The sequence below is a fragment of the Phascolarctos cinereus genome, unplaced genomic scaffold (assembly GCF_003287225.1).
Source record: "Phascolarctos cinereus isolate Bilbo 61053 unplaced genomic scaffold, phaCin_HiC Scaffold_4;HRSCAF=312, whole genome shotgun sequence".
Classification (NCBI taxonomy): Eukaryota; Metazoa; Chordata; class Mammalia; order Diprotodontia; family Phascolarctidae; genus Phascolarctos; species Phascolarctos cinereus.
The window spans coordinates 94,797,789-94,917,957 of record NW_027555847.1 but is presented as its reverse complement, the minus strand read 5'-3'; the positions used below and the strand labels follow the sequence as shown (position 1 = coordinate 94,917,957).

Below are 120,169 nucleotides of genomic sequence, written 5' to 3'. Positions count from 1 at the left end.
GGAATAAAGCAAAAATGGCCCTTTGCCCTACATATTATTCTATTTCTAAAAATGTTAACAACAACAATTAGATAAGAGAAAGCAATTAAAGGCGTGGGCAAAGAGGAAACAAAATTAACCCTATTTGCTCATGACATGATAATCCACCTAGAAAATCCTCAGGAATCAGCAAAGGATTTATGGGAAGACATTGACAAGGATTATCACAAGTTGGATAGGCAGAGACAAGTTGTTACCAGTACAATTGGACAGAACGAGCTCGTTATATAAATGAGATCACAGATCTATCAACAAATTATTACCATGGTAATACTGGAAAGAACACTTATGAGTCGTGATACCTAGATTCTAGTCCTAGCACTGCCATTAACTTGCTGTGTGGCCTTGGGCAAATCATTCCTCCTCTCTATGTCTCAGACTCCTCATCGATAAAATTAGGCAATTGGATTAGACGATCTTTAAGGTCCCTTCCTACCCTAAACTGCGATAACCATTAAGATTTATAAGAAGATGTAGATACTCAACAAATAGGAAAACAATATCCCTAGGCTTCAGGCTAATAATTTCCCAAACTTTCAGATGTTTGGATACTCTGTCTTTATTAGTTTCATTGCAGGATAACCTTTACCATTCTCCCTAAAAGTGCTCTATGGCAGTCTTAAGTGAATTTAAAATAATTTTATTCTAAAAAAATTTTAAAGCACTATAGAACATAATTGGATGCAATCTGGAATACCATAGAAAGGAATTATTGTTCTAGGTGACAGTATTTTACACTTAGTTCTCAAAGAAGTCTTGGGGAAATGGTTCTCATAGAGAAGATGTTTGAGTTTTTGTTTAATGATGAAAAAGTTTTAGGTTAATGCTGATATTTCCATATAAGGCTCTATTCTAAGCCAAAGGTTTTGTGATACATTGTAAAACATGTTATAGAATACTTAAGGCAAGATTGCTTGCCTTAAATGTGTCTTGTTCTGTTTATACTGATAGAGTTTGCAAAGGGATTTAGGTTCATGGCAGGAAACAAGAAGTTCCCTTTCATGGAGGCAGCCCCAAAAGAGGAAAGAGAAAAATCACCAGGGAGGCAGTAACAATGAAACAGCATGTCAGTAAAAGCACCCACCTGGGACTCCCCAATATTGATCCTAATTCTGTCCTTCATTCAAAGTAATACAGAACATACTGATTACTTTTTCTGAGCAACAGACCTAGGATATATGAAAGGCTTCATGACTTGCCCTGAGTCACACAGACAGAAAGAACTAAGACTGAACCCAGGTCTTCCAGACTCTCCCACTCAAGCCACCTCTCTATCCACTTAATATCCATCATCATGTCTTTAACTAAAACTGTTTATATTTAAGTAAAACTGAAAATACAATATTTAGAATAATCCCTTCCTAGAATACTACTGACACTTTCATTTCCTTTTTTTTTGGGGGGGGGAGGCAACTGGGTCTGAGAAATAGTGTATTATTGAGTACCAAACAAAACAGTGCCCTGAGAATCAGGAGACCAAGGGTCTAGTCCTACATCTACCACTAACCGCCTTCTTTCTGTGTGATTCTGGACAAGTCGCTTCCCCTTTGGGCAAATTCAAGTTTTTGCCTCATAAAATGAAGCAGTTGGATCAGATGACCTCAAAGGTCCCTTTACCATTAAAATTCTAGGATGTTCAATATAACACTTTTACTATAAAAAGAACTCCAATCTCTATCATCAAGTGTTTTCTTAGCACAGAAAGTATTCAGATATGCCTACACACTAACAAAGGTTTGTTCTGATACAGGCATGGAGCAACTGGATCTCTATTTAAATTGAAATTCTCTGACCCCTTCAGACAAGGACTCCAGAATATTTACAATACTGCCTGATGGTTTGCTCTCTTCAGAAATAAGAAGTTTAAATATTTGCTTTCCAATAATGATCTAATCCAAACCATACACCTCTGCAACAAAGCCCCAGCATTCTTTGGGAATACGACCCTCAAAGAATAAGTTATTCAGACCTGAGTAGGTTCTACCTCCCCATAGTGGTCCAGCAGAAACTTAAGGTGGGAGGTCAGTCTTTATCTTCAGAGTGATCAATTTCAAATACAACCAGCAAACATGAACACTGAAGAATGAAAACAGTTTCTTCTTTAAGAAATACTTTGCCAGAGATAAGACCATTGCCTAGCATTGATGCCCATGCCACATATTCCTGTCAGATAACACAGAAACATTAGCATATAACATTTATTTGGGAGCATTCTTTTGTGTGATTATATGCCCATGTGTGCACATGCGCATGCGCGCACACACACACACACACACACACACACACACACACACAGAGTCTCAAAATTCTTATTGCAGTTTTAAGCTTTAATAGCTTAATTAATAGTTTGATTTGATAGTTCTGTAAGCTTATTAAAGTTTAAAGTTGCACTAAGACTTTTAGGATTCTATATAGATATAGGTATATATAATATATATTTCATTTGAGAGAGAGAGAGAGAGAGAGAGAAGGGTGGGCAGAGGCTCACAGGCATAAAGCTGGCAGGGATCTCATGGGTCATCTAATAAAATCTCATTTTATATATGAGGAGACTAAGGTAAAGAAGGTTAGAACTTGTTCAAGGTCACAAAAGTAGCATCAAAGATGGGATTTGAATCCAGATCCTCTGACTTCAGAGCCAGTGCTCTTCCCCTATATCACAAGGTATCTCTCAATTCATTCAAAAGGCATCATGGACTAGTAGATGGAATGGCAGCCCTAGAGTTGGAAAAAGGTGAATTCAAGTCCTCTAACACATACTGGGTACACGACCTTGGACAAATCACCAAACCTCTCAAGCAATTCTCTAAGACTGTAAATGGCAGATGGGGGCCTATCTACCTTAGTTCCTCATCAAACAGCTCCTATAAGCAGGGACCTCTACTGCCTCCTGCTGGGAGAGAGAGATAAACAGAATCAAGAAACAGCCCCTAGCCTGGAGTAGCTTATAGGTGGGTAGTGGTAGTGGTGGTGGTCTTCTTCATCATCATCATCACCATCATCATCGTTGCTGTTGTTATTTTGGAGAGGGAAGAAACAATTACACAAAGAAATTAAATGCAGAATCCACTAAGTGATACTTAAGCAGAAAAAAAAAATTCAGAAGATGGAGAAGAAACAACCAATTGAGAAAAAGTATAGTATAACAGAAAGAGATTTGAAGTCAGAGGACAGAGATTCAAATCCCAACTCAGACTGTTACTTCTTTAGGCAAATCACTCTGGGCCTCAATTCTCTCATCTATGAAATGAAGGGTTTCAACTAAATGACCACTAAAGTCCTTTCTAGCTCAAAATCCTATGATCCTATCAGGATCAGGGAAGGCTTCATGGAGGGACGGGGCTAAGCTATAGAAAGGTGGGGATGAAAGCACGAACAAAAGCCATGGGGCAAGCCTCCCCTATCCTTAAAAAACCCTCACTTGGCCTGCCATCCCATCCAATTATCATCATATATATTTCCCCTCACTGCCATAACCCCTCCAAAGTCTGTACTTTCTATGATATTTCTCTCACCTATCTGACTAGTTTTTTTTCCTATCTCTGTTCAACTAAATTCATCCAAGTTCAATTATCACCTATACACAAGATAAGTCCCAAAACTCTATATCCATCTCTAATATCCCTCTTCCTCTCCTTCTCCCTCTTTACAGGAATTTAGCAGTCACCTTAATTTTCATTAAATAAACTAGATTGTGTGGTCAGATAGAACATCCTGCTCCTTAGCCTCTCATGCTTTATTCATCCTGGAGATGGCTGGGCAATGATCACATTCACAATACATGAGACCACCCAGATCAGTAGTGATAGAACTACTCCCCAAATGGGGCTCAGACTGAGACAACAACTCACCACTCAACAATGCTGTGGAGCACTTAGAACTTGGTCAGGTATCAAAGACGTCAAGGATATCCACCAAATCCTGGGCCATCGCCAATTGTCTTGACTTTTGTCCTGCCATTGGACTTTGATGACTCAGGAAAGAGAGGGTGAGGCTGATGACTTTGTCCAGCTCTCCCGCACTTAAATCCAATCCACAAGTCAAGATATCACCAGTGATATCACTGGTCCTCTTTGAAAACAAAAGAACAACTCCTTTCTGCTGGGAGCTCGCGGCCTCCATACAAAGAGGAAGAAGAAAGAGATGACAAGGCTGCTACCCCCTCTACCCATCTAGAAAAACAGAAATGTTTTTTTCATTTGTCAAAAAGAAAGATTTCTAGAATAAGCAAAATTATTTTAGGAGGCCATTCAGCAGTACCAATAGGAACACAGAGCTGGGCCATCTCCAGTCGTCCTGATCTATGTCTGGCCACTGGATCCAGATGGCTCCAGAGAGGAAGTGAGGCTGGTGACTTTGCACAGACCTCCCTCACTTAAATCCAATTCATTTGCAAATCATGGCATCTTCCTGACTTCAAGATCCTCTTTGAGGATGAAGTACCAATCACACAACAATCAACACAGGATCACTTCCCCCAGTGGCTCAGAGCTAGACTAGTATCCCAAGAGCCTATGTCCCATGCACCCTCTGACCCTGTTACCCCTCTATTCAATAACTCCAGTGAGTCTCTATTACCTCAGGGATCAACTATAAAATCATGGTTTGCTTTTAAAACCCTTCACAACCTGGCCCCTTCCTACCTTTCCTGTCTTAATCCCCTTCATGTAGGCCAGAGATACTGTGTCCTTACACACCTCATCTTCCAACTCCATGACTTTTCAGAGAGCACCCCAGGAAGTCCTTCCTGGATGTCCTCAATTGCCAATACTCTCCCTCCTCACCTCTGGCACCTGGCTGCCCTTAAATCCCACCTTCTGCAAAAGGCCTCCTTTCCCCACCACTTCCTACCTCTGCTTTCCCTCTGAGACTACCTCCAGTTTACTACCTGGTTGGATGTTACCTTCTCCATTAGAATACGAGCTCTTGGATGAAAGAGACTTTGGTTTTTATGTTTCTTTGCATGTATAGTGCTTAGTAAATGTCTGTTGACTAAGAGCCAGCCCCAAAAACTTCTTCCACAAATATCCATTATCAGTAGTAACTCATTTCTATAGTGATTTGAGATTCACAAAGGGGGGCAGGATTCAGGAAGACCTGAGTTCAAATTCAGCCTCAGACACTTGACGCTCACGAGCTGTGTGACTCTGGGCAAGTCACTTAACCTCACTGCCTGGTCAAAAAAAAAAATTCACAAAGGACTTTCCTCATAACAACTCCTCATTTTACAGAGAAGGTTAAATCAGATGCTCACAATCATTCACTTGACAAGGGGTGGAGCAAATATCTGAACTCAGGTCCCATAGCTCCAAGATACTAATTTTTTCCACCACATCCCAAAGCCTTGTCATCTCATTTGACCCTCACAGCAACCCTATGAGGCAGGCAGATAAGTAATGTGGCTAATTTGGCTTTTACATCCCAACACTACTACAGAGTCACATCCTGACACTATTTTTAGGTGGTCCTTAGGGACTTGGCCTGACCTAGGGAGAGTGTGATAAAGTCAAACAGGGAGGGATTACCATGTACCAGCTAGGACCCAGTGAGATTAGATAATATAAATTTGTAGCACAACCACCTGATACAACTGTGTGGCTTTCTCTAGCAACGGAATAGGAATAAAGAAGGTAGGTGATGGGGTAACCCCAAAATATAGTTTACCAAGGCATTACTAGATATAGGAAAAGAGGATAAGGGACTAAAGCTAGAAGCATATAGTTATAGTTAGAGCATATAGTTAAATTGGTCAACCACAGATAGGACCAAGAAGGGAGAAAAGTGAGGTAAACCGGAGGAATAAGGAAGGGTGAAGGGCTTAGATGCCACAGTGATGATAAAAAAGAGGTTTAAGAACAGAGATAAAGTGAAAGATGAAAAGACAGCAAATTGTTATTACAAAAAGGAATTTCAGAATTGTGGATAATGAAAGTGGTACAGTTAACAGCAGATGGTGATAGTAAGAATATGACTATCTCTGTTGTTGCTGAAGGTGATCTGAAGGTCCATGTCATGGAAACTAAAGAAGCTAGTAGATCCGGCTGCCTGAGGCACAACAACGTGAGTATTAACCTCCTTGAGTCTCAGGGCAGAGGTTAGAGTGCATGGGATGACTGTGAGCCAGGTACTAAACTCCTTGAGAAAAGAGAGAGAACATATAGGTCAGCAAATCACTGCCATGAGGATCTGCACTAGGGAACATGGACAGACAGAGAAAACCTCAGAGAAAGACAGTGTTTCAGGATGGCAGGAAAGGGGCTATCTGAAAGGGACAGTGCGGGTCAAAGGCTCAAAATGTCAGGGGAAATGAGAGAAGATGGGTATCCAGCGTTGGGAAGAATGATCACAAATGCACTGCTTTCTGGAGAGAATGAAGTTTCTATTAATATAAGAAAATGGAGAGTAAAAAGTAAAGTCATCCAAAATGAAGGAAAGTTTGTTAAAATTTGTTTTTGGTGGCTTTTTTTTTCTAGTAGTATAGGCTTTCTAGAGGGCAAAATGGAGAGGAAGAGTGGAGGCAGATTTCTACTGTGGAGCCATAGAGCTGAGATGGGTCCAGATGAGAGTCTGGGGAGGGATAGGAAATGGAAAGGATTTTCACCTTAGCAGATGCTGCCACTAATTCATGGGGACAGGTAAAGCAGGAGATGAAACTCTATTCATCAGCAAACAGCACTGGGAAAGACACAAGTGATTAAGGACTTCAATCCTCTTGGGTCCTATGATTGTCAAGCATGAATTCATTTCAAGGTGGCAGTGTCAGCTTCCCTGGTTTGTCACTCAAAACACAGGAGATGGGGAGGGATGGGGGAAGAGTAGAGGTGGCAGGTAGTTTTGTCCAGGCATCTGGGTTAATAAATAACTAATGTTCTGGTACCCCAGTGAAGCTGAACTCATACTTAATACCAGTCCTATAGCTCAGTGATATGGAACTCAAATAGAAAAGGATGTCTTGATGGCTCCATACTGACTTAGAAAACTACAAATTGACATTATCTATGTTGTACTGTATTTTTCTTTATTTTTGTTAAACATTTTCTAATTACAATCTAGTTCCTTGCTTCACTAAGGAGTTTTGCAGCCTGAGTTTAATAGCTCTGCTGTAGTTTCAGCTCAAATGGTGGGGCTATATGAAAATAATTGAATATTTGCAAACCTCAAAACACCGTATCAATCAGTTAACCAACAAGTATTTGGTAAATCTTATTATGTATCAGGCACTCTACTAAGTTCTAGAGATACAATCCTTAAGTTGTAAGCTCCTTGAGGGCAGAGACTACTTAGCACACTCAGCAATTAATTCTACTTAGTACAGTGCCTGGCACATAGTAGCAGCTTCACAAATGTTTATTGATCAACTCATACCGGGCCCCACAAATCCTTCTTCCAACAGACAACTAGTCACACTGCTGCTTTAAGAAAATTTATTACTTGCATAACCTTTGTATTTACTTATTTGTATATATGTTTTATTCCCCCCTCTCTACTTCCCAATATGTAAGGAACTTGAGAGAAGAGAATTTCATTTTTTTTCTTTATATCCTCACTGTCTAGCTCAAAGCCTAGTAAGTAGCAGATGCTTAACAACTGCTTACTGGTTTGGTTTGAACCTAGCTAATAAAGAGGTAGAAGAAAGTTTCACTGTCCTCCCATGCCTCAGGGTTGACTTGTAATATTCAGCACAGTATGCAATTGAATTGGAAGCTGCCCTTGGGGGGAAAAAAACTCTCTAGATCCAGTTCCACATACTGTGTGGCATAGGCAGAGCAGCCAAATTCCCCAAGCATTTAGAGCTGGAAGGCAAATTAGAGATCATCCAGTCCCTTCTCTTTATTGTGCACATGGGGGAAAGTGAGGCCTAAAGATGGGAACAACCAAGGGGAGAAAGAAATAAGAGTTACAGGATTTAAGGTCAGGTCTCCAAAGTTCAAATTCAACATTTCCCAATATACCTTGCTGCCTCTGGACACCCGACTATTTTCTTTAATGGCATCTTCCATTAGATTAGGAAAGAGGTTGAATGGAGCTCTCTGGCTCCCCTTGGGGGGACAGTATAATTGAAGGAGGCTCTGAGGAATAAGAATTTGCCAGACAGACACCCACACCTACAGCTCTTCTGCAAGGGCTCCTGATGGGAGAAGCACCCCTGAATAAGAACTTCGGACTCGAATCACAGAACTCACTCCTGCCGGGTGGGGGAGGGGTGAAGATGGGGATTGGAGGTGGAACAGGGGAGAATGTCAGTGTTTCCTCGGAGGGGAAAGTTTTCTCCTCTTCCAGTCTATGTGAAAAGTTGCTTTTTTACAAGGTATTCCCATTCAAGTCTCCCGCAAAAACCAGCCCCCAAGATTGTTTCAAAACGGTTTTAGTCGGGACTCAACTCAGGGGCCTGTGTGGGTTCCCAATTACTCCAGTTACAAAGAGTAACACCGTAAAAAGCTTAAGGCTGCTTTGGCATTAACGCTTCCACTCCCAAGGAGCCTCATTTCCAAGGTGGGGGGGGATCGGGGGTGGGGGACTCCGACGGGGTGAGGAGGAATAGCTCATACCCACAGCCCACGTTCCCTGCATAGAAACCGAGACAGAGACCGAGACCCGGGCACAGTCGGGATGACCTCCGGTGGGCCCTTCTTTAACAAACCGGATGAATAGGATTGCTTGCTGTCTAGCAAAAGGCACTCGATCCAACCGGGCAAAGTGGAAGGAGGAGCCTGTGGACCTCAGTTTCCATTTTTGTAAAAGGAAGAAGTTGTCCTAGATGATCCCGGAGGGCCCTTGCAACTCTAAATCTATTATCCGGCAGCAGCACACACCGCCCCCCTTCCCTAGCCCCCTCTGCTCCAGGGGCGGGTCCACAACTCAGCTTCCTTCCCTCCCTGCCCCCCCCTCCCCGCCCCCTCCTCTCTCCTCCCCTCTCCCAACTCACCCTCCGCCTCCATGGCGCCCCCCGCTCTTCTATTCATGCCAGGAGCAGGGAACGAGAAGGGGAAGGGGGAATCCGAGTCCAGGTTGGGGTCCCCGAGCCCTGGCGCCCTAGGGGCCACCTCAAGAGAAGCAGCCAGAGCAGCGCGGGACCGGACCGCATCTCGCCAGCAGCGCGGGCAGGCGGGCGGGCGGGCAGCCTCGCTGACTCCCGGGCTCCCTCCCGCCGCCGCCACCGCCAGCCCCCAAACTCGGCCCCGCCAGGCTGGGGGCGGGAGGGAGGGCTAGGCGCGCGCCACCCAGGGCTCCCAAGGGGGCTCAATCCCCGCCCGCCAGCCCGGAGTCCGGCCCCCGCCGTCAGACCACCCCCTCCTCCTCGGCCGCCCGAGCGGCCGGCTCCGCCCCTGCTGCCGCCCCTGCCCCCGCCCCCACACTGGCCTCGGGGCCTCGGCGGGTCCCGGCCCCGACTGCAGCCCAGAAGGTCATCGAGGCGAAAGAGGCTGCGGGAACTGCTCGGGCTGCTGAACTCCAGACCCTGAGCAGCTAACTTCTCCAAGGACACTCCCCTCCATCTGCCCTTTCCTCTGCAGCGCTCCTCTTTAGCCCTGGTGCCCCGCACCCCGGAGTTAAAGTCTCTGCTTTGTTTCTTCACTGTTCCCATCTTCATCCTAACAATTCTTAGGGCTTTACGGTTTACTTAAAAATCGGGTTTTGGTTTTGTTTTTTTTTTTCACAACAACCCCTAGAGACAAAGTAGTGGAAGTATCATTATCCCCATTTTACTGTGGAAACAGCCTCAGGCAGGTTAAGCAGCTTATCCAAGGTATATATTAGTAAGTGATGGAGCTAAGATTCTAATATAGGACTCCCGGCTCTAGTGCCCTCTCCATTGAATCAAAGTGTCTCTCACATGATCATGTACAGTTCTCCCAACTAGGGCCGTGAGCTCCAGATCCTGAGGAAGAAAGGAACGAAAGAAAGAAAGGAGAGGGGAGGGAGGAAGGGAGAGAAAGAAGAAAGAAGGAAGGAGGGAAGGAGAGAGGAAGCAAGGGAGGGAGAGAGGAAGGGAGGGGAGGAAGGAGGGAGGGATCATTTTAAGCCTCTTTTCTACTTGCTCCTGGACAAAAGTTCAAGGTTTGAACTTCAGTCCCTGCTATTTTCCCAGCTCATGTCTCTAGTGAACCAAGAGAAGAAGTAGATGTGGGTAAACTAACAAACTGGACAATTACTTCATGAATAATCTTTTGAGATGCAAATGAACACAAACCAATTAAAACCAGAGGCTGGGCCTACAGAACATTGAGTAAATTATACTTGTCCTTGGCATAAGAGCTCCTCTAATAGTAAATTGGTTCATTCACTGTAAAATCTGGCAGGTGTATATAGACTCATAGACTATCCAGTCCAAAAAGGACCTTGGAAAACGGAGCAAATGGAGCAAAGAAGGCCAGAGATATAAAGGCCTTAGAACATAGAACTTCAGAACAAGTGGAAGTGACATGGTATTTTTGAAAAAGTACTGAACCTGGAGCCACATGACTGATTCAAATCCTGATTCTTCTACTTAATACTTATGGACCATCACTCACCTAAACCTTCGTGGACATCAGTTTTCTCATCTGCAAAATAAGGGGGTTGGACTAGATGAATTCTAAAGTCCCTTCTAACTCTAGCTTTATGATATTATCATCCTGTAACAGGGAAGAAAATAGATGGACTAGAGCGGGAAAAAAACTTGGACATCATCTAGTCCAACTCTCATTTTACACATAAGGAAATTGAGGCCTAAATGTGCTTCCACTCTCTCTTCATCCTCCCTAGCTGACAGATACTTTGCAGTACTGGGCTACAGCATCATTGACCAGAGTCCACCACAGATATTTAGCCTCCAAGCCACAGATGATGCTACAGGAGATAATAATAATAATATTGGAAACTCTGAGGCTTGCAATAGCCTTTTTTAAAGCTAGCACCCCAGTGTTTTAAAATATTAGCCCTCTTGCTCTAATATGACTCCGAGGAGTAGATGGCTTAAGTTGTGGCTCAACATGAATGTTTATGGGTGAAATTGAGGGGGCAGACAAAGCTAGAGAAAGCTTTTGACCCCACTAAGTTCTGCACCCTGATCTGGAAAGTCTATCTAAGCAGAACAGGAATAGGTCACCAGCAGAGCTCCAAGTAGGAGGGGAGTGGGTATCTGAGAGCTCCAACCATAAGTATAGAGTACACAGTCAGAGACTGGATTTCAAAAGTAAAAATTCCCTAGAAAATAACCTGGTATCTACGGATGGAATCTGGATATCTAATCTGCTGCACCACAGTTTAAAATATAGACATACATTTACAAACTATATAAGGAAGTAATTCTATATATAAGAATAAAAGGCATTCCCCAATCAATAAATGTTTAAAGAATATGAATAGGTAGTTTTTAGAGGAAGAAATAGCCTTATAAAAATGTGCTCCAAATCACTAATAATTAGAGAAATGCAAATGAAGGCAACTCTGAAGTTCCGCCTCCTACCCATGAAATTGGTAAAGTTGACAAAAAAAGGAAGATGACAAATGACAGAGCAGATATAGAAAAAGAGGCACATTGGTAGAGCTGTGAATTAATCCAGCCATTCTGGAAAACAATTTGAATCTATGTCTGTAAAGTTGCTAAACTGTGTCTACCCTTTGACCCAGCAATATGAGTGCTACTAGGTCTATTTACCAAAGAGTTCAAAGAAAGAGAACCCATATGTACAAAAATATTTATAGCAGTTCTTTTTTACATGGCAAAGAACTAGAAACTGAGAGTATACTGATAAATTGGGGAATGACTGAACAAATTATGGTGTATGAATTTAGAATACTATTGTGCCATTAGAAAATAACATGGGAGAAGGCATCAAAGAAATCTGGGATGACTTGTGTAAACTGATGCAGAATGAAATGAGCAAAACCTGGAGTACAATTTATACCATAACAACATTGTAAAGACAAACAACTTTGAAAGACTTAAAAACTCTAATCAATGCAATGACCAATCACTGTTCTAGAGGACTCATGAAACCTGCTACTAGCCTCCAGACAGAAGCAATAGATTCAAGATGGAAAAAGAGAGATATATTTTTGTACATGACCATAGTAAGAGTTTATTTTGCTTGTCTATTCATATTTGTTACAAGGGCTTCCTTTTTTTTTTGTTTGTTTTCATCGGGGGAATAGGAAAGGGAAGAGGAAGAGAAATTTTTGTTGATTGAAAAAAAAATTTTTAAGCACATAAAATAGGACTTCCTGTACCAAGATGGTGGAGTGAGGAAGGAACCCTCTGAAGCCCTCCCAAATTCCCCTCCAAACAACTAGAAAACCACACAGAACTGATCTAGGAGCAGGGAAGCAGCTTATCAGCATGGCAAGAAAAGTCTGTCTCACTGCAGTGGGAGGGGAACTAGTTCCAAGAGGAGCAGCAGCGGCAGCCAGCTTCATAACACGGGGTCTGCAGCAAGGCTCCAAGCTTGGGGCAATCCACCAGTGAGGCCCTGCCCTCCTGCAAATCAACAGCCTCCTAGACAAGTGAGCAATCTGTGCAGTGAAGCAAGGCCCCACCGACCTCAGTGACTCCACCCCCAGCACAAGCCACCAGTGAGTCCTTGACCCCATTGCTGACCAGTAGCGAAGACCCACTCCCGGGCTGGCCAACATCAAGACAGCAGCCCAGCAGCAGGGCCCCACCCCTGGGGCAGAGCAGCAACAAGATCCCTCCTCCAGGTACAGCCACCAGAAAGACTCTGTTACAACAGCAACACCCAGACAGGCCCACCTCTGGGGCGGGTACCACTTGCCCAGTGCAAACCAGAAGGGTAACCTACTCTCCAGTAAAAGCCAGCAGTAAGACCCTGAGCTCCAGCACGAAAAGCTTGAGACAGTGCAGGACCAGAGCCCAACTCTCACATAAAAACACCAAGTCACCAAAAAAAAAAAAGGTAGAAAAAAATAAACAAAAAAAAAACCAAGAAACAAACTTGACTATAGAAAGTTACTGTGGTAACGGGGAGGATCAAGGCATAAACTTAGAAGAGGACAACAGTGTCAAAATGGCTACATGTGAAGCCTCAAAGAAAAATGTAATTTAACCTCAGGCCCAAAGAGAATTCCTGGAAGAGCGTTAAAAGTATTTTTAAAAGCAAATTAGAGAAGTAGAAGAAAATTCAGAAAAGAAATGAGAGTAATTCAAGAGAATCATGAAAAAAAGAGTCAATAGCATGGGAAAAGATATAAAAAAAATTTACCAAGGAAAATAACTCCCTAAAAAATAGAACTCACTAAATAGAAAAGGAACTATAAAAGCTGATTGAAAAAAATAATTCCTTAAAAATTAGAACTGAGCAAGTGGAAACTAATGACTCTATGAGACATCAAGATACAATAAAACAAAATCAAAAAAGTAAAAAAAAAAAAAGAAGAAAATGTGAAATTTCTCATTGAAAAAAAAAAGCAACTGACCTAGAAAATCGATCTAGGAGAGATCATAGAAGAATTATTAGGGGCAGCTAGGTGGCACAGTGGATAGAGCACTGGCCCTGAAGTCAGGAGGACCTGAGTTCAACTCCGGCCTCGGACCAAACACTTGACACTTACTAGCTGTGTGACCCTGGGCAAGTCACTCAATCCCAATTGCCTAAAAAAAAGAAAAAGAAAAAAAAGCATTATTGTACTACCTGAAAGCCATGATAAAAAAAAAAAAAGCCTGGACAACATCATTCAAGAAATTATCAAAGAAAACTGCACTGATATATTAGAACCAGAAGGCAAAACAGAAATTGGAAGAATCCATACTGCCTGAAAGAGATCTCAAAATGAAACCTCACAGGAACATCATAGCCAAATTCTGTCATAGCCAGAGTTTATAGATCAAGAGGAAAGTGTTGCAAGAAGCCAAAAATAAATAATTCAAATATCATGAAGCTACAGTCAGGATTACACAGGATTTGGCAGCTTCCAAATTAAAGAACCTCAGGACTTGGAATATGATACACTGGAAGGCAAAGGAGTTAGGATTACAACCAAGAATCACTTACCCAACAAAATTGAATATAATCTTTTAGGAGAAAAAATGGATATTTAACAAAATAGAGGACTTTTAAGCATCCATAATTAAAAGACCAGAGCTGAATAAATAACTTGACCTCCAAATACAAGATTCAAGGGAAACATAAGTTAAAAAATAAATAAGAAAGAGAAAATATAAGAAATTCAATAAGATTTAACTGCTTATATTTCTATATGGCAAGAAAATATTTGTAACTCTTAAGAACTTTATTACTATAAGAGCAATTAGAAGGAAAATATATAGACAGAGGGTATGGCTATAAGGTGACTTTGATGAGATGATTCAAAAAAATAAAGAGATGAGAAAGAAAACTACACTGGAAGAAGGAGAGGGGAGATTGAATGGGGGTAAATTGTCCCACATAAAAGAGGCATGAAAGAAATATTATAATGAAGGGGAAGATGGTGGGGGGTAGGGGTAGTGGGCAAAGCTTTAACTTTACTGTCATCAAAATTGGCTCAAAGAGGGAATAACATACAAACTCAGTTGGATACAGAAATCCATCTTACCCTATAAGGAAGTAAAAAGGGATCAGGATAATAGAAGGGAAAGGGGGTACTGATAAAAGGGAGATTAGATTGGGGAAGGCTGTGACCAGAAGTAAAACACTTGTGAGGAGGGAAAGGGTAGAAGGTAAGAGAGAGAGGGGATAAACAAGGGGAAAATAGCTTGGAGGGAAAGACACAGTTAATTATCATAACTATAAATGTGAATGGGATGAACTCACCCATCAAATGAAAACAGATAGCAGAATAGATTAAAAAATCAGAATCCTACAATATGTTGTTTACAAGAAGCACATTTGAAGCAGAGAGATACATGCAGGGTAAAGGTAAGGGGATGGAGCAGAATTTATTATGCTTCAGCTGAAGCAAAGAAAGCAGGGGTAGCAAACATGATCTCAGACAAAACAAAAGCAAAAACAGATTTAATTAAGAGAGATAAAGAAGGAAACTATACCTTGCTGAAAGACAATATAAACAATGAAGTCACATCAATACTAAACATATATGCACCAAATGGTATAGCATCTAAATTTTTGAAGAAGTTGAATGAGTTACAGAGGGAAATAGATAATAAAACTATATTAGAGGGGGACCTCAACTTTCCCTTCTCAGAATTGGATAAGTCTAACCCAACAATAAACAAGAAAGAAGTAAAGAAGGTGAATAAAATTCTGGAAAAGTTAGATATGATAGACCTCTGGAGAAAACTGAATGGGAATAGAAAGGAATATACATTTTTTTCAGCAGTATATGGCACCTACACAAAAATTGACCATGTATTGGGACATAAAAACCTCCCAACCAAATGGAGAAAAGCAGAAATATTAAATGCATCCCTTTCAGATCATGATGCAATAAAAATTACATTCAATAATGAACAATGGAAAGATTAAAATTTAATTGGAAATTAAATAATCTAATCCTAAAAAATAAGTGGGTGAGAGAACAAATCATAGAAACAATAATTTCATTAAAGAAAATGACAACAATGAGATAACATACAAAAATTTATGAGATGCAGCCAAGGTAGTAAGTAGGGAAAATTTTATATCTGTAATTGCTTACATTAATAAAATAGAGAAAAAGCAGATCAATGAATTGGGCTTGCAACTAAAAAAAGAAAACTAGAAAAAGAACAAATTAAAAATCCCCAATTAAATACCAAATTGGAAATTCTGAAAATCAAAGGAGAGATTAATAAAATTGAAAGTAGGAAAATCATTGAACTAATAAATGAAACTAGAAGCTGGTTTTATGAAAAAAACAATAAAATAGATAAAATATTGGTTAATTTGATTTTTTAAAAAAGAGAACAGAAAACCAAATTATTAATATAAAAAATGAAAGGAGTGAATTCACCACCAATGAAGAGGAAATTGAGACAATTGTTAGGAGCTATTTTGCCCAATTATATGCCAATAAATTTTACAATCTAAATGAAGTGGATGAATATCTACAAAAATATAAATTATCCAGATTAACAGAAGAAATAAAATACTTAAATAACCCAAACCTAGAAAAAGAAGTGAACAAACCATTAATGAATTTCCTAAGAAAAAATCTCCTGGACTAGATAGATTCACAAGCAAATTCTACCAAACGTTTAAAGACGATTAATCCTAATACTATATAAACTATTTGGAAAAATAGGCAAAGAAGGAGTCCTACCAAATTCCTTTTATGAAACATATATGGCGTTGATACCTAAACCAGCAAAAGCCAAAACAGAGAAAGAAAACTATAGATCAATTTCCCTAATGAATATTGATACCAAAAAAAAAAGTGTTAAATAAAATACTAGCAAAGTGATTTCAGCAATATATCACAAGGATTATACAGTATGACTAGGTGGGATTTATGCCAAGACTGCAAGGCTGGTTCAATCTTAGGAAAACTATCAGTACAATTGACCATATAAATGATAAAACCAATAGAAATCATATGATTATCTCAATAGATGTGGGAAAAGCCTTTGACAAAATACAGCACCCACTCCTATTTAAAAACATTATAGAGCATAGGAATAAATGGAGCTTACCTTAAAACGATAAAGAATATTTATCTAAAACCATAAGCAAGCATTATTTGTAATGGAGATAAGCTAGAAGCCTTCCCAATACAATCAGGGTGAAGCAAAAATACCCATTATGACTTCTAGCCTATATGACTATGACTTATAATTGTTCTAGAAACGTTAGCTATAGCAATAACAGAAGAAAAAGAAATTAAATAAGAATAGGTAATGAGGAAACAAAATTATCACTCTGCAGATGATATGATGTTATACTTAGAAAATCTCAGAGAATCAACTAAAATACTATTTGAAATTATCAACAATTTTAGCATAAATCCACATAACTCATCATTACAAAGTCCAGCATCAAGAGACAGAAAGAGAAATTCCATTTAAAATAACCATAGACAATATAAAATACTTTGGAGTCTACCTCCCAAGACAAACCCAGGAACTATATGAATACAACTGTAAAATACATTTCATACAAATAAAGTCAGATCTAAATAAATGGGAAAATATTAACTGTTCATGAGTAGGCTGAGCCAATATAATAAAAATGACAATTTTACCTAAATTAATCTATTTATTCAGTGTCATACCAATCAAACTATCAAAAAAGTATTTTATAGAACTAGAACAAAATAATAATAAAATTCATCTGGAAGAACAAAAGCTCAAGGATATCAAGGAAATTGATAAAAAAAAATGTGAAAGAATGTGGTCTAGCCATACAAGATCTCAAACTGTATTATAAAGTGGTAATTATAAAAACAATCTGGTACCAGCTAAGAAATAGAGTGATGGATCAATGGAATAGATTAGGTACAAATTACATTATAATCAATGACCACAGCAATTTAGTATATGATAAATCCAAAGGTCCAACCTTTTGGAACAAAAACTGCTGGGAAAGTTGAAAAACAGTTATGGCAGAAACTAGGTATAGACCAACATCTCACACCATATACCAAGATAAGGTCAAAATGGGTACATGATTAACACATAAGGGTGTGTGCACATAAGGGTGATACCATTAATAAACTAAGAGAGCATGGAATAGTTTATCTGTCAGGTTTATGGAAAAGGGAAGAATTTAGGACCAAAGAAGATATAGAGAGCATTACAAAATGTAAAATAGATAATTTTTATTACATAAAATTTAAAAGTTTGCACACAAACAAAACCAATGCAACCAAAATTACAAAAAAAGGGGCAGCTAGGTGGCACAGTAGAAAGAGTACTGGCCCTGAAGTCAGGAGGACCTGAGTTCAAATCTGGCCTCAGACCAAACACTTGACACTTACTAGCTGTGTGACCCTTGGCAAGTCACTTAACCCCAATTGCCTAAAAACAAAATGAAAAAAAAATTATAAGAAAAGCAGAAAACTGGGGGATTTGTGATAAAGGCCACATTTCTCAAATATATAGAGAACTGAGTCAAATTTATAAAAATGCAAGTCATTTCCCAATTGATAAATGGTCAAAGGATATGAACAGATAGTTTTCAGACAAAGAAGTCAGAGTTATTTACAGTCAAATGAAAAAATGATCTAAATCACTATTGATTAGAGAAATGCAAATTAAAACAACTCTAAGGTGCCACCTCACACCTATTAGAGTGACCAATATGACAAAAAAGGGAAATGTTGGATATTCGAGGAGATGTGAGAAAACTGGGACACTAATGTATTGTTGGTAGAGTTGTGAACGGATCCAAACATTCTGGAGAGCAATTTGGAACTATAAAACTGCACATACCCTTTGATTCAGCAATACTACTGCTAGGTCTATATCCCAAAGAGATCCCCCAAAAAAGTGGGGGAGGACCTATTTGTGCAAAAATATTTATAGCAGCTGTTTTTGTGGTGGCTAAGAATTGGAAATTAAAAAGATGCCCATCAATTTGAGGAATGGCTGAACAAGCCATGGCATATGATCATAATCGAATAGTATTGTGCTATAAGAAATAACAAGCAGGATAGTTTCAGAAAAACCTGGAAAGACTTACATGAATTGATGCATAGTGAAGTGAACAGAGCCATGAGAATGTTGTACACAGTAACAGCAATGTTGTTCGATGAAGAACTGTGAATGGCTTAGCTATTCTCAACAATACAATGATACAAGACGATCCCAAAGCACACTATCTGCCTCCAGAGAAAGAACTGATGTTGTTTGAATACAGACTGAAACATGCTATTTTTCACTTTCTTTTTTTTCTTTTATTCAAGTTTTCTTGTACAAAATGACTAATGTGGAAATGTTTTACATAGCTGCACATGTATAACCTACATCTGATTATACACCATCTCAGGGAGGAGGAAGGGCAGGAGTGAGGTAGGGAGGGATGGAATTTGGAATTCAAAACTTTAAATAAAAAAATGTTTTTTTAAAAGTACATAAAATATAAGAATGATGGATTATTTCCAAGAAATGAAGTATACCTAACAGAAGCAGATAAAAATATATTTGCCTGGAATCTTGCAAATCTGATCAAGAGGACTTTAAACTGAAAACAAAGGAGGAGAAAAAAAATCCCACATCTGTCTGCCAAGCCAGATACCAAAGAAAAGAACAGGAAGAAACAAAGGCAGAAGAAAAGGATCAGTAGTTGTCAGGAGATAATATCCAAGAAGTGGTAAAGCAGTAAGATCCATAACCTCAGATGTTTTCTGTACAAATATACAGAGTATAGGTTGTAAACAAGTTGAATTGAGGACCTTAATGCAAAAATGTAAGTTTGGCTTCAAATGTATCACTGAGCCCTGGTTCAGGGGGATACGACTATGGAAGGGTGATACCCTATTTTGCTTCTCTTCTCTCCAACAAGAAAAATCATTCTTAAACTGGGAAGGATAGAATAAAATAGTTAATAGGTAATAGAAAGTCAAGATAAGTGCAGAGAAAGCAGCAATACTATCAATGAATTCAAAATACCAGGTCTAGACAAGCTATATCCCAGGATACCAGAACAATCAGCACATGTGATCAATGAGCAGCAGTCGGTCAACTTTTTTAAAAAATTGCACAGGACAGAAGTGCTATAGGACTAGGGAAGGATAAATATTGCCATGGTTTTGAAGGGGGAAAAAAAAAGCAATGAGGCTATAGTCATCAAATAATACAGTGGTGATCTTGACTTTACTGTGGTTATCAGTTTCAATAGACTGATAATGAAACATACTTTCTTCCCATTAGAAGAGATGGACAAAAAAAAAAGAAAAGAAGAAAGAAAACTGTGTGACCTTGGGCAAGTCACTTAACTCCATTGCCTAGGAAGAAGAAGAAGAGGGGGAGGAGGAGGAGGATATGGACTACAGGTGTAGAATGTCTTATACCCTTTCAGACAGTTGCTACGTTAATTTTCCTCAGTGGCTTTTCTCTGTTACAAAAGAAGGTTCTATTATAAGGGTCATGTCAGGAAATTACTGTGGCATAAAAAGAAGAGATCATAAAAAAAAAGGTCATGCCAGACTAACTTTATGTAAAACAACAACAAAAAGTCATGACAGACTAACTTCATTTCTTTTTTTTTTTTTTTCCTAACAGGGTTACTAGACCGGCAGAAAAGGGAAACACAGTATAGTGGATTTCAACAAAGTATGTGACAAAGCTGAAGAGATGTAGGCTATAGATTAAATGGATTTAGAAATGGTTAAATGACCCAATAATATATAATATATAATGATATATATATTGAAGGACCCAGGTGCACTTACTTCAGAGGCCTCTCATTTCTCTGACTAGTTATCCCCACCCAAATGAACTGAGAATTCTAGTACCTAACATTCACCCAAAGGTAGCCATCAGTTTCCCTAATGAACATACAGTTTCAAAATGTGAACAGTTTTATTTGCAAGTTTTTTTCTTTTTTCTCTAGGCAATGAGGTTAAGTGACTTGCCCAGGGTCACACAGCTAGTGTCAAGTATCTAAGACCAGATTTGAACTCAGGTCCTCCTGACTCCAGGGCCAGTGCTCTATCCACTGCACTACCTAGCTGCCCCTGTTTTATTTGCAAGTTAATGGAAACAGGACTCATATCTGAGTCCAATCAATCAAAAACATTTATTAACTAGTTATCATGTGCCAGGCAATGTGCTCAGCATTGAGGATGTAAAGAAAAAGTAAAAACAATCTCTGCCCTCACAGCTTACATAGCTTACATTCTAATGAGGGAGACAACATGTACATAAATAGGTATATATACAAAATACATTTAGTTTCATTCATTAGCACCTGGAGGGAACATGGAAAGGCCTCCTGAAGAATGTGGTAATTGGGCCAAGTCTTAAAAGAAGGCAGGTATTCCAAGAGGCAAAGGCAAGGAAAGAGAGCCTTCCAGGCAGGGAGTACAGTTAGTTCAAAGACAGAGAAGAGAAGAGAGCATCATATGATTCAGTAAATAGGCCAATACAAGTTGACCAGAGAGTGTATGAAAGGGAATGATGTGTAAGAAGACTGGAAATACAAGCAGGGGCCAGGTTGTAAAGAGCTTTAAGAGCCAAGCTGAATTTATATTTGATCCTAAAGTTAGCCCGGAGCCACTAAAGCTTCCTGTGAATAATGATAACTCAGATGAGCTTTCCCCTTTGAGCCCTGTACAGTTTTCATGTGTGTAGTGCCTGGGGTAAGGAAGGGTTCCAGTCTTAGTTGGGGTTTGCTCCTCTTCATCAATGCTCCCCTACATGGCTCTTCCCTCTGAGCCATATTGCTAGTTTCCAGCTGCATTCACTGTCCTTTTCACAATAGTCATTAGTCCCTGCTGCCCATCAGTGGTTTTGTATACTATTCTCCTTAACCCTTCTGCTACAGCTCTCCTCCTGTCTTGGAAGGTGGTGCTTTCATCACTGTTGATCTTCTCCACAGTGTCTTCTTCATATTACTTCAGTTTCCTATTACTCATTCTGTGTTGCTGCTATCAGCATCTGAGCTCTCCTCTATCAGATGATGCTTGCCATCCTGTTGCTTTCTGCTGCTTATCTTCTCAATCAGATGACTATTCTTCACATCTCTGCCTTCCTCCTAAGTGTTTTAGCTTTGGTAGAAAGTGGCTTCCTTTCTTTGCAAAGCTTAAAAAAATAGAATTCATAAGATGCATGGACCCTCCAGGCAATCTCTTGATCGCCAAGCCAGGATGGTTATTTCCCAGCTAGTTGAATTTAACACAAATATCCACAAAATTTGCTAGATGGTACTAGTCCCCTTTTCCAGGAAACCATCTTTCTTTTTTTTGTTTTGTTTTGTTTTTCATCTTTCTGATTTTAAATCTGTGGGTGTGTCTATACAGCTAAAGAAAAAAACTACCAAAAATACCCCTCCATATATTTCTACTATTCTTGAGGCTTCCTTTGTACATGGTATCCACAGCCTCAAGACTTACTGAGGTAGGGTAGAATATGGGAATTTCGCTAAAAACCAAACAAGTCACTTTTCCCAAACCCAAATAAGGTTATAATAATTTTCTGCCAGCTCTCTCCTCTCTTTCCCAGTGTTCAGGCTGAGCATCTTCTGTTCATGCCAAAGTGATTCTAGCTGAGTCTTAGAACTTCATGGAACACCAGCATCATCTCTCCAACTGTCTTTCTATCCTCTGAATTCCCTCAGAGCAGCTAGACCAAATCAAATTACACAAGAGCTTTTTCATGTAACATGTCCAAAATGGAGAGAGAGGGGGGTGAAAAAGAGTGGAATTGTCTACTCCCACCTATATTTCCCTGGCTCAAAAAATTTGCAGTCCCTGCTAATTGTATGAGATATATACATATATATATACACACACATATATAATTTACATAGATTAAATATAGTCAAATATTATGCAACATATGAGTTGCACATAGTCAAATTATGTAACATCAATCCCATTTACCTCAGTAATCATGCATTACTTGGACTCAGTTTGGAGTGTTTATGGATAATCATAATTATCCCCTTATGACTTGAGCACCAATCTCACAATAGACTAGAGAAGTCTAAAGTCAAACTCAAGTCTAGATATGTAGTGATAGATCAATGGGAATCATAACTTAAAGAACAAAGAATTTATTTTACGGATTAAAAATCAGTGGAAAGGGAATAAGAAAACACAACTCAATATTCTTTCTTGAACATGTACAAATTCATCCCCAAATCCTACCAGAGTGGCCTGGGGGGGAAAAAAGCATCTCAAAGATGCTTACCTCCAAAATGAGATAAGCAGTCTCTCTTTTTCTCTCTTTCTTGTGGAACAACTCCTCTTAACTAATTTCCTCTGAAGAGACAGAAGTTGCTAAAGATTCTGGGAGTTGCATTTTTTTTTTCCAAGAAAAGAAGACTCATGTCTGGACCAGAACTGGAAGGCAGAGCTTCAGCTACAGCAGGAATTTGTAAAAGGAGGAAAAAAAAAAAAGGTCTCTTAGATGCGGAATCACGGAGGGCAGTCGAGACAGCTGCAGCAGCAGATGGACAATTCTTCCCAGGAGAATTAGAAGCTTCTTACCACCTTTTCTCTTTTTCTGATTTTATTAAAATTTATTAAAATAATCCAACATAGAGTGAAGAAATTATTGCTTCTCAGAGAAACCTTTGAAAAAATGGGAACCTACCCAACTCTCCATTTCTCTGATAAAGATACAATAATTTTAGTGGAGTGCTGAGTTTGTGACTTTCTATAGAAAGCAGAAAGTGTGAGGAAGAAAATCTATGGATATTTGTTTGTGCTAAATTCAGCTAGTTGGGAGATAACCATCTTGACTTGGTAATCAAGGGATTGCCTAGGGGCTCCAAGTAACTTGTTAATTCTATTTGCAATGTGCATTTTAAAGGTTTCTTCTTTCTTCCTTCCTTCCTTCCTTCCTTCCTTCCTTCCTTCCTTCCTTCCTTCCTTCCTTTCCCTTTCTTTCTTTCTTTCTTTCTTTCTTTCTTTCTTTCTTTCTTTCTTTCTTTCTTTCTTTCTTTCTTTCTTTCTTTCTTTCTTTCTTTCTTTCTTTCTTTCTCTTTGCAAAGAATAGAAGCCACTTTCTTCCAAAACTAAAACCCTCAGGAGCTAATCTCATTATCTCCAAGCAGTTGGTTGTTTTGTGCTAAGGACCTTTTTTATTTTTCCTCCCTTCGTTACTGAGAAAGTGATAGGGAGAGAGTAGAGACCTCAAGAGAAGATCGTTCCCACAGCCAGGGACAAGGACCTTTGCTGGGCAACACTTGCTCTTTCTCAAGACAAAGCATGTCTCTCAGTGATGACATCTTTGAACGTCTAAATTGCTCCAATTGCCCTCACAGCTTTGCAGGGAAAAGTTGGCTGATAATTAGCAGAAAGACCCATGTTCCAGGGTAGGAAAATTGTCTTTGGGGGCAGCTACGTGGCGCAGTGGATAGAGCACTGGCCCTGGATTCAGGAGGACCTGAGTTCAAATGCGGCCTCAGACACATAACACTTACTAGTTGTGTGACCCTGGGCAAGTCACTTAATCCCACTGCCTAGCCAAACAAAAAAAAAAAAGGAGAAGAAGAAAAAAAAAAAAGGAAAAAAAAGGAAAATTGTCTTTGGTATGGTTAGACTGAAGAGGCAGGGAGCATTCATTCCTGTATTCAATCTCAATTTGTTCTCAGTAGTCAGAAAGCAGGCTCTCTGACTGCTGGCCCCAGGACTGTCTTGGGTGGTATCTGGAATGTTTCCTTCCTTTATTTCCATAATTCCACTCATATCAATCAAGGACCACATTTCCTTGACACCATTGCCTTACATAGTAGGCCCAAAAATCTCGTGGGAAATGAAGTCTCAGGAGCATCTCCAAATGAGCAATTGTTCTTTTAGCTCAAGCATCATAGAAAATATAATCAGAAGGGAACTGCAGTATATGCTTTTAGATGTGCCCCTATTATACATCTGAGTTACATTTATTAGACTTTGAATGCAATCCTTCCTTGAATAAAGTTAGCTGCTTTGAGCTTGTAGACATCTCCACACTACATAAATGATATCCTAGTTGATTACCCCTGGAGTATCATATGTCAGCTTGGACAAGCACAGTTTCTTGATAGGTGAGGCAATCTTTCACCATTTCTAATAGTATTCCGACACTCAGTTTTCCCCTCATCTGGATTTTGGCCTGAATGCAGGTCTCAAACTTTATTTATAGATACACATACACATAGAGAGAATCTATGAATATTTATGTTAAATTCAATATATGCTGTATATACTTATACAAATATCTTGCCATACTGAACAACAGAATTTTCTCTTAGCCTAGATATCAAAAATCATCAGGGAAGACATTTATAGCCATGTTTCACTTGGTTTTGAATAAAACTAACTGCCTTCTCACATCTCTCACAGGATGTCTATTACTGAGTTTCTACTTCTTTCATTCTCACATCAAGAGTTGACCTCCAAATGAGTGACACTTTACTTCCTTGACAATCAATATCCCTTTCTCTTGGCAAGTATTACTACTTATAGATCTTCATCTTGAAGTGAATTACCAGTCACCCCTATTCCACTTAGATATGAAAGACTGAGAATAATATCCCACAGAAGTCCTAGCCTCTCTACTGTGCTTCCTGTTTTAGGACTCCTGCCATGGATTGTCTTCAGTCCCTCAGCTTTTTCAAGTGACTTTGTAGGTCTTCTCTCTTTTGGAGACCTGGTAGTCTCAGGACCACTCTTAGGATAGTCAAGAGTTATTTGGGAAAATTTTATGTGTTACCCATTGGACACAACGGACATCCCACTCATCCAGTGACAATGCTCTCATCCCTCTTTCTCATTTCCTTATAGTTACTTGAGTACGAGGGATTCTCTTAAATCAAACCTCTCCCAAGGCTGAAGGTTTGAGAAGCAGCTGGAAAATGCTGGGTTGCTATGACTCTCTGTGTTCTGTGCCAGGGGAATCCTGAAAAACTAGAAAGAAACCTACAAGTGCAATTCAGTAGCTAGAAATCTAACCACAAAGATTCAAGTATAGCTAGGAAACTTCAGAGGCAAAAGTCTGTAAATCTAGTTAGAAACCTAAAAATTGTTAGAAGGGTAGAAGTCTAGCTAGAAACTTATATACATGGCTATAATACACATACACACACCCAATCTAGTCAGGAAGAAATAAATATATATTTGAAATTCACATAGCTGGAAATCTAGAAATTTATACAGAAGTCTAAAAACAGAGGTAGAAAGGCAGAAGTATAACTAGGAAAGTTCAAATACAGCCAGCTGTAAAGGTAGTAATTGTACCAGAAAGCTTCATATGCAATTGGAAAGCTAAAATGTAAGTAGAGCCCTGAAAATTCAGTTAGAAAACTGAAAAGTTAATAACAAAACTATGGACCTAACTGAGAACAGATAAACATACCTGAAAAACAGGAAAGCTGGAAAGAAACCAACAGAAAAGGCTAGAGAACCATTTGCAAACTAGTTTTTCAGAATTCTAGCTTTATTTTTAGCTAACCAGCAATTTTTGAGTATTGAGCTATTGTTATCTACATTTAAAAGTTCTTAGCTAGATTAACAGGCTTCTCACTCTGTTTATAGCCTTCTGCCTAGATTTCACGCAATTTCAGCATTAGAAGGGACCACAATGGCCATCTAGGCTAATGCATAGCTTAGAAAGAATCCCCTCTACAATAGGCCTGGGAAAAAGTCATCTAGCTTTTGTAAGAAGACTCCTAAAACTGTCTATTCCACCTCTGAATAGCTCTTATCGAATTTTTTCCTTAGGTATAACTGAAATCTACCTCTTTGTAACTTTCATTCATTGCTCTTAGATCTGCCTTTGAGACCAAGAAGAAAATGCCTAACTCCCCTTTCATACGTGAAGAAAACTATCTTTTTCTCCTCTAAATTTTATTTAATGTCCTCAATTTCTGCTACTTATCTTCATAGGCCATAATCTTGAAGGCTTAATTATGTTTTTATCACCCTCACCAAATCTGTAGCTTTCCAGATTTGTTTATAGCTTCTGGTTGTGTCTGTGGACATCTAAGTATGGTTCTAGCTTCCTGAGTATGGTTTCTACCTTTTTAAAGAATTTCCAATTAAGTTTCTAGCTTTCTAGTTTTCTAAGTGTATCACTATGTTCCAAGATAAGTTTGATCTACCTAACAATTTTTGTAGCTTTTTAAATAGATTTCCTTCTTTCTAAGTGTGATGGTAAATTTTTAATGTGATATCCAGTCTTCTGGGTTTCTTAGTTATATTTGTAAGTTTCTAATTAGATTTCAAGGTATCTATTTGTGTTTATAGCTTCTTAGCTGTACCTAAGATTTTCTAGGTAGATTTCCAGCTACTTAAGTTTATTTTGTAATTTTTTTATCTAGATTTCTATCTTCAAGTAGTTTTGGTAAGTTTCTAGCTACTTTCCCAAATTTTTATCTATATATAAAACTTTCCAACTATGTTTCTAGTCTCAGTTATGTTTGTAGTTTTTTATTGTAGAAACCTTCTAGGTAGATTTCTAATCTTCTAGCTGTGTTTTTAAGTTTCTAACTAACGTCTCAACTTTGTAGATGGGTTTCTAAATAAACTTGCTCTTTCTAGGCACATTTGTAGGTTTCTAACTAGTTTTCCAGAATTTTTCCTATGTTTGTAGTTTCTTAGATATAGCTAGATTTCTAGCTTTCTAGTCTTTTGAGGTTTTTAACAAGATGTACATTCCTAGGTATATTTTTTAGTCTCTAGGTGTGTTCATAGGCTCCTTTCCAGTTTTCTAGGTGTCTAGCTATCTACTTTGCTTCCACCTCAATCTCCCACTTTGTGGATATTTTTCTAGACTTCTAACTAGATTTAGAGTTATGCTTATAGATTACTGGTTAGATTTCACTGAATCTCAGTGGTTAGATGAAACCAGAGAGATAATATAATCCTGAATAAGGATCCATTTTATAACATACTACCAAATGGTCACTGAACCTGTATTTAAAGACCTGTAGTGAGGAGGAACCCACCATGTCCCAGGCCAACCCATTCCAATTTTAAATCACTTCAGTTGTTAGGAAGTTTCTCCTTCTACCGTGCCTAAATCTGTGCGCTGTGGCTACTATGAATTGCTTCTATTTTGGCCATCTGGTTCTCATCAGAGCAAGATTAAACCCCCTTCCTCATGATTGTTCTTCAAATACTAAAAAACAGCTATCATGTCTTCTTTACTAAATCTTCTCTTATCCAAATTAAACCTTCTAGTGTTCCTTCAATTGAACTTTATTTGATATATGAACTCTCACTTATAGCTCCAAGAAGATGTAGCGTGGCCACTCCTGTGTAAAACCATCTTGGCAGACAGGCTAAATCAGGCTGATGGTAACCAACAGACCTCAAACACATTGGTAACTTAGGGGCATGTCTACCCCAACCATGTGAAGATTTTCCTGGTGGAATGAGCAGGTGAGAACAATTTGTTTCAATAGCCATGAAGGTGGCTGGAGCAGATGGAGTGCTTAGAGCTTGGTCAGACATCAAAGACACCAAGGCCATCCACTGCATCCCAGGTCATCCACAGTTATCTTGACTTTTGTCCTGCCACTGGACTTCAGTGATTATGGAAGAGAAAGTGAGGCTGATGACTTTGTGCAATTCTGCCTCACCTAAATCCGGTTCACACAAAAGTCAAGACATCACCCTTGATGTCATCGGTCCTCTTCGAAAACAAAGGACAAACAACAGTTTGGTATGATCTTGGGGACTTTTATCACCCTGGTGAACCTCCTCTGAACACTCTCAAGCTCATCAATGTCCTCCTCAATTGTGGTGACCAGAAATGAACAGAAAATTCCAGTTGTGATCTGACCAAAGCAGAGTACAGTGAGATTCTGACCTCTCCAGTTTGAGAAACTTTGTCTCTTATAATTGCATTGATTGGATTCTAAGATTGCATTCATTGACTTTTGGGGCTGCCATTTCATACTATTGACTTATGTGCTTGGAGTCCACTGAAACCTCCGGATCTTTTTCAGATAAACTACTATCTAGCCATACTTCTTTCCAAACTTTTTTTTTAAACCAAGTGTGAGACTTTACATGAATCTCTATTACATTTCATCTTATTAGATTTGGCTTAATGTTTGAATCTGTTAAGATCTTCCTAGATCCTAACTCTGGTATCTAGTATATTAGCTATGCTTTCCAGATCTATGTTATCTACAAATTTGATAAGCATACCATTTATGCCTTGATCCAAGCCACTGATAAAAATGACATGCAGCACAGGGCCAAAGATAAGTCCCTAGGGTATTCCAGTAGGAATCTTCTTCTACAATGACATAAAACTGTGATCTAAAACTGAAAGAAACCTCAGAAGTCATCTAATACCCTCTAATCTTACAAATGAGGAAACTGAGACGCAGGGAGGTTATTGCACTTGACTGTCTCCAACTCCTCTCTCTGATAAGTTTCAGCTTAAATCTCATCATCTGCAAGAAGCTTTTTCTCATCCTTCTTACTACTAGCACCTTCCCTCTATTGATTTTTTCCAATTTACCCTAAATATATTTTGTATTTCCATAGTTGTTTGCATGTTGTCTCTTCTACTCAAATATGATTTCCTTCAGGGAGGAGACTGTTTTTGCCTTTCTTTGTATCCCTACAGCTTAGCGCAATGCCTGGCACATAGTTAACCCTTTTTTTTTCTTACCATTAATTTCTGTTTCATTTTATTTTCCTCAAACATATATAAAATAACTTTAACATTCATTTTAAATAATTTGGAGTTCCAAATTCCCTTTCTCTCTCCCCTTCCCCTTCCTTGAGAAGGCAAGCACTTAGATATAGATTATACATGTGCAGTCATTCAAAATATTTCCATATTAACCATGTGGCAAAAGAGAACACAGGTTAAAAAAACACAAAATAATAAAGAAAGTTTAAAAAGTACGCTTCAATCTTCATTCAGACTCCATCAACTGGTTCCCTGGAGGTGAATAGCATTTTTCACCATAAGTCTTCTGACACTGTTGTGTATAATTGTATTGCTGAGAATAGCTAAGTCATTCATAGTTGATCATTGTACAATATTGCTGTCACTGTGTACATAATAGACTCTAAATAAAGGCTTCTTGACTTGTCTTGATTTGATCTCCCTAGGGTCATGAAGGTAGTAAAGGGCAGAGGCAGGATTTGATGTTAGGTCCTTCACTTCCCTGAAACAATGGTATTTCCACTGAACCATGCTGTCTACACCTAGCTATTTACCCAGTTCTGAATCCCCTTCTTAGTACCATTTACTTCTCACCATTTGATTCACCAAAACCACATTACAGGGTAAAATCCAGCTAAACTATCATATGAAATATTTTATACCATGAGTCAACAAATCACAGCTGGGAAGAATAGGTACATAGGAATTAAGCCTTACAATGTAGGTCTGCAGCAAGACTTCAATCACAGCAAGGGAAGCAGATACTATTAAAACTGTGATTGTGTAAAAAATCTTTATAGCAGTTCTTTTTGTGGTGGCAAAGAACTGGAAAGTGAGGGGATGTCCATCAATTGGGGAATGGCTGAACAAACTGTAGTATACTATTGTGCTATAAGAAATGAGGAGCAGGAAGGTTTTAGAAAAAACCTGGTATGACATATAAACTCAGGCAAAGTGAAATGAGCAGAATGAGGAAGTCACTGTACTCAGTAACAGCAACATTGTGCGATGATCAGCTGTGATTGACTTAACTCTTCTCAGCAGTACAATGATCCAAGACAATTCCAAAAGACTCATGATGGAAAATGCTATCCACATCCAGAGAAAGAACTATGGAGTCTGAATGCAGATCAAAACATACTACTTTCATTTTTTTTTGGTGGTTTTTCCTTTTTGTTCTGTTTCTTCTTTCACAACATGACTAATGTGGAAGTGTTTAATGATTGCACATGTATAACCTATATCAGATTCTTTGCTGTCTTGGGGAGGGGGAATGGGAGGGAGAAAAAATTTGAAACTCAAAATCTTATTTTTAAAAAATGGGGGCAGCTAGATGGCACAGTGGATAGAGCACCAGCCCTGGATTCAGGAGGACCTGAGTTCAAATATGACCTCAGACACACAACACTTACTAGCTGTGTGACCTTGGGCAATTCACTTAACCCCATTGCCTAGCCAAAAAGAAAAAAGAGAACAAACAAACAAACAAACAAACAAATAAATAAATGAATAGATAAATAAATGAATGAATGAATGCTGAAAACTATCTTTACATATAATTGGAAAAAACAAAATGCTATTTACAAAAAAAGAAAAGAAAAAGAAATGGGGATCAGGACAACTTTGGAAAAAACCTGGGAAGACTATTATATGAACTCATGCCAAATGAAATGAGCGGAACCAAGAGAACATTGTACACAGAACAGCAATATTGTAAGGATGATCAACTGTGAAAAATTTAACTACTCTGATCAAGACAATGACCCAAAACAGTTCCAAAGGATTCGTTATGAAAAATCCTATCCAACTTCAGAGAGAGAATTGATGAATTCTGAATGCAAATTGAAGCATGCTTTTTAAAAAACTTTCTTAATTTTTCTTGTTTTATTTTTTTGCCTGTGTTGTCTTTTGCCACATGGCTAATATGGAAGTGTGTTTTACATGACTTCACATGTATAATCGATATCAAATTGCTTGAACTCAAAAGGCTTTTTAAAAGATTGTTAATTTTACATCTAATTGGGAAATATTTAACAAAATAAATAAACATATTTTTAAAACTGTATGGTGTAAAAATATAAGGTAAGAAACAATAAGAATCTTGGAAACACCCAACAATTTGTTGAAAAGTTCTGAGCCAACAAGATGCCCTGAATTTGACAAGAGTTCTTTCTCCCTAGTCAAAGGCAACCAAATCATCTTGATGATGGAGCTGGTAGGCCCAGTTACTGAAACTCATCTATGGGGAGGGGGAAAGGGGTGCCTACAAACCAGCCAACTCATTTTAGCTAAGCTTTCACTCACTAAGACCAAATCAGGAGTTATTTTCTGTTCTTTTAACAAACTGCCAATGGAAAACGTGTTTATCAAATGTCCCAAATAAGAGCTCACTGCCACACAAACTTATCAAGTTGAACTCAAAGGAATTCTCTCAATCAACTCTCTTTTCATTAAAAATAATGAGGTTACAATTTCCTAAATGATGACACCAGAGCTACCATACTAAATCCTAAATACTTTGGATACCTATCTTTTGAGCTGAACCAGCTGTTGCCCAAATCACATACCTTCTATCTTGTCCTATTTCCTTGGTCTTCAGTCTTTGTGCTCAGAAAGATGGAGAGAATACGCAAATCACATGGGCTTTGGTCCCAAAGTGTCCAGTAATAGTTCTTGGGGAAGAAGATTGTGCCCATGCAAGAGCTCACAACCCAGCCCTCCAGAAACCATGTCCAATCAGTTGAGCTCTGTCTGCCTTCTGAACAAAGGGTGGGGGCAATGAAAAATGAATGCTGCTACTGCTACTCTACCATTCCCTAGTTTAACCCTGAAACTTTTCATGACTTGACTAATGCCTCTATTTCTGTCATTCCCAGAGCTGCATAGGATCATAAATTTAGAGATGGAAAGGACCTTGGAAGTCATCTAGTCCAACTCCTTCCCCCATTTTATACATGAGGAAACAGATCCAAAGAAGTGAAGTGACTTACCCAGGATTATATAAGTTATAAGTGGAAGAGTCAGAATTTGAAACTAGATCCTTTCACTCCAAATCCAGCATTGTTTCTACTGCCCCAAGCTGCCTTCCAGAGTTGCTTAGAAGGGCCTTGCAAATGTCCTAGGACATGGCAAAGGATTCAAACCAGAATTTCCTTCAGCGTGGGAACAAAATCTATATCAATGAGAATATCAAAACACTCATGATGGAAAATGCTGTCCACATCCAGAAAAAGAACTATGAAGTCTGAATGAAAAACGAAGCATATTATTTGTTCTCTCTCTCTCTCTCTCTCTCTCTCTCTCTCTCTCTCTCTCTCTCGGTTTCTTCTTTCTCGTGATTTCTCCTATTGGTTCTAATTCTTCTTTACAATATGACTAATGTGAAAACAGGTTTAATATGAATATATATGTTGAGCCTAGGGTAGAGGGGAGAGATGGGGAGAAAATTTGGAACTCAAAATCTTATGGAAGTGAATGTTAAAATCTAAAAATAAATAAATAAATTTATTTTTAAAAATGAGAAGAGAAGAATTTTGTCAAGAAGTTAACCTCCTTAAGAAACGATGAGTATGATTTGAGAAAAACCTGGGGACACCTATATGAAATGATGCAAAGTGGAGTGAGCACAATCAGGAGTTCATGTACATCATAACAGCAATACTATAATGATAATCATCTGTGAAAGACTTGGCTATTCTCAGCAATACAATGATCCAAGATAGTTTCAATTGTTATCCACCCCCAGAGAGAAATCTGATGAACTCAGCATGCAAAGTAAAGTTTAATTTTTCATTTTACTTTTCTCAATTTTTTGTGACATGGCTAATATGGAAATATGTTTGCATGATTTCATATGTATAATTAATATCATATTGCTTGCTGCTCAGTGGATGAGGGAAAGGCTGGAGGGAGAGAAAATTTGGAACTCAAATTTTTTTTTAAAGAATGTTAAAGTTTGGCAGAAACTAGGTATAGACAAACATCTCACACCATATGCCAAGAAAAGTCAAAATGGGTATGTGATTTACACATAAGGGTGATACCATAAGCAAAGTAAAAGAGCATGGAATAGTTTATCTGTCAGATTTAAGGGTAAAGGAAGAATTTAGGATTAAAGAAGATACAGAGAGCATTACAAAATACAAAATAGACAATTTTGATTATATAAAATTTAAAAGCTTTTGCACAAACAAAACCAATGCAACCAAAATTATAAGGAAAGCAGAAAACTGGGAAAAATCTTTGCAATGAGTATTACCGATAAAGTTCACATTTCTCACATATATAGAGAAATGAATCAAATTTATAAAAATACAAGTCATTCCCCAATTGATAAATGGTCAAAGGATATGAACAGATAGTTTTCAGACAAAGAAATCAAAACTTTCTATGGTCATATGAAAAAATTATCTAAATCACTATTGATTAGAAAAATGCAAATTAAAACAACTCTAAGGTACCACCTCACACCTATCAGAGGGCTAATATGACAAAAAAGGAAAATGTTGGATGTTGGAAGAGATGTGGGAAAACTGGGACACTAATGCACTGTTGGTAGAGTTGTGAACTGATCCAAACATTGTGGAGAGCAATTTGGAACTATGCCCAAAGAGCTATAAAACTGCATACTCTTTGATTCAGCAATACCACCACTATCCCAAAGGGATCCCCCCCAAAAAAGGAAAAGGACCTATTAGTGCAAAAATATTTATAGCAGTTCTTTTTGTGGTGGCTATGAATTTTTTTTATTTTTTAAATTTATTTTGATTTATCAATAATCACATTTTTATTTGAAGTTTTGAGTTCCAAATTCTATCCCTCCCTCCATTCCTCCCTCCCTCTCTCCCTGAGATGGTAAGCAATCAGATATAGGTTATACATGTGAAATTAAGTTTAATTTTTTGAGTTTAAATTTTTTCTCCCCCTTCCTCCCCACCACCCTCTCCAAGACGGCACACAATCTAATATAGGCTATACATTTATGTTCCTATTAAACATATTTTCACATTAGTGATGTTGTAAGTAAAAATTAAAACCAATAGGAGGAACCATCAGAAAGAGGAAACAAAACTCAACAGAAGAGAAAAAAAATAGCAATTCAACTTCCATAGTTCTTTCTTTGGATGTGGATAGCATTTTCCATCACGAGGCCTCTGGAGATGTCTTAGATCCTTGTATTGCTGGGAAGGGTTAAGTTTATCAATATTAGTCATCGCACAACATAGCTGTTATTGTGTACAATATTCTCTTGGTTCTGCTCACTTCACTCAGCATCAGACCATACGAGTCTTTCCAGGTTTTTCTGAAGTCAGCCTGTTCATCATTTCTTGTAGCACAATAGTATTCCATTACATTCATATACCACAACTTGCTCAGCCATTCCCCAATTGACGGGCATCCTCTCAATTTCCAATTCTTTGCCCCCACAAAAAGAGCTGCTATGAATATTTTTGTACATGTGGGTCCTTTTCCCATTTGTATGATCTCTTTGGGATATAGCCCTAGAAGCGCTACTGCTAGGTCAAAAGGTATGCACATTTTTATAGCCCTTGGGCATGGTTCCAAATTGTTCTCCAAAATGGTTGGATCATTGTGATGGCTAAGAATTAAAAATTAAAGAGTTGCTCATCAATTTGGGGAATGGCTAAACAAGCTGTGGTATATGATCATAATTGAATATTATTGTGCTATAAGAAATGACAAGCAGGATAATTTCAGAAAAACCTGGAAAGACTTACATGAACTGATGCATAGTGAAGTAAACAGAACCATGAGAATATTGTACATAGTAACAGCAATATTGTTCAATGAAGAATTGTGAATGCCTTAGATGTTCTCAGCAATATAATGATCCAAGACAATTCCAAAGGACTAATGATGAAGCATATTATCTGCCTGCAGAGAAAGAACTGATTTTGTTTGAATACAGAGTGAAGCGTGCTCTTTTACATTCTCTTTCATTTTTTTTTCTTTTAGAGTCTTCCTGTACAAAATGACTAATATGGAACTGTTTTACATAATTTCACATGTATAACCTATATCTGATTGCTTACCATCTCAGGGAGAGAGGGAGGGAGGAGGGGAGGGAGGGATAGAATTTGGAACTCAAAACTTTAAATAAAAATGTTTTTTTTAATTTTTTTCTAAAGAATGTTTAAAAATAAATAATAATAAAATAATAAAAATTTCAAAACAAAATAAGCCTCCTGATGGAATTTCATACCACATTAATGAGACAGGGCAGATCTTCCATGGCTCATCCTCTACTATTACTACTACTACCACCATCACCATCACCACCACCACCACCACCACCACACCACCACCACCACCCCTGATGCTGCTATTAACAATAATAATACACATTTCTAAGGTGCTTTGGCACAGAAATCCTATAACATAAGTAGTATGAATGTTATGCCCATTTTATAGATAAGGAAACTGAGGCTCAGAGAGACTGACTTACTCATGGTCACATAATTAGTTTCAAGGCTGAGATCTAAACCCAGCTCTGCTAACTCTAAGTCTAGAGCTTTTTCTACCAAGCCACACTGCCTCTCCCTCAGTAGAAGAGGATTCCTTGGTGAACCTGGAAAACAGCCTGCCTGTCACTTTCATAGGCCTGGTAGACACACCAAGTCCTGTCGCAGGGCCTCATTGATCTGAGTCATAAATGTTACAGACTTCCATCCAGTCTGAATGAGGAAGGAACAATCTTGTGCTGTATCCAAAATGGGAAACATGACTCTTGATTGCCAAAGAGAATGCTGGGTTTGATGACTGATTAGCTGACTTACTTGAGTTGGAGAGATTGTAGGACTATAGGAGACTGCAGGAGAGATTGCTCAGCCTCATCTGTCCCTCTCCCTAAACATCACATCAGCCCCTGGCTCTGTTTACTCTCTGCAGATGTTAGATCATATCTCTCCATTCCACCCTCGAGCCATGTTTATATATGAGGTGGGAAGGGGACAGCACAATGTATGAAATAGGGTTGAGGTTCTGAGTAGCACCAAGGAAGTTAGTTAGAATTAGAAACAGTTTGAGGAAGTGGCTTTCTGGATGGTAGTCCTTCTCCCCATGATTGTCTTGCCATTTTATGAGCTAGTGTGACAACAACAGCTCATGTTTGTGTGGCACTATAAGGTTTGCCTTGTTTCCTTACAACTCTTTGGGGTAGGTAGTATAAGTATTACTATTCCCATTTTACCAATGGAGAAATTGAGCTTCAAAGGGGCTAAATGATTTGCCTATGATTACAAAGCTAATAAGTAACTGACTGAAGCAGGATGTGAACTTGGGTCTCCTGGCACAGATCTCTACTCACTCCTCCATGCTGCCTGTCACTGTGATGCCAAGGTACATGACAGTGAGCTAAGAACAAGGCTCCCAATTTTAGCTAGTCGGATACGTTCCATGACACTTTCCTTTCTTGTGGCTCTGCATGGCATGATTATCCCCTTCCAGCAGATGGCGCCATTCCCCAAAGGGAGTTTTAATAACCAATCAGGATCTCAGGTTTCCAAATGTCATGGGTTTTGTTAATTTGGTGTGATTTGTTAGGAATAAAAGGTGCAGAGGAGGTTTCATTTCATCCAATAATTGCTACCTGGTTTTGGAGTAGACAAAAAAACGTAGTCTTGATGAAGGCTATGTTGGGCCATAGTACTCAACCGAAATGGGCACCTTCTTAAGCAGGACCTATGGTCCTGGAGAATGTGCTTGCATCAGTTTGTTAATTACATAAGAAGGCTGAGGTTAGGGAAATCACCTCTTCATCTGGTTTAATTAATGATTCCTGCAACCTGACGTTATGCTCAGGTGCTTCTAGCTGCTAAAGAAGTATCCAAGGCTTGTGAGCACCCTCTGTATTTTGTTGCTCTGGAAACAAGCCCTATTTACCCTTCCCAAATTAAAGCTCTGTTTTTCAATCTTTGCAGACAACTAATGTTCCTGGAGACATTTCGAAATCATGTTAAAAACATAGTCATATGCTTGTAAGTCCAGGAAATTCTCAACACACACATGCATACACACACCCTAGACAATACAGAGTGAAGGAGTTTTTCCATTGCTAGTGAGATAACTCAGCCCAACCAAAAGAGACAGTCTCAGATCTCACCCAAGATTAATTCCCCAAAGTTTCTAGTGCAGCAAGGTGGGGATAGAGACATAAGAGAGATTTGCCATCTCCTCTACATGTTGATTTCCTTCCTGTGTCTTTCTCTTCCTTTTGGGACCTGAAGAGAGGTTGGAATGGCACATCTTCTTTTGCAAAGCTGGTAGCCAGAAGAGCCCAGAGATTTCTAATCTATCCAGCTCTCAACAACTCTGCCCACTCCCACCTCATGCAGGCACAGAGCATTCATCTCCACTAATAAGGAGAAAGTCCTTTTGAGCCAAGGGTTACAGATGAATATGAAGAAATATGGAAAGACTGTATGAACTACTGCAGAGAAAAATAAACAAAAATTTACATGATAGCCACAGTCATGTAAAGAAAAATTACTTTAAAAAACTACAGAATTCTGATCAATGCAGTCACTAATTATGACTCTAGACTAATGATGAAATATGCTTCCCACCTCTCAGAAGAGATAGGTTAACAGACTGAAGGTTCTGAATGAGGCATACATTTTCAGACATGGATGAAGGGTTGATCTTTTTCATTTGACTATTACTTATGTGTTAAAAGGGAAGGCTCTATTTGGTGGAAGGAGGGAAGAAGTTAGCGAGAAATGACACTGATTTCAAAAAAGATAAAAGAACCTCAATAAAACATTATAAAGACACACACACACACACACATACACAAAAAGAAAGGAAATGCAGATGAAGTCACAGAAACAAACCTCAGGTCTGGAAAATAACAAAGATTAATAAGTAGAGAGATGAGGACTAGAGTTGTGGAACATACAGGGGTAGGGAACCTAAAGCCTCAAGGCCACATGTGGCCCTCAAGTGTGGCCTTTTGACTGAGTCTAAGTTTTACAGAACAAATCTTTTTATTAAGGGGATTTGTTCTGTGAAGTTTGGATTTAGTCAAAGGGCCACACTTGAGGACCTAGAGGGCCACATGTGGCCTCGAGGCTGCAAGTTCCCCACCCCTGGTTTATACTATCAGACAAAGTTGCTGTGTTGGTTGCCTTTGCTTAAATATCTTGGATTTTGCTGTTTAAATATCTTGTTGTTGTAATAAGGAAGAATTCAATAATAAGAGGAAGATGGGGCAGCTAGGTGGCGCAGTGGATAGAGCACCAGCCCTGGATTCAGGAGGACCTGAGTTCAAATCCGTCCTCAGACATATAACACTTACTAGCTGTGTGACCCTGGGCAAGTCACTTAACCCCATTGCCTAGCCAACAAATAAACAAAAAATAAGAGGAAGATGATTGCAGTGTAAAAATAAAAGACATCAATAAAGCAATTTTTTAAAAAGAGAATTATCCAGTGACTTCCAATTTTAACAATTATTTTTGTTTACTAGGCTACTAAATTCAGATGTTTCTACCCATTGCCAGAATATTCTAGATAGAGCTATCAGCACTCTCTGAATTTCAGTGCCCAGAGGCAAAGCTCTGATATCTCAGTCCAAGTTACAACTCCCAGCTTTGAAAACCCTGGGGGATTCTTTGGAAAACTGCTTAGAAAAGTACCTTCCACAAGCCAGGTGGTCCCACATTCAGAGACAGGAAACTGAAAATATAGACAGCCTTAGCCAGGAGAATCTATCTCAGTTAGAAACCCTAGACTAGAGTTTGATCTAGCCTAGACAGGACTAGACCAGCTGACTCAGGGAACAATATTTGAAAGAAGTAATTCAATCAGACAAGGGGGAGGAGGGAGGAAAATGTGTGGAATAATAGAACATTAGGTCCTAGGCTCCTTAAGCACTTCCATGGAAAACCAAGACTGTCATAGGTTGTCCTTTTTTCCTGTTTGTTATTTTAAACAGCTTATTTTTCTCTTTAGGGGAAAAAAATCCTAAAAAAAAAAACCTAAAGAAAACTTGCATGCTATGTGCAGAGAGCAGAACAGGAAAGAAGAATGTGGGGGATGGGGAACAGCTGGTTTATCGCATGGCCTACTTCTTTCAAGCTTTCAGACTTCATAGGATCTCTACCTCCAGCATTTCCAGACTTGGTGAACAAGTCTATACCTGCCTATCCAAAACCATCATAACTTTAAAGAGTGAAGACTGAAGAATCTGTTCAGTTCAATTCAACAAGAATTTATTGCATGTCTACAATGAGTATACCACTGTGCTAAGCACGAGGGATCCAAAGATTTTTTTAAAAAAGTTTCTTGCCTCTAAGCTTATACTCTATGGAGGGTGGAGGAGGAATGGTATGATGTGTACTTAGATATGTATTAAAGAAGGCAGGGAATGAAGACTTGAGGGAGGGAGGCTGGGAAACAGCGGCCTCCAGGGCCCTCTCTAGAGAAAGAGCAAAATAAAGTGTTAATGGGGAATTTGAGGTTGAGGGGATGCTCATGCTGACAGCTGTTCTAAATATCATTCTATCTTTGCTTAGTCTTACAGAGACAAGTATTTTATCATACCTTACTTATAGATGGGGAAAATTGGTGTGGTTTCACAAAATCACAGAATTTCAGAGTTAGAAGAAACCTAAGTGGCCCTTGAATCCAATCCATACCTGAAAAAGAACCTCCTCTTAATAACAGCTAGCACTGGGGCAGCTAGGTGGTACAGTGGATAGAGTACCAGCCCTGAAGTCAGGAGGACCTGAGTTCAAATGTGGCCTCAGACCAAACACTTGACACTTACTAGCTGTGTGACCCTGGGCAAGTCACTTAACCCCAACTGCCTCAAAAAAAATGGACATTAATAATAACTAGCACTTACACAATTAAAGTACTTTACAATTACTATTTCATTTTGTCCTCACTATAGGTTTGTGAAGTAGGTGTTATTATTATCCCCATTTTGTTGTCGTTAAGTCATTTTTCAGTCACGTCCAACTCTTTGTGACCCCATTTGGGGTTTCTTGGCAAAGATATTGGAGTGGTTCACAACTTCCTTCTCCACTTCATTTTATAGATGAGGAAACTGAGGCAAACTGGGTTAAGTGACTTTCCCAGGGTCACCCAGATAGTAAGCACCTGAGGCTGAATTTGGATGAACTCCAGGCTCTATACACTGCCCCTCCTAGCTGCCACAACAACAACAACACCACAAACCTGTGAAGTAGGTGCTATTACTATCCCCATTTTACAGATGGGGAAACTGAGGTAGACAGCAGTTAAGTGACTTGTCCAGGGTCTCACAGCTAGTCTCTGAGGCTGGATTTGGATGCAGGTCCTCCTGACTCCAGGTCCAGCATTCTAACCACTGTCCCACCTAGCTGTCTCTACAACATACCCAGCAAGTCATCATCTAGCCCCTGCTAGAACACTTCTGATGAGGGGAAAGCCCACCACCTCCCAAGGCAGTCTGGTTCATTTTCAGATAGCTCTGTTAAGAAGAGCTATCTATCCTTTCCCGATGTCGAATATGCTGCCTTACAGCTTCTACCCACTGCATTGAGCTCTGCCCTGGGACCAAAAAGAGTAAACCTAACCCTTCTTCCACATTAACAGCCCTTTAATACTCAAAGACAGCTATCATGTCCCCATCGAGTCCTCTCCTCTCCAGACCAGACATCCCAAGTTCCTTCAACTGTTCTTTATATGACATTAACTCAAAGCCCTTCACCAGCCTTCTGTTTGTCTTCCTCTGGATATCTCTTATCTTATTAATGCCCTAGGGGCCCCAGAAATGAAGATGCTGTTACAGATATGATCTGACAAGGGCAAAGTATAGCGGGAGTAACAGCACTTGATTCCTGGAAGCCATGCTTAAGATCCCATTTCAGCTCAAGATCCCATTAATTTCCAGGCTGTTCTGATACACCATCAACTCACATTGAGCTTGCAGTCCCCTAAATACCTCAAACCTTTTCTATTTTAGTGCCTTAGAGACTTCTTTTCCTAAATTTAAATGTCAAACAATTAGCTATATCAGGCTAACACAAGAGAATTGCCTTTTTATATCTTTGAATTATTCTTTTCTCCTGTTGCTGGAGAAGTGATTTATGAAAAGAGAGGACTATATCTAATGACCTTTTTCCCTCACCTATGGTTCAGCAAACTGGTTTGCAGTGGAGCTAAGGTAAAGGAGAGATAGAATTGAGGGATGATATCTGTATGTTGTGGGATTTGCTTTTCAATTCTTCTTTTCCTTTCTTTGCCCTTGGAATTCAGACTTCCTGGAGAGAAAAATAGGAATGGCTGGGAGGTGACTTGGGACCACATGGAAGAACTAGAGACTATATCTAGCACCACAAAAAAGCTGCAGCACCAAAGACAGCCTCTGAACCTACAGCAGAGATGGTGACTTAGAGCCATTGGCAAAAAGTTTCAGTTGCCGCAGTGCCAGCAATTATGAATCCTGCCTGGTTACCGAGGTGGGGAAGCTGATTCCCCTTTTTAGTTCATGAGTCAGAATAGGGGAGGGGAAGCTCTTCATCATCTTACCCACTTTTCCTCTTTTGGTCCATGCTCCTGAGAAAACGAGCAAACATCCCTCCCTCAATTCCTTTTCCATGAGCTATGGATGTGTGTGGTTGGGAGTTCCCTCAGCCACACTCAAAGATCTAGAAGGGAAAAGGGATGAATGCTGAGAAATGGTTGGAGGCAAGTATCTCCATAAAAAGGAATGTTTGGTTTAGTTTCCTTTTCATTTTATTCCGTATACAATAAACTATGTGATCATAGGGACAGCTAGAAGGCTTTGTGAATAGAGTGCTGGGCCTGGAGTCAGGAAGATCTGAGTTCAAATCCAGACTCGGGAACTTACTAGCTGTGTGACCCTGGGCAAGTCACCTAAGCTCTATTTGCTTTAATCCAGTGGAGAGGGAAAAGGCAAACTACTCCAGTATCTTTGCCATGAAAATCCCATGGACTTTCCATGGGGTCAAGAATCAGACATGAATGAACAATAACAGGTGATCACAGCATGCTAAGTTTCAGAATCTAAGGGACAATGAAGTGAGATAATGAAAGCCACGATAGACTGCAGGCTGTAAGCTAGACAGATAGCAAATTTAACATTTTGTAGCAAATTTTTAATATTTCCAGCAATTTGTCATAGAACCATAGGACCCTAGATCCAGCTCTGGAAGGGACTTCAGAGATCATTCAGTCCAACCCACCCACTTAAAGATGAGGAAATTGAGGTCTAGCAAAGTTAAGTGACTTGCCATGGTCATAGAGGTGGTAACAACAGAAACAAAATTTGAACCTATGTCTTCTGACTGTAGTTGGGCCCTTTCCTTATAACACATTGACTCCAATATTAGATTTCATCTCCTAGATTAATTTCAGAACTCACCAGAGAATGTATTAAAGCACTTAGCACCATAGCTGCTGGATGGGCTTAGCAGTAGAGGAGCAACTTAGGTACAGGCTAAGAGCCCTCTGGTGGCCAGTAGGAATAATACAGCCTCTTAGGAAACTATCTCATGCATATGCTAGACAGTGTAACCAGTGCTGGGCTGATGGTTCAAAGTGAGTGCCATCTGGTGGACAATTTGGATATAGCATTCCCTCATCAGATAATTAACACAAGTCTTTCTACAGGTTTAAGGAAGGCAATACTTACGCTACAAAACCCAAAGATCCCATGTGGGGGGCTAGGTTACCTTGACATCATGGTTCCTATCTGTAAATGTTCCTGTCAGTTTAGCATGGGTCAAAGAGACTTCTTAAGATTGCTTGAAGACTAGTTCAATTTGAAGCCCAGATACCAAAAACAGATACACTGAGGTCCAGAAAGAGGACCTGACTTACTTGCCCTGGGTCATACATATATCAGTGGCAGAGGCAGAGGCAGGATTTGAACTCAGGTCCTTTGAGTTGTTCAAGTCTTATTTTCATACAATAGAAGAACCATGATGTTCTGTGACTGCTTTGGAATCTCTGTTGAAAGATGCAAGTCTGGCATCTGATAGTTTTCCTTTGTCTAGTGAAAGGCTCTTCGTTACCATTTTGACCATCTGTTTTAAAATGTGTGGAAGTAGATGAAAGAGGATTGCTGTTCAAAGATAATGCCAATCTAGGCCTCATGGCCACAAAGCTTCACGACTCTTATTGAGGAACAGAGCCTGGATGACAATTTATTACAACAAAAAAAGGAAAATGCCAAGCTTCCACTAAACTTAGGATAGAATCCAATCCAAGTCTATAAAGATTTATTAAGCATGGCAGATTGCTTTGAGCCCATGAGTTCTAAGCTTTAGTAGGGCTAAAGCTGATCACACTAAGTCTCCCAACCAAACAGTAAGTCCCTGGGAGTAGAAGTTTGTGGGGACCACCAGGCTGCTTATGGAACAGCAAACTGATCCAGTTCAGAAAAACGGAGCAGGTCAAAGCTTCCATCAGAATTGAGATCAACCAATGAGCCATTGCACTTGAAACCTAGCCAGATAGGGAGACATAGTACTGAGGGGGGAAAACCCTCAAACAAATCTGGTCAGTGAATTTGCTGCAAGAAAACTAACCAGAACAGAATGAGATGGGTTAAAAGGTAAGGTAGAACCTTGGGGCTTCTTTAATCCCTGAGTAGCTCTCTAGGTTATTGTTTCAGTCAACTTTTCTGAGCCTCTCTGTTTTCTCATCCTCATCAGCAAATCTTGAGCATCAGCAAATTTATAACAAAAGTGATTAATGAGTCATCTAGCTGATAATGCCAAAAAGCCTTCAAATAACACACATATACCAGCTGTGCGTCTCTTTAAAAAGCAAATTAAAAACTGATACAATGTCTGCCTGTACCACCCCCCAGGTGTTGACACATATAATAACACATCTATACAGCACTTCCTCACAACCATACTGTTAGGTAGATATTTTTATTCAGTTCAGATCTGTGATTTCACAGGTGAGAGGAACTCCTGGTGTGGAAAATTCCACCACTGTTTTAGTACAATTCACCTCTATCTTATGGCCCGAAGAGTACTGGGGGAGGTAAGGGAGGGAGTGCAAATGAGAGGTTAAATGATTTGCCCAAGGTCACAGAACAACAATGACTCTGAGACAGGATTCACAGGACAGGGTGACCTTAAGTAACTCCAGGTCTAGAACTTGTTCCACTACTTGTCCCAAACTGTCTCCATATTGGGAATTATTTTTATTTTAAAGCCTTTGAGTGACTGCTGAGTTACTGGGAATGTCACATCGGAACTGGGGTGGGGGGAGGGAAAGAGGCTCAGGAGTTCTTATTATGTTCCATCACTTTGCTAAGTACCCAAAACGTTAAGCAAGGCCAGAGAAGGGCAGTTGAACGCTTTGAGGAGTAGGAGGGAACTAAGGGTGGACTGAAAAAGTAAAACCTCTTTAGGTTGGAGAGCTCCTTAATGGGTACAGACAGGATCACAGAATCACAGAAAAACAAAAGTTTAGAGTTGAAAGAAACTTTAGAAGCTAAGTGGTCCACACTGTGATTGAAAATGACTAGCCGCTTGAACGAACCCCATAAATGGCCATCCGGCCTCCACTTGGAGGTCTGTTTAGCTAACTAGATAGCCATTTCCTTTATGTAACTAATTATTCATGCTGCCTCTTCCCAGAAGAATATGAGCTCCTTGAGGCCAGGTACTATCTGGCCTTTTTTTTTTTTTGTATTCCCAGTGCTTAACACAATGCTTGTAACAGTAGGTCCTAAGAAACACTTTTTCATGTATTGACTCAGGAGATCTCCAGTCTCACGACAGCCCTTTCAGTTTTCAGGTTCCTTCTACTTTGGAACTTCTCCCTTGACATCAAGCCTAAATCCATCCGTGATCCTAGTTCTTCTCTCTGGGGCCAAGAACCAGTCAAATCCCTCTTTCACCTGACAGCCCTACAAATACTTGAAGAGGGCTAATCAAGGCCTTGCCTCTGAGTCTAAGAAAAACATCCTCAGTTCCTTTGTTGACACGTTCACAACCCCGGCACCAATTTCATCGCCCTCGTCTGGATGCTCTCCCTACCCAGCCTCATCAATGTCCTATAATCGTCATCTGTAACATTAGGAAAGGATGGAGTCCTAATAACATGGTCTGTTTCTAACTTCATTTATTCCCAATAGTTTGGGAGAGGGTTAAGGCCATCATAGCTGGCGGTTTGGGCTTTCAGGGTCTGTAAGGAGCTTTGTTAGAGCCAAGAGGAGGGTGGGAAGAAGAGGCAAAGGGAAGGAGTGGGACGGGGGAACTGGCGAAAGAAGATGGGCCAACTGAGAATAAAGATCTGAAACCCACAGGCCAGCAGCTTCTTCCTAGCGGGGCGGAGGCCAAGTCTTTGTGCAAGAACCTCTGCTCGCACGCCCACCCGATCGCCTCTCGCTGATGACGCCTCCCGCGCCCTTCCTCCCACCCGCTTTTTGGTCCTCAGCAGGCACGGAAGGGGAGGGAGAGGGCGTTAGAATTTCAGGCCCGAGAAGGAGAGGGAGGAGGCGGGTTTGATGTTGGGGGAATTGCCGCTGGATCCCCAGTGTTTCACTCCCCGACAAGGAAGTGGTTGTGAGGAAGTGGGTCGGCAGTAGACGGAGAAAGAGGCAGGTCGTGCAGCCGAGCATCTTCGAACGTGCCTAAATGGCTGGCGGGCGCTTAACTTTGGAGATCCACAGAATACTGAGTTTCAAAGAACCTGGGGAGGACACCCTTTGGGCACACTTTTTACCGGGAGCTTTTCCCGATGTCCCTGTTCCCATCCCCCACAACCTTTTTTCCTGCTGTCTCCCTCTTCAAATTAGACACACACACACACACACACACACACACACACACACACATCCCATCCTTTACATATTAATAATGGCTAGCATTTATGCAGCCCTTTAAGATTTGCAAAATGATTTAACAAATATTTCATTTGATCCTCACAACAACCTGGGAAGTAAATGCTATTGTTATCTCTATTTTACAGATGAGGAAACTGAGGCAGACAGGTTAAGTGTCTTGCCCAGGGTCACACAACTAGCTTAGTTATCTAGGCCAGAACTGAACTCCATTCTTCCTGACTCCAGTTAAGGTGCTCTTTATCCTCTGGGCTGTCAGCATATCACAAGTTCCTTCAGGACAGAAAGTTTTTATTTTTGTACCCTTTAATACAGTGCTTTGCAAATATTGGGCATTTAATAAACGTCTGTAGAATTGAATTAGAAAGAAGACTATACTAGAACTCAAGATCCTGGGTTCTAGTCTACTTATCCTTCAAGGCTCAGATCAAAATCCTTGTAGCTCTTGTCTACAGACCTCCAGGACACTCCCCTTCCTTCCTCAAAGAGTTTAGTACCTGGCTCAAAATATTCCTCTCCTCCCCAACCCCTGCCCTCATACTAGGGGACTTCAATGTACATATTGATACCCCCTCAAATACCCTAACCTCTCAGTTTTTCAACTTACTTATTTCCCATGGCCTACTCCTCCACCTCACCTCAGCCATATACAAAGATGGTCATAACCTTAATCTTGTCATCAACTACAAATGTACCACTTCCATGACCGAGAACTCTGAAATTCCTTTATCTGATCACAATCTATTCGTTTTCCATCCCTCCCTCTGCCTTCTTATACCACTACCCTAACCACACTCTCCTCCTTTTCCCACCTTGACCCCTTGGTGAATCAGTTCAACAGAATCCTGTCCTCTTCTCTTGAGTTCCTTGCCCCATTATCATATCAACGATTATGCCTGGCCAGGCCTCAGCCTTGAATCATTCCCACCACCTGCTGCCTTGGCTCCTACACACATACTTTGAATGAAGCTGGAGAAAATCACAAAAAAAACCCCGATACTGCTGGGGTCCACTACAAATGTATATTATAGAACTTTAACAGGGCCCTAACTGCTGCTAAACAATACTTTTATACCTCCCTGATTCATTATACTACTCTTCACAGGGATCTTCTAAACCTTTTCATTCCTCCTCAAATCTCCTATGGCTCCACCTCCTTCTACCCTCTCAACTGAGAAACTTGCCTCTAAAAAAACTGAGGCCATTAGCCAAGAGCTCACTCTTCTCCCCTCCTCTTTATCTCATATCACCCAGATGTTTTCTACCACTATCTTCTCCTTTACCCCATCTCACGCGATGAGACAGCGCTTCTTGCCAAGACCATCCCCTCTACACACACAAGTGATACTATTTCATCCTGTTTCCTCCAGCAAATTATCTCCTCTTTGATTCCCATTTTTTTCACATACAGTTATCCCTGCCACATCGGGATTTTCCCCAATTAAGGTTTCGATGTATCAAAAGTCAGCATAAGAAATTAAACGTGCATTTTTGGGGAGTTTTGCAGAAGCTGAGCAGATGATACATGAAGGCCAGGAGATGTCACAGAAAAAGTTAAGAAATTCAGAAATGTATAAAATATACATATAGTATTGTATAATATAGACTATGACAACCCACATTTTATAGACTATGACAACCCAAATTTTACAATAGTGGTACTGTAAATACCTCATGAAAGAAAAAGAAAAAAAATTCAGACTTCTTCTCTGGTAGAAAGGGAAAGCCAAAAAATTTTACCAGGATTTTCCAGCTCTGGAGGGTGCCATGCCCCTAACCCTCAAAATGTGGAGTGATAACTGTATCATCAGTCTCTTCCTGACCAGTAAATAGCTTTTTCCCTACTGCCTACAACATGCCCATGTGTCTTCTAAACTCCAATGGCCTTTTCTCCATCCTCATCCTTCTTGACCTCTCTGAAGTCTTGACACTGTCCATCACCTTCTTCTATCTTCTCTCTAGGTCTTTGGGACACTACTGTCTCTTAGTTCTGTTCCTACCTGTCTGTCTGCTCCTCAGTGTCCTTTGCTGGATCTTCATCCAGGCCATGCCCACTAACTCTGATTTTTGTCTTTTGTTATATCTCTTTGCTTGGCACTTAGTAGAGACTTAATAAATGCTTGTTAACTTGATCACTTGACTTGACCACTGAACACTGGGAACGCAAAAACAATTAAGAAACAATGCTTCCCCTCAAGGAGATTATGTTGTAAGGAGAGAAAACAATACATAAAGCAGAGCTAGAAGGGGGAGAAGTGTCTCAGGGTGGAGCACTTGTTTCCCAGCAGATAGGGATAAAAGGCAGAAGTAGAAATTGAATTGTTGAAGCTGGTGGCCTGGAAATAGCTTGGTTCAAGGCAAAAGGGGAAAGGTTGCCCGGTCACAGCCCAGGGTGCTTCTCAGGGTGGAGTCCAAGTGGGTTGTGACAGGCCAGAAAGTCAATGACTTCTGTTTGGAGCTGCTGGTAAGGACGTGAAGTAATGTCTTATAAGTCTGAAGAGACGCACTGGAGCCAGATTGTGACTAGCTTTAAATGCCAAGCCAAGGAGCATGTGTTTTTATTCTGGAGCCTACTGGGCAGCACTGAAGTTTTTGAGCAGAGGTTTAACAGGGTCAGACCACGGCTGTAGGAATATCAATTGGGCAGCTTAATTATCATCAACATTCACTTATTGCCTCCTCTATGTATAAGCATGGTTGAGTGCAGGAACTATTACTCTGGCAAGAAAATATCTAACTTTTCATTTACTAAGCAAGTTCGCATTCATTTCCTTCAAATAGCTTTTTCTGATATCCCATTTATTAGTGCCCCTCCCCATCATTATATATCGTATATATCCTACATTTATTTATCTGATTAATCAATCAATAGACATTTATTAATACATACTAGGGGCAGCTAGGTGTAGAAGAAGATAGAGCACTGGGCTTGGAATTAGGAAGACTCATCATCATGCATTCAAATCTGGCCTCAGATGCTTCCTAGCTGTGTGACCCTGGGCAAGTCACTTAACCCTGTTTGCCTCAATCTCCTCATTTGCAAAATGAGCTGGAGAAGAAAATGGCAAACCATTCTAGTATCTTTGCCAAGAAAACCCCAAATGGGGTCATGAAAGTTGGACACAACTGAAATGACTGTACAAGTACCCATTATGTGACATGCCCTGTGGTAAGTGCTGGTGATACAAGAGGAAGAAAAAGACAGTCCCTGAATTCAAAGAGCACACAATTTGACAGGGGAGACAACATGCAAACACATGTGTACAAAGCAAGTTATATACAGGATAAATAAGAAATAATTAAAAGAATGAAAGCACTGGAATTAAGAGAGGTTAGGGAAGGCTTTCTGTGGGAGGTCAGATTTTAGTTGGGACATAAGGAAGCCAGGGAGGTCAATAGTCAGAGTAGAGAAGGGAGAGCTTACCAGGAATGGGGACTGCCTGAGAGAAAGCCTGGATGGAATGCCTTGTTCATGGAGTAGAGAGGAAGCCAATGTCACTAAACTGAAGAGTGCATATTAGGGAGTAGGGTGCAAGTAGAGAAAGGTAGGACGGGGTTAAGTTATAAAGAGCTTTGGATGCCAAACAGAGCATTTTGTATTTGTTCCTGAAAGCAATAGGAAGCCACTGGAGTTTAAGTAGGGTGGGTCACATGATCAGACTTGCACTTTAGAAGAATCATTTCAGTGGCCAAACGCATTGGTGTGAGGAGGGACTCAGGGTAGGCAGATCCACCAGTTAGCTAGTACAGTGGTGCAGGTTTAAAGTGCTGGAGGCCTGCATTAGAGTGGTGGCAATGTCAGAAGAGACAAGGGGACATACATGAGAGATACTGCAAAGGTGAAATCAACAGACCTTGGCAACAAATTGGAAATGCAGGGTGAGAGATAGGGAACAATATAGGATGACTCCTAGGTTTTCCTATAGATCCTCTGTGAAGGCCTTCCTCTAGATTTTTTCACTTCTCTTGGGTACTAGTGCTGGGTTCCAAAATTCTACCTGTTGCAACAAAAGTGTGCCTATTATCTTTCAAAAGAGCTTCCTCCCTTTGAAGGAGGAAATTTACTAGGAATAGTCTAATACTTGATCAAAGGCTTATAACCTCATTGACTTTAAAGATCATCGATATAACCCTTTGATTTTAAAAAGAAGAGGAACTGAGACCTAGAAAGAGGAAATGTTTGGTTAAAGGGAAAGTCAGAATAACAACTCAGACCCTCAGATTCCCCATCTGGCACTCTTCCCAGCAAAACACCCTGTCAGCTATGACCTCCTTAAGAAAACTCAGTCTTCCAAATGCATTGTTTGAAATGGTCAGTGTAGCTTTTCTTTTGTTTCCTTTCATTATGCTTATGGGTAACAAGGATTTTGCTTTCTTAAAATTTCTCAATGGAGAGAGAAGTGAGAAAAGAAAAAGAAAGAAAAGTGAAAAAAGGAAAGGAAAGAAAAGAGAAAAAAGAGGGGAAAAAACCAGTCTCTGAAAAACAACGCGGGGCCCAGGGCCCCGGACTCAGGTATTTTTTAAGTTACGGGATAGATGGACAAAACGCTAGGCCAGGTCACGGGGCACAGGAGGGTGGAGCAGAAACCACGTGGCAGCCCGCCTCTCCTTCTTCCGGCCCACCCAGAAGGGGGCGGGGACTGCGGGGCTACGTAAGACGCCTAGGGGCGTGGCCAATCTTTTTAAGCTATGGCGGCGATGGTGGCTGCTTCTTTGCCCTCCAGAGGATCTGGCGTTGACCCTATCCAAGGCCATCCTGGGCCTTGGAGACTTCCAGCCGGTGGCTATGGACAGGTAAGGACCGTGAGGGCCGGGAGGTTTCATCACGGAAGGTTTGCGGGGCTCTGGCCTTGCGGGAGTCCCGCCTTGAGGGCGGTGAGCGGGAGGCAGAAGAAAAATGTTGCCTTGCCGGGCTGTGGGAGCACGTGACTGGGACCCCATGGCCAGCCGGCTTGGGAGCTCACCAACACCCCCACCTCCACTTTGCTGGCACTGTTCTCTCCCTAGTGGAAGAGGCCAGGGATGGAGGGAACCTCGTGGGTGAAGCTGAGGCCTGCCACGTGAAGGACCATCTTCTGTAAGATGAATGGGTGAGGGACGGCCCCGGCCAACCACATTTAGCATCCATAGTCTAGTCTCTGCTCTGGACACGTTTCCTTACTGACCGCCCCCTCCCCATCCCTGTAGCCCCCGCTATGGCCCAGACTTGGTGCTAACCGCTGGGGAAACAATAAAGTGGCAAAAAAACTCAAGCCCTTTCCCAAGGAGCTCTCAAGTACGATGGGGGATGTAGTATGCCGACAGCAGTATACAAACAAGATATAGACAGCGTGAACCCAGAGTACTGTCAGAAGGAAGGAGGAGGAATGGAAAAGGATTTTTGCAAAAGCAGAACTTTGGCTGAGACTTGAGGGAAGCCAGGAGGCGGAGATGGAGGAGGGAAAAAGTTTAAGACATGGGGACAGCCGGTGAAAACCACTCAGGACTTGGGAAATGTGCAAGATAGCTTGTGCAAGGTACACCCTTTGGAAAGAGCCCTGGACTTGGAGAAAGAGACCTGGGTTCAATTCCCAGGCTGTTTTCTTCAGTGACTTTGGGTAAGGCATGCAAGCACTCATAAGACACACTGTAAGATTTGGGTTTTTTACCAGTAAAATGAGAGAGTTGGATTTCCAAGATCCCCTAAGGACCCTTTTACTTGAAAATCCCCTGAAGTTCTAAGACTTGATAACAGCTATGGGACTATAGATTACTAGGAGAAATATAAGAAACAGGAGATAAAGAAATGTGGATCAGAACTAATCTCCCTCTCCACTTTTGTAAATACAGTTTCTGGTGTTAAGACTAAAAGTCCTTAATAGAGAAAAGTATTAGGAGTTAAACTTCTCACCCAGACTCCACTCATTATACACAAAACAAAGGAGTTGAACAAGGTGATGATTAACATTTGAGCTTTAACATGAGGAGATTGTTAACATGAAACAACTGAGCCCTCCGGAGTAGTTTAAATAACCTCTTTTCTAAGGTCACACATTGAGAATAACAGAATTAGGGTGAGGGAGTTAGGAGTCGAACCCTAGGCTTTTTGCCCTTAATCTGGTGTTCTCTACCTTGCAGTTTTCCACTCTTTCCTCGCAGGAATAGGCTGAACCTGCCTCTTCTTGCATGGGCCTACTAAAGCAAATAGGTAAGTACATTTAAGAGTATATTGTGTCTGGCATAGTAATTAGTTACTACATAAATATCGTAGTGTTTGGTTTTGAAATTTTGATCTTGTTAACAGCCATTCCTCATGTCTGAGTCTGTAGTAACCTCATGCATTCCCAGTAACGTTTTTGAACTGTTTTAAGGCCCTACCCTGTTTCTGATTATGGTGTTGGAGCAATGAGACAAGCTTTGTGTTAGAGAGTTCTGATAGAGGCTTAGTGGGCAGGATTCATTCGGCTTTGATTCTTGGGGCTCTGATAACTAACCTCTTTATGTTATTGGGGTAAATAAATTGCCCTTCCTAATGGGCTACAGCTTCTGTCTCAAATTTCTGCTTTCTTTAGTTTCAGGTGGTGATCATTGACTGGCTCCCAGCAATTGTGACTTTCTTTAATGGACTGGTAGGTGTAAAATTTGCTAGTGAACTTGTGGCCAAATCACCTAGATCAATTGCTTCTCAGCTTCCTAAGGCCTCCTTTGTCCATGTTTAAACTTGCTACATCCTTTTAAAAATTGCCATTCCCATTATGACCCTTACTGCTTTTTGAAGGGGAAAGAAATTGGATGAGTGCCAGTGTTGTGTTGTCATTCTGGGAGAATAATGGAGCCAGGTATAGTAGACCTGGCTGGCACTCTTAGCCCTTCCCTGGCTGCTTAAGTTTTCTTATACTGTAAAAATGAGTGACATTCAATCCATCCTGTGCCTTCCTATTTTAAAGATGACCTCTACCTCAGGATAGCTGGATGGAACTCTATCCTATAGGTTGTACTGCTTCCTCTGTATGCAAGCTTTCCAGCATGTTGGTGTCCTCTATGACTCCAGACATTCCTAAAGACTTGCTAGAGTAACCCTGAGATGGTTTGAGGCCTCACTCTGCTGTGACTTTGGAGTAAGGTTATAGAAATCTCAGATATTAATAGGTTAGACTGGGAAAGTAAATGTTTGAAATGTTTATGTGAAAACAAAGCCTTGTCTGTAACTCATTTTGAATTCTCTAATCTTTAGGTTTAGGCCTTTCATCAGCTTTGTGAAGGGGACAGGGGGAATATGGAGAATGGAGCTTCTTCAAGATGTCAAGAGTCACCTCTTGGGTCTTCAGAACCATTAAATGATGCTTAATAAACCTTATTTTTACAAAAATACTGCTCTCTCAATTTCACTTCTGCTCCCTGGAATATGTCAAGATGGTGATTATTGCAGTTGATATTTATGGCATGGAATGATCAGAGCCAGTAGGTCACGGAGGATGGGGAGGTTATATGATAGCCAGCTTCCTGAGCGTTTGAATATCCAAAGGGCAGAAGTAAGGAATGAGGATATATTACAGAGAAGGTAAATTTCTGTTCTGGAGCAATAAGTAGTGATCTCTATGTGCCTGGCAAATACAATTACTTTGAAGTTGAGGATGCAACTTAATAAATGCAAGATAAAAACACAGTAAATTCAGGGGTGGGGGGGACACATTGGGAAAAGGCCACTTGGAGAAGGAGGTGCTGTAGATGAGCTTGGTCTTGAGAGGGAGAAGTGATAATCTGGTGGAATGTGAAGGTCTTGGATACCAAGTGAGTTGGCTTTTGGGAACAGGCTTTTTGAGCAGAAGAGTATAGTTGGCCACGTTTATGCTTTAGGAATATCAATCTAACATATTTAGTACTGTGTACTGTGCCCCGTGCTGGGGTTAGAAAAGTAACAAAGCCTCTGCCTTCAAGGACCTGATGTGCTATGAGAGAGGGGTAGCAGGGAGACAAATCAGGCTTTCTCACAGTCCAGTTGGGGGGAAAGGAAACCCTGAACAGACTAGCTATTGTGGTTGACTCATGTATTGAGAGATGGGTAATGGGAAGATTTGGAATCCTAGATTTAGAGATGGGAGTGACTGGTGATCATGTAGTCCAACTCCCTCATTTAAGAAATGAGAAGTAGGCTCAGAGAGGTTGTGATACAACCTTAGGTCACAGGTGGTAAAAGCTAGGATTTGAGGTTGATCTTGTGCATCCTTGCTCCATGGAATGAAAAATGTCATCTATGGAAAGACCTGGCCTCCTGTCTACCAGCTTTCAGCTCTGTCCCCATGCAAGTTACTTAACCTTTTGAGACTCAATTTTCAGAAGATTCAGCTGGAAAGAACCCCAGAAATCTACTCCCACATTCTCATTTGAAAAATGAAACGAGTCTAAAGAGAAGAGACCCAGGGTCATAGAAGTGGTATTAGGATCCAAACCGAAATCCTCTGACTAAATTTTTTATATCAGGTACTTATTTATAAAATGCTACTTAGTGAGGATTTGGGGAGCCAAAATATAAAGAACTTTAAAATTAAGCTATTTGCTGCCCACAGATATTTAGGGCACCCCCAGGATATGACAAATTGAATCACTGAAGTAGAAATAACAGCTGGGATTTTCAATTCCATGGGTTGGAACCTTAGGGTAAAATTATAATAGAATTTCCAGGCCCGATGGTAAGAATGATTTGGGGTAGGGAGAGTGTGCCTTCCCCTGAGCTTCTGAAATAATGGCCTGTATAAGAGATCATGTGATTTGAAACTGGCTACCTTCACAGCTCATTTCACTTTTGAATTAACGGGTAGTTTTGCCTTAAAACAAACCTCTCAGTTCTTTCTTGGTCTTCTTTGGTACCAGTTCTAAATCAGCTCAGATTTCTCTTAATCCTTCTTCCTACCTAGCCCCTCAAATGGAGTTGGCAATGATACAATGGAAACTATCAGTTCAGGAGTCAGAGACCTTGGTTTCAAATCCCATTTCTGATCATTAGTGTCTCTGGCCTGTGTGGGTCTCAGTTTTCTCATCCCTAAAATGCAAGTTGTACTGCTGGGCTCTGAGGTCACTTCCAGGTCTAGATCTATGATCTAAATTCCAGATTGTATAGTTGTGTGTCCTTTAGGTCTCTGATATCCAGCCCAGTCCACCAACAAGGCTATGTGCTGGGAACTAGCTAGGAGAGAAAGCTTTGGTATTGCCTCTCCTGAGAACTTCTGATGCCTAATTTTGTTGTTTGGTTGTTTTGATGGGGTACTTGGGTGCCTGTGCTTGGATCCCAATTTCTCCAATATCTCTGACAGTTTCCCTCCAGCCCAAAGACCCTATCTCTGGTAGTGACTCATGAGTGGGCCCAGTGAGACGAATTATCTCTCATACAAGAGATAATACAAGAACAAGCTGACCCCTGTAGAATTTCCCTTGTACCATCTTGTCTCAACAGAACTGTCAAGTACTGATTCCCACAGTTACTGTATACAATCCAGAGGTCAAGCTATAGATGTCAGCTCCCAAAACTATCTTGTTTCAGACATAACAGACCAAAATATACCCTCTGGGAACCCTCTCTTCTCCCCATGGTTTCCAGTAGTGAATGAGGTAGTTGTGTGTTATCACCTAATTAGCATACTTGGCACATAATTCACTACTTTTCCTATATAAGCTTTAGCATCATTCCTGTTAGGTTGCAAGTTTCCTATGGAGGTCTGCCCACCATGGCAGAATTCCTTAAGGACCCCTTGCTGCTGTATAGCTTAACAATAAACCTTTGCCACCTTGACTTAAAAAATACTTGAGTCTGTGAATTCATTCCAGATGACCCTGTCCCATACTCTGGTCCTTGAGGGGTCTCAACCTCTCAGACCTCAACAGTGTCAGTCATGTCCAACTCTTGGTGACCCCATTTGGGATTTTCTTGGCAAAGATACTGGTGTGTTTTGCCATTTCCTTCTCTAGCTCATTTTACAGATGAGGAAACAGGCAAACAGGGTTAAGTGACTTGCCCAGGGTCACTTAGCTAGTGTCTCAGGCCAGATTTCGATTCGGGAAGATGAGTTAATTCTGATTTCAAGTCCAGTGCTCTATCAGTGATACCTATTAGGTTTGCATTATTTTTTTCTATGATTCTCTCTTTTTGAGGTAAAGACAACAATAACAAAAACTTCCCTCAGTTCTTTCAATGGCAAGTGAAATTTCACTATTAAGGCTGATAGAAATCCTTCCTTCGTGGCCTAACTCAGATGCCACTTCCTTCATGAGGTCTTCCCTGAAAGTCCCTCTCCTACCCTCTTCACAGTCTGATCTACCCCTTCTCATATTTTTCATAGACCTCTGCAGATCTTTCAGTCTTGTACTAGTTACCACACCTATAAAATGAGATTGGTGATCTCTTAAGGTTCCTTCCATCCCTAAGTATTCCCTAGGCCCCATCTCCACTAGATCTTGAACTGCCACGTTGCAGGGCCTGGGTCTTACCTGTTCTTGTATCGTTAGCACCGAACACAGGGCTGCATACGTATTAGGTGCTTTCACTAACATTTTGTTGAATTAAACTTGGTATGTCTTTGTCCTAAGTTGTGATGCAAATTTCCCTGGAAAGAGTGATTGCTAGAAGTCCTTATCATTCATTTAAACTAATATATGACTGAGTTCCTCCTTTGGATTGAGGCAAGGAGGGAGATAGCATTAGGATTTTAGGTGCCTATTGGGGGAGGGAGGAAAGATACAGAAAAGGGGAGAGTCCAGGGGGGCTCAAAACAAAGCTTTTTTTTTTCTTCAGAGTATGGAGTTGGCCAACCCCGATCAAAGGTGAAGGTCAGGATTTTTAGTAACTCAGAAAGGGATTTTGGGAGCTATTCCTCCCTCTCAGTTCTTGGTCTTCTCTGGGTGCTGGGGCTTTGTCCAAGAGGAGCTAGGTTTGGGCAGTGGGGGAATCTATCTTTGCTCTGTATATGTGTTATCCTGCGCAAATCACTTACCTTCTGAGCATCAGTTTCCTCAGCTGTAAAATGGAGATAATAATGACCTCTTTACCTTCTCCCTCTTGGATTTTGTGAGGAAAGCTCTTTGTAAACTTTAATTGTGAGTTATTTTTATCATCTCTGTAGCTTTGGGGGTTCCTATAGACTGGGTTTGGTATGGGGCCTCCAGGAAATCTTTTTGAATGTTGCCAGCAGAGGGCATAAGGGAGGAGGCCCCTAGCATGAGAAGATGCTGACTTAAAGGAAGCTGAAAAGGACCTTAGAGAGGTGGCAGGGGTGGGGAACCCATAGCCTTGAGGCCATACGTGGCCTTCTAGGTTCTTGGGTGAGGCCTTTTGACTGAGTCAAGTTTTACTGAACAAATCCTTTTATTAAGGGGATTTGTTCTGTGAAGTTTGGATTCAGTCAAAGGGCTGCACTTGAGGACCTAGAGGTCTCATGTGGCCTCGAGGCCACAGGTGCTCCACCCCTGGATCCAACCTCATTTCATACATTAGGAAACTGTGACCTAGAGAGATGTACCCAAGACCACATGGGTAGTAAGTGACAGAAGTACAATTCAAACCTGGGTCCACTGTTTGCAAAGCCAATGCTCTTAGTCAATTAGTGCCTGCTATGTGCCAGGCACTGTGCTAGGAGTCAGAGAAATGCAAAAGACAGTCACTGCTCTCGAGGAGCTCAGTCTAATAAGGGAGAAAAAGCGAAAGCAATACATACACAAGATAACTTGGAAATGATAAAGAGAAGGCACCTTTGTTAAAGGAGATCAGGAAAGTCTTCAAACTTATTCTACAGCTTCTCTGCACATCATCTAATTGACTTCATTCATTTTACAGATGAAGGGAACAAGAGGGGCAGAGGAAGTGACTTTCACAATGTGATACAGCTAGTAAGTGGTACAGTCAGGATTTGAGCTCAGGACCTCTGGATGCTAATCCAGTGTGGATTGTACTACCCCATATTGACCTCAGCACATCAAACATTTACTGTGAGTCCAAAACTACATAGATACTATGAACAGACAAGAAGTATGACAGAGTTGATGAGCTTTAAAGGATATAAAACAAGTATTTATTAACCATATAATTAGTTAATACTGCTTTCTGGGCTTCAGTTTCCTCACCTGTAAAATATGTTAGACTAGATGAGTTCTGGGGCAGCTAGTTGGCAAAGTGGATAGAGTGCTGGGTCTGGAGTCAGAAAGACCTGAATTCAAATCCAACCTCAAATACTAGCTTTATGACCCCAGGCAAGTCACTTACCCCTTTTGGCCTCAGTTTCCTTATCTGTAAAATGAGCTGCAGAGGGAAATGGCATACTAGTATCTTTGTCAAGAAAACTCCAAATGGGGTCATGAAGAGTTGGTCATGACTGAAACAACTGAATAACGACAGATGAGTTCTAAGGTGCTTTGCAGCTCATCCATTCTGGGATTCTGAGTTCAGTACCAGAGGGGATGCAGAGGGAAAGGACAGTGTTCAGTATGGTTCAACGGGAAGAGGGCTGGATTTGGAGTCAAGATACCTGGGTTCAAATCCTTGCTCTGTCACTACTTCTGGTACTTTGGATCCTCTTCTCTGGGTCTTAGTTTCCATTTCTATAAAAATGAGCAGTTGGACTAAATGACTTCTAAGGTTCCTTGAGATATAAGCCTATGTATGATCTCTGACCCTAAGGACCATGGCCAGGATTTTGGAGGAGGGAGAGATTCCTATGGGCAGGTATGGCTAGGGAAGGCTTCCTGGAAGAGGTGAGATCTGAAGGGGGCAAGATTCAGATATTTGAAGGCACTATCCTTATTCTAGGAGAAGAGACAGGAAACCAAATCAAAGAGAGGATGACATTTTCTGTGGAAGCTTAGATAATCACTGCTGACTGGGAGAGGCTCCCCCGTATGAGGCGTTAGACACACCCTTTCAGAGGGGAAGAAGGAAGTAGGGGTCAGATCACCTCAGGGTGGGGGTGGGGGGAGCCCTGTAAGTGGTGAGAACAGGAACCTCCCAGAGCCCAAACCCACTTCCTATTGCACTCCTCAGTGGTGGCAAGAAGGGAGGGGAACTGAGTTTGTGACAGAGTAGATGTGGCTGACCAGTCACCCAGCTCCATTGAGAACACGGCTGCCTTTCCACCCCAGCATAGCAGTTACTTGCCCGCCTGCTTGTGGGAGCCATTCTCCGCATTGAAGGTCCCACTGTGACTTCAGTAAAGTTTGGGAGAGGTCTGCCAGCTACTCTCCACGGCCCCATCTCCTAACCCAGGACCCAGTCCAGCAATCATGGAAGAAGAGGAAGGTCCTGAGTTTGGCAAACCGGACTTTGTTCTTCTAGACCAGGTGACCATGGAGGACTTCATGGACAATCTGAAGATCAGGTAAGAATCAAGAAGACCTGAGTTTTAATCCTGTCTTAGACACTTACTAGCTGGGTAACCCTGGGCAAGTCATTTAATCTCTGTTTGCCTCAGTTTCCTCATCTGTAAGATGGAGATAATAATAACAACTGTAAGGGTTGTTGTGAGCTAATACTTTGTAAGATACTTTACAGTAATTATTTGTAAAATATTAATAATAAATAATGATAATAGTGATAATTATTAGCACCTGGGCACAGAAAGAGTTCCTGGATTCTTTGTACCTGAAGTTCAGGGGGTTGAGGTAATTGAACTGCTAGGATATGACATAACATAATGTAACATAACATAACATAACATAACCACATATCACACCCATTAGTGATTAAGAGTAGCTGGAGGTGATAGGGCCACATATATAACATACAGCAGTCCATACTGAAGTATGTACTAAGACCTTCAGACATCTCTTCCTTTCTTCTCTCCCCTCTTCTCCTCACCCTCCCCTCAGGATTAGTGGTTTCCTTCGGTTCTCAATGACTTCTAGTCATTGGCCCCTTAGGTGGAAAGGAGGGAGCCTTACAGCTTAGTGTTAATCTGTCCCTCCCTACCCTACCTCAATCTGACAGCCACTTCACTCTGGCTTTTCCCTCATAATCATCATGGGCCTTTCCCAGACTCAATCTGGGCTTTTCTTATACTTCACGTGGGTTTTCCCTGATACCCACGCCCATCCACTTTCTTTTTCTTTGCATTACATGTACCTTTACCACCCTCCAATCCCTACCCCCTTACTCAACGTAGACCTGTCTCCCAGCATAATGCAATAGGGAGAAAAAAGTGTTGAAATTTGGAACCAGATAATCAGGACTCTACCATTTTTCACCTCTTGTATGACTTTGAACAAGTCACTTAACTTCACTAAACCCCAGGTTCCTCATCTGTAAAATCAGGGCCATGGACTAGATCACCTCTAAGGTCTGAGATTTCTTGGTCCATGCCAATCATCAATTCTACGGTGCTAGGCATGTGATTCCCTCAAACACACATTCTCTACAAAGAGTAGGGCAGCAGGAGAGGCTGCCCTACCCTTCCTACTCCTCGGTCTGCTGTCACACCCAGGCCTTTAAACAGGAAACAATTAGGCCCTGAGCCCATGCCCCTCCCTTTGAACCAGTCCTCTTGTATCTCTCCTTACCCATCTTATTTCTCTTCTCTCCTCCTCCTCCCGATAGGGGTCAGTCCCTCTCCTCTCTTCCAGGTGTTAATCCCATCCAGAATTTTAAGATGCAGAACAGCAAAAACAAAACAAAACCAAAATTTAAAAAACCCCACAGGTCATCTAGTCTACATCCTCCATTTATTAGGAAGTTGAAACTCTAATAGGAGATGGGACTTGATTAAGGTCATATAGCAAGTTGGTGACTTCCAGGAAGACTTTCCATAGGATGTGGGGCTAGAAAGACCTTAAAAGCTATTTAGAACAACTCCTTCATTTTTCAGATGAGGAAACTGATTTACTAAGAAGAAAAATGTCTTGACTCAGGTAGAATATTGGTCACAGAGCCCAGATTCTTTGATTCTGATGGCCCCCTTATTAGTTAAGTTATAGAAAGCCATTTCAGGGATTGTCAACCTAAGGAATGCATAGGAAAGGTGGCATGTGAGATTATTCTTCCTCCCTCCACATAGCATCCCTGGGAACTTCTCCCTTTTCACCTTCCCCTGAGGCAACTGAAGCTGGAGCCAGCTCTTCTTGGTTCCCTGTCACTCCCCATACCCAATCCATTGCCAAATCTTGTAATTTATTCCTCTGCATCCCTCTAATCCATCGCCTCTCTTCACACAGCCAATACTCCTTAGTTCAAGCTTTCAGCCCCTCTGGCCTGGGCGATGGCAGTAGCTTCCTTATTGGTTTCCCTGCTTCAAGACTCTTCCCACTCCAATCCATCCTCCAAAATGATTTTTTAAAGCACAGATATGACCATATTACTCACCCTCCCCTCCCTACAAATAAACTCCAGTGGTTTCCTATTACCTCTAGAATAAAATGTTAACTCTTCTGCTTATCATTTAAAGCCCTTCACAATCCTACCTTTTCAACCTTATTATACACTACTCTATACACACACACACACACACACACACACACACACACACACACTTTTTACTATTCCTCATACACAACACTCCATTTCTCATTACTGTGTTTTTGTAAAGCCTGTCCCACATTCCTGGAATGCATTCCTTCCTCATCTTCACCTCTTATTCACTTCAAGACTCAAATGCTACCTTCTACATAGATCCTCTCCAACTGTCAGAGTCCTCTGACAAAACCACTTTTTATTTATTTTGTATATATACTCAATCCTCAACATTCAAGCATTTAATTTTCAAGACTTCAAGCATTCCCATGATTTTATTTTCTCGTTGGCTACTAAGCATGTTCCCAAGTTATGTGTGTAGTAGGGGAAAAAATGAGAGGTGGAACATGTGAGGTTTATGCAATGGTTGGTATCCTCCCAGGTTCTTCCCTTGTCTTATTAACTCTGCTGTTGTAAAGAGCTCCCATCTATTCATTACATATTTAAATTGTTTGCCTTTAAAACTCAAGTTTTATGTTGCCGTTATGCCCTCAAACCACAGTACAAGTCCTTAGGGCTCTTAGGTGATGTCAAGACCTCAGCAGTTTAGTGACAAAAGTCCCAGCAACCTTTCCCTTGGTTTCCAGAGGGTGGCTAAGGTAAAGAGAATCACACTACAGTGTAGCATACAGTACAACATTCACACTGCCATCTGATGCAATGAAAGGTAAGGTTCAGGTTAAAAAATGTTTTTGTTTTAAGAATTTTATTTGCTGTACAGTATTTGTGGTATGGTAGATTTCATGTCTTGTGAAAAGTGAATATTATCTGAAATCAATGGGTTTTTTATTGAGATGTTAACACAAAGGTCATAGAAGTCTAGGGAATTACTAGCAAGAAAAAATGTTTGCACGTCATTATCAATTTTATTTTGTGTACTGCATTTTATGGGTTATTTCATGGTTAATGTGTTATAAAAAGTGCATATTATCAGAATTAGTGTTTTGTTATAAAGAATTTTCAACAGTCTGTAGCAAAAGATGACAGTTTTTGGTGGTCCCTGGAACCTAAACCCTCATTTCCAATAAGTTCAATGTATCGAGTTCATATTTTTTCCTTTCATGAGGTTTTCTAGGAATATTACTCCCCTCCACCCCAAGAAAGTTGCAGATTTGACTGTACCTCCCATAGAGTGTCTATACCTATAGAATGCAAGCTCCTAGAGGACAGGGATTATCTCACTTTAATTTTTATATTGTAGTGCCTAGGCACTTAGTAGGTACTTAGTAAATACTTGCTGATTGATTGAATAATGTACCCCTTGGTGCCCACAGGTTTGAGAAAGGCCGGATCTACACATATATTGGTGAAGTGGTAGTGTCAGTGAACCCATACCGGGAGCTGCCGCTCTATGGACCAGAGGTGATTGCCAGGTACCAAGGGCGAGAGCTCTATGAGCGGCCCCCCCATCTCTATGCTGTGGCTGATGCTGCCCATAAGGCCATGAAGCGCAGGGCCAAGGACACCTGCATTGTCATCTCAGGTCAGCCATGACTTCCCTACCTATCTCTCCCTCTTTCTCCCCTAGGGATCCTTCTCCAGAAACCTGTCCCTTTCCCCATTCCCAGAGAGACTTCTCCCTATTTTGTGCCTTCCACATTTTGTTCCTCAGGATCCCTTTCTTGTGATCCCTCAAACTCCAACTCTTCTCTCCTTCGCTTCTTTGTACATTTGCTCAGTGTGAGCAGTTGGAACATTGCTTAAGCCTGTTTAGCACCCCTTGGCCCCTATCCCCAGGGACCTGCTCTCTCCAGGTCTCAATATAACCTGAGCTGGGTCTCTGCTGTAGCTAGAGGGTCAGGCCACAGGGATCTTGGCTAGATGGGTGGGTGAGTGGGACCATCTCATTGTTCCTGTGTCTATCCATTCTCCAGGGGAGAGTGGGGCAGGCAAGACAGAAGCCAGCAAGCACATCATGCAGTACATCGCAGCCATCACCAATCCCAGTCAGAGGGCAGAGGTGGAGAGGTAAGAAGATGAGATGGGAACAAGAGGACTGGGCACAGAAGAGCCCAGGCTCTGCCCTTTGTGATGGGCAACTTGCTTCATCTCTCTTGAGGCCCGGTGTTCTCTCCCTCAAAAAGAAAGAATCGGATTATTTGGTGTCTAGGTTTTCCAACTGCCATTCTATTTTTTACATTCTAAGATTCCTCCCAAGTATAAAATGCTATGGTCTAACATCCCTTCCAGCCCTGACCTTTGTATTCTAGTACATTCTCATATCCCTTCTGTCTCTGACCTTTTATGTTTTAAGGGTCCTTTCTGCACTAGTATTCTATGTTCTGCATTCTGAGGGCCTCTCTAGTGATGAGTCTGTACTAGAGTTTCTTTCAGTTCTGACTCAGCAGTTTAGAATTGGGTCAGAGCTGGAGGAGAAATGAGGCACCCCATTCATTCTCCTCCTGTACCGGATCCAGAAGTATTTGAGAGGTGATATATATAGTAAGATAGGGTGTGGGATGCTAGAAACATCCCTGAATTGATAGTCAGGAGACCCATGCACTCCCCATCCCTCTCTGTGCTACCATCAACTCACCGTGTGAGCTGGAGTAAGTCTCTCTGGTCTGTTTTCTAACCTGTAACACGCTGACCCTTGACAAGCTGTGTGATAATATACAAATGTGAGTTCTTAGGTATATGTCCGTGTTGTCTTCCCCTTTAGAAGGTAAGCTCCATGAGAGGAGATACTGTTTCACTTTTGGCTTTGTAACACTAGTAGTCACTTAAAGCTTGCTTCCTTGATTATGTCCAATCAGTGAACCAGTTCATCAATAATCATTTATTAAATTGCTATTCCTAGTTCAGCCCTCTGCCGAGCATTATAGAGGGAAGATAAGACATAGCTCCTTTGCTTTAGGAGCTTTCATTCTGGCTAGGGAGAGGAACACGTAATGACTAGAGAGCCTTATAAAGACACTAGAGAATCAAATGTTACATTGTGTGGTAATAATAATGCTAGGAAGACATAGTAGCTGACATTTCTAAAGTTCTGTCCCTACAACCACCCAATGACATTGATAGTGCAAGTTTTCTATCCCCATTTTACAGATGAGGCAACTGAGGTTAAAATGAATTACGAGCTAGTCATTGCTAGATTGGGGATATGGGCTCTGGTCTTCTGATTCCAAGCACAGTGCTTTTTTTCACTACTGAGTGGTATAAAAAAACAGGGAAAAGAAAGCTTGGTATGGGTCAGAATAGTCAGGGAAGAGGGGAGACTTGATCTTGAGATATGGCAGAACACTTGTGAAGCCTGACATGGTGAAAAGAGCATTGGATTTGGAGCCAGGATACCTGAGTGCAAGTTACGATTGTTACAAGTCGTGGTATTGACTAAGTCATTTCAGCTTTCTGAATCTGTAAAATGGGGGTAATAGTTATCCCTCTACCCGCCACATTGAGGGCAGCCCTTTTGTAAACTTTGAAGTGTTACAGAAATGTGAGTTGTTTTGTTGTTGTCTGTTGTTATCTGAGTGGGCTTTCACTCCCCAGAGCTGATGACCTGTTGTTTTGCTTTAGTCTCATGGAGACAGGCCAGCATGAGAAGGGCCAAATGCTGGGCCGTATCCTGGCCTCCTGAGCCTCTTTCTACTGTAACAATCATCTCTTCTGTGCCTTCCCCAACTTTACCCCCTAAAAAAAGGGTCAAGGATGTGTTGCTCAAATCAACATGTGTGCTAGAGGCCTTTGGCAATGCCCGCACCAACCGCAACCACAACTCCAGCCGATTTGGCAAGTACATGGACATCAACTTTGACTTCAAGGGAGACCCAATCGGGGGCCATATCCACAGCTACCTGTTGGAGAAGGTAGGCCAATTGCATGGGCATGGGGAAGGTGGGCAGAGGAGAAGGGCATCATCTCACCTGGCTCCTGGTCAAAGTCTGGAGACATCTCTATATGATAGAAGGATTTCTATCCTAGAAGACAGTGAGGACACCTTGCTTCCAAGTCCCAGCTCCCTCCCTGACTCACTCCATGACCTTGGACATTTGACTTCTGTGGGCCTCAACTGGCCTGAATATAAAATGGGGATAGCCACATTTTGTTTGCTTTGTGGATCCAATCTTATGCCAGGCATTGTGGTAGAAACTAGAAGAAACACAACAAGAAGTCCCATTCACTTTAGGAGTCTGAGCTTCAGTTAGGAAATCTGCTTTTCAATTCCAATTATTAGCTGTAGGACCCTAGGTGGTACTTAACATCTCTGGATTTCAGTTTTCTCATCTGTCAAATGAGGACAATAATACTTACTAGGTTGTTTCGAGGAAAGTGTTTTGTACATTTTAAAGACATATGGAAATGAGAGCACATGTACATATATCTACATGTGTAAGCATATATGTGATATATGCATATGTATGTGATATGTGTGTATGCACGTGTACACGTGCACATACACATACACACACACACGCAAGGTATGTATGTCCCAAAAGTCTTTATGAAGTATAAATGCTATATATTTACAAAAAACATCATTTGAAAGTTTAATTATTTAAATTTCTTTTACACTTATTTAGTTTTGTGAATTTTGAATAATATATTTTTAATTTTAATTTAAAAAAAGATAGAGCTCCCTGTCACTCACTGTTCATCGTGTGTGAGACAGTTTCTGGATACCACTTTTTCAGATAAGTACATAGGTGGAAGAGGTCCTCTAGCTTAGACACCTTAGTCATGTGTCCTATATCTATTACTTTTTCTTATGGGGTTCTGTCAAAACTGTCAAAATGCATCAAATCGTTATTCTTTGCATGATATTAAGGCCATGATTACAAATGCAATCCTTTCAGTCACTGAGCAGCCACTGGTGAAAGTTTTTACAAAGTTCAAAAATCAAGTAGAGGGATGTACAATACAAAATATTGAATTTTAATAAGAAAAATCAATATTTAGAACATTTAAGTAATTAACCTTTCAAATATTGTTTTGTGTAGGTTTGGGTTTCAGTAGCATTTATCCTTCTGAAGTTATTAAGATTTAAAATTGCTTTAAGACTTTTGAGATACCCTGTATTTTATAAGTAATATAGTACTAGTAATGTCTCCAGCTTAAACATTTATTAAACACCTATTATATTCAGAGGAAGGAAGGAAATGAACGTTTTTTAAGCACCTACTATGTACTAAGCATTTTACAAATATTATCTTATTTGATCCTCATAACAACTCTAGGAGGTAGGTGCTACTATTATCCCCATATTATTATCCCCAAATGAGGAAACTGAGGCAAATAGCTGTTAAATGACTTGCTCTGAGTCACACAGAGAGCAAGTATCTGAGTCTGGATTTGAACTCAGGTCTTCCTGACTCCAGGCCCAGTGCTCAATCTACTGTGTCATCTAGCTTCCTCTGAGCAGCATGTGGCAGCCATGTGATCAATCAGTAGGTATTTATTAAGTACTTATTATGTTCCAGATGCTATGCAAGGGGGGTGAGGGGGAGATTAGGAAAGATTAGGATTTAAGGCAGAAGATGGTGCCTAAGTCACACTTTATTGGCAAATAGGGTGATGGGACCCATGCACAAGTATCTAAAATATAAAATTACATATGGATAAGTGCATAAGAGAGATACAGAATACATTGTGAGGTCCAACATTGCTGACCAAGTAGGATCGGGGAAGGCTTCCTGGAGGAGATACCATTTGAACCGGACCTTGAAAAGGGGAGCTGAACCAGATGACATCTTGAAGTCCCATTCAGCTTTGAGATATGACTCTCTGAAGCATTTTTTGCAAGCATATCATACACCCAGCCTGTGTTTTAGGCTTTGTAGGGGAAACAAAGAGGTTCACAGAATCCTAGAATCTTTTATTTTTTGGCTAGGCAATGGGGTTAAGTCACTCACCCAGGGTCACACAGCTAGTAAGGGAGTCCTAGAACCTTAAGAGCTGGGAGAATGTTTAGTTCCAACTATGCTTTCAGTTCTTACCCTATAATCCCTTATAGCCTAGCTAGGGAGAAGGGGTTATAGGCAGGGGACACAATCAAAGACCAATAAATCTTAAATTGTTTGGTAGAGATGAAGTCAGGAGGCCTTCACTATTTCCCATGCCTGGAGTCCCCTCTGTCCCCTTCCTTTCAAGGTAGATTCCAATATTCCTTCTTCCTGATCCTCCTGGTAACACTCTTACCCCTCAGACCTCATACAGAACTTTGTTTTGTACCTCTCCGAGCACTTATTGCCCAATATTGGGTTTTATCAAGATCAGCGGTGTTGTCTTATCTCTCTACCAGAATGTAAATTTTGTGAGTTCAGGGACCATGTTTTATCCAAACTTTGTATTTCCCCTGCCCGTGGTGCTTTGTACACAGCTTATGTTTAATAAAAGTAGTGAGAAAGTGAATCAATCAGTTGAGAAAGATAGATTAGATGACATCCAAGTTTAAGTCCTGTGAAATCCTGAATGAAAGAATGAATGAATGAAATAGAAGTTGAGCTGGGTCTTGAATGACTAGTAGGCATTGCATTGGCAGAATATTCCAGGTGAAGTGAGGAAAGGGTGGGGAAGGAAGGGTTGGAGCTTCACAGACCCCTTATCCTCTCTTTCTTATCTTCCTTCAGTCTAGAGTCCTTAAGCAGCATTCTGGGGAGAGGAATTTCCACTCATTCTACCAGGTAAGGGATGGGGCAGACCAGGGGGCTGGAAGAGGGGCAGTGGTTCCCAGTGGGGAGCTCAAGGGTGAGGAAAGTCACTCAAAATCTCTTGCCCTCAATTTCCCCAACTCTAAAATGAGAGAATTGGAGTAGGTGATCTTTAAGGTCCTTTGATCTGTAAAATGGGTTGGTGGGTAGGTGGTGACCAGATGACCCCAAAACGTCATTCTAGCTCTAAATCTACAATCCTATGATTAGATAGGTTGATGAGGAAAAGAGGGAGGCGGCTTAAGCCTTGGTGAGAACTGTTGATAAAAAGCCGGAGGGGATGAGGGGAAGGATTAGGGCCCTGGGAAACAGAAAGCTGTCCACTGGGATACCCCTAGAAGTCTGGAGGAGACATCTTGAGTCAGATCTAGAAACTTTGTGGGCCTCCACCTCCCTGTCTCCATACCTCTGACCTTCAACTCAGTGACTGGCGAGAGACGGGAAGTACCACAGCCCCACCCCTGCAGCTCTATCAGTCAGACTTGGGGAAATCTAGAAGGAAGCACCCCCCTCACCCCTTACCTCCTTATCCCCACCCCCTCACACTCTCCCCTAGTCATTCTTATTCTCATATGATGATATGGGCCTGTGGGCCAGGTATGTGACATATGCTGTAAGTACCTTATGTAGGACTATGAGACTCCAAGTATATGTGAGTGTGAAGTCTGTGTGCCCATGTGTTTGAGAGAATGAATGTCATAGTTTGTGTGTAACGGTATGTGCTTGTGCGAAAGCAGATGTATGAGGTGCCTTGATCCTACCAGGTTGTGGGAAGTTTGTATGTGGATATATGAGAGTGTATCATTGTGTGGATTACCCTTAGCAACCCTTTGGGAGGTGCCTCAGGGGCACAGCAGAGAGGGTTAGCCTTGGTTGAGGTGGGGTAGGTTGCTGCCAAATGCTGATGTCCTCTCTTTTCCCTACTTCTCTTTTCCTTTCTTTCCCTTCCTCCAGCTGCTGAGGGGGGCCAATGATGATCAGCTTCAGGCTCTGAATTTGCAGAGGGACCCAGCCTTATACATCTTTACCCAGCAAGGGGCAGGTCTCAGTGTGAGTACTGAGGGAAGAGATGGTTAGAAACAACTCACCACATCCTCAAACTGAACAGGACATGGATGGATGACCCCTTGTACTAACCCAGGCTTCAGTAGCTTTTAGCAGCTAAGAGGGTTCTGAATACTTGGATTCCAGTCTGGCTATGTGACCTTGGACACATTATGTAAACTTTCTGAGTATTAACTTCTATATTTATTAAATAGGGATAATAATACTAATACTAATAAATAAACATAATGCTCTACCTATCTTACATAGTTATGAGGAAGGTTCTTTATTAAGCACCATAGAGATTAAATTGAATATTGTGATTTATTATTGGAAAGAAACTTCAGGGTCTTGGTGTGTGGTCTTTGCTATTCCAGGGAGCCCATACATCCTTCAGGGAATTCCCCCTTCTTCTTGGGAAACCCTGAAATCCACTTCCCCTTAGCACGGGGAACTCCTCCAAGCTGGTCTAACAGAGTCTGGGGAAGCCCAGAGAGAAGGCGCCTTCTCTACTCAAAGTTCAGCCACATGGCCAGGGTTACTGAAAATAAAGTTGAGGGTGGGAGTCAGTGGAACCAGCTTCACATCCTACCTCACCCTATTCTCCAGTCCTCAGATAGTGATGAGACCAACTACCGGGCTGTAATCCAGGCCATGAAGGTTATTGGCTTTCGCTCTGATGAGATGGATTGTGTGCACCGGATCCTTGCAGCCATCTTACACTTGGTAAGCAGTGGGAGGCGAAACTTACTTCCTTACATAAGGAGGGAAGGGGTGAGGAGGGGGGTGCTTCTTTCTGGATTTCCCCAGGTCTGGCTGATAGAACAGCAGGGGTGTGGCTGTGGCATTTCCCATCTCTCCTGAGTCAATGGGTAGAAGGTCAGAAGGATGGAGAGGGGAGGTGGAGGTAGGATAGGGAGAGTTCTGGTCTCTGATTAACAAGGGTGGGGTAAGGGTTGTTAAGGACATCACTAGACAGGAACAAGATCACTAAGAAAGCCCTTTCTTCTTCTTCGTGTCCCTGTTTCCCTCTTATGATCCTCTCTGGTACATACCACCCCTCTCCTCATCCATCCCTCACTGCAACCCTGGTTTTTAGCCAGATCTAGCCTTGATTTGTTCAATGAGCCCTGGGCTTAGAGAGAGAAAGAAAGTAATGGGGAAAAGGGAAAGGATAGTGGTGAGAAGAGGAACCAAGGAATCTGACGATTAGTCACTGAGATTTCCCAAGCTTCTAGATAGATCTAAGCTTCTCCTGTCAAGGCTACATAGATGTTAACATTTCATTTCAGCAAAGTTTGATTTAAGAGGTAGGACCGTGTAATGAATAGAGCTTGCTTCAAACCCAGTCCCACCTGGGCTTGGGCAAATGTGACTCTGGGAAAGTCACTAAGTTCTATGCTCTAGGCAACTCTTTAAGACAGGTTTCAGAATTTCGTTGGTAGAAGAAATGTCCTTATCTGGGAGTTCCCTAGACTAATGATGTCACAGGCCTGGTCCCTATCCTCTTTATTGAGCACCTACTGCAAACAACCCACTGCTAGGCACTGGAGGGAATGCAAGCCTCCTTTGCCCTCTTGAAGCTCACAGTTTAGTAAAAAGATAAAGACGCAAAGAAACTGCTAACCATCTTATACAATGTTACATGATGAGTACCTCTGATAGGTGCAAATGAAGTACTCTGAGATCTGAGGGCAAAGTTTTTATTGATTGGCTGTGGAGTAGATAGGGCTTCCTGGAGGAGGTGGCACCTTGAGTTGGGCTTTGCAGGAAGGGCAGGAGAAATTCAGCAGGTGAAGAGGCAGAGGAGGACAATGTAAGAGAAGGGATAAAGAAGGGAAAGTGTACGGTGTGAATGGAGTGGGAAGGAACAAAGCAGACAGTAGCTTAGATGTTTACAATCTAGTATGAGACTGGTAGACGTTTGGATTTGGATTTGTAGAGGCAGAATACAAAACAACAGAAAACAAATGTTAAATTGAGGAGTGTAGGCAGTAAGAGCTATAGGAGTTGCGTGTGTTTTAGTGGAAAGTGTACTGGGTTTAGAAAACCTAAGTGTGAATCCTGACTCTGCATTTATATACCCTCAGGCAAGTCCCTTAACCACTCTTGGCCTCAGTTTCCCTATCTTTAAAATGGGGGGGGAGTAGATAGCTTCTAAGGCCCCTTGAAGCCTTAAACCTATGACTTCTTTTTACATCAAAAAATTTGGCAGTTTATTTGATGTTCCACACTTGTGGACCCCACCACCACCACCTCTACCTCCACAAAGGAGAACCTGTGGGGAGCCTGTGATCTGATAAAAATGGAGATCTGGAGGGAGGGGGCAGCAATGTGAACAGACGTGACACAGTGGAAATATTTAGGGAAGATGAAGAAGAGACAGCCACGCTGGAGCAGAACTGGGGAGAACAAAAAGATGTAAATTGAGGCTAAGCCAAGGCACTCCCTGACTGCCAAGGAGAGAAGTATAGATTCCATTTAATTGTGTTGTTGTTCAGTCATGTCTGACTCTTTGTGACCCCATTTGGGGTTTTCTTGGCAAAGATACTGGAGTAGTTTGCCATTTCCTTCTCCAGCTCATTTTACAGATGGGGAAATGGAGGCAAACAGGATTAAGTGACTTGCCCAGGGTCACACAGCTACTAAGTATAGGAGGCCAGATTTAAATTAAGGAAGATGATGAATCTTCCTGACTTCAGACTGGCATGCCATCCATTGAGCCACCTAGTAGTGCCCCCATTAAATTTATCAAGTATTTATTGGGTACCTACTATGTTCCAGGCATTGTGCGAAGAGTCGGGGATACAAGCACGTAAATGCCCGTAAGGAGCTGCTATTCTACTTTGAATGTTATGGGGTCCCACATGGGCTCTAAGTACAAATGGGGGGATTCTTTGGTTGCCAGGGCAACATTCAGTTTGTGGAGACCGAGTCAGGATTGGAGGTGGCGGAGAAGATGCTGGTGGACCATGTGGCAAGACTGACAGCCACACCCCTGGAACTGGTGATGAGTTCCCTCCTGTCTCGAACTGTGGCCTCTGGGGGTCGGGAGCTCATTGAGAAGGGCCACAGTGCCCCCGAGGCACGATACGCTCGTGATGCCTGTGCCAAGGTACCTAGGGAAGGCAGCTTTGAGAGAAGTGCCTCAGAATGCCTGTGATAGCCTCTCTTTAGCTGCCTCCCAACCTCATTATCTGCCCCCTCTGCCCCAATCAGAGTCGACTAGATGATCTCGTAGCTTTCTTCTAGTTCTAACATTCTATGTGCTAAGCTCTAAGTTCTCTTCAGCCTTAGCAGTCTATATTCTAAGTATCAGCTTCCCCTCCAGTTGACATGTTGTGTTCTAAGGGCCCTTCTAACATTGCAGATTCTATTTAGGCTTTGATTCCATAGTCCTCAACTGGCTGCTTTCCTGGGCAGGCACCTCTTTCCCTATCCTGAAACACAGACACCAACTTCTACAATGTTTCAACATCCTCCTTGTTCCTTGAGCCTTTACTTGACTCCAGTCTAGGCTAAGGTCCTCGCTTGTGCTACATACACTCTCCCCCTAGAAAGTGGAGTGCTCCCTCATTGGGACTGAGTGTCAGCTTCTCTAATCTAGGGAGGGAATTACTTTGGAAGTCCACCTATGCCCAGCCTCTCAGGACCCTCAGAAATGAGAGAGCAGTTTTTCCACCCTGACCCTTCTGCAGGCAATATATGAACGGCTGTTTGGCTGGATTGTGGGGCGCATCAATGAAGTGATGGAAGCACGAGGCCGGGATCCCCGGCGAGATGGCAAGGACACAGTCATTGGAGTGTTGGACATCTATGGCTTTGAGATCTTCCCTGATAACAGGTAACTTCTGCTACCTGATTCCTTAACATTGACCATCCCCACATCTTTATTATCCCTCCCATCTCCTCCAAAGTCTTCCCATCTCTTCACCTCTTCAATGTCACCTGTCTCACAAATGTTCCCCATGACCAGGCCAACATCTCCCCCTATCTTGCCAATGTCTCACCTTGCAATACTGAACACTTTTACCTTTCAGGCCTGGATCTACCTGAATTCAGGTAGATACCTGTAGCCAGCGAAGAGCAAATATTGTTTCTCTACTACTATCTCAATGGTTGCAATTGCCTAAGAGAATATTTGCTTTCTTTCAACTGGGAGAGTTAGGGATCATACGGTTGTTATAGGAATTTGGTGGAGCCCTTGCCTCTCCCCAAGAGTGCATAGGAGCATGTTGTAGCTATTCAGAGATGCTGGGCATCTGGGAGGCAAATGGGAGGAGGAAGGGGAGAAGGGGAACCTGGAGAGGGTAATGCTTAACCCAAAGGAATGACTCTAATGGTGGGATTTCTTGAAAGACAGTAGTAGGGATATTTTGGAGAGAACTTTCCAAGCCCTTCCCATCCATTACACCACATAGATACCTGCCTCCTTGTTAAGGGAGATGACAACTATTTAATGGACATGTAGCAACTCGTACCCCATGGTGTATTGTCCCCCACTAATAACCTCCCACTCCCAACAACTAACCAGCTTCGAGCAATTCTGCATCAACTACTGTAATGAGAAACTCCAGCAGCTGTTCATCCAGCTTATCCTGAAGCAGGAGCAGGAGGAATATGAGCGGGAGGGCATCACGTGGCAGAACGTGAGTACCCAGCTGGGGTAGGGTAGAGCGTACACCTGGAAGCAGGATCAAGGACAGTGTGATGAAGATGGAAAGAATGGGAGTGCCCACTCAATAACAGGATAACTCCTGAACAGGGCCAAATACGAACATTATGACTGTGGGAAGCATGTAGTGTGGTGGAAAACTGACTAGGCTTGCAGCCAAAAGACACGGGTTCAAATCTCCATTGTCGTATGACCTTGGGCAAATCCCTTCTTCTCTCTGGGTCTCAATGTCCTCATCTGTCAAATGAGAGTGTAATCCTTGCACCATCTACCTCGAGCTTTTGTAAAATTTAAATCCCCATCACTTACACTCTAAATTAGCTAGGATTATTATAGGGATGGGGCACAGAGGGTTCATTTAGGAGGAGAAACAGGTTCAAGGATTGAACGGGTGTCCATATTCAGTCTCTTGAAGGGGCGGGGGATTAAGTGACTTTCCCAAGGTCTACAAGGAACAGAGCTAAGGTTTAAACCCAGTTTTTCTGAGTGCACATTCAATGTTCTTTCTATTACACTGTGTTATCAGTTCAGATTGCAGCAGTCAGGGAAGACTTCCTGGTAGAGATGGCACAAGGGTGGTTGGGCCTAGAAGAGCAGTTAGGATTTGATGGCTACCCAGGAAGGAGGTAGGAAGGCAGGAGAAACTGAGAATGCCAAGGTGGGTTTGGGAAATGGATTGTAGTCAGCTTGGCTGGAGTGGAGGGCTTGTGTGGTTGCAGTGGGAGATAAGGTTGCAGAGGCAGCTTGGGTCCACATTTTGGAGGACCTTGAATGCCAGGATCAGGAACCTGGATTGATTTTCTTCCCCCTCTCCCTGGCCCCTCAATCTCAGATTGAATACTTCAATAATTCAGCCATCGTGGAATTGGTGGAGCGGCCCCATCGGGGCGTGCTAGCCATACTGGATGAGGCCTGTGCCACTGTGGGCACCGTGACAGACCGCCTATTCCTTCAGAGCCTGGACACCCACCACCGACACCATCCCCATTACACCAGCCGCCAGGTATCTGTCCTCTGACTTCCCCAATCCCTCCTGGCCAACCTGTACCAAAAACAGCAATTTCCCTATTCTCCCCTTACCCTGGCTGTCCATGCCAAAAACATTGTCCTCCTTTTCCTCCCCTCCCCATTCCCCCCAGCAGCACACAGTGCCCAAGTAATGTAGCAGAAGAACCCTAAGTCTGGGAGTCTGGACACCTTGGTTTAGTCTTGGCTATACTATTAACTCACTAAATTCAGTTCAGTTCATTCATGTATCAAGTCAGTGGGGCAACTAGGTGGCACAGTGGATAGAGTGCCAGCCTGAAGTCAGGAAAACTCATCTTCTGAGTTCAAATCTGGCCTAAGACACTTACTAGTTGTGTGACCCTGGACAAGTCATTTAATCTTGTTTGCCTCAATTTCCTCATCTGTAAAGTGAACTGGAAAGAAAATGGCAGCATCTTTGCCAAGAAAACCCCAAATGGGGTCATGAAGAGTCAGATAGCACTGAAACTTGGAGCAACAGCATCAAGTGAATGAATGAATAAAACATTTATTAAGTACCTATTTACAATGAAGGAATGAATGAATTTTTTTTAGTACTTATTAAGTACAAGTATTGCCTTGGGTAAGTTATTTACCATGGAAATCATATGATATTACAGCTGAAAACAGCCTTAGCAATCATCCCTCATTTTGCTGATATGGAAATACATGTGGAAAGGGCATTGGAATTTGGAGTCAGAGGAGCTGGGCCCAAATTCCTGCTCTGCTTCTTACTACCTGCGTGATTTTGAACGACTGATCCCTAAGACCTCTGACCCCTAGGTAAAGTGACTTGCCTATCGTGGGAGCTAGGATTCAAATCAAGGTCCTTTGATTCTCAATCTAGCTCTCTTTCCACCAGATTCTTTCTCAAGACCTCAGTTTTCTCCTCTGTTAGATGAAAAGGTTGAACTAAACGTTCTCTAAATTCTGTGTGCCTATCCCCGTCCAGGGGTGTGCTGGAGTCAGCCTGAGAACTGGTTGTTAAAATGTTCAGTGTGAACATTTACACTCCAGAAAATAGCAAAGCCTACACACCAGGGCTTTATTTATTGTTTTGTTGATTATGCAGACTTAAGAAAGTGATGAAAAGAGTGTTAATAATATAGATTAAATTTTAAAGTATGTCACACATATATTTTTGAGAGCCAGTTGTTAAATATTTACAATCACCCTCCTGCTTTTACCCCCACCTGTCTGTCCTACCTTTTCCTTTGTCCTGCCAAAAACCAAAAAAACGAAAAACCTGACTGGTTCCCACCACATAGTCTCACTGTGTCACCAGTAGATAGCCTCACAACATGGGCCTTCAGTGAATTCCCCAGCATGATTTAGTTATAGTAGATAGGTTCTGAGGCTGGGAGTCAGGATAGCTGCGTTTAATCCCAACTCTGTTGTTCTTGTTCAGTCATTTCAGTTGTGTCCAACTCTTCATGACCCCATTTGGGGTTTTCTTGGCAAAGATACTGGAGTGGTTTGCGATTTTCTTCTCCAGCTCATTTTACAGATGAGGAAACTGAGACAAACAGGGTTAAGTCACTTGCCCAGGGTCACATAGCTAGTAAGTGCCTGAGGCTGGATTTAAACTCAGACCTTCCTAGCTCTGGACCACCCAATTCACCTAGCTCCCTTTCTAGAGAAAACATTCATGGTAAATGATAATGAAGGTGGGGGAGAAGGACACTAATAATTGGGGAGATCAAGAAGGGTGCCTCTCAAACTTAGCCTTGAAGAGAGCTCTCATGGTACAATGATAGTTCTGAAGGTAGAAGGCCTGGAAACAAATTCTGCTTCTGACATTTCCTGAATCATTCAACCTGTCCGGACCTCAGTGTCCTCATCTATAAAAGGAAGAAGTTAGACTAGATGCCCTCTGAGATCTCTTCCAGTTCTAGAGCCATGATCCAGTGGGTTTCCAAGAAGCAGAGGCAAGGAGGGAATGCAGTCCAGCCAAATGGGAACATTCCTTATTCACTTCCTCACCACCACTACCTACCTCCACCTACCCTACTTTGTTCCTTCCCAATGCCCTAATCTCTAACTCTTCCTTGTCTCTGCAGCTCTGTCCCACAGACAAGACTATGGAGTTTGGCAGAGATTTCCGCATTATACACTATGCTGGGGATGTCACGTAAGGACTCTGTTCTTCCAAGTTCCTAACCTGGGTGGAGGAATATTTGAGTTAGAGGGGGAGAATTGGATGATACCTAAGTAAACTGCAACTTAAATGAATGTGTGTTCTAATTTTTTTTTTTTGCAGGGGAGGAGGTAATCAGGGTTAAGTGACTTGCCCAGGGTCACACTGTTAGCAGGTGTCTGATAGCAGATTTGAACTCAGGTCCTCCTGACTCTAGGGCCTGTGCTCTATCCACTGTGCCACCTAGCTGCCCCTCATGTCTAATTTTAAGATCAAGTGCAAACTCAACTGGGAAGAATAACTAGCATCTTCAGTGATAGGATTTCGAAACGGCTAGAACACTGGGCCAAATTGACTAAGGTGAAATTTAATAGAGGTAAATGTAGAGAATCAGCTTCACTGATATAAGATAAGGGAGCCATAGCTAGACATCAGTTCATCTGAAAAAGATCTGTGGGGATTAGTGGAACACAAGCTAATTAGGAATCAGTCTGGAAAGCTAATAAGCTCTTAGGCTGCATTAAGAGACACATAATATATATGGAGTTTATAGTCTTGCTGTACTGTGTCCTGGTCAGAACACATCTGGAATGTGTGTTTAGTTCCGAGAATCATATTTTAGGGAAGATATTGATAAGATGGAGAATGTCCAAGAGATGGCAACTAGAGTGGTGAAGGTCCTTGAATTCATGCCCTCTGAGGATCATTGGATAGGCACTTTTAGCCTGGGCAAGACTTAGAGGAGGCATGATAGCTGTGCCCAGATGTTTGAAGGAGTATCGGGTAGAAGACAGAATAAACTTGACATGCTTGACCCTAGAAGGCACAACAAGTAAAGTGGCAAAGAGAAAAATTTTGGCTCTTCATAAGAACACTTTTCTAAAATTTGAATTATCCAGAAGTGAAACCTTGGCAGGTTGTGGGCCCCCTCTCCCTGGAGACCTCTGTGCAAAAACTGTCGGCCTACCTGTTGGGTATGCTGTGGAGGGGATTCTTGGGTAGGGGTTAGATGGGGTGGTCTTTGAGGTCCCTTCCAACTTGGAAATTTGGGAACATAAAACTCTACTCAATAAATAGGACAAATAAGATAAACTGCATTTAGTTCCACATTAAGGGAGAGAGAGGAAGCTGAGACGGTAGAAGTGGGGGAATATGTGAGTGTGTGTGTGTATGTGTGTGTGTGTGTGTGTGAGAGAGAGAGAGAGAGAGAAAGTCAGAGACAGAAGGAGAGAGATGGGAGGGGGGAGAGAGATAGAAAGAGAAAGACAGAGAGAGAGAGAGAATGAGAGAGATGGGGAAAGAGACAGGGAGACAGAGAATAAGCATAGGTATAACCGAATCAAGAGAGAAGCAAATAAAATCAGCATGACCACAGAGACTCAGACAGAGACAGAGAAACACAACAGCCTAGTAGAAAGAGAGAGAGAGAGAGAACGAGAGAGATGGGGAGAGAGACAGGGAGACAGAGAATAAGCATAGGTATAACCAAATCAAGAGAGAAGCAAATAAAATCAGCATGACCACAGAGACTCAGACAGAGACAGAGAAACACAACAGCCTAGTAGAAAGAGTGCTAGATTTGACTCCCGGCTCTGCTGTTTTCTTTCTTGGGACTACCCTAAGTGAGACAAACCAGTTCACCTCTCCCATTTTACTCATCTGTAAAACAGAGGCTCTTTGCCAAGAAAACCTCGAATAGGGTCACAAAGAATTGGACATGACTGAACAACAAAAACAGAGGGTGAAAGGGTTGGTCTCAGGCTCCTTCACACTTTAAATCCTGGAATCCTGTGGTAAGAGATACAACCAAGAAAAACTATGCTCCTTCTAGGTGAAGATGGTTTCCTTGATGGGTTGGGACTTAAGCTAGGCCATGAAGGATGGGTAAGATTTGAATAAACGGAGGAGAGAAAAAGAGCAGGTTTGCAGTGTGTAGGAGTGGATGGACGAGAAGACTCAAAAGCCTATTTCAAAATCCCTCACATGACCCCTGACCCCTTCACTCTGCTTCTGGTCCTTTCTCTTCCTGCTCTTGGTCAGTCATGTGTGACTCTTTGTGACCCCATTTGGGATTTTCTTGGCAAAGACACTGGAGTGCTTTTTGCCATTTCCTTCTCCAGCTCATTTCACAGATGAGGAAACTGAGGCAAACAGGATGAAGTGACTTGTCCAGGGTCACACAGCTAGTAAGTGTCCAAGGCCAGATTTGAACTCAAGAAGAAGAGTCTTCCTGACTCCAGGACTGGCATTCTACTGTGCCACCTAGCTGCGCGCTCCCTTCCTGTGCCTCTGGCTAAAAATAGCTACCTCACAGCTGCATTCCTTCCTCTCCCTCAATCTCCCTACCCCTGTAGGTACTCCGTAGAGGGTTTCATTGACAAGAACAAAGATTCTCTTTTCCAGGACTTTAAGAGGCTCCTGTACAACAGGTAAGAGGTCTGTGAAAGGAGATGGTGAGTTTTGGACAATTGGTATAGGGTTGGATGAAGGATAAGTTGTGAGCTATGCTAGAGGGGGCAGGAGCTGGGGGGGAAGCTAGAGGCAGGGCAGAAGAATTCATGTTAAAGCTGGAACTGGACCACAATCAAGCCCCTTCATTTTACAGATGAAGAAACTGAGGCATAGAAAGAGGAAGAGGCCAAGGTTGCCCAAGTTTATGTGGCAAGTTAGTAGCAGAGTTGGGACTAGAACCGAGGTTCTCCAGCAGTTTTGGGTGGGGTGCAAAAGAAACATTGAGTTGGGATCCAAAGACTTGGTTTCTGCAATTTACTATCTGTGTGACTTTGGTTAAGTCTCTCTCTCTCTCTCTCTCTCTCTCTCTCTCTCTCTCTCTCTCTCTCTCTCTGGTCCTCAGTTTCCTCATCTGTAAGATGAGAGGGTTTTACTAAATGATCTCTAAGGTTCCTTCCGATTCCAGCATTTTATGATTCAAATTTTAGTTCCTAGGCCTCTTTTCCAGCCAAGGGGATAGTGAAATAGCAGAGGGGGCAGCTGGGCTCAAGGAGAGGGACTTTCATGGGCTGGACTCTGGAATGAGGGCTGAGAGTTTGGGTCTGGCACCCACAGCACAGACCTCACCCTTCGAAGCATGTGGCCTGATGGACAGCAGGACATTACTGAAGTCACCAAGCGTCCCCTGACTGCAGGAACACTCTTCAAGAATTCCATGGTGGCACTGGTGGAGAATCTAGCATCCAAGGTATGGGGGCACAGTGGAAAGGGAGGAGCCCCTGCCTCCAGGTACCTCCTGGTGGCACAACTTGAGCTCCTCCTTCTCTCAGACTCCAGGGAGGAGGAGGTATGGGGGTGGGGGGGGGGTGGAATAGAAGACTGGCCCACAAATGGAGCAACTCATTCGTCAAACAAACCTCCTCTGTAGTTTCTAGGGTAAAATAAAATCACCTGCACGCTTGGGGCCTGAGAGATTAGGTAGAAAGTGTGAAACGAATTTCATTGTTTTCAAAAAAGAAAAAGAAAGAAGAGAAAACTTCATTGTTTCTGGGGGTGAGGGGGAGTGGAAACACACTTCAATGCTTAAAGTGAATAAAGTACAGGGAGGGTCACAAACCATTTCAGTGATTTTGAAAGCCGATGGAATTTAAATTAAACCACTCATGCTAGATTAGCTTGAAGTGACTTTCTCTTTCAGATTTGGGATCTCTGGCCTAGAGAATGAGGCTTCTTCTTTCCTGCTAAAGGCCAAGAGGTGAAGCAGGAATAAGCCATACTTCAGTAGGAGGAAAAATGGAATGATCTTTGCTCAATAACTTAATAAGCATTTACTGAGTACTTACTGTGTGCCAGTAGAGGGCATTCAGCGTTCCACATGCAAGGACACACTTTAGCTCAGGTCATCGTGATCTGGACTACTCTATACTGACCTCCTTTGTGGGTGGACACAAATGCCAAATTTATATCTATAAAGCACAAGCCTGATCATGTCATCCCTCCTACTCAAGAAGCTTCAGTGGCTCCCTATTGCCTCTAGGATAAAATGGAAGCTCCTCCACTTGGCACTTAAAAGCCTTTCTCCTCCTAACTCCAATTTGACCTTCTAGAATGATTTCCATTTGCACCCACTCACCACTCTGCTTCCAGCTAAAATGGCTAATTTGCTGTTCTCCATACTCAGAATCATCTGTCTCAAATAGGTTTTTCCCTCTCCTTGGAACTCTCTCTCTTCCTCCTTCCTCATTTTGGAATCCCTAGCTCCCTTCTAGAATCATCTGGAGTTCTTCCTCCTACATCAGGCCATTCCTGATTCCCCTGGTTCATAGCATTCTTCTCACCCTGCATGGTTGGGGCCTAAGAGATTAGGTAGAAAGTGTGAAATGAATTTCATTGTTTTCTGTATTTCATATATTTTCTGTATTTACATGTTGCTGTGCTCACTGTATTCCTTCAGTAGAATATAAAGTCTTTGCTGGGCAGGGACTGTTTCCATTTTTGTCTTTGTAGCCCTGGTACCTCAGAGAATTCACGGCACATAGTAGGCACTTAAATGCAAGTTTAGATGAGACGCAGCTCCTTTCCTATGGGGAGCTCCCACTCTAGTAAGGAGATAAGACAGGGAAGCAAATTTGGCTTCATAGGTATCACCAACTTTTGCCACTCACTTCTTGCCATAGAGGTGATGGACATAAAATCCTGAATGAGCCATGTTTATTTGGACATGGCCAGTGTGAGAATTTGTTTTGCTGGATAATTTGTTGTAAGGGTTTAAAAAAAAAGTTCTATAGAGAGGCATTTGGAGGGAAAGATAATAAATTTGTATAAAAATAAATAAAATAAAAAGGGTTAGGGAGAAGGGAGTTGTTAGTAGTGGTAAAGTAGCCTTGTATATTAAAAAGATACAATCGTGGAAAGAAATCCAGGAACCAGATGAAGAAAATAACAGAACTGATATTGTCATAAAAGTATGATATAGACCACCTAGGCAGGAAGAGAAACTAGATGATGGGAGTAGGAAACAGATCACAAACCTGGCAGAGATGCACGATAGTGAAAGGGGACTTCATTTATACGGACAACTGCCTGAGCTCTCTGCCAAAGGAGGAGCAACTTATTTCCTAACTTGCCTTCGTCCAAAAAAGAGAAAAGAACCCATGAGAGGAGATGACATTCTAGATCTGATTGTCACCAACAAGGAGGTACTGGTTGCTGTGGTGGACTTGACTGGAAGTTTGGATAGGTGGGAGGTGACCACTCCATCTTGGAATTTGTGATAGAGAAAGGGAGGAAAGCTGGGCAAAGGTGGCTACACACCCTAGATTTGTGAAGATCAGATTTCAAAGGATTCTGAGAAAAGATAGGTAGGGAATAGGTAGAAGATCATGGCCATTTCTTTTTTTTTCTCTTTAAATTTAATATATTTTTTCCCCAATTACATGTAAAAACAATTTTAACATTTTTTTTCAGATTTTGAGTTCTAAATTCTCTCCCTTCCCTCCCCCCCTCATTGAGAAGGTAAGCAGTTTGACATAGGTTAGACGTGTGTAGTTATGCAAAACACATTTCTGATCATGGCCACTTCAAGGGAGTCTGAGAAAAGATAGGTAAGAAATAAGGAAATCATGCCCTCAAATTCTAAAGGGGAAATAGCCCAGGAAGGAGAGAATTTCTCCAGAATGAAACTCCAGAAACACAAAGAGAAACAATTACAATGAAGAGGAAAGAGGGATATCATTTGGACCAAAGTGGATGGGAATGGAATTCTTAAAATTTTTTTCTTTTCTTTTTTTTTTAATTAGCAAAAATCTATTTTCTCTCACTCCTTCCCATTTCCCTTTTTCTTGCCTTTAGGGAAAAAAAGAAAAGAAAAATGAAGTCCTTGTAGCAAATAGGTATAGTCAAATATAGTCAAATAATACAAATAGTCAAATAAAATAAATAAAACAAACTCCCACATTTATTACTGATGTTATTGATGAGGGCATTGAGGTGTTGCAGTAGATAGAGTGCCCAGCTTGGAAGACTTATCTTCCTGAAATGAATGTAGCCTTAGACACCTACTAGTTATGTGACCCTGGGTATGTCACTTAACCCTGTTTGCCTCAGTTTTCTCATCTGTAAAAAGAGCTGGAGAAGGAAATGGCAAATCACTCCAGTATCTTTGCCAAGTAAAACAAATTCCCACACTGGCTATGTCCAAAAATGTATGTTTTATTCTGCATCTTGAGTCCATCACCTCTTTGTCAGGAGGTGGGTAGTATGCTTCATCATTGGTCCTCTAAAAGAGTGATTGGTCATTGCATTGATCAGAGATCTTAAGTCTTTCAAAGTTGTTTTTCTTTATAATGTGGTTGTTATAATATAAATTATTCTCCTGCTTTGGCTCACTTCACCCTGCCTTAATCCATATGTCTTTCCAGGTTTCTCTGAAACCATTCATTCACCATTTCTTATGGCACAATATTTTTCCATTATAGTCAGGTACCATAATTTGTCCAGCCATTCTCCAGCTGATGAGCATTGAACTTAGATGTTTTTTTAAAAAAAAAAAACACATATGGAAGATGGAAACAAGGTCAGGTAACACTAGGAATATGGAAACAACATTCTATAAGAATGGTGAGTGAGCTTGATTTTAATTCCTGGCAAAATTCTGGAATACTTTATTAAGGAAATGGTTAATGAGCATTAGGAAAAGGAAGCAATGACTCCAAAGAGCCATAATAGTTTCATCACAAACAGCTCATACCAGACATGTCTCATTTCCTTTCTGACAGGATTACTAGGCCAGTAGACCAAGGGAATTCTAGAGAGAGAGCTGAGCTAATTTCTCACAGAGCACTGGACAAAGGCTCTTATGCTATACCTGCAGGACAATATGCAGAGATATGGATTAGACAACAGTATGGGTATAGATGGATTTGCTCTTGGCCAGATCCAAGGAGTAGTTATTGATGATTTAACTTCACTTTAGAAGAGTCACTTGTTGAATGCCCATGGGATCTGTGCCTGGCCCTGTGCTATCTAACGTTTTAATCAAAGATTTGATGAAAGGAACGGATGGCATGGTCATCAGCACGTGGGTGGCACAAAGCTAGAAGGGATGGCTAACACGCTGGTTTGACAGGATTGAAAGAGACCTTGATAGACTATAATGTTAAACCAACTCTAACGAAGTACAAGATGAGGGGATGGGGAGGCATGGTTAGACAGAGGTTTGTCTGAAAAAGATCTTGGGCTTTCAGTAGGAAGCATGTCTCTAAAGAGTAGGCTGGGCTACCTCAGGAAGCTGTGCGTGTCTGGTCATGAAGCAAAGGCTGGAGCCACTGTCAGGGATGTCGGACGAGGCACTCCTGTGGTTGGTCTCCAAGGCCCCCTTTCCCCTGGAGGTTCAGCTTCAAGGCAAACAGAGATAACTATAATAGACAATACCACCTGTTACACACACTGGAGAGTGAAAGAACAAGTGCTGAGTCAGGTCTGAAAGGGAAGCTCTTTATGGACCTGAGGGAGGCAGGGGAGAATTCCTAGAAGAAGCCATTTGAGGTGGGCTTTCAGGGATAGGCATAGAAAAGATAATGAGCAACAATCCAGAGGAGATAAGGAACAGAATTAGTCCACAGGACGAGGCTGTTGAATGCAGTCACTGACTGGTCAACAGGCTGAGACCCTCAGATCAGCTACCCGGTTGCGTCCATGATGAGTCTTCCTGTGTGCCCAGCCCTGTGCGTGGCTCTACCCAGAGAGACATAAGAGAAAACAGGTCCCCTGCGTTGTGGGAGTGTGTGACCGTGGGTGATCAGCTTTACCGACCTGGTCCTGGTTCCTTCTTTTGTAAAATGAGGTAGCTGAAACCTTCGGTCCCTTCCAACTCCTAATCAGATGATCTCTGCAGGAACCCTACTATGTTCGTTGCATAAAACCCAATGACGAAAAGTCCCCTGGCCGGCTGGATGAGGAGCGCTGCCGCCACCAGGTGGCATACCTGGGGCTGCTGGAGAATGTGAGGGTCCGAAGGGCTGGCTTTGCATCCCGACAACCCTATCCTCGATTCTTGCTCAGGTGACCCTTTCCTTGCCACGGTATTCTAGCTTTCACCATGTATCTATTTTCTCCTGCCCCCAACTTCCAACTCCATCTAGGTGTTTCAGCCCCATGGGAAGAAGGCAGATTTAGCTTTCTCCCTTGATGTTTTTTGGGGGGGCCCAGGGCCCTGGGCTGCATTCCCTCCATTTATCTCCTGGGGCAAAGATTGAGCCTGTAACTCAGGCACAGGTATGTCAGCAATAGATTAGGCAAACCCGTGGTCATCCTTTAGTGGAGCAGGGTGGTTTAATGGAATGATGATTGATATTGTCAGTTAACCTGGGTTCAAATCCCAGCACTTAAATATCCTTAGGAAAAAATCACATCATCTCGTCTATAAAATGGGGAAGGTAGAGAGAGTCTGTCTCTAAGGCCTTATTCCCCTCTGACACTTTGACATTCATGCCGAGGAGTTTGAGATGGAATGATTAACCCAGTAAGGTACGTTCCCATTTTCAAATGAAGACAAGAACTTATGAACCCAAAGGAACAAACTTTTAATAGTGGAATTTCAGGGACCATGATGGGCATTAGGAAAGAGATGTGGAGAAGTCTGGACCTGAATAGCCCCGAGCCGAGACTGAGCTCTTTCCCATCCTTCTCACTGTCCTAGGTACAAAATGACCTGTGAGTATACGTGGCCCAACCATCTGCTGGGCTCAGACAAGGCAGCTGTGGGAGCCCTCTTGGATCAGCATGGCCTCCAGGGAGATGTGGCCTTTGGACATAGCAAGCTCTTCATCCGCTCACCCCGAACCCTGGTCACACTGGAGCAGAACCGGGCCCGGCTTATCCCTATCATAGTACTGCTACTGCAGAAGGTACAGGGGCCTAGTACAAAGGGGAGAAGGGCAGGGGAGATGTTTGGGGGAGGTATTAATAGGTCAGGAACAGGACTGAGAATAAGGAGGATCCATAGAGCAGAGTCTGGGGATGCAGAAAATAGGGCATGGTTTGGGAAGGTACTAATGAGATGAAGGGTGGTCCAATGGGTAATGTCTGGGAACTGGGGTGGCTGGGCAATATGCTTTTTGTGGAGGCACTACAGGAACAGGATGGCGTCAGAGGGTCCATAGGGTAGGTTCAGAAGAATGCAGGGGAATTGGAAGGGCTTGACTTGGAGAGATGCTAAAGATTTAGGAAGGGTATAAGAATTAGGAGGGTCCATGGGACAAAACCTGGGGACTGAGCAGCAGTCTAGAGTACTAAGACTGCCCCCTCTTTCCAGGCCTGGCGGGGGACCCTGGCAAGGCGTCGGTGCCAGCGTCTGAGGGCTATCTATACCATTATGGGCTGCTTCCGGCGGCACAAAGTTCGAACCCACCTAATTGAGATGCAGAACCGTTTCCAGGCTGCCCGCCACCCTCCCCTATATGGACGTGACCTGGTCTGGCCCACACCCCCTGCTGTGCTCCAGCCTTTCCAAGACACCTGCCAGGGGCTCTTCCGAAGGTGCCCTTCCTTCTCCTCTAGGGTTCCCCCTTTTTTTCCCCTCTCCTCCTGTCTGTCTCTTCTCTCCAACATTTCCTTCCCATTTCCCTTCCTAGTCTTCTTCCCCTCCAGCTCCACAGAACCCTCCCGTCTCTTTCCTGGTCAGGTGGCGGGCCCGACAGCTGGTGAAGAACATCCCCCCTTCGGACATGGCTCAGATCAAGGCCAAGGTGGCAGCCATGGGGGCACTCCAGGGGTTGCGCCAGGACTGGGGATGTCGAAGAGCGTGGTCGCGGGACTACCTGTCTTCGGTGAGTTTGGCCCCCCAGGGATGAGTCTGGGACTCCTGAAAGGGCTTCTCTAATGGAGGCCCATCTGCAGTCTGAGGTGCCGGGGAAGGATTAATGGAGGAGTGCCTTTGTCCTCTCCTTAACTTCAATCTGTCTCACCCCTGCCCTCCACCCCTCTAACTCCAGCTGTTCATGCCTGTATTCTTTCTACTCAGTCTTTACGTTGTGATCCCCAGCCCCACCCTCGAGCCCATCTGTTTGTCAGTCCCTGCCTGCTTATCCCATTTACCTACTCATCCCTTATTCATGTGAGTGTTATGGCCCAAACACCTGGCTGAAGATCTTCCAGCCCAGGGTGCAAGCTCTGACAAGGGCACTGAGTGCCCATCTGGGGAAAACAAACCTGGGATTGCCGTCTCTTCATGGGGTGGACTGGCCCCAGGCTCCCGTCTCCACCAGCTTCCTCCATTGTCCCATTAAGGAGCTAGTCTCCAGATATAATAATAACTTCTATTTCTTAAATGTTTTCAGTTTTTCAAGTCACTTCTTTTCTTCCAACAACCTTACGAATTAGAGGTAGCACAAGTGTTAGCACCTGCATTTTAAAGATGAAGAAACTGAAGATCAGAATGTTGAAATGATTAGCCCAGGGTCACACAGCTAAGAAGTGAGAGCGCAAATTCAGATCTGGGCTCTGAACTACGTGTTCTAGCACTCACATCACCATTACCACTCTGCCTTTCAGGGGGGCTTCCCAATCTTTCCTGTTCCTATTTCCAGGTTTGCTTCCTACCTTCTCTGGGAGACCAAGTCCTTCCTGATAGTCACAAGAGTAGCTTGGTTTCTTTTGTCCCTATTATCCCCATCATACAGATGAGGAAACAGTCCAGGAGAACCCAAGTGATTTGTCTATGGTCACATACCAATAGTATAAGAGAAAGAGTGTTATAGAAAATGGAGCCATTATCCTCCTCGGGGGTAGGGACTGACAGATGAGCTTGAGCTAGACAGGTCACTTAACCTTACCAGGTCTCAGTTTCCTCATCTGTAAAATGGGTATAATAACCCTTATCTTAAAGACAGCATCAATTACTATTAAATGCTTTGTGTACTTTAACGATCTGAGCCATGATCATGGTTATGATTATTGTTATTAATCATAATAATTCCATGTATCCTTTAACCAAAAAATACCTGAATTGTCAGTGAGATTTGAGACCTGGTAGAACTTCACTTAATATTAAAACTATACAGTCAGTCAATCAATAAACATTTATTAGATGCCTGCTCTGTGCCAGGCACGGTGCTAATTGCAGGCAGATACAAGCACAGACCATAAAGAAGTGTCTCCCTGAGTATTCAGAAGGTATTTAGGAATCTTACAGTCAATCAGCATGTCAGTCTCCTGGTATTTATGGCACTTTTCTTGATATGCTGGGCACCATGGTGGATGCAGACATCTATGATTTGTGCTCTCCCTAAGGACTATTTAAAATCTCGCTGGAGAGACATGACACACATGAGTCAGTCATAGAATAATTAAATCCTGATTTGTGAGGTGAGGACTCTTTAAGTTCTAGAGCAGTTTAGAGAAAGAAGAAATGAAGGTGGGCTGGGGCAGCATTTCCATTAAGGATATCATTTGTGAGCTGGGCTTTATGGTCACTATGAGAAACCTGAGTTCTTAAAATAGGATGGAAGTACCAGTTAATGAAGGGAGATCTCTGGTTGTTAGAATGTGGGATATGAGAGTATTCATAATGACATCCCTATGGCATTTGCCATACAACAACCTGGTAGAAGTGGGTTGTGCAAGTATTTTGTACCCATTTTACAGACAAGAGAACTGAGGACCAGAAACAGTCAATGACTTACCCTAGGGTCACGTCTCCAGAAAGCAGCAGAGATGGGATCTGAGCTGAGGTCATCAAACTCCAATCCCAGGGCTCTTTCCACTACTCTCCGCCAGTCCTCCTTTTCTTCATCCCAAATTGATATCTTCCCAGCAATTGGGGTGCCCCTTAATTTTAGCACTGCACCGTTATCAGTGCTCTGAGTCTGCCCGTTTATCTTTCTAACTGTAGCCTTCTGTTCATTGGCTCCCCCCAGACTATTGACAACCCCACAGCAGCAGCCCCCTTTGCTCAGCAGCTGAAGAACCTGCAGGAGAAGGATGGCTTCAGAAATGTGCTCTTTTCCAGTCATGTCCGGAAGGTAAGCACCCACCCGTGGAGGGTAGCCCTATGGGTCCATATTTTGGAGGAAAGGCTAGATTTGAATCTAGGTTCTACCAATGACTACCTGTATGATCCTGTGGCAAATTACTGGGGTTCAGCTCCTTATCTGTAAAATGAAGGGGTCAACGGCCCCTTCTGGCCCTAAGTCTATAATCTTATATGTCTAGGAAATCACAGTGTTCGGACTTAAAAGGGCCTTAGAGGTCATCTGATCGTTTGACAGAGTCTTTCAAGTTATCCTGGTGCGCAAGAGGTTGAGATGTGGGCTAGGCAGATTTGGCACTGGTTGAATGACTAGATCCAGAGTATGGTTATAAATGGGTCAGCATCAGCATGAAAGGAGGTCTCCAGTGATGTGCCCTGGGGATCAGTCCTTGCCCCTGTGCTTTCAATGACTTGTATGATGGTTGAAGTGGCAGGCTTATCAATTTGCAGATGATACACAATTCTAAGAGGCAGCTATGTGGCGCAGTAGATAGAGCGATAGGCTTAAAGTCTGTGTGACCCTGAGCAAGTCACCTAACCCTGTTTGCCTCAGTTTTCTTATCTATAAAGTGGGCTGGAGAAGGAAATGGCAGACCACTCCTGTATCTTTGCCAAGAAAACCCCAAACGGGATCACAAAGAGTCAGACACAACTGAAATGACTCACCAACAACCACACGGTTAGAAAGAATAGCTAACGTGTTGAATGACAGAGTGAGGATTAAAAAAAAAAATCAACCCACTAAAACATTCAGCCAAATCAGATAAGATGAAATTTAATAGGTATTAATTAAGGTACTAGACTTGGGTTCAAAAAGTAAACTTCACAGGTATAGTATGGGAGAGTTATGTGTTATATTGAGATAGAAATGTATCTGAAAAAAGATCTTGTGGTTTCGGTGGTTCACAAACACAGTGCATGCTTTGGTAACAGTTTGACACGGTAGCCAAAAGAGCTAATGAGATCAAGGGGTGGCTAGATGGGAGCAGCCCCGGAGTCAAGAGAACCTCAATTCAAATCAGACCTCAGACACTTACTAGCTGTGTGACCCTGGGCAAGTCACTTTACCCTGATTGCTACCAAACAAACAAAAAAAGCTAATGAGATCTTAACATAGCCTAGGAATTGGACTTGTGATTTTATTGGCATATGCAGGTGATAAACTCTCTCAAGTTGTAACCTTCTGTGCAACTCATTCTCTTAGTTACCTAGAGCTTTGAAAGGTCAAGTGATTGGCCCAAGGCCGCACATCAGAAGTAGAACTTGAGCTCAGCGATTCCTGGCTTTTCTAGGCTGGCCCGCTATGCAGCACCACACAGGGTCCCCAGCATAGGAAATGATAATCCCACTGGACCCTGCCCTGGTCAGACCACACGTGGAGAATTGTCTTCAGGGTCAGGCTTCGTATTTTAGGAAGGACATTGATAATCTGGACAGCCACCAGAAGAAAGTGACCAGGATGACTCCAGACCATGCCATCTGGGCCTGATCAAAGGAGTTGAAAGTGCTTAGTTGAAAAGATGATTTGAGAGGGGCAGCTAGGTGGCACAGTGGCTTTGGAGTCAGGAGGACCTGAGTTCAAATCCAACCTCAGATACTTGATACTAACTGGTTGTGTGACCTTGGGCAAGTCACTTAACCCTGATTGCCTCACCAAAAAGAAAAGAAAAAAAAATGAAAAGATGACTCGAGAGTGTGATCTTAAAGGCCCTTGAGATCTTCCTTTAAGTTTTGGAAAGGTTGTAGAAGGATAAGCAGAGAGATAAGACCTCTGGCTTATTCAGAACCAGGCCCACAATGGAAGTTACCAAGAGGCAGATTTAGGCTTGATGTAAGGAGAAATTTCCTGATGATTAGGGCTGTCCCTGTGTACAGGGGAGGTAGTGGTAAAGGTCTTCTGGCAAAGGCCAGATGACCACTTGTGAGGGATGTTGTAGAGCATGGGTCCTTAACCTGGGGTCCACAGAGAAAGAGGATGTTTCTCTCTGACCTTGGTGGGAAAAAAATTTTTATCTTCATTTTCACTGAAGTGACCAGCTAAGGTGCCCACCAGCCCCCCAGTGTGATTATCTATTTTATGCTGAGTTCGGTGAAGACATTTTTTGCTAAGTAAAATTTAGCATTTCTTCAATTATTAATATAAACAACAAACCACAGGAATATTAGCAGGGTCACACACCCAGTATATGTCAGAGGTAGGACTCCAATTAGGGTCTTCTTGGTTCTGAGGACGCCTCTCTATCCACTATGCCATGCAGCCTCTCTAAACTTTAAAGTGCTATGTAAAAGTAATGTCTTCTTTGGTGGAGACTGTAGAGTGGGAAAGGGAGGAAGGATGCTGAAGGTGCCCCTAAAGGGTGGGCTGAGTAATGCTAACCTGATTCTTCCCCTCAGGTAAACCGATTTAACAAGAGCAGAGACCGGGCACTGTTGCTCACTGACAAGCACCTTTACAAATTGGAGCCCAGCAAACAGTACCGTGTAATGCGGGCAGTTCCTCTCAGCCATGTGAGCAGGGGTAGCAGGAGAGAAGGCGGTACAGGTGGTGGGAGGTGGCGGAGGTGGGGAGTGTGGGGGAAGGGAGTGATGCTCAGGGAAGGGGAAGGAAAGGGAAAGGGAAGAGGAGGGGTAAGAGAAAGGAGAAGGGGAGGGAGAAGGGGAAGGGGAGGAAAGAGGAGGGATTCAGTTCGATTCAACTCAATGCAGTTAACACTTAGTACATGTGCTTGGTGCCATCACCTGAAGATGAAAAAAGAAACATTCCCTGTTCTCAGGGTGTTTATACTGGGAATTGACGGGGGGAGGAGGTAGGGAATATGCCATATATACAGATAAGTATAATCCAAGGTAGATGATGTGATCAAGGCAAAGGACAGGTCCTGTCTAAGTGTTCTAGAAAGAAGAGTGTGAGATTACTGTCAGTGTGGCTAGGGAAACCAGGGAAGGCTTCGCAGAGGAGGGTGGCATCTGAGTTGCTTCCTAAAAGTGGGGAAGAATTCTGAATGGTGGGAAATGAGGAGAGAGCTTGGGGGCAGCTAGGTGGCGCAGTGGTTAGAGCACTGGCCCTGTATTCAGGAGGACCTGAGTTCAAACCCAGCCTCAGACACATAACACTTATTAGCTGTGTGACCCTGGGCAAATCACTTACCCCCATTGCCTAGCCAAAAAAAAAAAAGAAAGAAAGAAAGAAAATCTCTGTGTCATGAAATGAGGAGAGAGCAAATTCCAGGCTTGAGATATGGCTTCTGAATACTGCATGCATTTGAGGAACGTTAGGACAAGTTTGGAGAATGGAAATTTATCTAATTCATTTGGAACATAGAGGATAGAGGGTAGTATTGTGGAATAAAGCCAGAAGGTAGTTTGGAACCATAATATATAGGACCTTCGATGCCAAACTGAAGAATTTGTATTTTATGCCAGAGGCAGTGGGGAGCCACTGAAGGTTTTGGTTTTTTGTTTTTGTTTTTTTTTCACAACGGACACTTGAAGGAACAAAGAAGGATATGTCAGTATTCAATTCAGTGCAATTCAACAGACACTTGTTATGGCGAAGGTACCATGTCTTACACATGGAATTATTAACATCTGTGATGTAAGCATTATTAATACATGTTTATAATAATGTTACAAACATTTATTAAGCGCTGAGCATGCAAAACTAAAGAAGATGCAGGCCCTGCTCACAAAGAGCTCACAGTCCAGTGAGAGAAAGGGAGGTCCACAAATGTCTGTCCTTCAGGAGAGTGAATGAGGACGAGGAGGGGACCACGCAGAGGGTGAGGGGAGTTTGAGGAGGAAGAGCTCACTTTCACTTTGAGGGGTCAGGAGCGGTGTCTTGGAAGAGCTACAGCCGAGGCTGGCCCTGAGGATGGGGAGGGAATCCAACAGACAGCGCTAGATTCAGGGAGAAAAATGTTCTGGGCGTGCAGGAAAGCATGAACAAAGGCAGAGAGGTGGAGAATGGCCACGTTGTAAAAAGCAAGTATGGGGCTTAAAGGGGAAAAGTACAAGATGAGATTGGCAAGGTAGGTTAGAAACAGACTGTGGAGGGCCTTGACGGTCTCCATCTTGGGGATGAACGGACTGAGGAAGGGATGAGGACGTGGATGTTTAAGAGCCTTGAGGGTAAGTCAAGGGCACTGGGGCTCCTGTTCCTCCCCCCAAGAGAAGGAATTGTAAGACACAGGGAGGGGCAAGTCAGGCATGGGACAAAAAAATAAAAAATAAACGATGAAGTATGGGGTTTCCCAGTTGGGTCAAAGGCACAGAAGATGGGCATTTGAGGGCAGTGTCCATAAGTGTCTCAAAGTAGCTGATTGCCTTTCCCTCGTACCTCTCTTCCCTCCAGGTGACTGGGTTGAGTGTGACAAGTGGTCAGGACCAGCTGGTGGTGCTACACGCCAAGGGCCAGGATGATTTGGTGGTATGTCTTCACCGAACTCAGCCTAAAATGGATAATCGCATTGGGGAGCTGGTGGGCATGCTGGCTGGACACTTCCAGGGGTAAGAAATGGGCCTGGGGAGGGGCAGCTAGGTGGCACAGTGTATAGAGCTCCAGCTTTGGAGTCAGGAGGACCTGAGTTCAAATCCGATCTCAGACCAGACACTTGACACTTACTAGTTGTGTGACCCTGGGCAAGTCACTTAACCCTGATTGCCTCACCAAAAAGCAAAAAATTAAAAAAAAAATAGGCATGGAGCAGGCGCCACTGGGGGTGATATGGTCAGAAAAAGGATAGATTCTGCCTGGGGAGGAAGTGTAAGATGGTAATGTGGACTCCCAACAGAGTCCTTTGCCAGGAGTAGGAGGTAGTACCAAGCAAGAAGCCAGGTCACCTCTCTCAACACCACCAAGACTTTCCATGACACTGGGGAGGCAAGTGTGGGAGAAGTATAGGAAGGGCCCAGAGGTCATAGGAGCTCTAAGGGGGCAGGGGGACACTTCCTTGGGAGCTGGGTGGGGTGGTGTAGCCACCTTGCATCTAGCCCACAAGAGTGGGAGAAACAACCGAGCTTTGCCTAGAATCCTAGGCCCTGCTATTTCTTTTGCTACAGAGTGGGGCAGGACCTACAAGTCCGGGTTTCAGACTGCATCCAGCTGAACCAGCGTGGGCGCCGGCGCCATGTCTCCGTGGAGACCAAACCCGATCAGCCCATGCCAGACTTTCGTCGTAGCCGTGATGGTTTTGTCCTCCTTTGGCCAAGTCGTTGAGTCCTGTGGGCCTCATCTCTTTCCACTGTTGTTCCAGGGTTCTCTTTGCCTAAGCATGGAGCCCACATCACAAGTAGATTTTTAAAAATTCAGTTCTAGAATGTTGACTGTCTTTGTGTATATGTATACGTGTGCATACCTCTGTGTGTGTGTGTGTGTGTGTGTGTGTGTGAGAGAGAGAGAGAGAGAGAGAGAGAGAAGGAAAAGAAGGAGGAGGAGAAAGAGGAAGATAATTCTTTGCTCAAGCTACAGAGTAACTTGAATGGTTTATGATAAAAATCAGTTGGTGTAACTGTTATTTGATACTTGGTATATACAGCCCATGAAGAGAATGGCCTATCATAGACTCCTAGCCCCACTCAATTCTGTTAGCCTAGGCAGATACCTATAGACGTGAAATACCACCCACAAGCACACAAGGACCAGACCTCATCCTTTGGTCCGTTCACCAGCCCACTTCCTTCAGTTAACGTCACTGAGTTCCCTTTGTATCTGCCCATTAATATACACACTCACCTTTGAGTGTTGATATCTCTCTGCTGTCAGCAGGTTTTTGGACTGCTTGTCTCCCTCATTGAACTTGTATGTAGTGATCCTTTCTGCCTTATTTTCACCTCCTTTGTTCCAGTTGGAACTTATTCAAGTTTTCCCAGTGGATCCTTGAGATTAATCTTGCCTATACAGTTGTAAATTCAGATTCTTTTACCTGTAGTAAATTCATTTCAGAGGAGAGGAATTATAGAGATGACAGGAGAAGGGGTGGCCTTTCTTGATCCATGTCCAGCCTGTGTCCCATCAGGTTTCGGAGAGGAAGACTGACTCTGGGAAAGGATCACTCTGGGAGGATTGGAGGGTCACGGACTTGTGTCACCGGCTGGTAGGAAATCACAAAATGAAGTATGGGGAAGGTGGTTGCCTTGGGAAGGAAGATGCATCTCTTCCCATACCCCCAAATTGTGCAACAAAACCCCAGACACTTCAATTTAGTTACTTTTTCCTTCCCTGCAAACATTCAGTTGACAGCAAATTAGCATGTGCTACTAATCTATTGAATTTGACATATTTCGCACTGAAAGCCCCAGATGTACCCAGTAGGTCCTAGTTCATCCCATAATTTGTACATTCAAAGTGGCAGAGAGGTATATGGGTATAGTCCCACAAAAATCAATAAACAGGAACTGAGCACCCCTCTTTAAACCTATGGGTGAGGCCCTCAGTTGCAAAAGAGTTTCTGCTCTACTATATCAGTCTGAACCTGGTCTGATGGAGTAGAAGAGACGCCATCTTTGGGGAGTCTTCAATTTGATGAGACATGACCTACATCCTTAAAGAACCCCTTTTGTGATAGGGTAAACCCAATCCCTGACCTCAGGGAACCCCTGTTTTGATGGAGTATATATAGCACTGCCCATCCATATCCCTCAGCTCCACCAAAACAAATAAAAACACCCAAACCCCTTCAGTACAACTTAAGAATGACAAGAATACAGAAAATACAATGAACATTGTACATTAAGAGCTTAGAGATATAGGAAAGGCAAAATCACCGTTATTCAGGGTCTGGGTAGAGATGAGGGAGGAAGTGTGGCCATACAATTCAATTCATCAACATCGCTTGTTTTGTATTATGAGTCTTTCGGGTTTGTTTGTTTGTTTAAGGACATACTATGTGCAGTGTACTGCCTAAATACTGTAAGGCATGAAATAAGATTAAGATAAAAGCGATTTCCTCCAAGAACTCACACTTTGGGTGGGGAGATAGGAGAGATAAAATTTTTTTTAAACAATCCAAGATAGCCTAGGGCCTAGGCAAAGAACTCACTGATAGATAGTTCATCAGACATACTGTAGAGTTATTTCATGGAATGGGCAAGGTGCAGGGTGGGGAACCTCTGGCCACCGGGGCCACATGTGGCCTTCTAGGTCCTTGGGTGCCACCTTTTGACTGAGTCCAAGTTTTACAGAACAAATCCTTTTATTGAGGGGATTTGTTCTGTGAAGTTTGGATTTAGTCAAAGGGCTGCACTGGAGGACCTAGAGGGCCACATATGGCCTCTAGGCTGCAGGTTCCCCATCCCTGGAGGGATAGACTAAATAAGCCCATCTGATGCAATTTCACTGGCTAGGGCCTTGCCTGGGGTCATTAATGTCAAATATGGTTAGTTGGAAAGGGAAATTAGAATGGTTTATCAAGATCACTGACCTACATTTTGCAAACACCACTCTTTACTTTTTTTTTTTAATCAAACAATTTGTACCTCCTGGTTCCTGCAGCAGCTCCCTTACTCTCCACCATTTTTCTCACTGATCACTGATGGTGGCTTATCCATCACACCCAACTCTTCTCAGTACTCTGAGAAGTAAATTGCTTAGGCCTGGTGACTTAAAGTCATTAAGACCATTTAAGTGCTCTCTTATTATTTTCTTATTTATTTTGTGTTCCATATCCTATCAGACAATTTCATTCTGTCTTTTCCATTCAAAGTATCATTCTTGGAAGGGAAAACAGAAGTTAGATTAAGTAACTCTGCATCCTTTCCCAAACCCATTACTGTTGTCATGTCCACCCTAGGAATGAGTCCTATCCCGTTTTTGACCTTGCTCTTTTTCTCAATATAACAACAACAACTCCTTTTCTTCCCCTTACTATTTCATCAGCAGCCTCAGCTCATTCTGACTTGTAGTGTACCTGAGTCTAATGAATATGATTTTGTTTCCACTTGGGTGTGTCTGGTTATGGTGTTATTCATCCTATTAAGTTCCCTTGCCCAAAGGTAGGCAAATTTTAAAATCTAAATTGGTTTGTGAGTTCCAATTTTATCTACACTGTTCTTTTTAATCACTTCCCCTATTTCTTTCTCCATCTGAATAGCTTTTATTTGCATTTCCAGAACTTTAACCTTAAGATTTAAGAAGAACTAATAAGAACTAAATCTTAAGAACTTAAGACTTAAATCACATGACAGCTCTTCATATATTTCAAGTTAGCAGTTAAGTCATGGGATCATAGTTTAGAACCAGAAGGAAACTGAGACCCTGAAGAATTTTAGGCCAGGGCATCCTATCAAACCTTACTTTAAACCTTTTGAAATCCATTCTCCTTAAATCTAAGACTCCAGTTACTATCTTTCCTCTTCTGTACCATGAATTCAAAGATAGAGTGGTCACTATTTCCCAACCCCTTATGGGGTGTTCATACCATTGGTAGAACACTGTGATAGAAGCAGCAATGCCCTTGCATCATTTATTGATTGTTTGAAGTTAAATCACTGAACAATGACTAATGATGGTGCAAATAAACTTTCAGTGCTCTCCTAAGTCCATCAAATGTCTAGATGAAACAGGGGCAACAAAGCATCTTCTTATGGCATATGTCGGGCTATACAATTCTTTAGGAGCACAGCACAGCTCTGTTCTGGGTCCTTATTTTGTTTGCTCCAAGTCAGAAAGATAGTCTTTCTTCATAACAATCTCCAGAAACAGTCTGACATAAAATTCTTCAAAACTTTCCAAAGCATACACTTTAAGCAGAGTGCTCAGGTCCCGGGATGGGGACTGTATTCAATTGTTTATCAATTGCACTTGAAAGAGGCACTACAATGCTTTCAGTTGCCCAACTTTAATAAATATCTCATCTTTGTCTCCAAATTGCTTGCAAGAAGTAATAATAACAAGGTCAGGCTTAATGTTCTCAGTGCCCAGCAAAACCTCTATCCCTGCCCCCATACCCATTTCCCAAAGGTAGGGTAATAGCTTCTGCCACACCAAGTCTGCATTTATTTCTCAAGTGAATCTAGGATGTGACACTTTGTCACAAGTGCATACAAAGCACTGGGCTGGGAGTCAGGAAGATTGGAGTTCAAATCTGGCCTTAGATACTTATTAGCTGTGTGACCCTGGTCAGGTTATTTAACTGGTTTGCCTTAGTTTCCTCATCTGTATAATGGGGATAATAACAGCACCTACTTCACAAGGCTGTTATGGAGGATCAAACACTCTTCGCACAGTGCCTGGCACATAGTAAGCATTTTGTAAGTGTTAGATATTATTTTTATTATTAGGCAAACTCAAATTTCCTGGTTGCTGGAAGTCATTTACTCTGACTCACAAGGTTGTTCTAGAAGTTCCCTTTAGTCTTTTTCTAGAGCCAGAAGTCCTTAGTTCCCAGTGATGCAGTCACTACCACCAGCTAATCCAGGAATGTCATTTAGGACAACAATGGGAAGGGAGAAAGTCCAGCATCCTCTAGGACCTTTGAAGTTGGAAGGTCTTTCTTTGGTCAAAATGAAGGGGTGCTAAAGATGGATCTCTCAAAGGCCCTGGACTTTCCCACATGGCCCAGGTCCTTGGGGTTCACCTAGGGCACCCAGCATCTCCCAGTTAATCCTTTCAACTGTCCTTTCTTTGTGGCCCTCATTGTCTGCACCCTGGCCCCATCCTAGATGACCACTCCTTGATTCCATCTAGACCCCTTCCACGTGGCCTAGGTCCCTGGCATTTGCCTGGGGCATCGAGCCCTTCTAGGTCCTTCTCTGTTACCTCCCAGTCACCCCAGACTATTTGGCCATTCCTAGATCCTTTCCACAGTCTTCTGTATAAAATGTCCATCTTTCCTCCATTAGAGTGCTCAGGTTCTTTAAGAGTTTGCTCTGTTTGTTAATACAAGCATCACAATGCACAGATTCTTAAAATCTGGCCTACCTCCACCAGTGTTTTAATAAACCTTGTCTCTGGCTGAAAAGAAGGCTTGAGTCGAATTCATTCAAGGCAGGACCCATGTCATTTGCCCTTGAATTTTGGGGTTCCCAACACCCCTAGACCTCAACAAAAGGTGGGGGGGTGCTGTGAGTTGGGGGAGATATGACCAAGGCTCAAGCCCCAGCTTGGCCTTCCCTACCAGGTGGTTTCTTCTCAGGTATGTGCTGAAAACTTACATGCTCCAATTTCTGGAAAAGCTTCCCCTTCTCAACTAGGTAATTTATAGATGACCCCTGGAGGCATCACCAAGACTTTTGAAACACATTTCCCATTTGGCACCATATCATTTCATTCAATGACCTTCAGTGACTTTTCACATTAAGTTTGAGATGTTTTGTTGATTGATTGATTGATTGATTGAGACATATCCTCACCTTGTTAAGATATCAGAACTAAAACAAGGTGGGGAAGTTTCAACTCCATGCTCATACACATACCACAGAGTCAAAAAGCATTTGCCATTTGTGCTGAATGGTACTGAGAAACTTAATATGACTCCTGTACATCCTGGCCCACCTCCTCATTGGTGCTTCAGTTTTTGCAAGCATTATTGCTCTATGATTTCAGGGTTCTGAGTCTTAAAGCTCTGCACAAATATAACTCTTGGCCATCTAATGCTTACCATTTTTTTTCCATCTCCAGTGCTTGCCAATGATGTAGTAATTCTGTTGCATAATTAATCCAAGCTTCCAATGGTTCTTCCCCAAGGGTACAGAGGGGCATAGAAACAAGTGCTTTCTTTAGAAAATACCTTAGTTGGGGGGGCAGCTAGGTGGCGCAGTGAATAGGGCTCCGGCCTTGGAGTCAGGAGTACCTGAGTTCAAATCTGGCCTCAGACACATAACACTTACTAGCTGTGTGACTTTGGGCAAGTCACTTAACCCCATTGCCTAGCAAAATTAAAAAAAAAAAGAAGGAAATATGGCCCTGTGGCCCAGGATATCCAGACTCCTTGCACCATCCATGGACTTTATCAAACATTTTAGCTCATCCACAATCTGATGATTGTGGTCTCAAACTCTGTAAGCAAGCCCTCCTCTTTAGATGGAGGCTTGGTGAAGAACTGCCAAATAACATCTCCTATAGTTACCATGTCGAGGTTTTTGAATAATCAACTGTTTCTGACCATTTACAAAAAACTGTCTGAATGAGGTCTCCCAAATTTTTGGGGAACTCTTCTCATTTTCCCAAATCTATTATAACTTCCTTTAATGTTTTTATGAGCTTATCTCTGCTGTCTGGATCTACTCAAAGAAGCACTCATCATGTTTTTAGAGTCACTATTTGATACCACATTCTTTAACATCTTGGCCCCTATTTTGTTCAAATTCTAATTAAAACCACACTCAGCAAGTCAGTAATGTAAATAGCAAGCAGACAAATGTGGGATGCCACCTTAATAAAAGCAGTAGATGAAAACAAAACAATACCATGTTAGCAATGATATTGAAAAATAATCACCAATAATGAGTATATGACAAGGCAAATATCAATGAATTCAATGCCAAATACAATTAAGCTTCAATGTAATCAATATCATGCCATTGTTATTAATTCCACTTGTTCGTGATTGATAACAGTGCAATACTACTGTAGGCAACAGATAGAATGCATTAATAATGAATGACATCCACCAACGTGATGTGTTAAGAATTCTTTGGGACACAATAGGTTGATCGTAAGAGAAGAAAATCCCAATATGTTTGTGTGTGTGTGTGCATGTATATATCACACACATGATATAATATATATATATAATATTTATAATATATTATACATATAAGCATCTATACACACATATACGTACATGTATATATGTATAAGTATTTATAGGTATAACTTTATTTTTATATGTATAATATAATATATTTTCTCTCCATATTTTAAAAAAAAATAACTCCAGTGAAGAAATGAGAAAAGTTCCTAAATGAAGATAAAAAAGAAAACAAATATTTTCAGGGAAAAAAAATCATCTGAAAGGGAAATACCCTCCAGCTCAAAAATTCAGAAACTTAAAAAAATCCTAGGATGAATGTCTCTACACATGACAATTACAAATCCCTGCATGTGACCTGAGAATGTGTGGCTGAGTATTCTGCAATTTCCTGGTTTGACTAAGGCCCTTCCACAGCTTGTGTATCTGTGGGCATAATAACAGTAGGTCTCAAAGACATGTTCTCCCCCAAAGTGGAGGATGGCTGGCCAATTTGTAGTCTTATGACTCCCTTGAGGAAACAAATAATAAGTTGAGGATGGGGCAGACTGAAAAATGAATGGAGTATAAACTGGGAGAGAGAAGCCCAAAGTTATTGAATCACAATGACAGACATGGGATTGAAATATTCTAGGAGCAAGGTGTTACAAACTGATCAGAAGCTTTCGTCGTTCTTCTGAGAGACAGCATTATTTCTCATGGGAACACATTTCTCCATCGTTTTTTCGTGTCAGCAATATCTAGCTCCCCATTGGCCTTTATGATGACATCTGTCTCACTAGAACAGGAGTTCTTAATCTGAGGTCTGTGGACTTAAAAGTGTATGTGTGCGTGTGTGTGTGTATACACACACACACACATATACATGCACATATATATATATATACATATATATATACACGCATATATATGTATATATGGCTATTTTTCAATATATTTTGTAATCCTATGTATTTTATTTTATGCATTTAAGCACATTATTCTGAGAAGGGAACCAAAGGCCGCACCAGGCTGACAAAGGGGTCCGTTACATAAAAAAAGGTTAAGAAATCCTGTTCCAGAAGCACAATTAAGACACGTCTAGGGTCCTGCTTCCATAATATTGACTGTGGAATATGCTATCATTGACCGAACACAGCAATACACTATCACTGAAGTAAAAATTAGGGGGCAAGGTGCCAGTTTGAGGTCAGAGTGCAGTATCTAATTTAGCCACCAGGTGGCATACTTTAGTTATTCCTCTGCTAAATTTGTACACAAGCCAGTCTCCTTTTGGGAGGTTTGACAGCTGGAACAAGGCTTTCTCCGCCTCCAACACACCATTTCCTTATATGGTATTTTCGTCTTATTCCTCTAGTCTCAAAAATGAAATGTTAACCAAAATTTTAAAATTAAATAAAAAATAATAACTCTATTGTATCATTGCTCCCATTCCATGAGATATTTTACTTTCTTAGGTCTTTTAGCACTCAGATTCAGGCACTCAGTATGTGGTTACATAGCTTTGATTAAAATGCAAAAGAAAATATAAACTCATCCCAGATGAGAGTAGTTCCCAAGTATGCATACCTGTGATTCATAAAGCAGAGTGAGGAAAGGGTGCTCACTTGCTCCATCTTAAACTGATGGACTACAGGAAGGTGAAGGTGGACCTAGGTGTGATTGATGGGAGACCTTGGGTCCCGTGGCACTAAACAACATCAGAGTCAGAGAGTCTCTTTAGTGTTCATCCTGCTGAATTCTGGGAAATTGAGATTTCAGACCTTGCTAGAAGTAATTGCCTTGGTCTATCAGGAGTTTTAATGTTGTATTTTTAACTTTTGATCCCATTCAGGACATGTACTACGATCTATGGCGTCAGTGTGTAATTGTTTTGAGTCCCACAATGTTAAGGAGATGAGAATCTCAGTGGGCATGGGATCATGAACCATTTGGATAAACATATAGATTATTGTTGATAATCTTCATAACTTTCCATCCTACACTAGTGAGTCAGAAACTTCAGATGAGACACTGAGAGCTGCAGGACGCAGGCAAATCCATTAGTGCCCAAGAGGACTGAATGGGAGCCAGGAGATGGTAGCCTAAGCTCACAGTGCTCTAACTAATTGCAAATGAAGATACAGCACACAGAGGAGCTGTTCCAGCCTTACCCCACTCTTTTCTGCCTCTAGAGCTCTTGGGGAGAGGAAAAAATTCCTGTTTTTACAATAATGAAATCCTTTGTTGTGTTAGGTGGCAATCTTCTTCCATTTCTTCTCCTCCGATCCATGACTTCCTCCCCTTAATTCTTAAGCTAAAAGTAATCACCCCCGTCTTCAAATCCTAGACTGCTTTGTCTGGCTTTTTTCCTTGTCCCCAACACATTTTGAAAATTTAGTGCATTTTATACTATTGTATTGTTGATGGAGTTGTGAACTGATCCAGCTATTCTGGAGAGCAATTTGGAACTATGCCCAAAGGGCTATAAAACTGTGCATACCATTTGATCCAGCAATATACCACTACCAGGTCTGTATCCCAAAGAGATCATAAAAAGGGAAAAAGGACCCACATTTACAAAAATATTTATAGCCGGTCTTTTTGTGGTGGCAAAGAATTGGAAATTGAGGCGATGCCCATCAATTGGGGAATGGCTGAACAAGCTGTGTTATATGAATGTAATAGAATACTATTGTTCCATAAGAAACAATGAGCAGGCAGGTTTCAGAAAAACCTGGAAAGACTTGCATGAACTGATGCTGAGTGAAGTGAGCAGAACCAGGAGGACATTGTACACAGTAACAGCAACATTGTGTGTGATGACCAACTTTGATAGACTTAGCTCTTCCCAGCAATGCAATGATCTAAGACAATTCCAAAAGATTCATGATGGGAAAATGCTATCCACATCAAGAAAAAGGACTATGAAGTCTGAATGCAGATCAAAGCATACTATTATTTTCTTTTTTTGTTTGTTTGTGTTTTTGTTTCTCATGGTTTTTCCCTTTTGTTCTGATTCTTCTTTCTCAACATGACTAATGTGGAAACACGCTTAATATGATTGTATATGTATAATTTATATCAGATTGCATGCCATCTTGGGGAGGGGGAAGAGGCGGGAGTGGAAATTTAGAACTCAAAATCTTATAAAAGTGAATGTTGAAAATAAAGAAATAATATATAAAATATATTTATTTTATTATCTATATTACATATTTATTTATATATTATATGTAAATATATATTTATATATAGAAATAATAAAAAAATAAATTTTTAAAAAAGAAAATTAGTGCATTTCCCAGCCCCTGGCCCTTCATAGATGGCAGCTGTTTGAGGACAGGTCCCATGTTATTTTTCCTGTGTACCCCCAGTATTGAGCTCATGGGAAGCATTTAAGAAATAGTTGACTTGGATTGAACTGAGTTGAGAAGGGGGTTGGAGAGAACACTGAGATAGAGAAGGCCAAAACCAACCATTTCACACAAAGTTTATTAACCCAAGGGGACCAGGGCAGAATTTGGCACCAGAAGCAGAAGTTTAGGTGCAGATTCACCCTAAGATCCTACACCTTGTCACCTGATCCAGAAAAAATGTCCTGTAGTTTCCTATATTTGTCCAGCAGGATTCTATATTTTTGATGAATGAAATTTGCAAAACTCCGAATAATTCGATGCAAAAAACCACCACTCTTTATGTCTTCAGGCTGCAGAAAAAAGGTAAACAGGACTGCTTAGGTGATAGCCTCTGGGGATCAGACTGCAAAGATAGGAGAAAACTGCACACTGAGAATCCTATCCTGTCCTATCCTCTGTTATAGTGTTCTTCCAAGTGGGGGACCAGGGGAAAGTGTATGATGTGACCCCAAGAGGTTCATGACTTGACCCTAAGGGGTTCATGCTTTCCCGGTAGGAAGATGGGAAGATGGAGCACACTGCACCCTCCCCCAAGAGAGGCAATGATGTGGTTCGTCTACAACTGTAATCACAACTATCCTCTACCCATTACAGTCCAGAATCTCACATTCCACCCCCTTTTGCAGCTGTGTAAGCTTCCAATCTTACCCCATCTGAGCTGCCCAGCAGCTGAGTAGGTGTCATTGGGAACATGTCTTCCCAATCATAGTGTACTCACCAGGAGTTTTTCTTTAAATGATTGGGTGGATTTAAAGACACTGCCCTTTAGGGTTTGGAGATGACTACCCTCTAGGGTCATAGCAGTTAGAGTTGTAAGAGACCTTAGAAAGCACCCGATCCAAGCTCATTTTAGAGAGGAGGAAACTAAGGCTCAGATCATTACATATCTAGTAAGTGACAGACCCAGTATTTAACTTCAAATCCCTAGATTTTGGGACTCCAAATCCAGTGGTCTTTCCACTGGACTAGCACAGGAGGATAATGCCTTAAGGGTTTCTTCTTCATTATTTATTTTTAAAAACATTCATTAAATTAAAAAGTTTTCCTAGAATGCCTCCCTCCTGTTTCAGCTCTGCCATTTACTAGCTATATGACCTTGGGCAAAGTCTCTTCACATCTCTGAGCCTCTCTATAAATTGGGATTGGGAGGGAAGGAGGGTTTGAACTAGATGGTTTCTAAGGTTCCTGTTAGTTCTAAATCCTGTGATTACTTCTCTGAAAGAACAGATCCAGGCCCTTCCTGTCCCACTGCCTCCTCTACTTCCCCCCCGCCTTTTCCTTAGGACTCTTAGGCCAGAGACCCCTCTAGCTCCAGAACTGGGGTTGGGTGTGGCAGATGGGGAAGAGAAATGTTCCTACTTTTGCATCTATATCTCCTACTGTAGCTTGGAAGAAGAAAGGGAAGCTAGGCTCAGCCTAAGGTTGAAGAGAGGGTAGAAAGGTTGGAATTGATCCCAAGCTCTTCTGGCTACAGATCTAGTCTGAAGGTTTGGTCTCTTTCCCCGGGACTCCACTGGGGAGATATCACTTACCCCACCACAAGAAATATTGATAGAGGGCTGAGTAGCATCCAAGGAGATGGTTCCAGAGCATTGTTTCACCAGCTGTGAAGGTGTTGGGAAGATTGGGCTCAGAACAGGGAGCCTATGACATCTACTTCTGACATGCCAATGATGACAGCGGTCCCACCATCCTGCCCCAAACCAGCCCAGTAGGGGCGCTTTTCTATGCTTCTAGTCTTGAGCAAGGCATTTTCCTCAGGGCATTAGGAAAGCAAAGCTCATCTTCCTGGGGAATATCCCCAGAAAGAGACCATCTCGACAGTCCCCCTTCCTAACCCACAATACACTCACCCCTTTCTTCTTAAATCTGCACTCAACCAGATTGTGTTGCTTGGTTTTGGGGCAGACGGTCTCCATCATGGTAAAGTTCAGGGCACGGGGAGTAGCAGGGTCATTGTTCTGGGGAGGAAACCAGAACAGCCTTTCAGATTAAGGTCTCATTTGAACTTCTCCAGGGCAGTAGCAAGCTACAGTCATATCATAGCATGTAGTTCTAGAAGCAACATTCAATATGATCCAATTTGACCTTTCAGTGGTCCAAGAAGGCAAAACTATTTTCGTAATAATATTAAGATGTTTTGATTTTTAATATAATAAATATCAACAGATAATCTACATAAAAGCTCTTTGGAGGGGTTCTCAATAATTTTTAAGAGTATCAAGGGGTCTTGAGACCAAAAAGTTTGAGAACTGCTGCAGGGGATCAGGAGAGAGAGAGAGAGATAGTTATGGCTTACTGTGACTAAGGAGAGCCTGGGTTATACTCTGAGGTGTAAGTATGGTTGGATAGGCAGGGATGGGTAAAACATTCTAGGTAAGGGAATAACTTGAGAGAAGCATAAAAACAAGACTGAACCTTCTGAATATGAGGAATACTTCACACCTCTAAAATGCTTTCTCATTCCCAAGGTGTTTTCCTCACAAGGATAATGTTAGGTGAGCTGTTCAAGAATGCTTACCCATTAGAGGTGACAAACTGAGTCTCAGAGAAGAAGACAGATTTGCTTAGGATCCCAGAAACTAGTATCAGACCTGGAACTCTTATCCGGGTCTCATGACTCCACAACGCTTTCCCAGTTAGGAGATTAGATTATTTGGAGCGAAAGGTTCATGTTGGGACCCCTTGGCAGGCTGGAGTCCTTTCCCCATACTCACTGCCTCAGGCTGCAGATTCAGAACCAGGAGTTGGAAGAGGTTGCTTGAGATCGACTTCTTGTTGTAGTTGTCGATGAATCGGTTCACCAAGTCCAGGTAGCTCAGGCTCTGGGCAGTGGCAAATGGAGTCATCAGACCAAGCAACAGGAGCGGCAGTGGTGACAGCCACATGGTCCAGCCCTTCTCCATCCTTCTCCTCTTGGTTTTCAAGGCTATGATCCGGAAGAAGCCATCTTTTATTCACTCCCTCCTTCCTGGCCTTACACGGTCCACTAGTGGGCGCCAACAGCTTTCTGAGGTCTATGGTTTCCCCTTTTCTTTTGTCATCTTCCAATACTTGTCTTCAGGGTTTGAGGTTCCCTCCAAGGGAAGGAGGTGTTTCTTCTTTAGTTGCTTCATAGAGCCTTGGAGTTAGTAGAAAGGAGGCGCTGGGGAAAGAGGGGAAATATGGTTAACAGAATAAGGAAGGCAGAGGGTCTAAGCTGGTGAAGGGATGTGAAGAAATGTAAAGAAAGAAATGATTTCCCCTTTTTTCTCTGCTTTACAGAGTCCTAGAGTCAGGTTGTATCCTGGATGGGTTTCCTTTCCAATTGCCCAATTACTTTGCACTAGATCCAGGATTGTTCAAATATAGTTCAGAAAGCCTCTCTGTTCCCCTCCCTGGGTCCTTAGACAGGTCTCTCCAAAGCAGAGGGCTCAAAGGATATCTGGTGCTCTATACTATTCATAATTCCCACTGTCTTGCTTTTCAAGATAGGGAGCCCTCCCTCCATCCTGTCCAATTCAATATTTAGTAAGCACCTATGATACTCAGGACCCTGTGTTCACCACTGGTTATGCAAAGATGAAAACACACCCAGTTCTTGTCCTCAACGAGTTTATAATCCAATAGGGAAATGAGATGAGATTCAATTCAACAAATGTATGTTAGGTACTCCTAGGTGCAAGATTAGAGGAAGACTGGCATAGTGGATAGATAGCAGGCCTTGGAATACAGCAAGCTTGGATTCAAATCCCACCTCTTCAATATACATCTGTATGACTTTAGGCAAGTCACTTAACAAGCTTCCTCTCCTCCCCAGTTCTACACTTCAAATTGCTTTCTCATCAGGTTCCTCTCTTCTGTTTCTTTGCTCTAGTCTTGAGGACAAGCAGGCTCTTTTCCTTGCCAAGGCCCCATCCCTCTGTTAGTTCTCTGGGTCCTATCTCCTCCCATCCCCTCTAGAAGCTTTCCCTTTAAATCATTCTCTCTTCTTACTTTTCAATTGCTTCTTATCAAATGACTCTTTCCCTGCTCCCTGCAAAATATTTAGAACTCCCCCATTCTTGTAAAATTTTTACTTGGCCTTACCAGCCTTTCAAGCTATCATTCTATATCTCTCTTTATAACTAAACACCTAGAAAAAAGAAAGTCTAAACCTGTTAGTTTTACTTTCACACCTCCACTTCCTTTTTAAAATATAATTATTTATTTTTAACATTTGAAAAAAAACATTTCAGTTCCAAATTCTCTTCCTTCCTTCAGCCCCTCCCCATTTAGAAGGCAAGCAATATGATATCCATTATACTTGTGAAATCATGCAAAACATGTTGCATATTAACCACATCACAAAAAAAGCAAGAAAAAATAAAGTGAAAAAAATATACTTCAATTTCTACTCAGAGTTCATTAGTTCTCTCTCCACTTCTTGGGGTTTTTCTTTTTTGCTAGGCAATGAGGTTAAGTGACTTGTCCAGGGTCACACAGCTAGTAAATGTCAAGTGTCTGAGGCCAGATTTGAACTCAGATCCTCCTGACTCCAGGGCCAGTGCTCTATCCATTGCACCACCTATCAGCCCAGATCACCTCCACTTCTTAATCTCTTCTAACCTTACTTCCCTGTAACCACTTGACTGCAAAGCTCTCTTCAACATTGCCAAAGATCACTTTGTTGATAAATCCAATGGCCTTCTCTTAGCCTTTATTTTTCTTGAATATTTTGCAGCATTTGACTCTGTTAATCCCCCCTCTTTAGGATACTCTATCCTCCCTGGTGTTTTGTGATACTGCTGTGTTGTGGTTCTTTTCTCACCTATCATATTGTTTTTCTTCTTCTCCTTTGTAAGTTCATCATACATATCCTGGCTCCTACATATAAGTATACTCCCAGCATTCTGTCCTGAGCCTTCTCTTCTCTCTGTCTATTCTCTTAGTACTCACATCAACTCCCATGGATTCAATGATCATCTTGATATCTGTTAGTTGTTTATGTAGCTTGGATAGCACACCTTTATCAGAGAAAATTGATAAGTTTTTTTTCCCATTTCACAACTTTCCTTCTTAACCTAGGTGCACAAGTTTTGTTTGTGCACAAGTTTTTCAGTTTCATATAATCAAATTTATTTATTTTATCTTTTGTAATTGCCTCTATCCCTTGTTTGGTTAAGAATACATCTCTTACCCATAGCTGTGAGAAGTATATAATCTGCTTCTATTCTATTTTTTTTAATATGATCTTTAATATTAAGGTCATGTATCTCTTTTAGAATGTATTGAGGAATATAGTGTAAGGTGTTGGTCTATGCCGAATTTCTGCCAGACTATTTTTCCAAAGTTTCTTGTCAAATAAGTAATTCTTTCTAAGTAATTTATGTTTCTGATTTATCAAATATTGAGTTATTGAGTTCCATTATTTCTGTTCTCCCTTATCTAGTCTCTTCCATTCATCTACCTTTCTTATTTTTAACCAATACTAGATGGTTTTAATGAGTACTGTTTTATAATATAGTTTAAGGTCTAGAAGTGCTAGTCCTCTTTTATCCCTACCTCTTTTCATAATATCCTTTGATGTTCTAGATCTTTTCTTTTTCCAAATGAATTTTGTTATTATTTTATCAAATTCTGTAAAGTATTCCTTTGATAATTTGGTTGGTAAAACATTAAGACTGCAAGTTAACTCTGATAGTATTGTCATTTTTATTACATTGGCGTGGCCCAGCCTTGACTCTTGTTCCAGCTATTAAAGTTGTTCCTTATTTCTTCAAGGAGAACTTTGTAATTGTTTCTACACAAGTACTGAGTGTGGTAATAGATTGACTGCCCCAAACTTTATACATTTTGTAGCTGTTTTGAATGAGATTTCCCTATATCTTAGTGTCTCTTAGATTTTTATTATTATATAGAAATGTGATTGATTGTTATATAGAAATGCTATTAATTTTTGCATATTTATTTTGTAGCCTGCTATTGTCTCAATTAGTATCTTTACTGATTTCCTAAGATTTCATAATTAAACTATCATATCACCAGTAAATAGGGATTGTTTTATAACCTCCTCACTGATCTCGATGGCTTTAACTTCTTTCTCTTGTTTTATTGTTATTCCTAGCATTTGCAGAACTTTATCAAATAATATTGTCAGGGGAAGTTGGAATCATTGCTTTATTCCTGTAATTATTGGAAAAGATTCTAGTGTATTATCATTGCATATAACACTTATTTTTTATTTTAACTAGATATTTATTATGTTTTTCAAAGGTCCTTTTATGTCTATGCTTTGTAGGGATTTTTAGCATACATGAGTGTTGTTCTTTGTCAAAGGCTTTTTCTTTTTTTAAATTTTATTAGTTTATTTTGATTTATCAACAATCGCTTCCATATGCTTTTGAGTTTAAAATTTTTCTCCCCCTTCCTCCCCATCACCCTCCCCAAGATGGCACACAATCTGATACAGGCTATACATTTACATTCCTATTAAACATATATATATATATATATATATATATATATATATATATATATATATATATATTCATTTATTGATTGATTGATTGATTTTTTTGGTTAGGCAATGGGCTTAAGTGATTTGCTCGGGGTCACACAGCTAGTAAGTGTTAAGTGTCTGAGGCCAGATTTGAACTCAGGTCCTCCTGAATCCAGGGCCAGTGCTCTATCTACTGCACCACCTAGCTCCCCCCTAAACATATTTTCACATTAGTGAAGTTGTAAGTAAAAATTAAAACCAATAGGAGGAACCATTAGAAAGAGGAAACGAAACTCAACAGAAGAGGAAAAAAATGATAGCGATTCAACTTCCATAGTTCTTTCTTTGGATGTGGATAGCATTTTCCATCACAAGGCCTCTGGAGATGTCTTAGATCCTTGTACTGCTGAGAAGTGTTAAGTTTATCAATATTAGTCATCGCACAACATGGCTGTTATTGTGTACAAAGTTCTCTTGGTTCTGTTCACTTCACTCAGCATCAGACCATACAAGTCTTACCAGGTTTTTCTGAAGTCAACCTGTTCATCATTTCTCATAGCACAATAGTATTCCACTACATTCATATACCACAGCTTGCTCAGCCATTCCCCAGTTGATGGGCATCCTCTCAATTTCCAATTCTTTGACACCACAAAAAGAGCTGCTATGAATATTTTTGTACATGTGGGTCCCTTTCCCATCTGTATGATCTCTTTGGGATATAGCCCTAGAAGTGCTATTGCTGGATCAAAGGGTATGCATATTTTTATAGTCCTTTGGGCATAGTTCCAAATTGTTCTCCAAAATGGTTGGATCATTTCACAACTCCACCAACATTGCATTAGTGTTCCCATTTTCCCACACCTTCTCCAACATTTATCATTTTCCTGTTTTGTCATGTTGGCCAATCTGATAGGTGTGATGTGGTACCTCAGAGTTGTTTTGATTTGCATTTCTCTAATCAATAATGATTTACAGCATTTTTTCATATGATTATAGATAGCTTTAATTTCTTCATCTGAGAACTGCCTGTTCATATGTCAAAGGTTTTTTCAACATCTATTAAAATCTATTAAGTTGTGGCTTTGGATGTTTTTGTTGTGGATGTATTGTATTTAATTTCCCTGGAATATTTCGACAGCACCTTAATTAGTCTCCCTACCACTAGTCTGTCTCCTCCTTAACCTGTATGTACTCCACCTGCTGTGAAATTGCCATCCTAAAGCATAAATCTGTTACTCCTCAGATCAAGAAGCTTCAATGGCTCCACGTTGTCACTAGGATAAAATACAAATTCTTTTATTTGACCCAAAAAGCCTTTTACTTTCTGGTTCCAATTTATCTTTCCAGACTCATGACATATTACTTCCCTTCAAGTACAACTGAGTTCTAGCCAGACTAATTATTGCTCTCCCTACATGACATTCCAATCTCCTACCTCTGGGCACAGACTATCCCCAAGGTCTGGAATCCTTTTCCTCATCCTTGAATCTTAGAACTCCTTGTTTCCCTCAAGGCTCACCTCAAGTCCCAAGTCCATCAAGAGACTTTCTCGATTCCCCCAGCTGTTCGTGTCTCCCCACAAGTCACAATGTAGTTATTTTATTTATTCTGTATGTACTTCTCTATAAATGTGTCATATCACCCTAGTAAAATGTAAGCTCCCAAGTATTTGTTTCCCTATTGCCTAGCACCATTCCTGGCATGTAGTGGACATGTAATAACTGCTTGTTGATGTATTGGCTGGCTAATTGAAAAATTCTTGACTTTTCCTTCTCCTTTAACTCATATACCAATCAGTTGCCAAAACTCTACCTGCAGAATACCTTTCTTACCACTCCTCTCCTCTCCAACTCATGCAACCTCTAGGCTATGTTAGGCCATCATTATTTTTTTTCACATGGATTATTGACATCACCTCCTAATTGCTTTTCTTGCCTCCAATTTCTTCCCTTTCCAAACCATACTTCAATATAGCAGCCAAAATGATATTCCTATAATGCAAATCTGACCATTTCACAGTCTACCACCTGCCCTACCCACAGTAATGAATTTTCTTTGGCTCCCAATTACTTTGTTATTGTTTGTTGTTCAGTTGTTTAAATTGTGCCCAACATTTCATGACTCCATTTGGGTTTTTTTTCAGCCAAGACACTGGAGTGGTCCGCCATTTCCTTCTCCAGTCTCTATTACCTTACCTATGGGATAAAATATGAAATCTTCAGCCTGACATTTACAGCTCTCCACATGTTAGCTCCTGCCTGCTTTTCCAGTCTTATTTCATATTACTCCCCTTCACAAATCAAACTGACCTGTTACTTGTTCTCCACACATAACATGCTATATTGAAGTATGGTTTGGAAAGGGAAGAAATTGGAGGCAAGAAAAGCAATTAGGAGGTGATGTCAATAATCCATGTGAAAAAAAAATAATGATGGCCTAACATAGCCTAGAGGTTGCATGAGTTGGAGAGGAGAGGAGTGGTAAGAAAGGTATTCTGCAGGTAGAGTTTTGCACAAGGGGCCACTGATGTCTGGAATGTACTTGCTCTTCACTGTTTCCTCATAGGATCCTTCAAAGCCTAGCTCAATTGCCAGCTCCTACTTGAGACCTTTCCAGGCTCTTTCTTATTAGGAATATAGCTCCAATGTGATCAGCCTTTACAAGTAAGTGTCTATCACTTGTCCCCTGCACTGAAAGCATCTTGAGTGCACCAGCCACAGAGGTAGGAGCTGTGGGGCTCAGTAGCCTCAAGAAATCGCAGTAAGAGGGGGCTGCAAGGTGGCACAGTGGGTAGAGTTCCGGCCTTGGAGTAAGGAGGAGCTGAGTTCAAATGTGACCTGAGACACATGACATGTATATTACTAACTGTGTGACCCTGGGCAAGTCACTTAACTCCAATTGCCTTACCAAAAAAAAAATCACAGTTAAGTACAATAAGAGAGGTCACAAAGGATGTCAAGCAACTGAGAGATTTTGAAAAGGCAGAATTTTGAAGCTTACTCTGGCTCTTCAGGTGGTTTGAGCTTAGGACATGAATACAAAGGACGGCTGACATGATTGTGGGTCGTATAATATTTTGGATGTTCTATGCTCCCTGGCATTTTGTGATACTGATCTACTGTAGTTCTCTTCCTGCCTGTCATATTGTCTTTCTTAGTCTCTTTTGTATGTTCATTATCTGTGTTCTGCTCCTTACACATGAGTATACTCCAGGTTTCTATCCTGGGCCTTCTCTTCTCTCTATTTGCTTGGTACTCACTTCAGCTCCCATGAATTCAACGATCATTTTGATATCTGTTAGTTGTTCATAAAGCTTAGATGCCAAATCAGAAAAAAGTAGATATAAGGGTTTTTTTTTCCCATTTGACCACTTCCTCTTTTAACCTAGGTGCACACATTTTGCATACCTCCATCCCCTAATGGGCCCTAGCACCAAACCTGGAGAAGAGAGCCCTGGGAAAAGACCAAAGAGAAACTGAAGAGCTGGTGAAGTTGCCCTCTGGGCATTTGCACCTGTTAACTGTGACTCCAAAGAGTTGACAGTGATATCTCTAAAGGAGAGGCAGAGAAAGACACTGGCCATATGCCCTGGGTCAGCTGACTGAGAGATCTGATGACAGACTCACCTGGGGGTGGCTAGCAGTTGAGAGTACTTTACCCTGAGAGTGGAGGGCAGGGAGATGATTTCTCCTTCCCTTGTGACTTGGACCACCAGGGGACACTTAAAAAGACTTCTCTACCAAGGTATTTGGGGTATGCCTTATGGAAAATCAGGTGCAGAAGCCTGAATGAGGAGAATTTGAGTCTCCAGACCATAGAAGAGTGCTGGAAGCCTAGCACTCTCTAGAATTTTAAAGCTCACATTATTAATGTTATTTTTATTGTGGTGAAGATTACATTTTACCTAGATGAGTAAGTAAATCTTTCAGGATCACAGGAAGTTGTGAAAAGCCTTAAGATCCTGTGGAAATGGATAGACAACCAACTAATATTATGAATTATTATTGGAAATATTCATCCCTTAGCAGCCCAGGAAAGCATTGAGAGAGGGAAAACTGGACTCTATCTGTCCATGGCAGTGGCAGAAAGCAGGAGCAGCCTGAGCTTGGAGTGCCACCTGGTGGCATATGAAGATCTTGCATGCTGAGTAAGTTCTTAGCCACACCTCCCATTTGTGCTGACTTAGACAGATTAGCTGGACAAGCTAGATGGTGCAGTGAGTGGAGCACAGAATCTGGAGTCAGGAAGACCTGGCTTCAAATCCAGCCTCTGACATTTATTAGCTGTGTGACCCTAGGCAAATCACTTAGCCCTATTTGCCTCAGTTTCCTCATCTGTTAAAATGAGCTAGAGAAGGAAATAGCAAACCAATCCAGTATCTTTCCCAAGAAAACCCCAAAAAGAGGTCACAAAGAGTTGGACATGACTGAAAATGACTGAACAACAAAGACACATTAGCAATCTCTCCCTTTTGAAATATGTTATTTTGTATATACCTTATATTTTCCTATTTGGGTACATATTTTATCCCCCAGTAGAATCTTTGTCCTGGTTCCCCCTACATCTCCTAGCAACTTGAATATGGTAGGCCATTTAATAAACATCTGTTTAATTGAATTGAATATACACCAACAAGTCTAACAAAGGCAGAATATGTTAGGGGCCAAGGAGAAATGGGCAGAAAGTACTTCATGATGGGGATGAGATTATGAAAGTCTTCATGGATGCCATGGCATTGATGTCTTTTTTGTTTTGTTTTGTTTTGTTTTGGTTGGGCAATAGGGGTTAAGTAACTTGCCCAGTGTCACACAGCTAGTAAGTGTTATGTGTCTGATGCCAGATTTGAACTCAGGTCCTCCTGAATCCAAGGCCGGAGCCCTATCCACTGCACCACCTAGCTGCCCCCTGGCATTGATATCTTAATTCATTGGCAGGTCCTAACCAAGACTCAAAAGGTTTCTCATTAGGTAGACGGGAACATGATCCCTGAGAAGGATTATAGCTTCCCACAGTGGGTCCCCCCAAAGAAGAATTTTTCGCTTACCAGTCTATCCTTCAAAAAGGAAATACAATTATCCCTTCCTTATTATATATTATATTATTATATACTATATTATATCATATATTATATCATATCATGTCATATCATATATAATATGATATATGATATAATATAATATAATATAATATAATATAATATAATATAATATAATATAATATAATATAATATAATATAATATAATATAATATAATATAATATAATATAATATAATATAATATAACTCCCTTGTGGAAGTTAAGGACACAGTGCCCCAACAATCTGGAAAATCTGAATAAAATTTTTTGATCCTACCTTTGTACTAGAGGAGAAGTCTAAATTTTTTCTTTCTTTATTTTTTTGCTTATTTTTAAAAGTTTTTTAAAAAATATTTATTTTTAGTTTTTAACATTCACTTCCATAAGATTTTGAGTTCCAAATTTTCTCCCCGTTTCTCCCCTCCCCCTACCCCAATGTATATAGGCATATACATTCATATTAAACCTATTTTCACATTAGTTATGTTGTAAAGAAGAATTAGAACCAATGAGAGAAACCATGAGAAAGAAGAAACCAAAAAAAGGAAGAAAGAAAAAAAGAGCAAATAATATTCTTTGATCTGCCTTCAGACTCCATAGCTCTTTTCCTGGATGTGGACAGCATTTTCCATCATGAATCCTTTGGAGTTGTCTTGGATCCTTGCATTGCTAGGAAGAGATGAGTCTATCAAAGTTAGTCATTCCACATTGTAACTATTGCTGTGTATAATGTTCTCCTGGTTCTGCTCATTTCAGTCAGCATCAGTTCATACAAGTCTTTCCAGATTTTTCTGAAGTCTGCCTGCTCATCATTTCTTATAGCACAATAGTATTCCATTACATTCATACACCACAACTTGTTCAGCCATTCCCCAATTTTCTTTTTCTTTTATGCAGTGTTTATAGCGCCTTATTGCAAAATTTGGGTTGATATTATACAATACTATATATCTATTGTATGCATTTCTCATTCATTGCCCATCCCTACTGCCTGGATGAGATATACACACTTTTGGTCAAGCTCCATAGTTGTTGGACGTGTGTTGAAATAGACTTTCTTCAGCCACTTCCTCTTTTCTGAGTGGAAGCACAGGCCAACCTCCTTTGAGTGATTACAGATGTCTTCCAGGAAGATCTACAATGTCCTGGGGTTTGGTGTGTTTAATACAATGTCTGAGCATCAGACAGACCTTGCCATCCACAGAGATCCTCCTCAATCTGGATTCTTGAGCTAGATCTCCTGCCTCACAGTGGCAAATACCTTTGTAGAGCATACATTCCCCTGCTTTATTTCTCACCTGACTGATCAGGGTTACTTTTGTTGTTAAATCTTTCAAGGAATCCTGAATTATTTTAATGTATGGATGAGAGACGCCTTTGTGCAAAGAGCTTAAAAGGTAACAGTTTCAATGAAACATTTTTGGGGTATTTAACAAACAATAAGTACAATGAGAAATTACATCTTCTTCATTTTTTTTCAGTTAATTGTGAGATGGTAAAGATGTGGTCCATTGTGTGTATGTGTGTGTGTGTGTATGTGTGTATGTGTAGTGTGTGTGAGGGTTCCACTGCCCTTGATAGAGAAAACAGTTTGTTAGAATGAATTTTTCAAATCTTTTCCCACTTTCTTCTGTTTGTAGTCCTCGTTACTTTTTCATCTTTAAATATACTTGGGATGACTTTGCTTGAGTTTCTCGCTAAGCTTTCTCGGTTGATGGACATTCTTTACTTTTATTTTTTTATTTTTAGGCAATTGGGGTTAAGTGACTTGCCCAGGGTCACACAGCTAGTAAGTGTCAAGTGTTTGGTCTGAGGCTGGATTTGAACTCAGGTCCTCCTGACTTCAGGGCCAGTGCTTTATCCACTGCCCCACTAAGCTTTCTTTAAACTGGGTTTGCCCTCTGCTTCTCCTTGCTCTGACAAGAGACTTCTCCTTATAATCTATTATCCTTCTTCATAAGATTTTATGAATGAGTTTATATTTGAACTTGAGATTGCAATTGGCAGACATCTATCATCTTTTGGAAAGTATGTTACATGTGTGCTCATTAAGATGCTTCCTGGCTTCCTTTGGTCTCCATTTTATGGCAATTAATTTATGTTGCTCAAACTTTAGGGATGATATTGTAGTTAGTGTCAGTCATTTCTGTTATCTATTTCTTATTTTTAATTACTTGTGTAACACTGCTACCCTCATTCACCAATGCCTAAAGGCCAGGGAGGTTACATTTCATCCCTCTCCCAGGGTTCTCTGTTACACTTCAGGGTGATGGGACTGTCTAGGCTCTTTGCAAATAAGCCCCCACTAACAACATTCCCTTAAATGTAGAAGGGATTTCTGCACTCTGATATCATTTAGCCACTAACATATTAGCTTTTACAAAGGATTATTTCTTCAAATAATGTAATTAGAAAAATATAAACTTACCTCCCCAACATCTGGTAGGTATAATCTTATCTTCCTCCCCACTTTTACCACTCCAGTCTCTGGGGAAGGAACAGGGTTTAGGTTCATAGCTTAGCTCAGTTCTCATAGAGCACACTCCTAAGTTGCAAGTCCAAAACACCTCTTGAGTTCAAATCCTAGGCACTCTGACTTTTAAAGGCTTTCCTTCCAGGCTGGTTGTCTGTAATATCCCAACTTCAATCCTGGCTCAGGGTCTGAGATTACCATGGCTTGAACTTCTAGGTCCAGTGGGGTTTACTGCCTATGAAAACTGAGGACAAACAGAACAGAAACAGTCCCAGGCCCACTTCTCAGAGCTAGGGTAAAAGAGAAGAAGCAGGGGAAGGCAGTCTTTCCTCTTTTCTTTCTTTCTTTTTTTTTTGTGAAGCCATTGGGGTTAAGTGACTTGCCAAGGGCCACACAGCTAATAAGTGTCAAGTGTCTGAGGTCACATTTGAACTCGGGTCCTCCTGACTCTAGGGCCAGTGCTCTATCTACCAGTTCTTCTTTTAATGGTTCTATTCATGGTCTGGTGCTAAGGGGGAACTGTGATCCTTTAGAAAGAGAGTACAGGAAAAAGTAGATAGGAAAGAACAAGTGTCTCATTATCATCAGTTTTAAAGATGCTGTACAGTCAATAAAAGAAGGCTATCCCAACCCATGTGGTAAGGAATGAAAAATGCCTCCATATTGGGACATCTGGGGGTGCCCAGGCAAGACACTGCTTTATTTGTAGGTACTGGAGCCAGATTATGAAGGCTCTAAAATGCTAGCTGAGGGGTCTGCATTTCATTCTAACCATCAGGGAACCACTGAAGGATTTTGAGCAAAGCAATAATGTGGTTAGACATGTTCAAAGGAAGAATGTTATAGCAGTTATATACACCAAGGGTAGCCGTATTTATAGACAATGCTTCCATTTGCTTAAGACTCACCTCCTTAGTGGATATTGATTGACTACTCAATGCTCTGTGCCTGGGTGAGGGGCAGAGTTCAAGGAAAACTTGAGAGAAGAGAGATTCTGGTCTTTCTCTTTCCATAAGGAGACCTCTCCGTGGACAGAATATGGAACCATGTTTGTTTGGTTGTTTGTTTTTTCTTTAGATGATGGAAACCAGAAGACTAGGATCTCTCTTCTCTCAAACTCTTGCAAACTTTACCCATCTCACAGGCACAGAGTATTAAGTAATCAATCTCCACCTGTAAGGAAAATCTCATAAATGATCTTTGATCAGAGACTTACATAAAGCACACTTTTTTTTTTACACAAATATGATACATAAGACGCCAACTAGACCATAGTAAGATTTGAGGAGAAAGAGATCAGTTCTAGCCTGAAGGATCAGAGGAAACTTCATGAATACAAGACCTTTGGATCTTGGAGAAGAGGAGGGATGTCAATAGATGGAAATGGAAGTTCTATTGCAGGTACAGAGCATGACTTATGCAAATATATGGAGGGGAGAGAGCAAAGAGTGGAATAGGAGAACAGTAAATAGTCCAATTTGTCTAGAGAATAGAAAATGGGAAGAGGAGGATGGGAAAATAAGGCTGGAAGGATCTCATGCTCCCTTTCTCTCATACCAGGTGCAAGGATATCTCCTCTTGGCTTCTCCGCCCTTTCTTTCCTCCTCTTCCTCCTCCTCCTCTTCCTCTTTGTCTTCCTCCTCCTCCTCCTCCATCTTCTTCTCCTTCTTCTTCTTCTCCTTCTTCTCCTTCTCCTTCTTCTTCTCCTTCTTCTCCTTCTCCTTCTTCTTCTTCTCCTTCTTCTCCTTCTCCTTCTTCTTCTTCTCCTTCTTCTTCTTCTCCTTCTTCTCCTTCTCCTTCTTCTTCTTCTTCTCCTTCTTCTCCTTCTCCTTCTTCTTCTCCTTCTCCTTCTTCTCCTTCTCCTTCTTCTCTTCTTCTTCTTCTTCTTCTTCTTCTTCTTCTTCTCCTTCTTCTTCTTCTTCTTCTTCTCCTTCTCCTTCTTCTTCTTCTCCTTCTCCTTCTTCTTCTTCTTCTCCTTCTTCTTCTTCTTCTTCTTCTTCTTCTTCTTCTCCTTCTTCTTCTTCTTCTTCTTCTTCTTCTTCTTCTCTTCTTCTTCTTCTTCTTCTTCTTCTTCT

General features: G+C 41.5%; 3 protein-coding genes, 2 long non-coding RNA genes and 1 other non-coding gene across 7 annotated transcripts in view; 4 read left to right on the top strand and 2 right to left on the bottom strand.

The window, feature by feature from the left end:
* The window catches only part of FGD3 (FYVE, RhoGEF and PH domain containing 3), a 198,263-nt gene extending 189,024 nt beyond the window's left edge, over nucleotides 1-9,239 (bottom strand). Inside the window, 1 exon segment of the mRNA XM_020999038.2 lies at nucleotides 8,966-9,239. Within this exon segment, the coding sequence (XP_020854697.2) occupies nucleotides 8,966-9,002 (37 nt within the window). The 5' untranslated portion in view covers nucleotides 9,003-9,239.
* LOC110216956 (uncharacterized) lies at nucleotides 5,593-20,233 on the top strand. Its single transcript, XR_002326922.2, has 3 exons — nucleotides 5,593-5,669; nucleotides 6,032-6,099; nucleotides 20,132-20,233. It is a non-coding gene; the product is annotated as an uncharacterized LOC110216956 (long non-coding RNA).
* A 30,461-nt stretch (nucleotides 20,234-50,694) lies between these two features.
* On the top strand, nucleotides 50,695-53,375 carry LOC110217134 (uncharacterized). Its single transcript, XR_002326969.2, has 4 exons — nucleotides 50,695-50,819; nucleotides 52,143-52,212; nucleotides 52,577-52,633; nucleotides 53,239-53,375. It is a non-coding gene; the product is annotated as an uncharacterized LOC110217134 (long non-coding RNA).
* On the top strand, nucleotides 53,015-53,149 carry LOC144457325 (small nucleolar RNA SNORA9). The gene has a single exon (XR_013486637.1). It is a non-coding gene; the product is annotated as a small nucleolar RNA SNORA9 (small nucleolar RNA).
* Nucleotides 53,376-58,989: 5,614 nt separating the features above from the next.
* MYO1G (myosin IG) lies at nucleotides 58,990-94,313 on the top strand. Of its 2 annotated transcripts, XM_020999073.1 has the most exons (22): nucleotides 58,994-59,362; nucleotides 62,760-62,968; nucleotides 63,360-63,453; nucleotides 65,129-65,294; nucleotides 68,055-68,108; nucleotides 69,090-69,185; nucleotides 69,789-69,905; nucleotides 72,088-72,294; nucleotides 72,878-73,023; nucleotides 73,714-73,828; nucleotides 74,687-74,857; nucleotides 76,941-77,011; nucleotides 79,372-79,446; nucleotides 80,084-80,216; nucleotides 84,864-85,030; nucleotides 85,668-85,875; nucleotides 86,283-86,506; nucleotides 86,652-86,796; nucleotides 88,885-88,989; nucleotides 91,392-91,505; nucleotides 93,349-93,503; nucleotides 94,056-94,313. In XM_020999073.1, exons 1-22 carry the CDS (start codon nucleotides 59,268-59,270, stop codon nucleotides 94,210-94,212), a joined length of 3,024 nt encoding a protein of 1,007 aa, XP_020854732.1. In that variant the 5' UTR covers nucleotides 58,994-59,267; the 3' UTR covers nucleotides 94,213-94,313. The 2 variants fall into 2 exon arrangements, with proteins under 2 accessions (XP_078008591.1, XP_020854732.1); XM_078152465.1 differs by lacking the exons at nucleotides 84,864-85,030; nucleotides 85,668-85,875; nucleotides 86,283-86,506; ... (3 more) ...; nucleotides 93,349-93,503; nucleotides 94,056-94,313 and adding an exon at nucleotides 80,667-84,328 and having other exon boundaries at nucleotides 58,990-59,362.
* Nucleotides 94,314-104,139: 9,826 nt separating this feature from the next.
* LOC110217080 (protegrin-3-like) lies at nucleotides 104,140-107,219 on the bottom strand. The gene is made up of 4 exons (XM_020999239.2): nucleotides 106,800-107,219; nucleotides 105,936-106,043; nucleotides 105,615-105,686; nucleotides 104,140-104,372 (listed from the first exon to the last, which is right to left on the bottom strand). The coding sequence occupies exons 1-4, from the start codon at nucleotides 106,986-106,988 to the stop codon at nucleotides 104,232-104,234; spliced, it is 510 nt and encodes a 169-aa protein (XP_020854898.1). The 5' UTR covers nucleotides 106,989-107,219; the 3' UTR covers nucleotides 104,140-104,231.
* Nucleotides 107,220-120,169: the final 12,950 nt, after the last annotated feature.

Bases quoted from the DNA above. Each gene is read 5' to 3' on its own strand.
- MYO1G (XM_020999073.1), top strand. From the start codon at position 59,268: ATGGAAGAAGAGGAAGGTCCTGAGTTTGGCAAACCGGACTTTGTTCTT. The intron at 77,012-79,371 runs GTAAGGACTCTG...CTACCCCTGTAG, and splicing joins CACTATGCTGGGGATGTCAC to GTACTCCGTAGAGGGTTTCA. The intron at 93,504-94,055 runs GTAAGAAATGGG...CTTTTGCTACAG, and splicing joins CTGGCTGGACACTTCCAGGG to AGTGGGGCAGGACCTACAAG.
- LOC110217080 (XM_020999239.2), bottom strand. From the start codon at position 106,988: ATGGAGAAGGGCTGGACCATGTGGCTGTCACCACTGCCGCTCCTGTTG. The intron at 106,044-106,799 runs GTGAGTATGGGG...TTTCCTCCCCAG, and splicing joins TGAATCTGCAGCCTGAGGCA to AACAATGACCCTGCTACTCC. The intron at 105,687-105,935 runs GTGAGTGTATTG...ACACCTTCACAG, and splicing joins GCAGATTTAAGAAGAAAGGG to CTGGTGAAACAATGCTCTGG.